The sequence below is a fragment of the Bos indicus genome, chromosome 6 (assembly GCF_029378745.1).
Source record: "Bos indicus isolate NIAB-ARS_2022 breed Sahiwal x Tharparkar chromosome 6, NIAB-ARS_B.indTharparkar_mat_pri_1.0, whole genome shotgun sequence".
Lineage (NCBI taxonomy): Eukaryota > Metazoa > Chordata > Mammalia > Artiodactyla > Bovidae > Bos > Bos indicus.
The window spans coordinates 68,392,730-68,536,908 of NC_091765.1; the positions used below are offsets into that span (position 1 = coordinate 68,392,730).

The 144,179-nt window shown below is 41.8% G+C and overlaps 1 protein-coding gene and 1 long non-coding RNA gene across 7 annotated transcripts; one reads left to right on the plus strand and one right to left on the minus strand.

Moving 5' to 3' along the window:
• The first annotated feature begins 16,635 nt into the window (after window positions 1–16,635).
• On the plus strand, window positions 16,636–98,575 carry DCUN1D4 (defective in cullin neddylation 1 domain containing 4). 6 transcript variants are annotated; one of them, XM_070791422.1, is made up of 12 exons: window positions 16,636–16,736; window positions 16,932–16,992; window positions 49,740–49,810; window positions 49,982–50,021; window positions 58,757–58,871; window positions 61,902–61,993; window positions 69,323–69,393; window positions 74,088–74,179; window positions 80,786–80,894; window positions 92,817–92,921; window positions 94,997–95,099; window positions 95,211–98,575. In XM_070791422.1, the coding sequence occupies exons 1-12, from the start codon at window positions 16,731–16,733 to the stop codon at window positions 95,264–95,266; spliced, it is 921 nt and encodes a 306-aa protein (XP_070647523.1). In that variant the 5' UTR covers window positions 16,636–16,730; the 3' UTR covers window positions 95,267–98,575. The 6 variants fall into 6 exon arrangements, with proteins under 6 accessions (XP_070647523.1, XP_019818289.1, XP_019818291.1 ...); XM_019962730.2 differs by lacking the exons at window positions 16,636–16,736; window positions 16,932–16,992 and adding an exon at window positions 27,257–27,408; XM_070791423.1 differs by lacking the exons at window positions 16,636–16,736; window positions 16,932–16,992 and adding an exon at window positions 27,791–27,877.
• LOC109560458 (uncharacterized) lies at window positions 25,344–27,077 on the minus strand. The gene is made up of 2 exons (XR_002180927.2): window positions 26,668–27,077; window positions 25,344–26,587 (listed from the first exon to the last, which is right to left on the minus strand). It is a non-coding gene; the product is annotated as an uncharacterized lncRNA (long non-coding RNA).
• Window positions 98,576–144,179: the final 45,604 nt, after the last annotated feature.

Genomic DNA, 144,179 nt, shown 5'->3' on the forward strand with positions numbered 1-144,179 from the left:
GTATAATATGTCAATCCAGCAAAATACAATATGTTTTTAGTTCTCCTTACTTTAAGGGTTTCTGGGGAAATCTATAGACCTGGCTCCTCTTCACATCCAGCTTACTGGGTAGAGAAGGTATACAGATTCTTTATGTTTGCACTGTTTCCTAGCAGAGTACAACACAATATAAAGTTTTCTGGGTTTTTTTTTCCTAGTTTGTTTTTTTGCAATAACAGAAAATCTCTAAGGGTAACTCTGTAAACATTTTCTAACATTTCTGGCAATTTTCCACCTACATTTTTTTTTTTTCTTTTAAAGACTGAGCTTGCAAGCAAGACAACAAATTTTTTTTTTTCCCCCCAGATTCCTTTTAAATTTAAGATGAGAATATATTTGTTTCTTGAATAAGCCCTTAAGGGAACAGGTACAATGGATTGAGTGTTTTTGTCTTCCCCAAATTCATATGTTGAAATCATAACCTCCAATGTCATGGTATTAGAAGGTGAAGTCTTAAGAGGTCATAAGGTCATGAAGGTGGAGCCTGCATGAAAGGAATTAGTGCCCTCCTAAGAGATAAAGGAGTATTCTCTCTCTCTTGCCTCCACCATGTGAGGATACAAGGAGAAGAAAGCCACCTGCAAAACCAGAAAGAGGCTGTCACCATACACTGGATCTGCTGGCACCTTGATTTGGTACTTCCCACTATGTGAGAAACATTTGTTTTTTAAGTCACTCAGTCCATTGTACTTTGTTATAGCATCATTAACTGACCAAGGGAACAGGTCTGATAATACAGTGACTGTACAGTCTATAGATTGAAGAGGATAGAGTCCCATGCGGGGAACGGAAACACCCAAATCTCTCCCCCTACTTTACAGTGGACATATACTCTTAACAGCCAATGTCTCCTCCACTCTGGAGACCAGGCTCTCCCTTTTTTCCCTGCTTTCTCTCCAACCGATTTTCTCATTTCTCATTTTGTTTTTGAATTCTACTACACTTTTTAAATGATCAAATGGATTATGAGGATAATGGAAGAGAATAGAAATGAGAAAAATGCTGACCTGCTGTATTGTAGAGTGGTAAAGATAAATACCACTCTATTGTAGAGTGGTAAAGATTAAAGATAAAATGAGATAAAATTTCTTATTTTATACAGCTGGGTCAGTAGTTATTTCAATCTCAGTGTATTTGGGAAGCATCCGATTATTTTAGCCATAGCTTCTTATGAGCTAATAATGTAGTCTCTCTCTCCCTTTCTCGCTCTCTTAGTTAGAACACTTTAGTCAGTACCAAGGAACTCTGAGTTAATGCCTTGAGCTACCTCATTATGTGAGTAGCTAATAGGAGCAGTAACACAGTCAAGTTATTTCAGAGTAAAGACATTAAAGAAGACTCTAGAAGGGGAACCACCTAGTCAAACATTGATTGATAACACAAATAATCAGACAACCTTAATAGACTATAACTTTTCTCTGCACTCAATGCATAGGCATAAGAGGCAATTCCTAAGAACATATGCCCCTTTCAGAATCCTGAAATTGATAATCACAGGGCTGGAAGGGAACCTAGAGATCATGTAAATTAGTTCTCTTTTCAGATGACAAAATGAATTCAGAAGCTAGGTGCCTACACAAGGACATAGCTAAGTAACAGAAAAGCTGAAACAAGAACACAGTTTTCTTGACTCCCTGGTTCAGCACTGTGTGTTCCATACAATATCGCCTCCCATAAAATTTGGGATTGAGAGGGGAAATATTTCCAGGGTATATCATGAGTATCTGATGGACAGTCCATGCTTCTACACCATAAAAACTGATGCACCAAATTGAGTTATGTCTGTCTGTCTGCCACACATCTCTAATCACAGATGGTGACCCAATCCTGGACTCACCACCCTACAGGGACATTCCTGACCTTCCACCTGCATCTCTGTTTCTCCTTCCTTTCCCCCTCCCCCCAGGCACCAGAACAGGGCCTGTATCACTGGTGGAGGAGATTCCTTTCCCAACCATTTTTTGGACCTCATTTCTTCCTTTCACTCTATTCATCCTGCTCTCAGCAACACCATGGAAACTCTGCTTGACACACCACCCCCCACACACCCTACCCCACCATCTTGTTGAGACACTCTGAGCAAAGGTAGTCCGAACCCATTTGCTGGCTAACTTCATCACCAGCTTTGCCTGGCTGGCTGGTTGTCTGTTAGAATTCTTCCTTTCCTCTCTTACTATCCTTTACTAATCTACTCCTCCAAGGTCATTCCCTTAAGAAGGCAGGACCTTGTCTTTGTTGGAGGCTGGAGGATAGAGATTCAAGATCTCTCCTGTGGCCAAGAACATTTAGCTCCCTCTGCTCACAGCTGGGCTCCTTCTTTGAGGCAAGTGTCCACCTCTGCCCAGCTTCAGATACAGTGACTTTTTTGAAGAATTAGGCCAACACTTTACAAATATTTTGATGTATGCAGCCCTATAAGTAAAAAAAAAAAATGAGCATACACTTTCAATATATTTACTTATAACTTCCATACATGTTACTACTATTAACCCATATGTTAAATATAAATAAAACTTAATTGATCTCCAATATTTGGGGGAAAAAGAAATATAAATTGTCACAAATACTCTTTGCAGATCCTCCTTCCTCCCACCACTCCCCAGAACTGGTGAAATGGACAGTGGATACTCTGGGAGCCACACCTGGGATGAGTCTGTGTTCAGTAATAGTAATAATGATCACTGCCACATTTTGAGCCCTGATTATGTACCAGACATGACAAGTCTTTACATAAAATGTCCCATTGAATTTTTTTTTTTTTCCACACCATTCAGCATGTGGGATCTTTAGTTCCCTGACTAGGGATCAAACCCAAGCCCCCTGCAGTGGAAGGGCAGAGTCTAAGCCACTGGACTGCCATGGAAGTCCCCCACTTAAATTTTGCAGGAGCTCCATGTGGTAGGCACACTCAATTCTCAGGTTAATGTTGAAGAACTGAGGCTTAGAGGTGCTGAGCTCTGCCCAGCATTGACACTAGCAAGAAGCAGGGCAGAATCAAAGCCAGGTCTCTCTGACTTGAGGCACACCTTAGGCACTGTGCTGTGCTGCTTCAGGGATGACAGCAAGCTTTTGAGGTCTCTACTCTGTGCTGAGCACAGGGAGCCAGGACACAGCCTCTGCCCTCGTGAAACTGCCATCCTACTTGGGGTCTGACATCCTGGGGGCTCCCTAGATCTTACTGAAAAGGGTTTGATCAGGCTGAGTGTATGTTATGAGGCTTAAAAAAAGTTCACAGCATAGAATTGGTTGTAGAAATTTTAAAAAACTTTAAGATGTACAATTATGCAGTATTATAGCACATTTGGAACTCTGTTGCCTCTAAGTCTTGGAATCTTATCATTTATAGCTTTATTTCAATGGGAAAATGTACTCTATTGAAACACTCAACTTATAAGCTTTTTAATAAATTAACTTTTCATGATTTTTTAAAAGAGTTTAGACTTTCCAAACAACATACTAAGACAAAGTTATTATAGCATTTAAGAAAGATCAATGAGAAGCATTGATGAAAATTTCAGATAATTAGAATACCATCTTTGAATACTCTGGTTAATTGAGATCATTGCTTCAAAATACTCTAAGGTGAATATAGTCATAGGAAAAGAAATCACTCCCCCAAATTCCTTAATGAAATAAATAAAAGCCTGATGACATATTCTTTTCCCAGCTGGAACTAACATTAATATCCCTTACTCACAAAGCCCTGCTTCTGATTCTAAGTTGCTTCAGTCGTGTCCGACTCTGTGCAACCCCATAGATGGCAGCCCACCAAGCTCCCTCATCCCTGGGATTCTCCAGACAAGAACAATGGAGTGGGTTGCCATTTCCTTCTCCAATGCATGAAAGTGAAAAGTGAAAAGTGAAAGTGAAGTCGCTCAGTGTGTCCGACTCTTAGCGACCCCATGGACTGCAGCCCAACAGGCTCCTCCATCCATAGGATTTTCCAGGCAAGAGTACTGGAATGGGGTGCCATTGCCTTCTCTGCACAAAGCCCTGGCTCCCATCGAAATAAAGAACTAGAAGATGAATGTGTTTCTCTTCATTTCTACCACAGATGCCTGACGGCAGTTGACTTTGCATCCCTCAACAGGAATGGCAAATGTCACAAAATTAATCATTGTAAACACCTGTGTTCAGAGACTGTGTTCTTTTATCTAATATTGACAAAACATGTTGCTTTGTAGTCTGCAAATCCTTTTGCACCTGCAATTTCTTTTTGATTATAGCAGTCACCTTTTTTAGCTGATGTCCTAATAATATATTATTGTATAATAAACTATGTCTCATGATTTTGTGGTATTGACCTAAGACAAATAGACTGCCAGATATTTCTCTGGCAAAGGTTTATTTATCCAGGTTTATTCTGGATCAGCAGACAATTGCAATTTGGGGTCTGTGACCACGACAAGCCACATGGAAGTCCCCACATGGCAAGGGAAGGAGACCACTTGTATAGAGGGGAAAAGGGAGTTGGGAGTGCTATAGTAAACATTCCAAGGCTGAGCCTTGCCAGGAAAGAAGAGGAGTCTTTCTTCTTCCTGTGGGTCTCTGCTATTATCACAGGGCATGAAAGCATCCCCTTCTGGTCTCCTCACTTTAATTGTATGAGTGCCTTAGTTGCTCAGTTCTGTCTGACTCTTTGCCACCCATGGACTCATGGACTGTAGCCTGCAAAGCTTCTCTGTCCATGGGATCTCCCAGGCAAGAATACTGGAGTGGCTTGCCATTCCCTTGTCTAGGGGATCTTCCCATTCCAGGGATCGAACTCATGTCTCCTGCATTGCAGGCAGATTCTTTATGATCTGAGCCAGCAGGGCAGCCCCACTTTAATTGAGGTTTATTACATTTTTATGGTGGGTTAGAAACTTAGCCAGAACTTAGCTGGACAATCCTTTTGTCCCCTGTGGCACTGTCTGAGTCACTTGCTGGCATATGGATGGTGGCTGGGCTGGACCAGAGGTTCCTGGCTGGCTTTACCCATGTGACTGTATCTTGATGAGGAAGGCTGGAGAGGAGGACTCATCTGAGTCTCTTAGCTGTCCTCTCTATGTTGAGTAGGTGGACTTTATATATGGTGGCTCAGAGCTCCTAAGCGAATATTCCAGGGGATAGAAAATGGAAGCTTCCAGAAGACTAAGATGCAGGCTTGGATAGAACAGTCACTTCCGCCATATCCTATTCACCAAAGTAGTTGCTAAATTCAAGGATAGGGGACCAGGACCCCATTTTCAATAGGAAAGATACGGAAAAGTTATGTGAGCATCTTTAATCTGCCACAGCTAGATTTCAGGAGTTTTCTTTGCATTTTCTAGATGAGGAAACTAATCCTCAAGCTAACTGAGTTGATTTGACCAGAAGGGCATGTCTAGGAGATGGGGAAGGTGCAACACTGCTCACAACTGCTGATTCCAAGGCCAGTATACCTGTACTGCTGGAGACCTTGCTGGGCTCAAATACATATTTTCTGATGAACATAATATGCAACCCTTCTTCTTCCTCTTTTTGGCTTCTGAGCCTTTCAAGTATATTGGGGGAATTCAGGACTTTTGAGGACCCAGGCATGTTACCTTAAGTGCCTGCATTTCTGATGGTACATGCGCTCTCTTTTCCCATGGGACCTATTTTCTTCCTACAGCAGGAATGAGATGAAGGCTGAGGGAAAAGGGGGAGTACTTTCTGTAAGAACTGCGGGTCAGGATAATTGTTGTGGTGTCAGATGCTGCTATGAGCCTAGGCTGCCAGTACCATTATGTTGAGTTCTGAGCAAGCAAGGGGCTCCACCCATGAAAGAAGTGCCATTTAGTTGAGATGAATGGGGGTGAGAAACAGAAACTAGTCAGGAAATAAACAGTTGTTGGGTGAGGGAATAAGGAGGAGTCATTTCACTGACCAATAAAAATCAGTCCTTGGGAACCTGGCTTTAAATTGAGACACTAGTTAACAAAAGTCCGAGCACACTTCAGGGTACTTCTCCTGTACAGTACAAATGATGTTTTTGAAAAGCACCGCCCAGTACATGACATTGGCTCTATTGCTCAGATTTGGTCATGGGAAATTCTGGGGTTTTCTCTGGTCGAAGGCACTTTGTCTTCACTAATAAGCTGTGCTTTCACTTTTCTTTATTTCAAAATGTCAAAAGATGTTTCTTTGCCTTTTCCAGTGAAGCAATGGCTATACCAACCCTCTTTTTTCTTACTGCAGCAGAGCCTATTGCTATATTATCCAGTATTACTTTATATTATTAATTATGTAACATATTATCTAATTTATAGTATAGTTATATTGCTATAATAGACTATTGCTATGGCTTCTATGACGTCTATAGCTTATTGCTGTAGTCGCCTTTAGATTTAAATTTATGCACCAAGTCTTTGCAAATACCTCATCACTCCTCTTCCAAAGTACTGAAAATTGTTTTCTTTACTGAATACAAACCTGTCCTATTTTTTACAAAGCAGCAAAATCACTCATGAAATCTACAAAAGCACTTTGGAAATGTACATCAGATGTAAGCAGGGGAAAATTCCCTTCTAAGTGCTTCTGAATGTAACCATGCTGAACAGCATATTGCATACCAGTAGCTCAGGACTTCAAAGTAACAGCAAAATTAAAGTTCAATCAAAGCATCCTTCACTTGGAACATTTTTGCTTTGTGGATATCAAGTACCACATGTACTTGCAGTGGCTAGAATTTCCATAAAAGGAACAAGAGGAGTGCTAGATTGCATCACCTAAAAGCAATGGTGGCTGTTATCACAAAGGGAAACAAATTAAAGCAGAGGAAAGATGATAGGAGTAGTTAGCTGCAAATGAAAGGCAGAGCGCTTGAGTGCTACCCGGGAGTATTAGTGAGACCCTGAGCTGTGCCCATCTGATGCGTCCCTTTATCATCTCCTTTACCCACAGTGTCTCAGGCTTGGGAAATTTCTGTGATTTATGAAAGTGCCACCAAGCTTCCTTCTCTGCCAGGGAAAGCTACTGTGGCTCAGTTTAGTGTAGTGGTTTCCAAAATGAGTTCTTTCACTCCTGGAGTGCAGGGAAAATATTAGAATTACTATTAAAAAAAATATTTATGTGTTTGAGTGTGTGGGGTCTTAGCTGAAGCATGCAGGATCTTATTTGCCTCATGCAGAATCTCTCGCTGAGGTGCACGGACTCCAGTTGTGGCATGCGGGCTGTCCTTGTGGTGCTCAGCCTTAGTTGCTCTTCGTTGCATGTGGGATCTTAGTTCTCTGACCAGGGATCAAAACCGAGTCCCTTGCATTTCAACAGATTCTAAATCATTGGACCACCAGGGAAGTCCCTAGAATTTCTATTTTATTCCACTGTATTTTAGTGTTTTAGAATCTCGATTTGGGGGTTATGTTTATAGCAATGCTATTGAAAACGAGGTTCATCACAAGCAGCATTGCTGTCCCCTGGGTTGTTGCTGTTCGGTTGCTCAGTTATGTCTGACTCTTTGCAACCCCATGGACACCATGGCTTCCCTATCCTTTACTATCTTCCGGAGTTTGCTCAAACTCATGTCCATTGAGTCAGTGATGCCATCCAACCATCTCACCCTCTGTTGCACCCTTCTCCTCCTGCCCTCAATCTTTCCCAGCATCAGGGTCTTTTCCAGGCCCCTGAGAACTTGCTAGAAATTCAGATCCTTGGGTCTCATCTCAAACCTACTGAATCTCTGCCCCTCTGGAGATGGGATCCCATGAGCTGTGATTGAACAAGTTCTCTAGGTGATTCTGATACCCATGAGAGTTCGAAAAGCAAACTGGTTTCTAATGTGGATATTTATTTAAAAAATACACAGAGATGGGAGAGGCACTCAGACATATTTACTGATGGGATGCTCAAACAAAAATGTTGGAAGGCGACGCTGTGATGGAAACCTGCTGACTCAAGAGCCATATATCCTCTTCCCCACCCTTTTTTCTCCCTATATTGCTAATTAAACGTGGGTTGGGAAAGGTAGTAAAAATTTAGCCTCTTTCACTTTCTGGATGAACTTAAACAAGTTACTTAGTCACTCTGGAAAATGAAAATAAAGTGAGATGCTTTATCTCACAGGACTGTTAAGGAGAGTTAAATAAGCTTGTGTGTATCAGAAGCATGTAACGAACCTTGAGCTCAAAACAGACCCTCGGTTCCTCTTTTCCTATATAGCTGCAGATGCCACAGCATCAGTAGTGTAAGTTCTTCTGTTTGCTAAGATAGATCTATTAGCCCCCAAATACATCAGTATATGTACAAAAGCTAAAAAAAGAAAAAATCTACAGTCTACAGACTATAACCTTGTATATTACATTTTGTGATCCCATGCCAATACAGACAGGTGGGGATGGTAGCAAGTGAGTGTACTGAACATGTTTACCCTTTTCAAGTTCAGTTCAGTTCAGTTCAATCACTCAGTCATGTCTGACTCTTTGTGACCCTGTGAATTGCAGCATGCCAGGCCTCCTTGTCCATCACCAACTCCCAGAGTTCACTCAAACTCATGTCCATCGAGTCAGTGATACCATCCAGCCATCTCATCCTCTGTTGTCCCCTCTCCTCCTGCCCCCAATCCCTCCCAGCATCACGGTCTTTTCCAATGAGTCAACTCTTCACATGAGGTGGCCAAAGTACTGGAGTTTCAGCTTTAGCATCAGTCCTTCCAATGAACACCCAGGACTGATCTCCTTTAGGATGGACTGGTTGAATCTCCTTGCAGTCCAAGGGACTCTCAAGAGTCTTCTCCAACACCACAGTTCAAAAGCATCAATTCTTCAGCGCTCAGCTTTCTTCACAGTCCAACTCTCACATCCATACATGACTACTGGAAAAACCATAGCCTTGACTAAACGGACCTTTGTTGGCAAAGTAATGTCTCTGCTTTTGAATATGCTATCTAGGTTGGTCATAACTTCCCTTCCAAGGAGTAAGCATCTTTTAATTTCATGCTGCAGTCGCCATCTGCAGATTTCAAGAGGTGAATGTAATTTTCCCCTGAAACTCCAAGCTGCAAAGAACAGCAGTGTCAGTGATGCTGTAGACCGTAGCAGTTCAACATCATGCTGTTGTGAGGAACAGCTAGTAAAATCCATTACTGATCATCCTCTGGAGCAGATATCCCCAACCATTTTGGCACTAGGGACCAGTTTTGTGGAAGACAAGTTTTTCCACAGACCATGCTGGAGATGGTTTTGGAATGATTTAAGTGCATTTCATTTATTGTGCCCTTTGTTATTGTCACATCAGCTCTACCTCAGATCATCAAGCATTAGATCCTGGAGGTTAGGGACTCCTGCTCTAGAAGCAAGTAGCCTCTGACTCAAGTTGTGCGTGTTTCAGCCTGGCAGCTAGATGCAGCCAAGTTAATTCATGAGAGATGATAAAAAGTATTAGCCAAAGTTTTTCTCAGAGAGACCCAGGAAATGCACTGAAACTTTTGTGCTCCTATGAATCACCTGGAGAACTCGTGCAGTTGGCACATTTCTGGGCCTCACTCCCCTTGACTTTTATTCTATCAGTATGTGGTGAGCCTAAGAATGTGTATTGTTAACAAGCTTCCTACATGATTCTATTTCAAGTGGTCCATGCACAAGAGAATTTATATGCCCTGAATCGCAGATGTTTTAGAACTGATTAGCACTTCAGAGCTCATTTGGTGTAAGATTTCTTAACCTTTTCCCCTCATGAGAGCCAAGACGATTGTCATTAAGATAAATGCATGACACTTTCTCATTAATATATTCACATCTGACAAAACCACAAAGGTTTGGAACAACTAAAACATGCCATAACTATTAGCAGCAGTGATTCACAGCGGACCGAGACATCGATAAGATTGTGTCTTACTCAATTCCCTACTGAGGAATTTAACACTACCTCTCAAGAAAACTTATCAAAATATGAGGGAGAGAGTAAGTGTTAACAAAGAAGTGACCCTGCATCTACTCCTGTTTTAGAAATACTAATAATTCATTCGTAATCTTGAGTACTTCATTAGAAACAGATTTCCTGGTGATATAAATCACAATTGAGACACACTGCCGTGGCAGAGCCTGCTAGTTGTCTTCTGATATTTCTTCTCCTCCATCCTCTGTAAGAACCTCCAAATTTTAGCTGGACACATGGACAGTAAGGAAAGAATGGCTGTATCTCCCAACTTCTCTTGCAGTGAGGACCGACCATGAGTCTGAGTTCTTGACAACAGGATCTAAGAGGAGAGAGTGTGTGAGACTTCCAGGCAGTGTCCTTAAAGGGAAGGCCTCTTCTCCTTTCTGCGGCCAGGAATGGGAGGTGAGAGCTAAAGAGCCACTTTGGACTATGATGGGGAAAGTATGTGTGGAGGGTGGCAGAGGGAAAAAGTGAGGAGAAGGAGCTGGAGATCTGCAGTGCTAAGAAATCCAGGCACTAGCCTTGAGAGTGACCTTAGAGCATGATGTTGAGGGAGAGTCCAGGTGTAGGTGAAAATGACTGTGGCTGCAGTGAGGTGTTGAGGTGGATTCAGGAAGGAATGCAGTGAGGTCTCCACTTCCTGTCTTTAGTCTGCTCAGGCTGCCATAGCAAAATGTCTGGCTTAAGCAGCAGACACTTATTTCTCACCCTTCTGGAGGCTGGGATATCCAAGATCAGGATGCTAGTAGATTTGGTTCTTGGTGAGGGCCCTCTGCTGGGCTTGCAGACGGCTGACTTCTCACTGTATCCTCATATGGCTATAAGGACACTAATCCCATCATAGGTCAATCTTGGGATACACAGTTCTGAATGAGCAGGTGTTAAAATAATTTGAGTTTAGATACTTTATGTTGCACATTACAGTCTGGCAGTTAATCTATTCTGTGAATCACAGTACAGGGTTTTTGTTTGTTTGTGGGGTTTTGTTTTGTTTTTTTGCAGATTATGGTTTCCATTTCTCATTACAGTATCTCACATAGTGCCCTGCTACTACTAAGTCACTTCAGTCATGTCTGACTCTGTGCGACCCCATAGACGGCAGCCCACCAGGCTCCCCCGTCCCTGGGATTCTCCAGGCAAGAACACTGGAGTGGATTGCCATTTCCTTTTCCAATGCATGAAAGTGAAAAGTGAAAGTGAAGTCGCCCAGTCGTGTCAGACTCTTAGCAACCCCATGGACTGCAGCCCACCAGGCTCCTCCATCCATGGGATTTTCCAGGCAAGAGTACTGGAGTGGGGTGCCATCGCCTTCTCCGCACATAGTGCCCTAATGGGCACTCAATATGTTCGGTTGAATGAATTAGTAAATTAATTATTAAAAGTAAATCAAGACTAAACTAATAGTCCAAGTACACGCATCCTTAGTCACTCAGTTGTGTCCAGCTCTTTTTGACTCTGTGGACTGTAGCCCCCTCCCCGGCCAGGTCCCTCTGTCCATGGGGATTATCCCAGCAAGAATACTGGAGTAAGCTGCCATTTCCTCCTCTAGGGGATATTTGCAATCCAGGGATCAAACCCTCATCTCCTGTGGTTCCTGTATTGGCAGCCGACTTCTTTACCCACTGAGCCACCTGAGAAGCTCAATGGCCCCCGTATCTACACACAAAAGCATATGGCAGTGGTACTTAAAATAAAATGCACATTCCTGAGGTCACCCCCTAGATATTGTGATTAAGTAGGTCTGGATTTGGGGCCAGGTGATTCTGATGCTAGTGGTCCACAATTTTCACTGGTGGGCTGGTGATAAAGTGGGCTTAGGATGTTAACAAGGGGAAGAAAACACAACCTTACAGGTATCTTTAAGACTTGGTTAAACAGGACTGATAATTAAACTAAGGGCTTCCCAGATGGCTCAGTGGTAAAAAAAATCTGCCTGCCAAGGAGGAGACCTGGGTTCGATCCCTGGGTCATATTCAGTATGATTGAGCATGCACATATATACACACAATTGAACTAAAGAAATCAAGAGTTATGTTCCCTTCAAAATAAGCTGGCTGATAGAAAAGGAAGCACAATGATACACAAAATACAACACACCTACTAAAAAATCCATGCATCTTTATGTACACAGTGATGAGCACTCAGCTGAGAATTAAAGGAAAGAGAAATAGAAGTGATATTGTCATGGTAGAGCACTTCAGATTACAGCGTCTTCTAGGTTCTTATTAGTAATAATAAAATGCCTAAATTTGAATGCTTCATTATGTTTTCTATTGAGGTGAAATTATCATAAGATCAAATTAAACATTTTAGAGTGAACAATTCAGTGGCATTTAGTTCATTCACAATGTTGTACAACTATCACCTCTATCTAGTTCTAAAACAGTTTTATCACTCAACAGTAAAGTCCTGTATCCATTAAGCAGTTACTCCCCAACCCTTGTTTGTTTTAGGTATATATCTAGGAGTAGAATTGCTGGGTCATATGACAATTCTTGGGGCTTCCCTGGTAAAGTATCTGCCTGCAATGCAGGAGACCTGGGTTTGATCACTGGGTTGGGAAGATCCCCTGGAGAAGGGAATGCCTACCTACTCCAGTGTTCTTGCCTGGAGAATCCCCATGGACAGAAGAGCCTGGTGGGCTATAGTCCATGGAGTCACAAGGAATCGGACACAACTGAACAACTAACTTTATTATTTTTTTATGATAATTCTATGTTTAGATTTTTGAGGAACTTCCAGACTATTTCCTGCAATGGCTGAACCATTTTATATCCCCACCAGAAAAAGATGAGAGCTCCAGTTTCTCCACATCCTCTTCCACACTTTTTACTTTTTTTTTTTTAATTGTAGCTATTCTAGTGGATACAAGGTGGTATCTCATTGTGGCTTTGATTTGCATTTCCCTAATTTCTAAAGGAGATCAGTCCTGGGTGTTCATTGGAAGGACTGATGCTGAAGCTGAAACTCCAATACTTTGGCCACCTCATGTGAAGAGTTGACTCATTGGAAAAGACTCTGATGCTGGGAGGGATTAGGGGCAGAAGGAGAAAGGGACGACAGAGGATGAGATGGCTGGATGGCATCACCGACTCGATGGACATGAGTTTGAGTGAAGTCCGGGAGTTGGTGATGGACAGGGAGGCCTGGCGTGCTGCGATTCATGGGGTCGCAAAGAGTCAGACACAACTGAGTGATTGAACTGAACTGAATGACTAATGGTGTGGAGCATCTTTTCATTTGCTTGTTGGTCATTTGTGTATCTTATTTGGAAAAATGTCTATTTAAATTCTTTGCCCATTTTAATATTTGGGTGACTGTGTTTTTGGATTTTAAGCATTTAAAAAAATATATTCTGTATACCAATTCTTGTTAGATATGTGAATCAAAAATATCTCCCCAATCTGTAGGCCATATATTTTTTTAATTAATTAATTAAAAGTTTATACTAACATAAATTTCACTCCCTTGTGTTCTGATGTGCTTTCATGAGTGGAAAACAGGGTCACCTGCATATATACAAATCTATGGTATAATATTGCCTTACTCCTGATGTTAATAAGTTTGTGGGAACAAATTGCTGGTGGGAACATATTTTTCAGGTGTATCATGGCAAAAAAAAAAAAAAAAGACTGAAAATTGCTTTTCTAGACCAAAGGTCCAGATTCAAGAATAGGATGATGTATCCTGATTCCTGTGTACCAAAAACTGGTTCTGAGGTATGAAACAACAGCGGAACGGAGACCAACTAACATGACATGTAGGAAGTCTCTTCAGCCATGCTAAGCTCGCTGTTCCTCAACCCTTGAGTCTTGAGACAGTGAAGAAAAGCAATCTAATTCTCTGATTCCTATTCCCCATGTTGGCTCATTCAGCAGTCTCCGTAGAACAGAGTGCATTCAAGCATTAGAGTTTGGCTTATTAAAAGCAGACATGAATCTCAAAAAGCCTCAAATGCCAGATTAAAAAAAAAAAAACCAAAACAACAAAACTGATAGCAGCAGTGGTGGGATGAGCTATACCATGAAGCTGAGATGGTTCAGGCCCTGGAGCTGGAAGGGAAGGAAGAATGACTGCCCTTCATTTGAGAATAAAACGAAGACCAACGGGAAAGCAGACTGTTCCTGGCTCATAAAACCACAGAGGAACTCAAGTTTCCTGACACTTCTAGACAGGGCTCTAGCAGATATTAAGGAAAGTGAAAGGAAAGTGAAGTCGCTCAGTCATGTCCAACTCTTTGCGACCCCATGGACTGCAGCCTCCCAGGCTCCTCCGTCCATGGGATTTTCCAGGCAAGAGTACTGAAGTGGGTTGCCATTTTCTTCTCCAGGGCTAGCAGATATTAAGCACAGAGTAAAAACTATCTTTAACATTCAACTATAGACTTTCAGGGGCCTCCCTGGTGACTCAGTGGTAAAGAATCCACCTGCCAATGCAGGAGATGTAAGACATGTGGGTTCGATCCCTGGGCTGGGAAGATCCTCTGGAGGAGGGCATGGTGACCCACTCCAGTATTTTTGTCTGGGAAATCCCACGAACAGAGGAGCCTGGTGGGCTTCAGTCCACAGGGCTGCAAAGATTTGGACATGACTGAAGCAACTTAGCATGCACACATGTATAGACTCTCATATCTGGAATGTATTTCATCTTAAAGGTGGCCCACTGACATGAAGCATGCAGAGACAGAGTAAAAATCACTGATTCTTCCTTATGAAATGAATCCCACTGGCTCCCCACAGCCAAACTCTAATAGACAAATCAGAGCTCTCTATCAATATAAGTATAAACTGGAGGCTCTATGCTCAGAGGCAGTAGAAACCATGGATGAACTTGGTGGGTGATGACAAAGGTACAGAAAAACCACTGTGTCCTCTAATTCTTCACCACATCTTCCAGTCCTAGTGGAAACAAAGATCACCAGCAGATTAAACAACCATTGATGGATGAAATATTTATTGAGTTTCTAAATAACGGGCTGGAGACAGTGCTAGAACATCAAAGACAAAGCTCCTATTCTGAAGGTGAGGCGGCCACACAGAGTAGAGTTTCCCAGATGGGTGGATGGGGCATGGCAGAGTGAGGAGGCCTGCTGGACTTGGGAGGAAGGAGAGATGGTCCAGCTTGGCTCTGAGTCAGAACTCTCCTGATTGCAAGTGACAGAAACCTAACTTGAATTGCAAAGAAGGAATGTATGGTCAGGACAGCAATCCCTTGGAAGGGTAGGGGATCTCTCAGGCTTCAGAAGCAACTGGAGTCAGGGACTAGATAGTCGTCAAGACAAGGTCAGTGCACAGGCTTGTGTCTGAAAAAATTCTTCCCCCCAGCTTAGTTTATCTACTGCTCACTGGAAACCCAGGTTCAATCCCTGGGTCAGGAAGATCCACTAGAGAAGCGAATGGCAACCCACTCTAGTATTCTTGCCTGGAGAATTCCACAGACATGGCTGGCAGGCTACAGCCCATGGGCTTCCAAAGAGTTGACATGACTGAATGACTTTTCATTTTCACCTTCGCCTTCATTATTCATGTGTCCAGTCACTTCCTCAGGAAAGCCTCCACTCCCCCTGCTCAGCAGCCTGACTGAATCACACCCAGAAAGCTGGCTGGATTTATTCAAGTCTTTGGGGGTCAATTAGAAAAAGGTGACCCTTTTGAGGGGACAATGCCAGTGTGTGAAGAATAGGATCTCCTGCCTCTTGGCACATACAGCTTCACACTAGGCCCCATGGCTTGGTTAGGAGACTCCAGGTGGGGTTTCAGCCCCCTTTCCTCCTTGGCAGTGCAACTTCATGCCGTGTACAAGCTAGCCCATCTGCTGTGGACCCCGCAGTCCTCATCTAGTTTGGCTGGCACCTGGAGACCCCAGTCTTTCTGTTGAGCCTCTCCTCAGAGACTGCGGCCATCCTCAGTGAGGGACGACGCCATTGGCCAGTCAAGGGAGAGACTGAATTGGCACTGTCTGAGAGGGAGTTGGAAAACCAAAGAAGTAAAGTGATGTGGTGCTCACATACACAAAATACAAAACCCAAACCAAAACCCTGTATTCTACTGTGTGTTCTCAGAAGACTGTTCCTTTTCTCCTTACGTACTTGTCAAAATAGCAGTTTTACTTTGCTTGCATGATTATTTAAGGAATGTCTCCCTTGCAAACTTGTAAGCTCCACAAGGACAGCAGTTGGGTCTGCTTTTGCCCAACATGTGATTCCAAGGGCCCAGCAGTGTCTGGCACATGGAAAGTCCTTAATAAATAATGTTTGTTTCATGAATAAATAGATGAGCAAACAAATGAGTGTGTGTTTCTTTATTTCTCTGGGACTGGCTTTTTTTTAATGAGCAGGGGGCTATGCTTGCTGGCAGCTTATAAGTCCACAGACAAAGAAGGCTGCTGCTTCTTCTGATTTTTAGAATTCCAGGGAAGGATGCTAGCTGGCCCAATTGAGATCACATGTCCACTGTGACATGTGATGGGAGCACCCTGACAGGCAATTCCTCTCCAAGCTGTTTGGTGAATGGTGGAGTGAGCAGTTCCCCAAAAGAAGAGGAGGCCCTTGCTAGCGAAACAGGGGAAGGCTGGACAGAAATAACTCTGATGGCCCCCACACCGCTGTTGACTTGCCCTGGGCCGGTCACTTGTGTCTTTGTTTCCTCACCTGTGAAATGAGGGAATGAGCTGAGCTCATCTCTGAGATCATCCAGCCCAATGTTCTATTCCCTTTTGTTCTGGTTCTGTTTCCTTATGCCAAATTCTGTCCCAGTGCTACAGGTGTTAAGTGGAAAAAGACATGACTGTGGGCAGCCTCAGTCAAGCAAGGCTTAATGGAGGTGAGCTTTACACTTAGGGGGACAGGCAGGGGAAGCTGGGATGGCATCTCAGGGCAAGGGGCTGGCTGGGGCAGTATGTTAGGGATTGGTGTTGAGCCATTTGTTTGCCAGAAGTGTTTCTTTTTTTTTTTTTTAAGAGTAAACATCTTTGTAAGGGATACCATGTTAACTCACCTGTATTTTCTCCTGAATTAGTTTATCCAAGAACAGCAAGCCACTCATCCACAAGGATCTGAGGGAATGAGACACTGGACAGGTAAGTTTTGATAATCAAAATAGATCCTGAGTACAAGCATCTCTTGCATGTATGAATTAGGCTGATCATCGTGGGGTCGATGTATACAGCTGACCCTCGAAGAGCATGGTTTGAACTACACGGGTCCATTTTTATGTGGTCTTCAATAAATATACAAAAATATGCTTGTAGAACACCGTGTACAAGACTTGTATTAAAGTGGACAGCCTTTCTTTATGCAGCTAGGCATAAGGTGAGTGATCGTTAATATAAAATTAATAAAGTTAGTTGTCTTACTGTTTTATAACTTTGCTTTCAAAGAATTACATTACTGTAAAGTATGCTTCTCTCTCTCATAATTGGAGACACTGCATATCATCCTATCATCATAGGTAAGTGGTTTTGAAAAAATACATTGCAATGTTTCTGACACTGTATTATGAATATGACACTATATGGCATCAAAATTTTATAATGATTCATTCACAGTGTATATGTTAGGCTACTGAGAAGCAATCACATGGATTACGAAAGCTACATGGACATGGACTTGGGCAAACTCCGGGAGGCAGTGAGCGACATGGATGCCTGGCATGTTGCAGTCCATGGGGTCGCAAAGTCAGACACGACTTAGCGACTGAACAACAACAGCAACAAGCTACATTAAAGCAATCAAACTGTTGCTTCTTCATTACCAATAATATGAACTTATTTTTCACATTATCTCTTCCTTTTCTGATGTCTAGTGTTAGTAATACATAACATTTATAGTGCTTTGTATCATATTAGACAATATTGATGTCAATACTAACAGATGACTCATAAAGCATAAGGTTACAGTACTGATACAGTATTGTAAATATATTTTCTCATCCTTATGATTTCCTTAATAATATTTCTTTTCTCAAGTTTACTTTATTGTAAGAATACAGTATATATTACATATAATGTACAGATATGTTAGTCAACAGTTTATCAGTAAGGCTTTTGGTCAACAGTAGGCTATTAGTAATTAAGTTTTGGGGGAGTCAAAAGTTGTATGCAAACTTTTGGTGCTCCCAATCCACCTCCCCCCCCACCCCCCGCAATAGTTCAAGGGACAACTGTACTTTGTATGTGTGCTGGTTGGGGGTCGGGATAGCTTTGCTCCAGGGATGAGAGAGTGGCTCAGGGAGGCAGGGAGCAAAGAAATGTCTCCCTTTCACAACGCTAAAATGCTTGAGGCTCTTATATACACAATTGGCCCTAAACCCTTCCCAGGTCCATTAAGTACAATAACCTGTTGGTGTCTGTTTGTTCCCCTTCCGATTTTTCAAGCAGCTCCTTAAGGATGTTGTTTAAGCTAAGCTGTCTTTGTCAATCTTGTTCCTGTTGGGGAAGAGTGAGGTATGCCTTCACTCCCTAAGGATGGGTCTTGTTCTGAAAGTGGATTTAGTCTGTCCAGGGGGGCCATCTACCAGTCACCACGATACAAGCTCCTGGCACCTGGGAGGGAGGCTGGAAGAGGGAGAGAAGGCTTCCAAGGGGATGTGGCAAGAGGGGAATGAGTGGCACAGTCTGGAGCTGGGTTTGGTGGCAATCCTATAACAGCACTGCTACTCTGGGCCCTCTCACACAGCCCAACACACAGTCCTATTGCTGCACTCAGGGCTCTGTTTAACAAGAGGAAAGAATTCCATGCCCTAGAACTGGGGAAACAGTGTCCCATGTTACCACTAATGATGAACAGGGAGAACACAGGACATTGCCTGGACCCCTAGAACTATACAAAGTGTTACTGCTTACAGCTTCCACATTAGAGGTCCTGAAGTGTGTGTTGGCGGAGGGGGAATTGGGTGGGTAACCGACCCCCTGTAAAATGCTTTACAAAGATGCAGTATAGAGTAGTGACTAAAAGTATAGATCTGAAGCCAGTCTGTCTGCAATTCTTTTGGTTCTGTCACTCACTAACTGTATGACTCTGGGCAAGTTACTTTACCTACTTATGCCTCAGTCTCCTCACCTGTAAAACGAGTTGAACAGAAGTTTCTGCCTAGTGAGATTGTTGGGCTTTCCAGGTGGTGCTAGTGATAAAGAATCTGGCTGTCAACGTAAGAGCTGCAGGAACCATGTGTTCAATCCCTGGGTTGGGAAGATCCCCTGGAGAAGGGCATGGCAACCCACTCCAGTATTCATGCCTGGAAATTCCCATGGACAGAGGAGTCTGGTTAACTGCAGTCCATGGGGTCGCAAAGAGTCAGACATGACTGAGCAAGTGGGATTGCTGGGAAGGTTAAACGAATCCACACAAGCACTGGAATAGTACCTGGTGCCAAGTGAGTGATATTGCAAAACTTAAGTGTTTGCCAATATTTATATCCTTCATTCTACCTCCTGAAACTTGAAATGTTTCCCAAAGTTGAAGTTATGGGATTTGAATAGAGGCTTAGAACAGGCTGAAGTTGTGGTGATAGAGCTTGGCAGCCAGAAAAAGTGATCGTGAGGATGGAAGAATGGAGAATAAAATGGAAGCGGTTATAGAGGTGCAAGGCAGGACTTGCAGGATAAACCCATTAGATTGTGGGGTTGGGGGTGGAGGAGGTGCGGGGCTGCTGGGAGGCCTAGAGCCCAGCTGGAGCTGATGAGGACCTGGGGTTGGGGATGCAGGGAAGAAACTTAAAGGACAGAGAAGGCATGAGGCAACACTGGGCAGGGTAGGGCCCACAGGCTGCATGTGGCTGACGCAGAAAGAGTAGTTTTGACTGCAACCCAGTTTGGAACTGGAGGTGAGCAAAATTTGTAGAGATGAAATTTATTTTTGGCACCTCTCCAGAGAGCCCTGCTCCTGTTACTCTGTGTTTGCTACATGCACAGCGCCCTGAAAATGCTGCCCCTCCCCGCCTGAAATTGCCTCCTCACCCTCCACTCCCCTTATCTGAATGTAGGCTCAGAAGTCAGCCTGCCTGAAGGAAAGCTAACAGAGAGGAACTCCTCTCTCAATAACTAAATTACTGCTACCCACGGACTGTCCCTAAGGTGCCTGGATTTTAAAAAGGAAAAACCTGTAAACTAAAATGAATTTCTCATCTAGGAATCCTTAATTTAGGGGGTGATGGGGTGGACGTAGGTAGGTTTCAGGCCTTTGACAGAGAGTCATCATTCTCAGGGATTCTTAAAGGGAGTCTGTGATTCCCAAAACGTTAAGGGCATTTGCTTTAACCTATTTTGGTTAAGGCAGTGGAACAAACTAAAATGGAAGCATTCAGATTAGTTGGAAGAACATAGTTTTCAATTCCGTTAGTGGTTTGTCTGTGTGTCAAAATTCTTTCCTGTTTCTTTTTTGGAACCATAGGTTTTTTTTTTTTTTTTTTTTCCTTAAATGCTTGGATTCATGCTTTCTTCCTACCGACATGGCTCCTGTGGTAGCTCCGACTGGGGTTCAGGTGTGACTATCAGGAGGTGTGGGGTATCTTGAGACAGGTGTTTCCAGGTTGTAGGGGCTGGAATCTGCTTAGTCAGGTTTTTGACATCCTACATAGTCTTTTCTTTCTAAAACAGCAAGTTCATACTTCTGTAACATGGAACCAAGGAAGTGGGTATGCCTTTTCCACAGCATCCCTCCTCCTCTTCCCTCCCCCATTTCCTCCTGCTGTCTGCAGCTCCATCCACTCTCCCGGCATGCTTCACTTTGCCATAATGAGATGCTCGGCTGCTGTGCAGCCACGACGTCTCGAGATGGATGGGGCCTCCTGTACTGCCCTGAGAGGGATGTTAAAAAGACATTGTATTCATGGAAGCAGGCTAGAAAAGGCAAGGAGAAATGAAGAGCCTCATTTCAACAACACACAGCAGCCGTTGTCCAAGTAAAATGGTTTTTCCTTCTGTCTTATCCCCTGCTTACTGGAGTAACTAAAGCAATGGTATATTTCTGAAAGTCACTCTAAAGGTCATCCATTGTTTAGATTCTATTGGAAAATTATACCTTCTGAGATTGAATTTAATGCGACCTCATTAGGACTTGATTAGCTCAATGCGATTAAGGTGAAAACACCCAATTCAGAGAAGAACTTGTGGTAATGAATGAATACATTTTTATTCAAATATTCTGTTAAATCCCCAGACAGGTATGATTTCCATAAAATAAAAGGCTCTGGATAAAATAGAAAGGAGTCGTTTTAAGCATCTTACAGTTGGGCTGGAGAAAAGATTAGTTTAAAAAAAAGGCTTATTAATGCTACCCTAATTGTCACATGTCAAGAAATCTTGCAGGTTAGAAATAGTTTTTAAAAATAAATGAAATTGTCTCTACATTGAGGACAGGCAAAAAATTTAGTGCTAAATGAAACTAAAAACTGAAATACCGATGTCAAATCTCAGTGTAATTGAAAAATTCTTAGCTTTTCTGAGAGAAGCCTAAGATGGCTGCTTCATAAAGAAACCAGGCTCTTCTAGAATTCAAAAATACAGACTCATTTTTACTTGAAATAGTCCCAAGCATAACAATTATCCAACTGCATCTCATAAGACTGCATCAGGTTCATATGGAAATATGTGATCCCATCACATAATTGGTGCTCATTCATTCGTGTTTCCCTCTGACTTTTATAAAATGCTTTTATATATTAGTCCTTGCTTCTCCCTTGAAGGTATTAGTCCCATTTTTATAGTTGAAGGAACTGTTCAAGAGTTTAAGTGGTAGGTAGGGTTTAACTCTTAATTCAGGCTGGCCCAACGGCAATACTTAAAGACATTTTGCCTTTGCCTCTAGCATGCCGCTCAGTCGTGTCTGACTTTTTGCGACCCCATGGACAGTAGTTCGCCAGGCTCCACTGCCCATGGGATTCTCCAGGCAAGAATACTGGAGTGGGTTGCCATTCCCTTCTCCGGGGGAGCTTCCTGACCTAGGGATCGAACCTGGGTCTCCTGCATTGCAAGCAGATTCTTTAGCGTCTGAGCCACCAGGGAAGCCCTGCCTTCTAGTACAGAAGATTTAAACTGTTTTATACCAGTTCCTGTGGCTCTCAGGAAAAGGTAGTAGTACATCAAAGTATGAGTAAGAGAAATTATTCATTATGGAACATAACATGTGTCTCTATTCAGGCAGAATCCCCTGTAACTGATGACGATCTGTTTACTCCTTTGGGGTATACCATCTTTCTATAGCCACAGGAATTTCCTATATCCATTTGAACTTCCAGTATCAATCAATTTTCGTTACACAAGTTTTTAAAGAATTTGAACAGTGGACATTGATGTTGGGTACTCACTTTTTATCTCTACTGTATGAAGTCCCACATGTCAGTTCAAACTAATTTCACACCGGTGGCATGTCCTAGGTCCTAGTGAAGGATGTTCTTGAATACTAACTATATGTTTCGCCGTGAACTCTAGAAGGGAAGAAGGAAGCCCAGCTAATAGAAAATAGTGACTGTGGAGTTAGAGACTAGATTAGACGAAAAACAAGCTTGGGATGAAAAGCTGGACATGAAGGGGGAAAAGTTTATTCTAGAATGTGTTGAGTCCTGGAGAGTGTCACACTGATCACAGCAGCTAATGTTTATTGAACATTATTCTATGCCAGGTACATTTAAGTGCTTACTTGTATTTACTCATTCATGTAATCCTTACAACATTGCTATGAGGAAGGTTTTACTATTTTCACTATTTTGCAGGTAAGCAACCAATAGAATTTTAGTCCAGGCAATCTGGCTGCAGAAAGCCTAAATTCTACTTCAGCAAAAGATGGCATAAGTGCTCTGGAGGCTAAATAATGTCCAATGTAGAGGTGGTTCCAGAAGGTTCCATCTGCTAAGTGTTTTTGTATATTGGGAGACATGATATAGCCCCAGTGGAGGCTGATGAAAAAATGGAAGGCTCTTGAATGTACACTATAAGCCCACATGACCAGAGCATATCAATTTTATGAAGTAATCTGTAGTCACTGTTGCTTGCTTGTGTTTAATATCCTCCAGTGTTCTGACCTCCAGTGTAAGAGAGGCAGGGGAAAAGGAAGCTGAAGAAGGGAAAAGTGTAGTAAAGTAAGACAGAAGGCAAATGATGCTGTATTTTTGGCTTGTCAATTACTCCCAGTTTTGAGGAGAGGCTGTCCTTTCTGGTGCCAATGAGGAAAATGTCTACTTCTATGCTTTTTCCTTTAACAACCTGATCACTGGGACCTGACTATGATGCAGGTTTGAAAAATGAAACCAACATTTTTATTATCCTAGTAGCATCTGGAAAATTGCTATTTGCAAAACTGTTCTATGTATATAAGTGAAAAGCAATGGATCTTACTCTGACATACGTAATTAAATTAAGAGCTGAAACTGGTTCCCAATAACACAGGCCTCAGTGGTTAGAAGGTTAATTCCAGTAGGCTGAAGAGGCTTTCCTCTCTTACTGATATAGCATGAATGTGTGCTCAGTCAGAGTATTTATTACATTCAGCAGAACCTCATTAGCTACTCTGGATAAATAACCTCATTAATGACATAGCATGAAGTAGACAGATGCTTTTGAAATAAGATCAAAAGGATCAAATAGATAAGAAAGCTGTAGTAACCTGGAAATAATCTTTCTGACTAACATTTCATAATACATATCTACAAAGGCAGCTGGAGTGGCTAGATACTCTAGAAAGAGGCCAGGTTTCATACACTATTTTTGAAAATCACATTCATATCCATATTATTATATTCTTGTAAATAAACCTCTCAGGTAGGAGGGCATGTACCTGCCCCCAGCACAGGAACACGACAACATAGGGAGTTTGACTTCTCGGGGCACCATTACTTATCAGTGGCAAGTTACTATGGCTCTTATTTGTCTGAGCAGGCCCAACTGTATTTCAGTCTTGAGGACTACGCTATTTTCCATTCTGTAACCCCAACCCTAAATGCAAGAAAAGCATGCTATAGTGGAATTTGGGGAGAAGTTTTGAAATTTTATTAAAGAGGATTGTTGTTCTTTCTCACTTGACTTTTCCATACTAAATTTCAACCTAGGCTTAAGGTATTAAAAAAAATGATTTAAATTAAGGAGACTTCCCTGGTGGCTCAGACGGTAAAGAAGCTGATTAAAATTAATGTTGTACAACAAATAGAAAAATTCCAATTAAATTATCATTTGAAAAAAAGTAACTTGCTTTAATATTACCTTAAAGCAGTAATTGGATGAAGCAAAATGGCAGAGACTACATTCCCAAATACCTCTACCCACCATAGTCCCAAGACTGTGGTTCTCCAAGGACATGAATATAAATGCACAGAATAACATTATTATCTCAGTAAACATCCCCACAGGAATTGAGTCATTTGGGAACGCTACCAATGAGAAAAAGTGGAAATGTATTATATATTTAAAAAATTCCTTACGGAACTTCATAAAAAAGAAGGCAATATTCTAACTCTGAAGTACAGAATTTGAAGTAGACATAACTTTCCATCTTTGGAATTTGAAGATTTGCTATTAGACAGTGTGATTTAGTAAAAGACCTGGTTTAGGAGTTGGGATACTTGAGTTTAATGCTATTAACTAGCTGAATGACTTTACGTTTAATTCTTTTGGACCTCAAGCCTCATATTCTTAAATGAGGAAGTTGGATTTGATCATCTGCAGGGTTCCTTCCACATCTAAAATTACACCTTACCATTCAATGTGCAGTTCACTCTGAGGAAGGGTTAATTAGTGCCTACTCTGAATGCACTGTAGTTGGTGCTGGGGACATAAAGATTAAAAACAAGCTTTCTACCCTCAAAGGTTTATAATCTTGGGGATTGTTAAAATGACAGGGTGATATATACAGAATAGTATGCAGTCACTTGAGCTTCCCTGGTGGCTCAGATAGCAAAGAGTCGGCTTGCAACGACTGAGACCTGGGTTCGATCCCTGGGCCGGGAAGATCCCCTGGAGAAGGGAATGGCTACCTACTCCAGTATTCTTGCCTGGAGAATCCCACAGACAGAGGAGTCCAGCAGGCTACAGTCCCAGGGGTCGCAAAGATTAGGACACGACTAAGCAACTAACACTTTCACTATGCAGTCACTTCATTATATCTGTTTTATTATTCATAAGACTTGTGGGCCAGAGAGGCTTAGCAGACTGTGAGCTTGCCTCCCAATCCTCACGCTACAGCTGACTCACTATAAACATCTGTGTAAATTACTCTCTAGACCTGTTTTTTTTCTTTAAAAATAATCATACGGACCCGACTGAAAGGCTGTATACAACAAAGGCTGTATATTCTGTACATTTTTATGTGCCAGAGGACAATGTTGGGTGTTGGGGCAAAGCAGCTGGCAGGTGCCTCATGTAGATTAATATTAATATATCAATACATTATTATATAGTTGGCTGCAAATAAATCGATATAGCAAATGACTATCTACAACAAATTAATTTTGGTCTTATTTTAATTTAGAGGTGTCAAATAACAAGTCCATTTTTGTGCAAAAAAACATGTGTCTCGGCCCTTGAAGTACCATGATAAGCAGTAAAAAGCCATACAAATATCACATATTCAAAATATTATAAACTTGGATGAACTATAAGTACTTCTTAGATGTGTAGAGTAAGTTGAAAACACAAATGGTATAAAGAATGCAGGAGCAGTTTCTCTGCTCAGGCTAAGGACAGACGTTTGTACAATTAGATCTGCCCCAAAAGGATGCCTCATTTCAGAGTCCAGAGGTAACTATCCATTTCTGCAGGGCCCAGTTGATGCTCTGTTAGGTTAAAGGTCACCAATGAAGAGATGAGATTCTTGTCTTGTCTGAATTGAACCTGAAGTGGATAAATTCAGGTTCAATTCTGAGAATCTATTATTAGATGGAGTGATTCATAAGTATTTGAATGATAGAAGCATAATAGATACAAAATGAGACATTAGGGATTAAGAAAGATGGAGTATATTACAAGGGGAGTGGTGTGGGACGGAGGAACTGGTTTCATCTTGTTCTTTCAAATAGGCTGTTTTTGGCCTTAATATTTATGCCCTGATTTGAAACATAAATTTCAGAACCCTGAAACTCAAAAGCTTTGGCTGTATAAGTCTAAAACCAAACGACTCATTGGTTACCAGCTGTTTTTAGTGTCATCCATTCTCTAAGGCGGGAGGGTGGAATGGCCTAGCTGCAGGATGGGGCAAGGCTTCTGCACACAGGGAAATGGTGTTTGTGTGCTGTGGCTGGGATAGGAGAGGCGGTCCTCCACTAATATCTCAAAATATTATTCCGCTACAATAACATGGTGAGTATGATGAGTTGGTTTGAAAGCCTTGCGAAAAACTCGTCGGAACTCTGGAAAATGGTGAGAATTCTTGACTGAGGAAACTCAAGGATCAGAAGAAGTCATCTAAACTAACTCCTTCCTCTGCCAAATAACAGCCAAACAACAGTTTTTCGGACCGCTTCTTGCCGTCATTGACTTAGGTTCGCTTAGCTGACGCTTACTGTCTTTCGAGGGCTGGTGACCTGAGCCCTGGACTTGCTCAGGTGTTAGCCTGAGCCCGAAGCTCAGAGAGTGGCCGTTGGTTTTCTGCATGTGGTCTGCGGGCACACAAATGTGTATCACCGACATGGAGCAGTCGAAGCCTTTAGAACAGCCCATTTGTGACGAAGGAGGAGGAAATGTGTTGTCGCTGGAAAAGAAGCGCATTTAGAAAATGAGGACAGAATGGATTGTTGTGACTTGTTGTGCAAGAAAGAATTTGTTCCTCACCAGAGGGTTTGCTGGAAATAAAGACGCGGCGATTCTTTACCAGTCTCTAGCTGCAGGAAACAGCCAGCAAGCGAAGTCACAGTCCAACTTCGTCGCGGACTGGGCTTCCGTAGAGAGCCGCTCGGAGGCGTGAGAGACAAGCAGGAGACTCCGACGCGTCGAGTCAGCGGAGAAGAGCTAGTTCCCCTACTCAGTGCAGCGGGAACAAGCCGCACCAACAGCTCTTCCCCTTCTCAGTTCTTTGGGAAACACTTCGCTTGCTTTGTTTCAGACGCCGACCTATCTTTCTTGGTTGGTCTACAGCTCCACCAGTCCCGCCCACCAGAGGGCGGGGCTCCAGGGTCAAGGTGGACCAATTCCCCAGCCTCGCCCCTACACGCGCTTTTGGACCCCCGGGGCTGAGTGACAGCGGCCAGGTCCAACCTGTTATTCGGAAGCATGGCCCCGAGCCGCCGGGGCCAATCATATTGGACTTCAGGGGGCGGGGCCTCTTTGCCAGCTCCAGACCAGCTCTCTCCGCACTCTTTTTGTCAAATGAGAGACGCGGATGGGCGGCCCCTCAGCCGAAGTTCAGCCAATGGAGGAGGCGAGGTGGGCGGGCCGAGAGTGCCCGGCGGCGGGTCCTCAGCTCCCAGCCGAGGTGCGGCGAGCCGGTGGGGGGACCGCGAGGCGAGCGCGGGAGCTTGGGCGGCGAGAGCGGTGTGAGCTGCCCGAAAATGCACTCGGATGCCGCCGCTGTCAGTGAGTAACAGAGAACCAGCCGGCTGGGAGCGGGTGGCTGCCAATACTCTCCGCTCATCTCCCGCAGTCCCCGCCCCGCGCCTCCTGTCCCGAAACGCGCCGGGATCCCCTGCCCGGGAGCCACCCCTTCCCCTCCCGGGGCCGGGGCGGGCGGTGACGCTGCGGGCGGCGCGGGGCGGGGGCGGGCGTGGGGGGAAGGGGCCGGCCTGCCGGGGGAGGGCGGAGGTGAGGGGGGTGGGGACTGGCTCCATTTCAGTGTTGGGGGAAGGGGGGGCGGGACGTGCGATGAAGGGCCGGGACCAGAGTGTCCCGGGTGAATGGAGGTGGAGGCGGCGGCGGGCGCTAGCGAGCAGGGTTGGGGGTTGGCACCGACGGGGGGAGGGAGAGAGGGAGCGAGCAAGCGAGCGGGGCGCAGGGGTGAGGATTTCCTAGGGGCTGAGCGGTGCGGGCGGCTCGGTGAGAAAGGCGGGTGAGTGCTAGGGGAGCGCGGGGGCGGGGACAATGGGAAGAAGGGCTGGATGGCGGGGGTGGGGGGGAACAATGGGGTGGAGGACTGGGGGCAGCGGCCGTGCGGGGCAGGAGGGCAGGCAAGGAGATGAGGGCTGATGTAATGGGAAAGCGAGATGGTGGGAGGGATTGGGGTGTGATGGGATAGTTGGGGAGTCCGGCGAGCAGGAGGGCCATAGGAAACGTGGAGGGATAGAACTGGGGGTGGTGAGAGGGGGCCGACGTTGGGGTAATAGGATGGAGCAGGTGTTGGGAACATAAGGAAATTGGGAGTGAGAGGAGAGGCAGAAGGTGGTTTGGGGTGACAGGATGGGGGCAGGGGTAGAGGAGGTGCTGTGGGGGTGAAGAGCTAGTTGTGAGGGAAGAGAGGTTGGGAGGGGCCGGGGCAGGGGGAACACTGTCTTGTCCAGATTCTGTCCGCGCGGGGCTCGGGGAGGGGTGGGGGGGAAGGTGTCGGACTATGTGTTTGGGGGAGATGTATCCTTCCCTGGATTAAGGCTGGGTCCCTTGAAAGGGAGCCTTGAGCTTCGGAGTATAAGGGGGGGCGGGGCTGGGGTGGAGGGGGCGGGGGAGGTGCCCTGAGGTTGGCGCTTGCCGCGGTTACCCCTGATCGGCGGGAAGCGAGGTCAACGCTGGCGCGGGCTATGGCTGCGGGACTGGGAGGCGGGGCAGGGAAGCAGGCTGCGGGTTTTCCGCTGTGGGTGCTGGAGGGGTCGGGCCCTGGAGTCTAGGGGCGGGGCGGCGGGGGGGGGGGGGTCCCTGACGGTCCGAGGATTTGGCAGTCTGTGACGCAGTTGTCTAATTTCTGATCGTCAGGTGTGGAGGCTGGTGCTTCGGGATCCGCTTCCCTGCCGGGAGGGCCGGACCACAAACCCAGCGCAGCGCCCGCGGGGCGCGACCTCTTCCAGCCTTGCGGAGAGGGCGCTTTAGGGGTTTCCTTTAGGGTCTGGCACCAGTCGCCGGGTGTGAAGGGGAAAGGCGGTCCCGCGGAATTCTGGGACTTGTAGTCCGGACCGCGGTTGGGTTGGGTGCACGTGGGTAACTGTGGAAACGAGTCCCAGAATGCAGCGCGCCCCTCGGAGCCTCCCAGCTCCGCTAACTCGTGCTTTATTCCCCGCGGACCCTAGCGCACTCCAGGGAGGCGTTCATGTTCCCTGGGACCTTCTCCCCGTGTCAGCGGGTGGGCGAGAACCAAGCCAAGCGCAGTCCTTTCACACTTGGGTTCTTTATCTCCAAGTTGAATATTTCCCACTTGCATTTGGTACCCTTACTTGTAGAATAAACGCTTCGTCTTGAACCATTTAGTACATAGGTTGTGGAAAAACATTGAAGATGCGACGCAATTTAAAGCAGCGTTTAGAATAGTGTGTATTTGTGACTTCCTGTGTGTATAAACACCAGGTTAAAAGGTTCCGTCTTAGTTAAATCTAAGAATGCGGTGGAGACACATAAAAATGTTGTGAAGATAGTATGAATTGTGTTTGCAGTTCTTGGGCCGTTTGGATTGCCAAAGAATAAGGGGACTTTTGGGGAAAAGATGGTCTTGAATTTAGTGTGTGTGCATGTACGTGTGCGTGCTTAGTCTCTTCAGTTCTGTCTGATTAATTGGTGATCCTGTAGACTATAATCCGCCAGACTCCTCTGTCCATGGGATTTCCCAGGCAAGAATACTCGAGTGGGTTGCCACTTATACGCCAAAGGATCTTCCTGACCCAGGGATCGAACTCAGGTCTCTTGCGTCTCCTGCAATGGCAGGCGTATTCTTTACCACTGTGCCACCAATTGAGAGCTGGAGGTGGCTTAATGGAATTGCGATGAAAATGATCTCATTTATTTAAGCCAGTGTGAAAATGTCAGGATGAGCAAAGGGAATATTTGATGTCTACGGTTTTCAAAGAAGCATGGAAAGCAAATGAGACTAGAGGAAGGTAAAGTCGGTGGAGAGAACCTTAGGTTTTCATGTGTTTTTCTTTAGTATTAGAAACCATCCTTTCAGCCTGTAGACTGCAGACATCACATCCTTTGCCAGTTCCCTTTACCATTTATATGCAATGACGACTCCAAAACGTGTAATGTGGAGGGCTTTCAGGTTAGCTCAGAAATGACAGAGTTTTTTAATGTGATGTATAAAGTATTATGAAACCATTGGTAGCATGGTCACTAGAAGATTATTGTGATGACCCCGATGATAAAAATTTTACCAAGAAGTCCAAAGATTTGGAAACTATCTAGTATGGTTAAAAATATATTGAACATGAGTGCTTGACTCAGTGAACTCATAAGGTTCATTTCATAATGGCTGAAAAATTGGGCAGTGTGTGATTTTATCAGGAAAAGATTTATATCTGTTTTATATTTTTCTTAAGCTTATGGTGACATATCCAGGAACTCCTTTGTGATATGTAAATATTTAACCTGGTTATGTTTTCCTTTTTTTTTTTTAATAGTGCATGTGTCATGAAATTTGCTCTTGTAAAGGGTGAGGTGTATGAGGTTGAAAACCAGAGCTGTAACTGTCTTTAAGGTGGTGTTTTTAAAGAAAATATTAGGCCAGTCATTTTGTTCCCTTTTCTCTTTTTTCAATTTCATCCCAAAGGGCAGGTGCCCTATAGATACACATGACGCTGTCTCTTCCCCAGCACTCAAACCCCAGGTTCCTATACGTTATTATCGTAGCACTTTCTGCTATGGTTTTTAGGTTCCTCTTTGATTTTTGGCCTTTGGGGAGGTTTTATTTTCTTTTGAGCTTAGTTATGCATTTAAACAGATGTTTCTTAAACTTTTCCCAGAACTTTTGCAACTGTTTTAAGCAGATGGTTCCAACTTAAGAATGGTTTGACTTTACAGCGGTGTTCAATCAATCTGCATTTGATAAAAACTGTACCTTGCATTTTGGATTTTGATCTTTTCTCAGGTTAGTGATGCATGGTATTATATTCTCCTGACGCTTGAATGGCGACCTCGGCAACTCCCAGTCAGACACGTAATCAGGAGGGTAAACAACCAGTACAGTTGCAACCGTTTTGTACCCAGACAGCAATCCTGTTTTTCACTTTCAGTACAGTTTCAGTAAATTACCTGAGGGGACTTCCCTGGCAGTCCAGCAGTTAAAACTCTGCACTCCCAATGCTGAGAGCACTGATCCTATCCCTGGTGGGGGCACTAAGATCGCGCATGCCACATAGCATAGCCAAAAAAAAAAAAAAAAAAATTACCTGAGATAGTCAATATTTTGTTATAAAATAGGCTTGAAGTGAGATAATTTTGCCCAGCTGTGTGTTAACATAAGAGTTCTGAGCATGTTTAGGATGGGCTAGGCTAAGCTGTTATCTGTAGGTTAGGTTTATTAAATGTATTTTCGACATAGGATATTCTCAGTTAGATAGTGGGTTTACTCAGGGCATAACCCCATCATAAGTAGAGAAAAATCTATAGTGGGAAAATTTTTAGGTTGTTTTACCAGTAACATTGCCAGAAAAGAAAGACCCCCTCATTTTCTCCCTTGGAAGAGAAAATGGTAACCCTCTCCAGTATTCTTGTCAGAAAAATCCCATGGACAGAGGAGCCTGGTGGGCCACAGTCCATGGGGTTGCAAAGAGTAGGACACGACTGAGCTCACATTTCCACTTCTGAGAATTTCTGTACTTTTGTTTTTTCTTCTTCTCTTCTTGCTCCCAAGAAGTACCCCTGTTAACACTTGATCACATTTTTTCAAATGTTCTTTAATGTTATATCCATTTCTCTTTAACTGCTCCCAGAAGCTCTTATTTATTGCTTTTTTCCTATTATATGTGTTTGCCTTGCTCTCATCTCAATAGTAATAGTCTTGTGTAGTCAGCAGTGTAAAAAAATCATAGTTTCAGAAACTGACCTCCTGATAACTTTTGTTGTATGATTTAGGATGCCTCTGGCAAATAAATACTCCATCAAAAGTGGCTTAAGTAATAGAGCTTATTTTTGTTCGGTAGCAAGAAATTTAGAGATGGATGGTTCTAAGGCTGGTACAGAGTCTCAGTATGTCTTTTAAGAATCTAGGCTCTTTGTATACTTTTTTCCTTTATTTTTAGTATTTTGGTTTATCAGGAGCTGTAGGCTCATTGCCTCATGTTCGCAATGTGGTTGCTGTAGCACCAGACATCATGCCTATGTAAGAATAGGGTGAAAGCAGCGTATTTCCTTATAGTTCCCTCCCTTGCAGAGAGGAATCTTTTCTGGAAGGTCACCTTGGAGACTTTCCCTTTAGTTTCATTGGGTAGAATTGGCGTCATGCCACTACTAGTTGTAAGGGAGGTGGAGAAGGTGAAAGTCTGGCATTTTTAGCTTCTGTTGTGGATTCCAGACTTCCCTAGGGCTGAAGAAGGGTGAGGAGAATGCTATGAGTTGGCAGCCTATAGCCTATAGTTATATCCCTGAATCAGCTACTGTGTCCAACTGTCTTTGACTTGGTCTCAATAATTTTAACTGTTGATATATTTTCTGCCAAATTCTAAAATAATTAGAGGTAACTTTAAATAAAATTCTGTCAAGAGAAAGAAAATACAGATTTACAAGCTACACATAAATGCTTGCTGTATGTTAGAAATGGGCCATGTATTTTGGCTCTGAGCTTCCTAGTGGCCAAAATAAAGATGAAAACAAGACCAGTTCACTTTTTTCATTTGGTGAATGAAACTGCAGTTCATTTAATAACCCAGGCTGGAAGCTTAGACGTTGCTCATCCTCTCTTTTCTTGGTTGGTAGCAAGTGCAAGCTTGCATCTCTTCCTATGCCTGTACTCTCTGTTCCATACTGATTGCCATCACCCTAGGTCTGAGCCATCCTTTCTTATAATAACTAGCAAGTAATATTTTTGCCAGGCTCAGCCTCCTATTTATCCTCTTCATCATCAGTTGAATATCTTTGTCCTTATGACCCCTCTACCCCAAAACCTCAAAGCTCCCAGTTGCTTACAGATGTCTCAGAAGCTGGGGTTGAACTGGTTCTATATTTTAAGCTCGGTTTCTTTCCCCTGAACCCTTCTCCTCCCTCGGCCCTCAGTGCCGCTCCTCTTAATTGTTCCTTGTTCCCACTCTAGCAGACTCCTTCCCTCCACTGAATCTCCAAGGACTGTTGACTTTTATTCTCAGTTTTCTTATTAACAGTAGCTGTGTGTTTACTTACTTGTCCCTTTTCCAGTTAGACGATAACTCTCTCTTGAGATCTGGAACTCTGCCTTAGTATCCATGCTGTGGTCCAGTGCATTGCATTGCTTAGGACCTCAAATATGTAATGAACTGAACTTAGATGGTCAGCTCTTGAGCAGGTAGTGAATTATCTGAAAGATTTTAATGCTTCCTCCTGCAATTCTGCTTCTGAGATGTCTTTTGTTATCTTTAGGTTTTTCTTCCAGGAATACGAATTTTCACTTATTCATTCTCTGCCCTTTTTTTGGACAGAGTTGTCCTATGCAAACCAAATTAAATAATATGTATTTTTAAATACATGCAGATATCAGTTTTGAAGAATGTCTGTGGCATGGAGAGGTTCTCCAGAAGGGAGTAGCGCGCCGGTGATGTGCTGAGGGACAAGAGTGTGCATGTAACAGTACTTGTGTCCACTTCTGACCTGGTGTGTAATAGGCCGCGGTGGGGAAGGCTTGGGCAGGGCTTGGCAGGTCTGATGGTAAAGGGCCTGGAAGTGTCTGTCTCCCTTCCTATTTTGTTTTATGAACAGCGTCTGGTCCTAAGGGTTTTTTGTTTTTTTTTTTTTTAATGTTAAGAATACATTAAGCTCACCAAAGTCTTTCTTTATTTAGAAAGTAAATTGTGTTAGTTGGAGGTGAGTTTTCTGAGGCTCTGACATTAATACTGACATCTCTGTTTAGGTGACCAGCTTAAATTACAGTTAGTAGCCTTTCATAGCATATTCTTTTTTTTTATTCTGAGATTCAGGTTAGCAGAGGTACCTCTCGAGAATTACTCTTTTAAGCAGAACATACATTTAAAGATATTTGTGGCTGGGAATCGGAGAAGGCAATGGCACCCCGCTCCAGTACTTTTGCCTGGAAAATCCATGGACAGAGGAGCCTGGTAGGCTGCAGTCCATGGGGTCGCTAAGAGTCGGGAATGACTGAGCGACTTCACTTTCACTTTTCACTTTCGTGCATTGGAGAAGGAAATGGCAACCCACTCCAGTGTTCTTGCCTGGAGAATCCCAGGGATGGGGAAGCCTGGTGGGCTTCCGTCTATGGGGTCGCACAGAGTTGGACACGACTGAAGCAACTTAGCAGCAGCAGTGGCTGGGAATTCCCTGGTGGTTCAGCGGTTAAAACACCACACTTCTACTGCAGGAAGCACAAGTTTGATCCCTGATTTGGAAACTAAGATCCTGCATGCTGTGCAGCCACAAAAAATAAAAACAAAACAAACAAAAAAAAGTACTAAAAAAATAGTGGTGGCTATCAGTTCAGTTCAATCGCTCATTCGTGTCCAACTCTTTGCAAACACATGGACTGCAGCACGCCAGGCTTCCCTGTCCATCACCAACTCAAACTCCTGTCCATCAAGTCGGTGATGTCATCCAAACATCTCATCCTCTGTCATCCCTGCCTCCTCCTGCCTTCAGTCTTTCCCAGCATCAGGGTCTTTTCCAGTGAGTCAGTTCTTCTCATCAGGTGGGCAAAGTATTGGAGTTTCAGCTTCAGCATCAGTCTTTCCAATGAATATTCAGGACCGATTTCCTTTAGGATGGACTGGTTGGATCTCCCTGTAGTCCAAGGGACCCTCAAGAGTCTTCTGCAACACCGCAGTTCAAAAGCATCATTTCTTCAGTACTCAGCTTTCTTTACAGTCCAACTTTCACGTCCGTACATGACTACTGGGAAAACCATAGCTTTGATGAGATGGACCCTTGGTGGCTATAAGAGAGGCTATTATGTTGGTGGCTATAAAAGAGGCTCCAATTTTTGGCTTATGTTTCAAATAGAAAAAAATGCTGAAGTGCATTTTAAATAGAATCATATATTTTAACAACTGTTGTATGACTGTTCAGATCTAAGGGTCTTTTCTCTATCATGTCCAGTATTCTGGTAGACAAAGTATTTGCTGTTTTAGATTTGAATTGTTTTTGTTTTAATCCGAAGATGCTGTTAATGAGTTATTTTCAATCTAGAAAGGTAGGCTTTGTAGTTTTTGAAACTATTAAATAACATACAGGTGCTGGTGGTGGTTTATCCGCTAAGTCATGTCTGACTCTTTGTGACCCCCATGGACTGTAGCCCACCAGGCTCCTCTGTCCATGGGATTTTCCAGGCACGAATACTGGTGTGAGTTGCCATTTCCTTCTCCAGGGTATCTTCCCAACCCAGGGATTGAACTTGTGTCTCCTGCATCACAGGCGAATTCTTTATCACCTGAGCCACCATTAAACGTTAAATAATGCGTTGAAAGACCCCCACCCTCCCCAAATCACAGTACCTCTGAGTATGATTCATTTTATTTCCATCTTTGAGGATTGTTTTCCTTGTGAATATTTTTGAAAACCTTTCATTACTTGCTGTCTATGTCAGTAGTATTTGCAAAGATGGGGTGTCATCCCTTTATATCTGTGATGGCCTTTGCCAGTCTCTGGGGCCCTGGTTCTTCCTCTGATTGGGGAATTCTAACTGTCAAAGCAGAGCTGCCCAGACACACCCACACCAGAGTGTGATTCTGAAACTGAAGGCAGGTCCAGGTTATGTCAGTGGTGCACTCTGCCCTTAGATGTTTTGGTTGTACAGCTGGTATGATTGGGCCTCTGGTTTTCCTGGAGATTGTGGGAACTATCTAATAACCTTAGAAAAGAAGAATTGCTGTTCTGTTTAAGTTAGCTAGTTGGTTTGTGATGCTTGCAACTAAGAATTCTGACAAATTCAACATCCAGACCTATCACTGGTCGATACATGGCAGAGGCCGATGTGGAGAAGAGCAGTGATCTGCCTTTCCACCCTGCCTGGACTCTGTTCAGAGTCCAAGAGCCCTGACTTGAGGTGATCCAAAAGACTGAAGAGGGTACTGAGGCAGTGTTTGTGGTAGGAGCTGCCTTTGTCAGTGGTCATGCAGGACTCTGAGGCATTCAGTCACCCCACTGATCTCACTGTGTAGAGCTCTTTACTGCTATCTTCTCTTAATCACATCTGTGTCCTCTCCCCCACTCCCAAATTGTTGAGAGTATTAGGTGTGGAAATAATACTGGTAGAATATTTATTTTGTTTAGCCAAAAATCATATCTAATATGCTTTTTAGTTGACTTTACACTAAAGACTTTACACTTTAGTTACACTATTGAATGTAATTAATTCTATAAATTGTACTCATTTGATAAATACGTGTGTGTGTGTAACCACCACAATAATTAAGATATAGAATGTTTTTGTTACCCCTCAAAATACCCTTGTATTCCCTTGCAGTCTGTACTTCTGTACTTTCCACAATTTTTGGCTTTTAATATATATCAGCTTAGGCCTCCTCCATGTTATTTGATGATTTGTCATTTTGCTGTTTGTGAGGATATTACAGTGTAAAAAGATATAATAATCTCTTCTTACTGAACTATTAAATCCAAAAGAAAACTAACAGTGCTGCATAAACTATAAATCTGACAATTAATACTTTACACATAGAACTGACTTGAATTAGTTGACTTGTTCCCTTGACAGATTTTTCTGGTGGATGGCTTTTCTGTGGACCAAAGGCATATAGTTCTAGGATTAGTTCCTTGGATGAGATGATTTGTTTTCTGCGTCAGGTTGGGAGGCAGGGAAGCATAGTAGTTAAGTGTGGGCCCTAGAGTCAGAATATCTGGGTTCTGTCCCTGTTAGCTGTGTGAATGTGGATAAATTACTCAGCTACTCTGTGTAAGCTTCAGGTTCCTCATGCATAAAGCCACCTACTGTGGGGTTTGGAATTGTTCAGTCAGTGGTGTTTATTGAACACCTACTGTGTACTAGGCCCCATTCTTTATCTGGCATGAAGTTTTCATTCCAGCATGGGAAAGTGTGTTCCATGGTGAGCAGTTCATTAGAGAAGAACCAAGCAGGAAAGGGGAGCACACCCGTGCCCCATGTGTGCAGGGGAGGGGAACGAGAGCAGAGGATGTTGTAGTTTACATGGCTTGGGCAGGGAAGGCCTGAAGGAGGTGAAGGGGACATTCTAGGGAGAGGGAATGCAAATTCAGAGACTCCCAGGAGGGGAGCAGACCTGTGTTTGAGGAATGGCAAACAGGCAGTGTGCTTGGAGTGGAGCTGGGGGTTGGGCAGAGAGGAAGAGTAGGAGGCAAGATCAGGAGTGATCCTGAGAATTAAATTAGATAGAACACAAAATGTTTAGAGAAATGCTTGGCACTTTTCTGTTTTTGTTGCTAATGATTACTGTGTAATGACAGTTTTCTTATTAGGCTTTAAAAAGAGGCCCTTGAGGGACTTCCCTAGTGGTCCAGTGGCTAAGACTCTGCTCTTCCAGTGCAGGGGGCCCAGGTTCTATCCCTGGTCAGGGAACAAGAGCTGACATGCCACAATTTAAGATCCCGTGTGACTCAGCTAAGACCCAAAGCAGCCAAATAAATAAATGAAAGGAGACCGTGTTGAGGAAAAGAGGTCATAAGAAACAAAACAGGCAAATGAGGCATTGCCTCACTTGGTCACTCACCAAACCTTTGAGGTTTTTCCTGTAGCCAGGTGCTACTGCGACAAAGACAGCTGAGCCTGGCCCTTGTGTTTAAGGAGCTTCCTTCCAGTGCTTAGTGGTCGAGGCAGAGAAGTCCTGGACAGTTGAAATATGGGACAGGGAAGGTTAGATGGATGCCCAGCATGCTTGGAAACAAATAGGTAGTCATTCAAATTAGACTTCAGGGAAGTGAAGTGACGTGTTAGTCGATCAGTCGTGTCCGAATCTTTGTGACCCTGTGGACTGTGTAGCCTGCCAGGGTCCTGTGTCCATAGAGTTCTCCAGGCAAGATTATTGGAGTGGGTTGCCATTCCCTTCTCCAGGGGATCTTCCAGACCCAGGAACTGAACCCTGGTCACTTGGATTGAAGGCAGATTCCTTTACCATCTGAGTCACCAGGGAAGTCCTTCAGGGAAGGGTTACCTATTATTGTGTAAGCTTAGCTTTTGAAGTTCTATTATGTGAAGGAAAAGATGGGTGTGTGCCTCCAGGGGTGAGGTGGAAGGGTGCTTTCCAAGTAGAGGGAGCAGCCTGGCAGTAGCAAAGAGTTGGGTAAGCCAGAGCTAAGGGGAATCAGGTGGAGGGGTGGGCAGGAGCCACATGGAGAGGGCTAGAAAGAGGCTCCAGGGAGTGGAAAGGAGGTGAGTGGTAAGAGAGAAATCAGAAGATGTAGGATGCAGGGAGAAAGGAGGAAGAAAGCGGGGGCCGGGGGGGGGGGTGCAGGGGAGGAGAGGGACTGACAACATGTTTATACACAGTGATTAATCATAGGCTGTTTCAGTTGCCTTGCCTGCATTCATTCATTTAATCCTCACTCCGGCCCTTGAAAGTAGGAATACGAATGTACTATTATCATCCCCATTTTACAGATGAGGAAGCTGAGGTACAGAATGTGACCTTCTGAAGGTCACACAGCTGGTAAGTGGTGAGTTGAGATGCTAACTCGGGCATTCTGACACTGGTGTTGAGGTGCCTGCGACTGCCTATGAAATAATGTGTGTGCTTAGTTGCGTCCGACTTTTTGGGACCCAATGGACTGTAGCCCGCCATGCTCCTCTGTCCATGGGATTTTCCAGGCAAGAATACTCTGAAATACTATTATTTTATTTGTGCATTTCATTTAATCCTTTGGTAACCTGGCAGGTATACTGGAATTCTGTGTTTTGTCATTGGCTTATGAATGCTGATGGCAGAGCCTGTTATGATTATCTTTGTTTTGCATTTGGTTCTTTTCTTCTTGGAATGGATCCCAACGGGGTCTGGGATGAATTCCTTCTTTCCCACTCCTCCTCTTTCATTATTGCCATTTCACAATGAAACTAGTCATTTATTTAAAAATGCATTCTAGCTGGGCAACTGATTATGGCAAAGAAGAGTATTTCCATACTTTTTCTTGTCACTAATGAAATAGTAATTTTTAGTCTTAAAGGTTTTATTTTAAACAGACATTTGTATTAAGTACCTTTTAAGCATATACTTTTTGAATATAGGAGATACCTAACATCATTGCCGAAAAGCCAGAAAACTTATAGAGCTACTAATGTTGTTTTTGTGTAACATCTTTGAACTGATTTCTTATCTTTTTCTGTAGTTGAGGAGTTTAAGTCTTTTTCCCCTTTAAGATCTCTTTCTACAGATTCCATTCCCAAAATTAGACCACAGATTATTTGTTCTTAATTAAACAGGAAGCTTGAGGAGGAGTGTTGAACATTCAAGTCCAGACAGCTGGCTATTGACGTGAGAGTGTTAAAGACTTGTCCCCTTGTCATTCTTCTGCCCTGTCTTTTTGATCTTCTGGGTTCTGTCTGCCTTAATCTTTTCCATGTTGAATAATAATAATAGGGATTAAAATAATGAACCTTTGTTGGTTCACAGTATGGGCCAGTGCTGTGCTGAGTGCTTGGCACACACCCTAAGAGCCTGGTGAGGAGGGGCCTGGTGATTGATTTAGTGAGGCTGGGTAACAGGAACGTCCTTCAGCTAGGACTCTGCAGAGCAGGGACTCTAACCCGGGGCTTTCCGAGGCCAGAGCTGTACTCTTTACCCCAAATCGGGCCTCTTCTAACATCAGTGAGATGAAATGGATCTGTGTTCTTCAGTGGGTAGGGTGGGGTGAAGCCAGTGAGTCTAGGGCCCTTTGTATCTTGTCAAGGTGGGAGAGCAGCCAGTCTGGCTAGCTCCTTTAAGATGGTGGCACCAGCAGGCGCAGGCTGTGTGGTTGGTGACAGGTGCTGGGTGGCACGCCACCTGTCCTGGATCGGGGCTTCACCTCCCAGCCACTTTTTTTGGGTCCTGTGAGAGTTAGGAGGAAAAAGCCAGAAGCGGTGGTGTGCTTGGATGGCCTTAGCTTCGGATCTTGTGTTCAGTGAAAGGTCCGAGTCACCCACGATGACCTGGTCCCACCTCGTCAGTTTCCTCCTTTCCACGCTCACGTTCCTGACTTTGTGTCTTGTAAATAACAAGTATTTATTGATGAGGAGAGTGATGTTCATGCCTTCCTCCTCACTGCCCCTTGGTTCCTTTCAGTTTGCACCTAGATTTTTGACCTTGAACAGCTTGGATCTTGATCTTGTCTTCATGCTGCGGGGGTTGCCGTGAATGGGTTGGACTCCCCTCTGGCCTGGATGAGATTGTGAACTGGATGTGGATTGGGGATTGAAGAGAGGGTGGGGATGTACGCTCCTCTCTGGTTGCGTGTAGAGTCGCCTGGGCTGCTTGAGAAGCTCTGACAAGTCCACTCCTATTTTTGTTTGGCCTGGATGGGGCCCCAGCAGTGGCAGTTGTTCAGACTCCCCAGGTGATTCTGATGCGCAGCCTCTGGATCAGTGTTCAGCGGCTCAGTGTGTACACGGGGTTTGGTTTGGGCTATGGCAGGGAGGGTGCCAAGGCTGCGGCCAGCCCTCCCCCATACAGGCCACCCTGCTCAGCATGCAAGTGACACTGAGTGACACAGAGCCCCACTCAGGTGGCGGCCGCTCTGTGCCGCGCACTGTGCTGGGCACACTGCAGCAGGGGCTCGTTTGATCCTCACAGTGTTCTCATGAGGCAGGTGCTGTTAGACCAAGAGATTCCTGTTTCTAACAAGTTAGACAAGTGTGTGGTATGAAGCTGACCCACAAACCTGGCTTTTGGTTTTTCCTAGTTTTGCGGTGTGGAAAACTCATTTCAGATCTGTGTGTTTTAATAATTTGGCCTCAAAAGTGAAAATAGGTTTTACAGGTGAGACACGTACTTGTGCTGTCTCACATAGCTCAATGACTTATCAGTTGGTGTGCAGAAGCGTAAGTTGGTTCTAGAATACCAGTTGAAAACACTACTGTTTATAGGGTCAAAAGTAGACTTCATTTTATGGTAGACTTTGTATTTTAAGTCATTTTGAAGTAAAACTGGTTTTTAATGAATTTTTAAACTTAAAGTGCATTTTGTAATTTTTTAAAATCACATATGCTACGTATATTTGTGCTCATATTATAGATCCACCCTGACTTGTAATCTGACCCACTCTATGCGCTCTGGCTTCTGTGACCTTCTAGGGTATGAAGCAAGTTGAATCTCAGCATTTTAAATGTCTCCAGTCTCCTCATTGTTAAGCCCAAACTCAATACCCACTCTGTCCTTTGTGCGTTTCTCCTTTCTCTTCATGGCCCAACTTCTGCAACAAGTTGTTTATGCCTGATGATAGACTGATCCCTCACTTCTTGCTCCAACCATGCCTCATTTCATTCTTCACCACAGTTATAGAGTAACTTGCACATTGCTCAATCCAGTGGCTACTTTTTTTTTTTTTTAAGTTTATTTATTTATTTGGCTGCACTGGGTCTTAGTTGCAGCTTTCAGGATTTAGTTCCCTGCCCTGGGATCCAATCCAGGTCCTCTGCATTGGAAGCTCAGAGTCTTGACCACCAGGGAAGTCCCCAGTGGGTACTTTAAAAACATTTTCCCCCCTTTTATTGGTCATGTGCTGCTGCTGCTGCTAAGTCGCTTCAGTCGTGTCTGACTCTGTGCAACCCCATAGACAGCTTGTACTTTTCTAGGTATTGGGATAAAGTGGTGAACAAAGCTAAAGAAAATGCCTGTCATCATGGAGCTTGGGCTTCAGGGAGTGTGACAAAGGATAAAGATGTAAATATATATAAAATATAATGTCTGGGTCACAAAGGACCTCATATCTTATGATTCTATTGATAGAAAATGTATAAAGGCAAACTGTAGGGTTAGTGGTTGCCTGATGATGTAGCGGTGAGGGGAAAAATGAGGAGTGATTGCTGATGGGGTGATAAAAATTGTTAAATAACATTGTGATGGTTGTGCAGCTGTGTATACACTAAAAAGCATTGACTTGTGTACTTTAGATGGATCAATTGTATGGTGTATGATTTCTATTTCAATAAAGATTTTTTAAAAAGGTCAAAAAATAAAGGTTTAAACCCTAACCTGGTAGCTCAGCTGGTAACTCTGGTGGGGATGGAGGTGCTGGTTTGGATAGGGAAGTCAGGGGAGGGAGGCCTCTGGATGAGGTGACGTCTGAACAGATATTTCAGTGATGTCAACGTCAGGCCAGTGATAACAGAGGTGGGAAAGAGGAGGAGGGTATATTAAATAAAATAGACCCTGAGCTAGGAGTTCACTTGAGTAGTCAAGAAGAGTGTGGCTGGAATGGAATGAGCAGGATAATGAAATGGGATGACTTAGGTCAGATCGTGTAGGGCCTTGTTGGAGTTTTTCCTTTTGTGCGGCAGTCACAAATCCAAAATCTTGTGATTACAACCTTACATTATTACTTGTCCTTTGCAGGTTGGCAGGGGTCTCTTTTCCCCTCAGTGACATTCATATCCTCAGTGTACCCGAAACCTGTAGGAAAATGGGCTCCTGTTTCTAGAAGGAAAGAGAAAGAAAGTGAAAGTCACTCAGTCATGTCCGACACTTTGTGACCCCATGGACTGTAGCCGGCCAGGCTCCTCTGTCTGTGGAATTCTCCAGGCCAGAATACTAGAGTGGGTAGCCATTCCCTTCTCCAGGGGATCTTCCCGACTTAGGGATTGAACCCAGGTCTTCCACATTGCTGGTGGATTCTTTACCAGCTGAGCTACCAGGGAAGCTCTCTAGAAGAAAGGGCAGACCTAAACAGTGAATCTTAGTTACGTACACTATTATATACTTTTTCCACATCACTGAGTAAAACTAAGGTTTCAGGAGGGTGGGCCATGTAACCAGTGGCGTGGAGCACCCCTCAGCCTTCCCTGTGGAATCACCTTTAGCTCTCTAAAGCGGTGCAGCCCAGCCCTGCATCGCTGCATCTTGCTCTTGTTCTGTTCCAGAAACATGTAGATGAATGCTGATTTTGATAACCTTTAATTTTGTTTCACTTTTTTGGCAATGACATGGTAACGACCCCATGTTCTGTTCTCCACCTCCACCTCCAAAGCCATTACTGGTTTAGTTCGTCATTTTCATTGTCCTCAGAACGCATTAACCCACTCCAGTGTTCTTGCCTGGAGAATCCCAGGGACGGTGGAGCCTGGTGGGCTGCCGTCTATGGGGTCACACAGAGTCGGACACGACTGAAGTGACTTGCAGCAGCAGCAGCAGAATGCATTTATCAGTACATATATGTGCATAGTGCTATATTAAAAACTTTGTACCTGAGAGCATTGCTTACTGATTGACCAGCTGGAGTTTAGCTAATAATAAAATACTTTTATTTTAATTCTTAGTGACAAGAAGAAAGAGGTGTATCTGAAATAGAAATAACATGGATGTTATGTCTTTTCTGCACCATCTTTTGTGGTTTTTTTTTAAGTTGGTAGATTGCTTTTGATTTCACCAGTTTTATTATCTTTTTATTTAATAATAAGGTTCTTTAACTTTGTGTGTTTACTAATTGACAACTTTGGTGGGACATGCTGCCGCTTTTTCCTCCCTGATGCTCTCATCAGAAATGAGTTAGAACAGAAGAAGGGGCTTTGGAATGTGAATTCTCCCCAGCTTGGCCACAACTAGTTACCTGACTCTGCCTGTGCTAGTTTTCATAGCTCAAAGGACAAAAGGACGTGAGCTTCCCTCACAGCTCCTGAAAGCAGTCTTGTTGGTTTTCCTCCTAGTGTAATCACATTTTATATAGAGGTGAGTTCTAAAGTCCATATCTAAGGTGAAATCACCAGTATTAAAAATATCACTGGAGGGATTTCCCTGGTGGTCCAGCAGCTGGGACTTAACACTCCCAATACAGGAGGCCCGGGTTCAATCCCTGGTCAGGAAGCTAGATCCCGCATGCTACAACTAAGACCTTGAGCAGTCAAATAAATAAAATATACTTAAAAAAAAAAAAATCGCTGGAAATACTTTCAGAAGGTGCCCCCTCCTTGCAAATTGTCTCTAGCACAGCGGTTTTTTCCTCCAGCATTAGGACAGGTCACCAACTCTTCTTCAGCTGAGCACCAGTTGAAGCAGCTGGCTTATGTTTCGGGACTGTGTTTTATGAAAAATACATCTCCTAAATCCTTGGCTCATACAGTGTTGTTAGGTGCATGTGGAGACTGAGCGGACCCAGCGACTGTCAGAGTCCTGTTGCCCGTCTCCCTGTCATTAAGTAGAGGCCTCAGGGCAGTTACTAGGACGATTGACTTCTCTTCTCTCTCCCTCTTCTTTTTGCCAAGCTGTTGCCCTGAATTGGTGTGAGTTAAATGTGGATGTCCTGCGGTCCCATTGTACTCTCCACTTTTGCTGCCACAGACCACCTGAAAGCCCTAATCATTTCCCACCTTGCTCACTACCAGTAGCCTTCATGAAACACCACTCTGAATCCAGGCCACATTTGCCGTTGGGCAATCTTTCTAAAAAAGGCTGATTTAAACACTGCTATGGCACCCAGGCTCATAGCAGTGCTTCCAGCATTCTGCTGTGCAGAATTAAGTACTCTCTGGATTCTGGTAGCGTAACTTGGCCTGGTGAAATTTCGTTCAGATCTCGTGCCATAGTCGTTTCACCATTTTCATGTGAAACAGCTGTACATGAGTTACCTTTGAGTAGGAGTGCTGGAGAGTGCCACGTTTATCTTATATTTGCATACCCTCCAATGGCCCAGTGGAAATACTCGTCCTTAGATTAACCTCTTAAACAGGGTTCGGAGCCACACTTTTTCTGCCCTGCCCTGCCTTTGAGTCTTCTGTTACCATGCTGCTTCTCACATGTGAAGATCTAGTGATGTGAATGCCCTGAAATACCAAAGCATACTGAATTTAAGTCTTGATGCCTTTGTCCCTACATTCATTTATTCCTTGAGTATTTATTGAGCACCTGATGTGTGCCAGGTATTGCTTTTGGTACTAGGGATATAGCAGTGGACAAGAGCAGGTTCTGGCCTTCGTGAAGCTTATATTCTAATGCTAGAGGAAGATGGCACCCAAATATGACATGAAGTCTGGTGGTACTAATGCCATAAAGAGAACTAAAGCCTGGTAATGGGATAGTGAAGAACGGGTCCGGTTTGTTGGCTCTGGCAAGGTTCTGTAAGATGGTGATGTTTCAGTGGCAACCTGATAAAGTGTGAGAGCAAGCCATGTTATTATTGGAGGAAAGAGGGCTCAGTGCAGAGAGAACAGTGTGTTCAAAGGCCCTGAGTTAAGAGCTTGGTTGGAGTATTCACAGGATAGCAGGAAGCTCTCTGTGACCGAGAAGAGTGAGTGAGGGGAAGATAGGTAAGAGATGAGATTGGGTAGAAGAGGCAGAGAACGTGCGGGGCCCTGAGGCCATAACTTCTCTTTAGCCTTGAGTGCCTTTCCCTTCTATCTGTAACTTCTGAGGTTGGAATTAATTTTAATTTGTTCCACATGGTAGCTAGTTGCCTTCTGCTTGCGGAATAATGATCTCTTCCCTATTGATTTGAAATACCATTTAATCGTATTAATTCTGTGTACTTACACATACACGCAACCATACAGACGTGCGTAGACATGTTTATTAGCTCTCTTTCAATGATTTGTCTTACTGCTCACGTACCGTATTTTATAGCACTGTACCTCTACACCAGGCCTTGGCAAACTACAGCTCATGGTCCAAATCAGGCCCACTACCTAGTGTCTAGAAATAAAGTTTTATTGGAGCACAGCCACACTCATTTGCTTGTGTATTGTTTATGGCTGCTTTTGAGCTCCAGTGGCAAAGTAGCTGCAGCAGAGATCGGATGGTCCACAAAGCCTAAAATATTTAAGATCTGGCACTCGTGCAGAGAGTTTACCAACCTCTGCTTTATATTATGTATGGTCGGATAGGGCCTGTTCTTCATTCTTCATTTTCAACAATTTCTTGGCAAGTCAAGTGTGTTTGTTCTTTTCAGGTGAACTTTAGAATCAATCTGCTAAGCTTGCCTGACTCCCTTCCCTTTCCCTCACCTCTTTTTGGGATGGGGAGGTGGGAAGCAGGGAGAATAGGAATTTGATTGCATTTAATTTTGTAGTTCAGTACAGGGTGAAGTGATCGTCTTACGATACCGGGTCTTTCCATTCCAGAAATATATCTCTGCATCTGTAAACTTTTATTGTTTCTTCACTTGAATGTTGCACATTTAAGTTTATTCCTACGTGTACTATTGCTTTTCGTTGCTATTATAATTGAGATCACCTCCCAGGTATATTTAACAAGTGATTATTTATGGCATAAAAGAAGGGTTTGAATTTTTATGTATTTCAATTGTTTCTGACCCTTTATGGAAGTAAACTCCTGTTAGGACTGTTAATTCTTGAAGTTGATTCTTTTGGTTGATGATGGTCATTGTCTGAACTTACCAGTTTTTGTTGTATTACTTATGTCTCTCTATATTGTGGGATTGTGTATACAAAGGGTAGTTTGGAGGAAGTGAATTTTGACCCTCTCAGTGGCATTCACTTTTTTCTGTTACATAGGTCACAACAAGTGATAATTATTTAAAAAACCCAAAACAAACCCCCAAAACTCCCGGAAAACTTTATGCCACATCAGGATTTGTTGATCATTTTAAAGAATACTCAGAAGATAATTTAGGCAAGCCGTTTATCAAGCATGCTGTGTCTTTCTGTGGAGCCATTTGTCACTTTTAATACAGAATGTTAGGTTTGCACGTCACACATGAGAGTCTAACCAGTGATGGTGGAGAGCCTTTTGATCATGGACTAAAGTTGACTTAACTGAGCATTTAGCCTTTAGAATTGAAATAGGAGCCAGAGGAGATTTTATGAGTCAGTTAGTGCTTTCCCAAATGCGCTTCTGTAAAGCATGCGATCTTCACCCTTAACATCTATTCCTTAAGGATGTGAAATCTATTTTAGATTTCAAGGTCTATTACTTGCCCTGAGCAGTGAACAGATGAACCATGAATTCAATACGTGTTAACCTTTGTGGATTTATCTTTTAATGCCATTTTGGTCTTTTTTTTTTCCCCCCCCGAATTTGTGTCTGCTCCTTAGCTTTTTACCTTGATGAAACTAAAGAAAAACTGTTCTGTTCATGCTGCTGGTTCCTTTTCTTTTTCCTTTTTTTTGATGAGGTGATGATGAGGTGGTTATGATAGTAGACACTGGGTATGGAAATAGAGACTTGGCTGACATATATTATGTGACTTGTGAAATGAACCTTGTTACTTTCATCGTCTGTAAAGTGAAACTTCATGTATAGAACTTTAATGCTCTTGTATATTTTTTTCCACTGCTGAGATATTCTTCCACCATCATTATGAAATCAGTTGGTGGTATATGAATGTAGACATACCATCATAGGCTGTAGAGATGTATCAAGCCGTATGCCTCTGTCACAGAGGCAGCTGCAGCTTTGAGATCTTTGATGTGGGGCTTGACTTGGATCTACAGAAGTAGAAACCATTGTAGGTGGTTGGTGTGGAAAATGGTATAATCTAATAGTGATAATATCTTTTATTGGGCACTCACTATGATCCACACATTACTCTGACTCTCTGCCACATCCAGGCATTGTAGGCTCATTCACAACTGAGGACATTGAAATTTAGGTTAAATAACTGGTGGATCTGAGATTCAAGCTAATTGTTAGACTCCAGAGTCAGGTTGTAAAGCTCAGAGTGTTATTTTGGCAGAAACTGTATGTGTGTGTGTAAAGACGGATTTAGCAATTTTAATTTGTTTAGATTCTCCTGTGTGGATTTTGGCAGTTGAATCAGCAGGTCTGGAGACCTTATTGCTTTGGTGATCTTTGGCAGACTCCTGTGTATCCTCAGTGAAGACAGAATCTAGATCCTTAAGTTTTCTGGTGTTTTTTTTTTTTTTGCGAGTCCAGAAGTTTAATTTATATATCAAGATATTACTGTAGTGTATCGTTTGTCTTCCAAATTTTAAATTGAGAGAGTACAAAAAGGGAGCTTATGGCTTGATCATAGATGCCAGGGCAGGAGGGGTGGGTAAGATTAAGTTCCCCAAAGCCTTTGTTACTGCTCCTAGCTTTAGAGCCCCCTACCTAGGTTTATGAAATAGAAGTATAAGTACATAAATACACACACGTATATATATATATATATTCAAACACCCCAAATGATTTAAAATCTTTTTCTGTACAGTTGCACTAATTAAGATGGAAAATCAAGGTCTGCACATATTTATGTCATCATTTACCTTAAATATGGCTCAACCATTCAGATTCTAAATAATTAACACTTGTCTGTATTTGAGGTCCTTCTCTGGTTGTCCCTCAGCCAAGCACTCTGATTCTTTGGACCACTCTCAATGGCTGTGCGTGTGGTGTCAGGCCGGGGGCTGCTGTTGGTCGGGCCAGCGCGTGCACGTGTGCATGTACACTTAGAGCCCGCTGCTCCTGACAGTGGTGTGTGTATGTCAGGGACTCTGCTGCCTGCTGGCCCCTCTGCCCTCCAGGCCAGCCCAGACCTGGATTCCTGGCACGATTTAGAAAAGAAAAGTGGAGCTTTCTAAATACTGGCAGGCAGGTCAGCTTGCTTTCCAGCCCAGAGAGTCCGGCTCAGCAGAGACAATTTGTGTTGTAGTGTTGGCTCCTTGCATCTGACATGCATCCTAAATAAATATTCCAGGAAAGGGTGATTTTTTCTCTCTCTCTCTTTTTTTTATCAGAATGGCATAACTTGGAAAGTTACAGTATCTTTTCAAGGTTACTTTCAGACTAACGTTTACTAATCGTTATAATAGTAAAGAAAAGGAACTAATGTAAATCTTGATATTTTATGAAACTGCTTCTATTGATGCTTATTCAAATATGAAAATAGCCGTCGACTTTTAACTCGTATTCATATAACCACTATGTAGGCAAGCATACTTTTTATGAAAAACATTTGAAATTGGAGATTCAAAAGCCAAACATAAAGTTTTATGTTGTGCGATATTGTGTGGTAGAGCAGCTTGACTTTGTCTTTTGTGTGTGATTTAGTGTACAGTCCTGAAGTTGTGAGAGATGGCAGGTGGAGACAGTCTTTGATTCTCTGTGAGTGCAAGTTCTGCCTCTGTGTTACTGGCTCTGTGGCACATTTTACTGTTGCAGTGCCAGGAACTATAGACCCCATCCCAGGGCCCTGGCCTCTCAGACAGGCCACTTTCAGGCTGGCCCTTTGATTTATCTGTATTTGTTAAACAGGAGGGGGAGGGGCTTAGATTCCATTTCTGCTCTATGTTGTGTAAGAGTCAACAAAATACGTATATTGTAAGAAATGTCAAGTGATTGAGATGCTTTCCTGTTTATTTTCTTGCCAGGAGCTTGTATTGTGCTAGTAATTCTGGGGAGGAGAAAGAGAAAGTGAATATGGTTCATTTGAGATCTGTCGTCTATTTGTGTTACTTAATTTGCCAGCATCAGTGGTATTTTTCTATTAAGCTTAAGTTCGTTGCTGATAGGATGTTATAACTACTGAAGTATTTTTGTTTTGCCTTACAATTCACATGAAAATTTCATGAACTGTATTGTAACATTTGGTTGGGAATTTAATTTTATTGTTAGACTATTTCTAGCAGATAGGTTGGTAGTTGCATGTTGTATCTTATTTAATAAGTATCAAATATAATGGCGATAGTATTCAATTGTATCAAAACATTTATTTCCACTTTTGAGCTTTATTTTTTAATAGTCTTTTTGCAGTATGGGAAATAAATGACACTGAATTTTCCCCTTTTTCTTTTAAAGACTTTCAGCTGAACTCTCATCTCTCAACACTGGCAAATATTCATAAGATCTACCACACCCTTAATAAGCTAGTAAGTCAATTTTTTAAAGACAAAGCTACCAGCTGTTCAGTTGTTTTAAGTGTATTTGATAAGAATTTAGATTATGGATATTAAGATATCAGCTGTTTATGAAAATACTGAATTTTAAAACTTGCTGTATGGTGTGTGATTTCTTGGTAATAATGAAAATATTTCTTGCAGAATCTAACAGAAGACGTTGGCCAAGACGATCACCAAACAGGTATCTATAAATGCTATCACTACTTAATTTTCAATAAACTTCCTAATAGTTATGAAGGAGAAATACTAGCTGAGACCGCTCCATGTTATTATAATACATCCCATTAGCAAGTTGTTCCTTGGTTGAGGATCTTTCTCAGGGTGTATGGAGGCAGCCATGCCACAGCTCCTTCCCAGGAGGAAATCTGTTCTAGGGCTCCAGTTTACAACGGAGTACTTCAGTTCCTTTAACGGGGTTGGGGATTCTCCCCAGTGGTTTGAAGATAATCATTCCTTTATTAAAGTATTTTAGCTTATACTAAAAAGTAGTGCAGTTTGAAAGGTTTTCCATAAATGCTTGTTGACTTGAGATATAAAATGAGTTGATAAGGAGATAGGAGTATATCTGTGTGTTTTGTATGGGTCCTGTGGATTTATGGGCTTCCCTGGTAGCTCAGACAGTAAAGAATCTGCCTGCAGTGTGGGGGACCTGGTTTTGATCCCTGGGTTGGGAGGATCTCCTGGAGAAGGGAATGGCTACCCACTCCAGTATTCTTGCCTGAAAAATCCCATGGGTAGAGGAGCCTGGCTGGGTACAGTCCATGGGGTTGAGAAAGAGTAGGACACAGCTGAGCAACTAACACTGTCTTTCACTTTGAGGATTTATGACCGGGAAAATTGAAAGTGGCTTATTATAAATCATTCTCTAGCCCTTTGGTTCTCCAACTCTAGCTGGCATTATAATCATGGTGGAGGGAGGGGCTAGTTTCAACGGGTTGCTCGGCTCCACCTCCAGAGCTCTGGGGTAGGGCCCCATAATTTGCATTTCTGACCAGCTCCCATGTGATCCTGATGGAGCTGGTCTGGAGATCACACTTTGAGAACCACTTCTCTAAACCGTGATGATCACAAAGTTCAGAAACTTGCACTTGATATATAGTTATGATAACTTCCAATGAAAGTTATTAAAATATATTTTAAAGTTTTTGAAAGTTACCACAGTAATATATGAACACATGCTTGTTAGAGAATTGTTAGAGAACTGTTAGCTTGTTAGAGAATAGCACAAAAACAAATGAAGGAAAAACCCATAACCCTCCTTTAGTATGCTGTTTTAATACTTACTCCTTCGGATATTTTTGTACCTGCATATGTTTTTATGGTAGTAGAGTAGTATTTTGTTTTGTTTTGTTTTGTTTTAGCATTGATGAGCTCACACTGTATATACTATATAGCATCGGTCTTTTTTTTTCATTTAATTTTTTTATTAAAAAAAATTACCTTGGAGGTTGTTGGGATTTAGGACTCCCTACCCTTCTCCTCCATATTGGTTCAGGATCAGTTGAAAATTAGGCATAATAAGATGGATATTGAACTAACAGTTGTGTTGGAAAACACAGCTTAGATGAACAGCAGAAATGCAGAAGCTTTGCAGTATTTCACCTTAATTAGACAGCCTTATACACAATCACTGCCATAGCCAGTAGAGCACCGCACACCTGGCCCACCTCTAACCTCTCATTTATGGCAGTGTGGGGTAGCAGCTTCTGCTGGCAGGCTGGGTGGAAAGGGAGTTCAGAAGGAGCCGGGCCCCTCTGCTCAGTTCCCCCCACCCCCCATTACCAATTAGATCAGACATTCCTCCTTCCAGGGAAAGGAGTAAGAGAAGGGGAGGTGTGTTTTAGAAGGTCAGGCCACAGAGGGTCCCTTCACCTGGTCTTTCTGTTTTAGTAAACATAGGTCAGGACAGTCAAAAACAGTCTCCATAATAATTTTAAAAGCAGTGTATGCACATGATTTTAAAAGAAGTGTCAAAAAGCAAAGGTTGCCATCCAGTTTTATGAGCGCCAGCTCCCATCCCCCGCTAGTACTACACCCTTGACTCTCCAGAGACAACTCTTATATTCTTGTATTTGTTTCCCAAATGATGATGATGATATATTTTCCCCCAAATACAAGTATACATTTATATATGCCTCTTGTTTTTGTCACTCAGTGTATCTTGGAGATCTTTTTATAGCACATTTATGAAGCTTTATTTTTAATGACTGCATGATTTCCTGTCTTGAGAATATATCATAATGTGTTTCTGTTGATGCACACTTAAATGTGTTTAACTTTTAGCTACTACCAATAATGCTGAATATAATTTTCAGAGCCAGTTCTAATAGTTAAGAAAAAGCACATTTCTGTTTTCTTATTCTGGAAAAATACATTGGTAGGCACTGGAGATTTTTTAAACTTGATAATTGTTTTGATTTTTTAAAACTAAATTTTTTGTTGGTAGAGTCTTTCAGCTATCTTTCCCTTGGCTATGGTAATGAAACATCTAAGTTTTGCCTCTTGTACACTGTTTAGTTACTGTTGAACTTTGGATTTAAGTGAGTATTGTTATTATAGTAATGTCACATTTAAATATTTAACCTGAATGTGGCAGTTTAATAACTGAGGGTTATAATTCAGGAATACTAAAGTGGAGAGTGTGTTTGGCTTCATACCTCCTCTTTTGCCCTTGGGGACAGTGGATGTGTCTGATGTTTGTATATGACTTGCTGGTGCAGTGCCTGGTACCTCATATGTGCCAGTCATTGTCAATTAGCATTAGTAATTTCTTAGAGTAGTCCATTTCATTAACATTTCCCCATCTGGTTTTAGCATCACTTGTGATTATCATATCTGACAGAGCATACTTGAAAAATTAAACAACATAAAATCTGTAATGTTTGGAAATCTGAGAAAGTTAATCACTGTAGTGCCTCTTTGAATCTCTTCGTTCAATGGTAGACTGAGCAATTTCTATACCAACTGTATATGGAAGAGTGAAACCAAGTGCAAGAGGCCAGGATCTTTCTCCTCTCTTTCTTTTAATAATTTTCTTTGATTCTTTCAGTCTTCCTACCACCAAAAAAAGAAAAAGGGGAGAGAGTGTGTACATTAATATTGGAGAAATAGCCCAAAATAGTGGGCATGAATTTAAAAAGCCAGAGAGGACCAATAGTAATAATAATAGTGAAGGAGGATGATAGATGTTGAAAGTCGTATTGTTTAGAGAGAAAGGAAAGGAAATTTTTTGGTCTTTAATAGTAGGATAAAAATTGCACATTTGGACACTAATAGTTTTACTCAAGCAAGTAAGTAGTTCAATGGTGTGTTCAAGAAAATGAAATAAAATATTTTGATACTGATAAAATGTCTTAAAATACAACCTATTTATCAACTTTGGAGGAGGAAATGGCAACCCACTCCAGTATTGCCTGAAAAATTCCATGGCAGAGGAGCCTGGTGGGCTGCAGTCGATGGGATTGCAAAGAGTCGGACACGACTGAGCACACTTGCATTTATCAACTTAAATGACTATACCTTTGTGACATTGTTCTGTGAAAAAGCTATATAAAAATTATTGAAGTGGCAGAATGAACATATAAAATGTTATTGAGTCAAGGCTATATGATACAACAGACTCATAATGATAATTCGATAGTGGGATTTTTGTATTGGAACAAGCATTTATTCTAAGTTTGGAAAAGTCAGAAAAAGATCTCTAATTGTATAGAGCTCTTATTTGAGGATGAAACTGGGCGCCCAATTTAATATGTCATAGGAGAATTAATTCCTGAACAGGACCTTTTTTTAACTTGAGGCCCACGAGCAAAATGATTAAATTTGAAAAAATAGCAGAGCAGCTACTTAGATACCATTTATTTGGAATAACATACTTAGTTAAATTATTATGAAAACAGCCAGCTGCATAGGCATTAAAAGGCTTTGTGGTTTGATCCAGGTGAACTCAATTTGCTGTTCAAAATTGATTTTTCTGGGACCAACTAGTAGATATGTTTAAAATGTTGCAGTATTTCTAATTGTTTAATATAAGAAGAAGAGCTACATTCTTTGACTGATTTATTTGAAAATATGGTCAGATTTATTTGAAAATATGGTCATTTAATAAACTAATTTATTTGTTCTCCTTAAACACTGAACCAAAAAGAAATGAACCTGAACTCAATCATTATAACCTTTGGTTAAAAAATGGAAACAATTTCTGTTGTCTTCCTAAGGATCATACAAACACTTCAGCATCAAAAGTGTTTCTAATGAGGGGAAGGTTTCAGAGTCACTGTCTATCTAATGGAGAGATATTGCAAACTGAACACCAGAATGTCTATCCCTGTAATGTGAAGGAGCCTGAATCATAGTTTGGGATTACTAGTTGAGATTATGCATCCCTTCATCTTCCTACTTCTTTGCTATTGTAATAAAAATGCCTTTCCTTTTTTCATAAGTACCTGCCAAACGTTTCTAATGAGATTTAAGATGGATTCCTAAAATCTTTTTCTTTCCTCTTTTTTCTTTGTTGTTTATTCAGTTGCTCATTCGTGTCTGACTCTATTTGACTCCATGGACTGCAGCACACCAGGCTTCTCTGTCCTTCATGATCGGAAGTTTGCACAAATTCATGTCCATTAAGTCAATGATGTGTTTAAGGCAAACATTGGAAACTTGTAACTCTGATCATTTCCCCCCAAAAAGGCTATAATATGATTGGAAGAGAAACCAGAATATTAACTGATCATTTCAAATGAATTCGTGGGTTAGTTAGCTTTTATTTGTTAATTATTTATTGAATAGGAACTTTTAGGAGCTCAACTTACCAGCCAGTTTTCTTATATGTCGAGTTGGGGTGGTAATAATACCTCTTAGATTTGTGATGATAACTTTGAAAGTGCTTTGTAGTTATTAATTGAAAACTTCAGCCTTAATATTTTGCCTCTTTACCTATAATGGCAGATTATTTGTACCTAAGTGGATACTTGTAGCAGGTTAAAATAGCTAAAGCTTCATTAAAACAGAAAAACATTCCATAAGATTCTTGTTTATATTATTTGCTTGCTAAATTTTCAGTGTAAAAATAAGTGTAATTCAGGTAGATTAAGTGATTCAAGTTCTGAGGCAGTAAAGTCTAAATTTAATGATACAGATAAACACAAATTTGTGAAACATTCATTTGGATTTAAGTGTCTTGATTATAAAAAGATATCACAGAGTTATTTTAAGAAGCAAACGTTCTCAAATATTTGTGTTAAAAAAAAATCCTACCTGCTAGGATACTTGAGTCAAGTGCTTGTCTTAACTGATAAATAGGGGGAAAAAAGTCTGAAATGGTGGTGTATTACCTATTCATAGTATTTCAAATCTATGGAAATGTACTGACTTTTTAGCAGAATTTGATTTACAGATGTTTTAGGAACACATTTATTTAACAAATATTTCTTGAGAGTCTACTATAGGATGTATATATATACACCTTATTACTGTATAATGATACTGTATTTGCTGCTGTGTCTGCACGGGCGAACCAGACAGAACCCTGCAAACCAAGGTGTACTTCTGTGCATGGACTTAAAAATCTTGAGTTGTCGCTTTTGCTTGGGTAGGATCCCTGAAGCCATAGTGGGGGTTTGGGGCTACCACACCTTGAGTTGTATGCGCTCTCTAAGTTTTTGCTGACTTGGTTCATGTCACCAAATTATTTTAGGTCACCTTGTTTTCCTCAGCATTAAACACTTGCTTTTGAGTTAGCTTGAAATTTAAGTCCTTGAGTTCCTGGATTCTGCCTATAGTGCTGTGCTGTGTCGTCCTCTGTGACTTCTCTGGGATGTGAGTTGGACACGTTCTTCCTGTGAGGTGGGGGTGAGAGGGTCGAGGAGCCAGTGGGTGCCTGAACTGTAGCAGGCGTCGGGACTGAGCAGACACTGTTTCATTGTGAAGGACGGCCCCCGATAGTCACTTACTTATGCCGATGATTAGAGCACGGCCCCCGATAGTCACTTACTTATGCCGATGATTAGAGCAGAGACATCTGAACAGGGGCCACGTGAATAAATAAAAGAACAAAATGCCAAATTTGAGATGCTTTGAGGCTAAAATATGAATACGTTTTATGCCAGGAAAAGTGATTTGTGAAACTTTTAACAGAAAGCGTTCATTAGTAAGAAAAAAAAAGAAAGTTGAAAAAGTTAGTTAAGTTATGATGGCAGTGTTTCCACGAAGAGGCAACGATAGAGGAGCTGGTGGTGGATCAGATCTTACTGGTGAATATTGGTGGAAACATTGTTTTAAATGATGGTCATCTTCCCACGGGCTGGGGAGAGGTGTGCATTTCCTCTGTGTTCTGCAAACACTGGTGGGAGGGAGAGGTCACTGCCGGACTAGATGCTCAGAACCTGACTGTGACCAGTGCCGGGAGACAGTGTCTCTCCTTCACACGAGCACATCCAAAAGGGAGAAGCAAGCCTCAAGGTTGCTCCTTTCAGAGAAGCGTGGCAGGCTTTCCAGCAAGTTGGGTCACACTTTTTTATTCTGTGAGCCCCACCCCGAGGCATTACTGGACAAGAATAAATCTTGCCTGTTGGCGGTCTGCAAAAGCTCCAGTCTCTGCCCCTCTCAGACCTCTGCGCGTCAGTGTAAACAGGACTGGGTTTCGCAGGGAAGACGGACGGGTATGTATGGTGGCAGCACTTGCTCCGGCTCTTCTGCTTCCTATTCTTGCTGCTGTTGTGAGAGAGATGTGAGGTTGTCTGGTGTCTCTGAAGAACCTTCTACCCCCACCCTGGTTGAGCTCCGGGAAGGGTGGCCGAGGGTCATCTTTCCAGCCTGGTGGGCTCTACCTGTGCACCGAGGAGCCAGCCTGGTCCAATAGCCAGCGCTGGAACCCCGCCTCACTGGCGCCATTGTCCTGGTTTGTTTCAGGAGAGATGCTTTTGGCTGGCCTCTTCCTAAAGTACATCGCCTGGAGGTGGAAGCCTGAGTATGTCCAGGATTTAGGTTCCAGTCCTTGCCCTTGTTCTTTTCATGTTGGAATCGTTAGCTACTGACATCTCTCTCCCTGCCTTCTGAACAGCCTTCTACAAAGAGCTGTCCATGCTTTGTAGATTGCTAGGTTCCTTCTCCAACCTTAGCCGCTCCGCCTCCACCCCTAGCTGCTGCATTTTACTGCTGCCTCCACCCACTGCCTAGCGCACTCCTCCCCCTCAAGCCTCCGGGAGGACAGTGCACTCACCCAGGTTTTCTCCCCACCCAGGTCCTCATCTTCTTTTCCCAGTCCCCAGCATCCACATTCCCCCAGGCTCTAATGGCTTCTCTGATAGCTCAGCTGGTGAAGACTCTGCCTGCAATGCAGGCGACCACAGTTCGATTCCTGGGTTGGGAAGATCTCCTGGAGAAGGGATAGACTACCCATTCCAGTATTCCTTGGGCTTCCTTGGTGTCTCAGATGGTAAAGAATTTGCCTATAATGCAGGAGACGTGGGTTTGATCCCTGGGTTGGGAAGATCCCATGGAGAAGGGAACAGGTACCCACTCCAGTGTTCTGGCCTGGAGAATTCCATGGACAGAGGAGCCTGGCGGGCTACAGTCCACGGGGCTGCAAAGAGTCGGACGCGACTGAGCTACTTTCACTTTGCCCAGGCTCTGGGCTCAGTCCCCTGCTTCTCAGCCTCTGCTGCTGTGGCCGTGTGGGAGTGACAGTGAGTGGTGGCAGGGAGCCAGGGCCTCACTCCTGGGCTGCCTGGGTTCCATCCTTGATCCCACCTGCTGCTTTCCAGCCACTGCTTCATCTCTCTGCCTGAGTTTCCTTATTTATAGGAATGGGGATGCCAAGGATGCCCTCCATCATAGGGTGGTAGTAAGGATCAGGTAAACATGGAGCACTGGCCTGAGCACATACCTTTCTTGTGAAACTCAGTTCGCAACATCTGTCTACATGTGATGCTTGGCACCTGAGCCCTTGCTGAGTGGATGTTTTTCCCTCAGAAAACTCCTGAGAAAGAGTTACCTCAGAACACTGCTGAGAAGGTCTCATTTTTAGATGGTGAACCAGAGACCCAGGATAGGTCATTGGCTGCCCAAGCCAACATGACCAGGTGAGGAGCTGGAGGTCATGCCCAGAGTGCAGAGCACTCGGCCCCTAGTGCCTGCTCTCTGAGGGCCAGGCCTCTCACCAAGGCCCTAGCGGATGAGCAGGATACCATTCAGAGCTCACCACTTAGCATTTCCAAGACCTTGGGACGTCTCTTGAATGCCTGATCCTTAGCTTTTCCCATCTGTCAGTGCGTGCCCTGTGTGTCATGCAGGGTTATTGTGGGAACCAATGACATAATATCTCTGCTAGTACTTGGGCCAAGATAGGGTTGTAATTGTCTTTTAATTTACAGTGATTTAAAACAATCTGAAGTGAGACTGTCTGGGTTTGAATTCCAGTTTTGCCACTTACCTGACCTCTTTCTGCCTCCATTTTCTTATCTACGTAGGCATTATTACTCTGTTTTCATAAACTTGTCATGAAGTTAAGTGAGTTCACACATGTAAGTGTTAAGAGCAGGGCCTGGTGCACGGTAAGGTCTCAACAGGTGTTCTGTGATAGTGTTACATTTTTAATATCTTTTACCAAATTGAAGTTATGTCTCAGAAAACTCTGACCATAAGACCAGAATCTTCTTCAAATGGCGAAACAAGCTAAAAAGTTCTAGGGAAGTTTTGCTGAAGATCATGTCAGGCTTTTGCCCAAAATCCAAATTGTATGTGTAACATTTTCTCAAAGAGGAACTAAAAACCATAGTTTCACCTTGTAGCATTTACAGGTAACATATAAACCCTTTGTAGCATAAACCGTGGAAGCTTTTCATTCAGTGGTGGTGTTCTTCAGAAGGGTTTTGACGTGGCAGTCCTTACTTTTGTGTTCTTCACTGTGTCTTGTAGGAAGTCTGCGGTCTTGCAGTTCTTCAGACTGCTTTAGTAAAGTGATGCCGCCGAGGAAAAAGAGGAGACCTGCTTCTGGAGATGATCTATCTGCCAAGAAAAGTAGACACGATAGGTACGTTGCAGAGACGGTGGATCCACGTTGATGGCATGCATGCCAAAGGGGCACACTGGTCCATGAGCCCAATGTGGGCCTTCCAAGTACACGAGTGCCAACTGGAATGTTGTTTTGGTTCTGCCAGGCAAACTTTCCAAGTGTAATTATTCCGTGATACTTAATGTGTGGGTTCATGAAATAAAAACGAATTAGGTAATCTGGGTTCTTAGAAATTTCAAGTTTTATCTTAGTCCATTGATCACCAAAACTGGTGTAGAGTTTCTTTCTTTCCTTTTAAGGGCTTGCTGTCTGTGCCCGTTGAGGACCTCAGGATAGGTATGTATCTGTTCTTTAAGAGGGTTTCCCTACCTGCAACAGGAGCAGGATTCCCATAGCTGCTTTTGCAAGGACCTGGGCGACGTGGCTGAAGGGAGCTGCCTGTCCCCAGTGCTCTGAGCCTGCCTGGAATATTAGCTGAGCTGACGTTCCTTCTCTGAAGAGTGAGGATTTGTTAGGAACCATGAAAAACAAGACTGTTGAAACCACTTCTCTTTCAGACAAGTGACCTGCTAATTTGGGTAACTCCCAAGGTCCGTTAGGTTTGCTTATTTTAGACATTTTACTCTTTCAGCCAGATTTTAATGGCCACTTTTGTTCTCTCTCTCTTTTTTAAACAATGAACAAACATCATAGTTTTAATCTTTTCTGCCTTTTCCTATCTTCCTCCATCTGGCTGTGTAAGTCATTTCACTTCACTGATGTGGCCTGAATTGCCATATTGATAATCAGAGGGATCAGATGAGATCTTTCTGCTTCTTTCTTGCTGTGATGTTTCATATACTACAACTCTTAGAGGGTTAGAGAGATGGACTCTGAGAACATGAAAATCGTGTCACTGTTCCTATCTCAAATGAGTGGAAAGTATTATCTGAGAAAACTGTAGCCGTGATTTAGAAGATAATCAGTAATCAACAACACCATTTCGACCAGTGATTCAGCTTTATGAAGCCAAGCTCCTTGACCATTTGGTGGTACAGATATGATTATCAAGGAATTGTTAAATTCTAGTTATCACATAGCATGGTTGTATGTAGCACTTACTATTTTTTCACTGTCTAAATTCTTTTAGCGTAATAAAGCCAGTTTCAAGTCTGTACAAGGCTGAATTTTCTTCACTAATTCAACCAGAACAGTATATCTCAACAGTCTGAATGTAGAAACAGATAATGAGAACTGAACAGTCTAATATAAAGCCATATTTTTAAAGCATTTGCAAAAATATAAAATAATGCCCCTCTTCTCACTTATTATTTTTAAAACTAGAATTATGTTTCCTTAAAATACAGTGTTTTAATACACACAAAAAAACTGGTAGTTGAGTTGCAGAAAGGTATGAAGTACTCTCATTGATAGCATTTCATTGGTCACCCAGGGCATGGGGAGCTAATTCTATAGCTGGATGATTTAGTTGAGTTTCATTCTTGGTCTTTTTTGGAAAAACTTTATTTACATACCACAATGTGTACAGTTTTAAGTGTACAACTTAGTAATTTTACTAATTTAAGTTAGAATTTTGCAACCATCACTAAAACCAGTTTTAGAAGATTTCTCTCACCCCAGTTAGATCCTTGATGCCCACTTACAGTCAGTCTGTCCTTATTCCCAGCCCCAGGGAACCACAAATTCACTTTCTGTGTCTTCATATTTGCCTTTTCTGAACATTTCACATAAATGAACCTTTGTGTGAAATGCCCCTTGTTTCTTTTTTTAAACTTAGCATAGTTTTTTTGAGATTCTTCCATGTAGTAACATGTATTATTTATTTTTTTCTGAGTGTTATTCCAGTGTCCTTTTTTAGGTAGAATATTATCAAGTAATTCAGACATTACAGTCTTATATAGATCTCCAGTTAATTGACCAGTTACAGACTTTGAGCTGAGATAGAAATGTCCAAACCCAGGACTAGAGCAAATCTTTTTGAACCCCTGGCCGGTATCCACCTTTGTTTCCAGGTGGTATGGCTGCTTTTTATAGAGGAAATACAAAACTAGTGGTTTGTGGTTTCAGTATCTTAATACCCTATAACATATTTGGGGGTTTTTTTGGTATGAAAACCCAGAATCTCTAATTAGCAGTATATACAGATATCCTGGTGAAAGTCTCGATCATGAATAAATGCTCACTTCAAAAGAATTCTGTGTAATACTATATGTTATGTAAATAAAAGCTGTATTCATAAATGTTCATTATAAATAAGGGATAAAACTTATAACTTTTCTGTTGAAATCACTATTTGTAATGATACTGCTTCTTTTCCCCTCCCCAAGTAGGGAATGTCTTGCTCCTCAGCCCCATGTCATCATGAGATAAGGAATTCCTGACGAGGGTCACAGCAGTGCAGGAGGAGGCCCTGTGCTTGCTGACTCAGTTCTCCAGCTTACGCACTGGTTCCACATGGGACACGCCAGGAGAAGGGCAGGAGCCAGGATTTCTCTGTATTTCTTTTTCCTGAGGTTTTTTTTCCCCTGGAGGCTTGTTCATAATTTGATGTTTCTTTTCATTTGCTTAACAAGTTCCTTGGAGGTCTCTCCTATTGCCAGGTTCTTCCTTAGACCGTGCCCTGTGCCCAGCCTGACTCAGATGACATGGGCATCAGGAGAACTTAATTCAGGAACACGATTGAATTCTAGGGTCTTCAGTTGAAGAAAACACCAGTGACATTTCTTGCTACATCTCACTATTGTTCTATAGTTGGTTCTGGCTGGAGAGGTAGAAAGGTGTATATCAGATACTTGTTCTGTTCAGTTTTTACTAGCTATTTGTTCATCAGAGAAAAACGTATATTAAGAGCTTACCATTTAATTCTATACTAGGTATGACTGTGTTTAAAACTATAAAGGTGAAGCTTCCAGATGCAAGAAGTGGAATATTCTAAATGTATGTGAAATACCTATTAACTAGGTATCTATTGGGTAAAAGAATAAAAACTGTTACTTAAAAAACTCAGTATCTTAAAATAACTTCTAAAACTCCTTTCTCAATTTCTAGCATGTATAGAAAATATGATTCAACTAGAATAAAGACTGAAGAAGAAGCCTTTTCAAGTAAGAGGTGCTTAGAATGGTTCTATGAATATGCAGGTAGGTAATCATATCACCTAAGGCTGAGCCTCATAAAAATACAGAGTACTTTAGAGGAAACTAAAGAATTGAAAAATGAGTACTTTTCGAATTTGGTGTGTGTGTGTCTGTGTGTATGTGTGTCTTCCTGTTTTCGAGAGGGAGCACAGTTGAAACAAATCACCAAAGGTTCTATTTATAGCCAGCAGCTAAGCCAAAGAATTCAGAACACTAGAAGGGAACTGAAAAGATGAAGTGTACTTGGGAGAAGTACTCTGGATTGCTAGGAAACCTGTTGAAAATGCTGGTAAGGGGTGGCTGCATGGTTCATGCATCCAAGTTAAAATAGGCTTTGTTGCTTTGAACCTTTATGCGGTGCAGTGGATTTCTTACATCGTGTCTCTATTTTGAAAGATCATTTGGCAGACAGTGTTGGTTTTGTCATTTAAAATATCTTAAAAACAATCCCATTTTTGCAGTTTATTGTAACTGGTTGAATAATATTGAAATAAAAGGTTTGTTTGTTTGTTTGGCTGTGTATGGTGTAAAAAAGGGGAAAAAAAAAACTTTCAGGCAAGTTTGAACTGAAGGCTATTTTACCGTTCCTCTTCCGCATCAGATTTCTATCATAACGTATCCACCTGACAGTTCAATGATCTTCAAACCGATTTACTCAATATGTCTCTACTCCCAATCAGGGTCTATGTGTTGCCTGTTGTCTATAATTTGAAGAAAAAAAAAAAAATGAGCAGATCACACATGTCATTCCCTAACGATCTGTTACACCCTTAACCCCACTTAAAAACCCCTACTACCTGCGGGAGAAAAGACAGCTAACTCACAGTGGTCCCTTTGCCTGGAGTGTTTTTCTCCGCTTTTCCGTTTGACAAGCAAATGGTACATCTCTTAGATTAATTAGCTTAATAACCTTCTTTGTACTCTTACAGGAAGGACATTGCTCATAACTGGTTTTGATGTCCTTTTCTTGGGTATCAGAATGAGAATTCTTCCTGAGGCCAGTGTTTTCCTCCTACCCCACGTTTTTCTGATAAAAGTCTTGCCCTCTTTGGCCACAAAGATTGTTCCTGGGGCTGGCAGGTAACCCAGATCAGGACCATCAGAGAAAATGTCCTGGGGTTTTCCGATTGAAACTGGAAGAAGAGCGTCTTTCTTTTCTTGTGGTAGACTTGAAAGGATGTGACCCTGATTTCCTGTAGTCTTTTGGATTTTTGTGAGCTACCCCAGTGTCTTTCTAGTGAATTCTCTTTCATCACTTGAACTAATTTGAGCTGGGTTTTATTTGCAGGGATGGACACATTGTGTAAACACACATGGTATTAGAATTTATCTGTTTTTCATGTTTACATCTTGAAAGCATGACTCTCTTGAAGACACTTTGTTCCTAGTCAAAGTAGTCGGCACGTTTCCAGGTGTTCAGTACTTGGGTCTGAGTGATGGAGCATTTTCTCGTGTTCCTGTCACTTTGATTACGAAAATCTCTTGCTTTCTTATATTGGTTCACATTTATTTTTATGACATGTATTATAAGAAGGAAAGTTTAAACAGAAAAAGTACACTTAATCCCACCACCATCGCACAGCCATTTTGATACTGTTATGTCCTTTATAAGCAAATATAAATTTTTCCATAGTAAAAGCCACACTTCTGTTTTCCTTTAAAAAGAAACAGTACAGTTTTTCCTTCTTGATTGCTCTTCTCTGGTTCAAAAAGGTGACATTTGGGATAAAGATTAAGCTACATTCTTTAGGTTCCTTGAGACCCCTGCCAGGTGATTCGTTGTGGGGTTCATTACTGCAAGAAGTTTCTGTGGTATGGCTCCCTATTTTTATACCCCCCTCCCTTTTCTTTTGTATCTCATCAGGAAAAATGGCTTGAAATTGGGAATAACTAAATCTCCACCTGGTACCTGCTTTCATTTTGTAATATCCCAACCACATGAATAAAAACTGTAGATCAGTATTGTTCAGGAAAAGCACATGGTGAGGGGCCCCAGGAAGGTTGACAGGCTGTGCTCCGGGCCAGTCTGGGAACAGAGAGTGAGGTGCGGGCCCCAGTGCCTGGATGAGGGCCCTCCCCTGTGGGATGATTGTGTCCCTGGGAGATAGCCACCTGCTGTGGGTTGACCCCTACACTGAACAGAGTGGAGTGGAGGGCGGTAGGGGACCTTGGCCGTGCAGTCCCATGACACAGATGGACCTTTGTTCTTCCCAGAGCTCTCAGCTCCACCTCTTGCCCTGACCTCTGCCCTCCGCCCTCCCGTAGCCTGAGCCTAGCCCTCCTTTGCACCTCTTAGGATACAGCCTCTTGGCTTTTAAAATTCCTGTCAACTCAGTTTCTGATTCTCAGAGATTTGATAAATGAAACTCCCTCAACTGGGGCTCTTGTCCTGTTCTCTGTGGTTATAGGTTTACTCACTTTGGTGCTGTGGTACTCTAGTCCTCTGACTTTAGAAAGTGTTGCTGAGGGCAAGATTGGGGAAGTGTCTTGTTTAGACCTCTGTCTGAAGCTGGAATCTCATTTCTTTTTCATTAAAATAACCAGCTATACATAAATAATTTATCTAATAGCTTTCACCCTCTGAAATATATCTAAGAATAAGAGGTGAGAGCAGGTACCCAAGTGCCAACATTTAAGTCACACTGAAGCTCACACATGTGAGTTGTAAAAGTTCTGCAAGTCCTGATTGTAGGCTCTTCATCTCTACTTTGAATTAGGTCCTGTAGCAGAGCTGTGTTTTGGTTTAGCAGAGTGGGGCTGGGGGTCAGGAGCAGTGGGCTGTGGGTGAAGGAGACAGAGTGGCCCCTTTCGCCCCAGTGATGCAGCGTGGTGCGATTATGGAAACTGCTATGATGGTCTTGGGCCGTCATGAAAAGGTTAAATATATTTAGGTAGGAGCCCCTACTTAAAATAGCAGTGAAAGTGGGAGGACTGCTGTTTTCTAGATTATTGTCAGTATATCTACCTTCTAAATGACCTCTAGTATCATATCACTGCGGCATTCCATAGCTTTTAAACCATCTCCCTCAAACCTACTTTTAATCTACTTTGTGTTAGCGAGTGGCCTGTTTGTTAGATTGTTGTTTATTCACTAAGTCATGTCTGATTCTTTTGTGATCCCATGAACTATTCCCCGCCAGGCTTCTCTGTCCATGGGATTTCCCAGGCAAGAATACTGAAATGTGTTGCCATTTCCTTCTCCAGGGGATCTTCCCAACCCAGGGACTGAACCTGTGTCTCCTGCATTGCAGGAGGATTCTTTACCGCTGAGCCACCTGGGAAGCCCTTTTGTTAGATTAAGATTGCTCAATTCTACAGATAAATGATAGTGTCAGTACACCCATAAGCCCAATGAACAGTGTGATTACAAATAGATCTAAATGTATGCATGGGAATGATAATGAGAAAAAAGGAAAAGTTATTGGAGATAACAGGATTATGGGTAGCCTTTAAGTAATGTTGACTGATAAGCTCTGTTTTAATTTTTTTAGGATAAAATATTAAAGTAATATGAGTCATGCCATTGCAAACCATGCTGTTAAAACCTTGTTTTTTATAAAATACACAGATGCATATGGCATTGCATAAAATGTGAAAAAAAAGAAAAAAGCATAGGAAACTTAATGTCACCACTGCCCAGGGTACCTCAGCAAACCTTTGAGGGCCTGCTGCATGCCAGGCTATGGAGTGCGTGTGGATGGTCGAAGTGCTGTGCTTGAGCTCATTTTGTTGTGTGGTAAACAGACAAATGGAGAAGCGCCATCACTGTGATGAGCATTGACAGGGAGGGGAGGTGGGGTTGGAGAGGGTATGAATGGAACAGCCAGCTGGGAGACCCCCAGGCCCTGTGCCCAGGCAGGGGAAGGGCAGGTGGCTTGCCAGGCTCAGGAATAGGTAGCAGAGAAAGAGGTTTTTTTTTTTAGATCACAAAGTATAGAAACCAAAGACAAAAATTTTTTAAGATTGTGAAGTGCCTTTTTTCCCCTCAGCTTTGTGTAACCACCTTCCAGTGAGTCCTGTCAGTAGATACTAAAAACTCATCTGTTCGTACAAACGGAACCTCTTAGCAGGCTAGAAATAGATGGATACTTCCATCGGATATCATTGCTCTTTAATCTCATAGCTCAAATACTTAACGGTAGTGGAATGAGGGTAGGGACTACGAAACATGGAATTCACACACACAGTGACCTACAGTGGAGTAGTGTACAGAATATCAGCTGGGTGTTTACACAGGAATATTACCAGATGGTAAAATAAAGCAGGATACGGTCTGAACCATGTGTGTAGATAAACAAGTTCAGAACCACATCTCACTATATATTTGCACATACACAAATACATAGCAAAGTGGCCCAAGAGTATACATGCCTGCCTGGTAAGGAGAAGAGGAAGGCAAGCTTTCTCTTTACTTCACTTGGACTTCTCTGTTTGAACGTTTCACCATATGAATGTATTCATGTATCATTTGTATAATATACATGAGTGTGCACATGTAGGTATATGCACACACATGCATATATACGTGGTATAGTCACTCAGTTGTGTCTGACTCTTTGTGACCTCATGGACTGTTGCCCACCAGGCTCCTCTGTTCATGGGATTTTTCAGGCAAAGATACTGGAGTGAGTTGCCATTTCCTCCTCCAGGGGGTCTTCCCAAGCCAGGGATTGAAGCCGGGTCTTCTGCCTTGGCAGGCAGATTCTTTACCACTGGGACACCTGGGAAGCCCATGTGCACACACAGACCCAAATGGTAAAATGCCAGCTGTACTCCCACTTGAGTCAAGACTGAGGAGAGGGTGCCCATTCTCACTCTTTCTTATTTACCATTGTTTTGGGAGATTATTAGCTAATCTTGTTAGATAAGAGAAAGAAGGGGCATAAATACAGGGAAGGAGGAGGCAAAAACAATCATTCATTGAAGATGAAATGATTGTTGGGCACCTGGAGGCCAAAGAGAAATGCCTGAAAAACTTATAGAAATAAATATGTATATATTTACTGTGGCTAAAATTCTATAAAATAGCTCATTTGAGGAAGGATTTTTAAAGAAATTCTTCTGGGGTGTAGGGAAAGGTTAGAAGGAAAACTTTTGCTTTTTTAGCACTTTTATTTTCAGTTTTACTTTTAATTGAAATTTCATATCATTGTATGTATTAATGTTGCCCAAAAAACTAAATTAAAAATTAAGTAAAGTCTTATTTGATTTTCCTGTAATAAGACAAAATTAAGGATACATTGAAAAACATGTAAAACAAAAGGAGAAAAAAAAAAAAGTCCCAAAAAAGGTAACAGATTTGAATTATGTGAAACGAAATTATTTGTGATAAAATAACACATTTGTGATTAAGAGGAAAATAAAGCAGGCAGAAAAAGTATTCGCTCTGGCTAGATTATGTGGAAGAGCCTGAGTTTGGATTTTAAGAGAAGCCAAGGACTAGAAGAGAGAAAAGTGACACAGGACTGACCGATAAGCATGCAAGGTGGATTTAATTGTCACGCTTTGTTGAGACCAACCACCTTATACTTTGATCTAGTTATTACTTTGTATTGAAATTACTCTTGTGCTTTATTTCCAATGTTGGTGGGCAGGGACCATGTATTATTCCTCATCAGCTACTTCTACAGTGATAGCTCCAGGATGTGCCCAGTTGATAATATTTGAATAACAAAGGCATTTAGATGGATTCTGCTGATCTTGGCAGCTTGGTACATCTGAAGGCTATGGAAGATTGTAGAATGATTTTTGTATTCTGATATCCATCCATTCATTCAATAAAATTTATGGAGCAACTACTTCATGCCAGGGTAGTAGGTTGAGATTATAAGAAGAATTAATAGCTCTTACTCTGTTGGAATTTAGAAGGGAAGGTAAATGAGCTGGGACTTGATGCAAATGTGGGTACAGCATTCCTAGCATTGCATGGGGACTGCCTGGCCTGGCCTCCATTGGCGGGGGTGGGGAAGTTGGGAAGACTGCCTGTATGGTTCCCATCTTCAAGATGGAAGGAGCTCACATGAGAAGAGGGGAGAGGGAGATGGACTGAGGCCCCACGAGTAGTACCCCGTGTAGTACCATGCAGTAGTGCCACATGTCAGGGTGTGTGTGCGGAGCAAACCGTGGGTCGGTATTTCTGGATCCTAATTTTTATTCATTCAGCAATATTTATTTGATTCTTTTATTTCCGGGAAACTTGATTTGAAGGTGGAAAGTTACGAGGCTGAAGAGGAAGGGTGGCTATAGATCATAACCTTATTTGATATGCCAGAGACTTTGGACTTCATCCATAGATAGCAGGGAGTTTAAAATCAAAGGATTTTAAGCTAGGATGGAGTTTATGTTTGAGGTGGACCCTCCAGGTGGCTGTGTGCAGGGTGAGTCAGAGCAGGGTGAGGCTCTGGAAATAGGGAGACCCCGAGGGTACTGCTGTGGTCATCTAAGTGAGAGAGTGACGTCTGCATGATAAGTCAGCAGTTAAGAAATATTTGGAAAGTAAAATTGGCAGCACACTGGATCACTGATTGACTCTTGAGAATGTAGGAGAAGGGTGCTACGGGATGAGGCCTTCTGTTTCAGGTGGTGACCCGGGTTGAGACACTACGGAAGGATAATCCCAGCTACTCCAGGGAAGCCACATAAAACAGAGACGGACTGTGTCTATTGGATGTGGTAATTAGAGCTGATGGGTGGCCTTGGCAAGGGGAGTTTCCATGGAGGGAGAGGAACAGAAAACAGTTGCTGTGGTTGAAGAATGAGTGGGGATGCAATAGAGCTGGGATGTGTGGACATTTCTTTCAGGAAGAGAGAGAGCTAACATGGAGTGTGAAAAAAGGGCTATTGCCTTGTGTAGAACAAAAAGACTGCTTGATTTTTTTTTTTCTGTGTAAAAGAGACAATTATATTACTTCCCAGTTAATTTTATAAAGAATATTAGGTGGTTTTTTACTGTGTTTCCAAAATTTATTTTATGTGTTGAAATTATTATCAAAATAAGAATAGAGATTTATAAGCTACTTTAAAGAATAGAAATTGAATACCTATAACCTTATCTTTAGATATCAATTATATGTACATCTATTTGTAGGTTGAAGGACTTGGCCATAAATTGATGTAAATGATTGTGCAAAGCAGAATCCTTTAAAGATAGAACTTAAATTCTAGAATATTTTTCAACTTACACTTGGTAATTTCTTCCTTCAGAAAGAGTTTATGGTCTTTAGGTGTTATTTGATCTTAATAATAAGTATTTTAACAGTATAATGCTACAGTAGTAGTAATAGTATCTGTACATGGTTAGATTTACTTTATATAAATTGCATTTCATCACAGGTACTGATGATGTTGTAGGTCCTGAGGGCATGGAGAAATTCTGTGAAGACATTGGTGTCGAGCCAGAAAATGTAAGTCTAACTTACTAATTTGGGCAAATCAGTTGATCTGATTTTGTCTCTCAACAAATAATGCAACAGTAAAGAAGTAAGGATATGTTAGTTTTTATGAGGCAATCTAAGAAATAAGTTCCATTCTGAATTGGTTTGTAAAGCAGAACTTTTTTTGCAGTTGATATGGTATAACTACAGTTAGTCATTTTTTTTCTCATTTAATTTCTTAATTTCACTGATCAAGTAACTGAACTAGACGTTTAAAAAGTGGAGTGTGCGTGTGGACCTCCGATGACAGATAACTGGGGACTGGTGGCACTGTGTCTGTTTGTCCTCCTCTGAGGTTGTTCCAGCCTAATGTAGAGTTTGTCCAGGACTTTGAATAATTAATTATTTATAAGAGTTTTGAATAGGTTGTAATTATCAAGGATTTTTCACAGCTTTCACTTCCAGTTGAATTTAGCTTGGAAAGTGATTGATTTTTAGTGTAAAAGCCCTAAGTATTTCCCCTAAAAAATTCAATTAGAAGTTTTTTACATGCTTAATTATTTTTGCCTAATTCTTATCATCATGTTATTATTGAATATTTTTCCTATTCCCACATCTGTCTTACTGTAAAATGAAAAAGTATATAAATGCCCTGGCTCGTTAGCTGTACAGTTTAATATTACAGCCCCCAGTTTAACAAATACTTCTTACATCCTCAATGAATTTATACACTGGTAGAGCTCCCAAGGGATCATCCCTTTCATCAGAGTATTGGTGAGATAACCTGGTGCCCATGCTGATAGGTCATGCTCCTGGAGATTTCACAAAGAAATTTTATTAAACATTTTTTGTTACCATTTCTATGCCTTATATCTTCCCCACTTCCTCCCAGTAACACTTTAAATTTTCTAAAGAGCCTTTGGACTGATTTTTGCCTTGTATTTTTAATTTGAATGTGATCTAGTTCAAGTTGTTGTTCAGTTGCTAAGTCATGTCCAGCTCTTTGCGACACCATGGACTGCAGCATGCCAGGCTTCCCTGTCCTTCACTATCGCCTGGAGTTTGCTCAGATTTGTGTCTGTCGGGTTGATGATGCTGTCTAACCATCACATCCTCTGCTGCCCTCTTCTCCTTTTGCTGTCAGTTTTTCCTAGCATCAGGGTCTTTTCCAGTGAGTGGGCTCTGCATTAGGTGGCCAAAGTTTTGGAGCTTCAGTCCTTCCAATGAATATTCAGGGTTGATTTCCTTTAGGATTGATTGGTTTGATCTTGTAGTTCAAGGGACTCTCAAGAGTCTTCTCCAGCACCACAATTCGAAGGCATCAATTCTTTGGTGCTCAGCCTTCTTTATGGTCCAACTCATATCCATATGTGACTACTGGAAAAACCATAGCTTTGTCTGTTCAGAACTTTGTTAGCAAAGTGATATCTGCTTTTTAATATGCTGTCTAGGTTCGTCATAGCTTTCCGTCCTGTGAGCAAGCGTCTTAGTTTCATGGCTGCAGTCACTGTCCACAGTGATTTTGGAGCCTAAGGAAGTAAAATCTGTCATCTTTTCCCTCATCTGTTTGTCATGGAATGATGGGACTGGATACCATGAATGTTGAGTTTTAAGCCATCTTTCTAGTTCAGATGTCTTGATACATTATTCAGATTGGTGCAAAGGTTTGGGGACAGCTGGGTCAGTAGTGTTGTGCTTAATCTGGTCCATAGCCAGAAAAGAACGTAGACAGAAAAGAACATTTCACTGACTTCAAGAAGGAAGTTTTCTGACAGGGAATGAGCTAAGGTTGACAAGTGTTTTCTGGAGGGTAGTATAAGAGGGGCGAGAGTGAGCTGGCTCAGAGGAGTCCCAAGTTTCTACCCAGGGAACGGCAGTTAGCATGTATCTGGGGGGTGGGCAGCAGGGCCTGATGGTGGGGAGATTGGGAGGTGTCAGGCCGCAGGTGTCAGAGGGATTAAGTGGGCATCTGCTCTCAGGGGAGAAAGGCCTATTGGGTGGGAGGAGTGCTGCAGCTGTTTCTAAGCAAAAAACTAGCAAGGCCCAGCTCTTTAAAGTTCCTCACCCCCAGATACCAGTGAGTGTGTGTGTCAGTCGCTTAATCGTGTCCGACTTTTTGTGGCCCCATTGGACTGTAGCCCGCCAGGCTCCTGTGTCCATGGAATTTTCCAGACAAGAATACTGGAGTGGGTTGCCATTTCCTACTCTAGAGGATCTTCTCAACCCAGGGATCAAACCCTGATCTCCTGCGTTAGCAGGTGGATTCTTTTACCAATGGCACCACCTGGGAAGCCCCCAAATACCAGAACTCAATAAAAAAATAGTTGCTATTATTATCTTTTTTGGTAATGATGAGTCTTTGGTTCTCCATTTCTGTAGGAATAGAAATAATCTTGAAATGTTGAATCACATAGAAGACTAAAAGACCCAATTCAGACTATTATTCCAAAGTATTTATTATTGTATTTCAATTTAAGATGCCACTAATAGAAATTTTATTATTTTATTCATCACTTAAAGGGAAAAATGTTAAGTAAATCTGATAAGCCATCAGGTATGGATGCATCCCAGTTTTAGAAATTGTTTGAAAAACAAACACTGAAATAGTTTTTTTTAAAGGCTTATCTATATTGATAAGTGAGCACTTCTAAGTATTTAAAATCCTCCCCTTGCCTGATATTTATAGCTTATGAAATTTAAGCAGGCTTGTAAAATTCAGGTCAGCTTTCATTTACTAAGGTAACGATGAAGTTCTTTAGTTAGCTTCTTCTTGGCTGTCCTAGGGAGAGGTCTGTTTTGTGTAAAGAAATTCCCATTGTGACAACTGCTTTGGCTGTTTGGCCTCATTACATGCATACTGTGTGTGTGTGTTCCTTTGCCATAACTGTTTTGTTTTTTTTTAACTTATCAAGTGTTTATGCAGAATAGTTAATCTTTCTAATAGAAGATTGAGTATAGATACTGTTTGAGAACATATCAGGTTTGAATTAGAAAGTGTATATGTACCACGTCTTCTTTGTCCATTCCCTTGTTTGTGGACATTTAGGTTGCTTCCATGTCTTGGCTTGCCTCATTTTTTTATGTTATATCACCCTGATTTCCTCTCATTATCACCATCATCTGACCCAGTTGGGCACCATCTGACCCAGATTGTAGTTTAATGGTGTGGGGCAGTTCTTCTGGTGTAAAGAAATGAGATTACCAGCCAAATGCCACGTTTGCTTGTCCCCAGCCAACTGTATTACAGGAACATGTATTTTCTTCCCATTGCCCTTTTTTTTTATTACAACAAATAGACATACAGCCGTTCAGGGTATGTGTGCTCTCCAGTTGAGAACTCGAGTTCCCTTCTGTATGAGTGACTATCCAGAGATTGCCAGCCTTGCAGAGTGGCAGGCTGGTCCTAGGAAGGCCCCATCCTGCTTCGTCACCTCGCCAGGAATGGCATGCTTTGTTTTTAAGTTACTCCTCATCTTGCCTTGGGTCTTGAGGTAGATGAGGTAGGAGGGCTTCCTCCTCTCTCCCTAATCTAGAAGGCCTCAGCTCTGTCCTTGTGTAAGAACCCCAAAGAGCTTGCAGCTGGAGGCATCTTCAAAATGTAATTTTGTCTTTTATACCTTCAGGTATTTATTAAACTCTCCATAACTATCTTGGTGCCACCCTTTTTTCTAAAACATCTAAGTGAAAAAGTGATGAGCAGTGCCACAAACCAGTTGTCACAGTTGCTCACATCAGCAGAGTTTCAGAAGACCCACTAAAGGCAAGGATGGTGCCCACTGAGAAGTGACTGAGTGGCAATCTGTTCAGCCTGTGCTTGTTGCGGGCACAGCGCCATAGACGTGTAGTGTTGGGAAAGTGAAAGAAAGTGAAAGTGAAGTCGCTCAGTCGTGTCCGACTCTTTGTGACCCCATGGACTGTAGCCTATCAGGCCCCTCCGTCCATGGGATTTTCCAGGCAAGAGTGCTGGAGTGGATTGCCATTTCCTTCGCCAGGATCTTCCTGACCCAGGAGTCGAACCCAGGTCTCCCGCGTTGCAGGCAGTGCTTTACCATCTGAGCCACCAGGGAATGTTGGGCTACATTAAAATCATCTCCCCCCCTTTAGAGTTGAATTTACAGATATGTCCACTGTCTGTCCCACCACCTACCTGTTGGGTTTTAACACTCTGTTCTGCGCGTCTCTCTTCATTTTCACTCAAGTCTTGGAAACTGTTCCATATTTGTGTTGATGGCTCCACTTCATTTGTCTCAATAGTGACATCGTTTTCCTTTGTATAGAATGTGTTTAGCAAAGGTGTATTAAGTCGTCCCTTACTAGCAGGTATTTGGTGGTTCTCAGTCTTTTACTACTACAAATGGTCCTGTAGGAAGTCTTGATGCCTGTTCAGCTTTGTGTACATGTGTAGGTGTATCTATGAGATAACTTCCATAAGTGGAACTGCTGGTTCCAGTTTTGATACTGCAGAGCCAGCCTTTGGAGAGGTAATCCCTTTATACTTTCACCATCAGGCATCACCAGAGGTCACGTTTATCCAAACCCTTATCAGCAGACTGAATTATCAAACTTCTAGATGTTTGCCAAATTAAAACTCATTTTCGAGTTACCCTGTTCATATTTCAGTGACTAAACTACTGTGAACATTTGGTGTGATGTTAATGTATTTAATTGCTGAGATCTATTCTCCTGATTTGATTGGTCTTTCTGCTTTGTTTTGTTTTAAACAGGTAGTTATGCTTGTCCTAGCTTGGAAATTGGATGCACAAAATATGGGTTATTTTACTCTACAGGAATGGTTAAAAGGAATGACTTCTCTACAGTAAGTCCTGAGGCTGCCCTGGGATGGGGATGGGAGTGGGGGTCCTTGCTCTCCCCTGGCTGATGGCCTCCCTCTGGTACCTCATCTGGGTTGGGTGACCCCTTGGGGGTCTGGGCAGGCTTCATCTGTGGTTACAGGTATGAAGGCCAAGCCCCATTTTCATATGTGGAGGAGAGGGCTATTATGGATAAATTTTAGCAATTGAAGTTTTTATATAATGTACACTGTTTATTTTAGTATTCTTCTAGAGCAGCTCAATAGAAATGGATCATCCTTTTCTCATATATGTGAGCCACATTATATAATTTAAAATTTTCTAATAGCCACATTAAAAAAAGGAAAAAGAAACAGGTAAAATTTATTTTAATGTATTTTACTTAACCCAGAATATCCAAAATACTATCATCCTAACATTAATCAATATTTTAAAAATCACTGAGCGATTTTACTTTTTTTTTCATATTGAATCTTCGAAATCTGGTGTATATTTTACATTTATGATACATCTCAGTCTTCATTAGCTGCATTTCAGGTGCCCAGTTGCTGTGTATGTTTAGTGGCTACCATGTTCGACAGCATAGGTTTAAAATCATAGTGTTAGCATCTGGTTTATAGTTGGTGAGAACAGTTGAGTGAAGTGTAACTTACAAGTGAAGATATTTATCTTTTATTCAATATATTCTCACATAGCTTTGTGAAAATTTAAAATTTCATTACTCTAGTGATTAAAAATTAATAATAATAAAGATTCTGTTGATGTTACTTGGTGCAGAGTTGAGGAAAAAATCAGTGGTTTTATGTATTCCCTTTGTGCTTACATGCATGTATGTCTGTGTGTGTGTGTTTGCTAAGAGTTTCACTCAGGAAAACATAAATTGTCATTTTATCCACTGAAAGATACAAATGAGGTGAATGATGAAATGATATTAAAAGAGGAAGTGCTAATTCTTGGGATAGTATTGAATAACTGATCTAAAGTACTTGGAATGGCTTTTTCTTTTTACTTTAAGTAGGAATAATAGACTTGTATTAAAATTGGAATTGAGTGGCTTACTGGTTTTATTTAAATAATTTAGAAATTTGTCAACTTTTAATATCATTGTCCCTTTGTCGTTGGTAACAGTACTTTATTTTCACTGTGCTTTAGTACACTTTTATGAGGCCTTTTCACTGTTCTCTTATTTGATCCTCACACCTACCTTGACAGATCAGACGTCATCCTGTCCATTTTACAAATGAGGAGACAGAGGTTTCAAAGGGGTATGTGCTTTGTGATGGGATTAGGGGTAGGAAGAAAACCTAGGACTTCTGATTCTTCGGTCACATTCTTCCTCTAACAACTATTATCTGATGACACATGCATTTTAGGTAAAAGTCAAATCACCCTTTTGCAAATACACTTTGCTCAGCATGCTCTAGAATTTTGGGGTTAAGTCTCTGGGATCTCATAGGATTGTGTTCGTCCTGTTGAGAAATATCTCCTCATGATGTTAAGCCTACTAACTCTTGTATCGTTTTCCTCGCTGCCTCTTTCTGTTGCTTTCCGGATAGAACACAGGATGGCTGCTCCTTTTTAAGTACCCTTGTAATGATGAATGCAAGGTTAAATCAAGATTTTATTCAAGGCTTTAGAGGAGGTATCATCAGCATTTTTTCAGGCACATTTTCATTTGTCTTAGGGTATAATTTCCCATTTTTATGTAGTTCTAGGTTTGTTTTTACGTTTGCCTTTACAGAAGAATATTACCCAGTGCAAGGCCTTGCTCATGTTTTGAGGATCACGTTGTCTGGGAACTGAACTTTGCGGTTTCCTGAAAGAAGCCGTGCCTGTATGCTCTCGGGGTAGGGGGTGCTCCACAAGCGCTTTGTTGGGAACTCTGCTTGATGCTTTGTGTGACACAAGTGGTGCAGGTGGATTCCCAGAGAGTGCTGCCACTCAGTCCTTGAGATTTAATGTGTAGTAACAAACCTGATTCACTGCAAAAAAAAGAGGAATCTTCTTCCTTTTTGTGATGTGAAACTCTGAGAGTAAGTTTCCTCATCAGTGAGGTGAAGATGATTACTTACAATAACCTCTAAGGTTCTTTGTAGTTCAAAAATAGTACAATTTCAAGTTTTATGAATTTCCACCCCCCTCTCCCTCGTGCCTCCCTAAATCTATCATTTGTTCAGCAAATATTTGAGTGGCAGTGATGTGCCAAGCACGGAATTCTAGGTCCTGGGGAAACAAAAGCCAGGAACAAGACAAAGTCCATTTGAGGTAGGAGCTTGGAAGCAGTGTTCAGCCAAAACATCCAAAAGTAATAAGGTCACTTCTGTTTATGCTACTTGTATTGTAAGGTATTTGCACCCAATAAATAAGAAAGCTCAGAGGCCAGTCTTTTATGTCTTCTAAAGATGGAAAATAATCCATCTTTTGAATGATCTATTTTGTCTTCTATTTGGAATTTCTTCCTTTTTTCTCATTTTGGGTTTATTAAACCTGTCAAGTGAACTTTCTGGACTCAAGAGGAAATTAAAGTGTAAAAAAGAGACTTTTTTTTTGAAGTTACTGTACTGTGGGTGCATGCTAGAAATAGGAAGCCCAGGGGTTTTAGAACCAGGGAGTTTTGAATCTGCCACTTCCTGGATGTCTCTGGTAGTGTCCCTAAAACCAAGAAGGTTGAAGCGATGGAATATGGGGCACCCAGAAATCAGTCTCCTGGACGCTGTCTGGAGGAGCTGCATGCTTGGCCTCTCCAGGGCTGTATTTCGTGATTCTTGGAAGAAGCGACGGCAGCTGGTAGGGAAGGGAACATTTATCTCCACGCTCCTGCGATGGTTCTTAAAGAAGGCACAGCTCTTATTTTGGCCCTGCCATGTGACTTGTGGGGTATTAGTTCCCTGACCAGGGATTGAACCCATACCCCAGGCAGTGAAACAGAGTACTAACCACTGGACTGCCAGGAAATTCCCAGCTCTTGTTTTAATTGACTGTTTTATTTTTTGTCTTGTTCCAGCATGGGGGTTTAAGGTTACCTCTGATGAATTAAGCTTATAGAGTATTTAAGCTAAATAAAACAAAACCAAAAAAGTATGTTAGCCTTGTAGCTAACTATAGAACTGATGATGGGCTGGAAAAATACCTCTGGGCTGAGTGAAGGGATGAAGGCTGTTCCTGGGTAATAGAAGAGAACTACCTTTGAGTGTATAACCTTTGAAGATTATCCTCATTCTTGTTACTTCTGACTATGTTTCAGCAGCACAGTTCAAATAAGCAGTGATTCCACAAAATGTGCATATTTTCTTCTGGCATATGATGCCCCTTAGCAGCACGGCACTGTCACCCTGTGACTGCCTCATTCTTGTATGTGGTACACAGGAAAGCTGGGGGAAATGGGCTGAATGATGTGGCTGCTTTTCGAAGTCTCAGGCCAAGCCTGTTGCTTCACATCTTTGTGAAGCAAAGCTTCACTGAAAGGAGCTGTCTGCAGATGACCTTGTTGAGTGGCCACTAGATGGCAACGTACAGTTCAGACAGGGTGACTCAGCGAGGCGTGGATCCCTGGTGGGGGTTAGTCCACGGGCTCTATGGGACCAGGCCCCTTTTAAAGCAGATTAAACTCTCTATTTGGAGAAGGAAATGGCAACCCACTCCAGTATTCTTGCCTGGAGAATCCTATGGACAGAGGAGCCTGGTGAGCTACAGTCCGTAGGGTTGCAACGAGTTGGACAGGACTAAACGACTACTACTAACACTAAACTCGTTATTGACAGCATCATCTCTAACCTCTCTTTAATAGACACAGGAAGTAAAAGATTGCTTTGGGCATTTTACGTGTGACTCTCCAGACCGGCTCTGTGCGTCTTGCAGTGTCAGGACATCTTGCCAGTGTCGGCTGGACTGACTCCGCAGCTCGCTGTAAAACTCCACGTTCACCTTGCGGCTGCGCTGTTTTCTTTCAGCTCTACAGTGGTTCCTGCTCTAGGATCTGCTGAAACAAGCAACTACTCTTCTTCCTTTCACTGGGCAGAACTAAACTAAACCAACTGGCCCAAATCTGGCCGCTTTCCTGTGGTTTTGGTCCTTAACCTTTTTTCCAAATGAAGAGGAGAATTCCAGTCTTAGGTGTTTGGGGGTTAGCTGTTTCCCTTCTCTTTACTCCTCCCCCATATTACTACTAATAAAATATTACTCATATATCTATGGTAAGAAAATCAAAACGTAGAGCAGAGAGCCCAATACACAGTAAGCTCTGCTCCTACGCCTGCCTCACAGGTTCCCACACACTGCTTTCTCATGCATCCTTCTAGCCTCCATGAACCCTGTGGGTTCTGGCACTAACTGTCTAACTAGGCTGTCACTCAGTGTCTCCCCCGCCCTGCCATTCCTAACCTTTTTCCACAGAGATCTGGAGTAGGCTTTTCAAGATGGAAGCCTGATCATGGTAACTCTCATGATAGGAGGTAGCTTCCATTGTTTCTAGGTATTCAAAAAAGAAAACATCAAACAAACAAAAAACCCCACTGTGGACCACAAAAACTTTATGGTCTGGCCCTACTTCTCTTTCAGCTTCTTTTTGGACCATATTCCCTTTTACTCTATCTAGTCACATGATTTTCTTTTAGTCTTTAGGCTTGGCATGTTGCTAGACCTTTATGCATACTATTCCTTTAATCTAGAAGGTCCTCCTCTCCAAAAACATCTAGTTTCCATTTATCTTTCAGCTCTCACCTTACAAGTCAGTCCCTTAAAGAAGCCTTTTCTGACTTCTAAAGTTAGCCTAATTTTAATCTTTTTTAGTTTTCAAAGAAATCAAGGATATTCTAAATTCTTGTAAACTCAGATGTGAAACATTTACTGTAACTTTTGACTTTTAGATATTTTATCATCTCAGTACATCATGGGAAGCTTTTTGTAGATGGCTACAAAAAAATTGCAGAAATTTCACAATTTTAGTGCTGAAAATAAATCAGTGTGTTCTATAATGAACTATATTTTGGTTTAATAAAGTATGTAAAATCATTGCATTGTTAATACTTGTAATATGTATTATCTATACTTGGTAGGAGGTAAAAGCTCTATAGGGAAACACAGAGAAACACATCCAGCATTGAAAATCTTTAATATTGCCAGTGAAAATGATGACTCTTGGTTCTCAATTTTAAAGGCTAGTATTAGGAACAGAAAGTTAGCTTGTAACAATATCCAAATAGTCTACTTAGGAAAAAGACTGTGATGCTACTTAAGAAAAAGACCCTGATGCTAGGAAAGATTGAAGGCAGGAGGAGAAAGGGATGACAGAGGCCTAGGTGGTTGGATGGCATCACTAACCCAATGGACACGAGTTTGAGCAAGCTCCAGGAGATGGTGAAGGATAGGGAAGCCTGGCGTGCTGCAGTCCGTGGGGTTGCAAAGAGTTGAACACGACAGAGTGACTGAACGAGAGAAATAAACAGTGTGTCACTTACCTGTGAAAACAGGTTGTCATCACCAGGGCTTCCTGGAGAAATAACTGATTTCAAGTCTAGGTGAACTAGAATATCTTGTGTCAGAAAGCGAGGATGCACTCAGAGACTGATGGTGGGGACGTGTCAGAACGACACTGGAAGGACGGTTGTGCACCATGAAGAATGAGGACAGTAACAGATTATAACCCTGAGTAAAAGGCAGAAGTCCTTTAGTCCGAAACCAAGAAAGGTGGTGAGAGGAGCTCTCTTTATAGAAGAGTTCGGGCCTATAAGTGTAAAAGCATGATAGAATTAGAAAAATCACCATTTTGCATCCTCAAATGTAAAACTGATTTAGGCAGGGATCATAACAGATGCTGAACCCACCTGGTGATAGGTTGTTGAGGAACAGGATTGTCAGTCTCAAGGTACCATCCTCAAGGTTACACACCATTTAGAAGGGGCCAAGAGTACCTTTAAGTGGAGATAGGCGGGTACTACCTTCACCAAATGAGTCATCTTGGTATCACCAGTAATGGAATGGACTGTCCTCATGGGAGGAGAAGCACATAGCGTGGAGTGTTCTTACCATGAGTGCTTAATCTAAGTGTAATCATAGGGAAATTATCTGACAAACTGAGATTCTGCAAAACAACTAATCTGGTCCCTTCAAAAATGAGATTGTCAAGAAAGACAGAAAAAAGGCAGGATGCCTTCTAGAAACTAAGGAGATAGACACCTGAGAGCAGTGCATAAGCCTTGACTGGATCTCTGATGGAAAACAGGAGCTGGGGGAAGATTGGGACATCTGCATGTGAGTCACATGTTAACATTTCTAGGATATTAAGAGTGATGATGGCATTGAGGCATTTAGGAGTAAAGTGGCATTATGTGGGCAACTTACTTTGAAAAGGCACAGAAAAAAGTGCTTGTATGTGAGAGCACAGATATGACAGTGTTCATGGTGGACCCAGGGAATGGGCACGGGGGTGCTTATCTACAGGACCCTCAGCTTTTCCGTACATTCGACATTTCTTGAAAAGCATAGGAAAAAAAGCTCATTGTGGACGTGTTCCAACTCCAGAGTTTTTATTGTCTTTTGGGATTGTGTTTTATATTACTGCCCCACGTCAGAAAAAACTCAGGTTATAATTTGCCTTTATTCTGTTTTTCTAGATGTGATACAACAGAAAAACTCAGAAATACTTTGGATTACTTAAGATCATTATTAAATGATTCTACAAACTTTAAACTTATTTACAGATATGCATTTGACTTTGCACGGGTGAGTCCTCTGGATCCTATCCAAATGTTTCTCTCTCTCTCCCCCCTCCCCCCTTTCACTGCCTTTTGAGGTTTGTTTTACATGCTACAGCAAGGAAGTTGAGTAAGCTACTCCCAGGATGCTAGTTAGAATTTCTCTTCTACACATAGACTTTCCACCCGAGCTGAGTCTGGGCAAGAATGTAGTATGTCAGCACAAAGCTCTAGTGACAGGCCTTTAATAGCTCATGTGATTGGCTTAGAAGTAATTGTAAAGGGGTACGTCATAGACATTGTTCTAAACAGCTCTTAGGTAAGCTTGGAAAAGCTTTTCCTTCTCACGAAACAGTAAACCTTCACCCATTGAGTTTCCTGGAATAAGGTAGTCAGGTCGAGGCCAGTTTCACTTGGGGTGCTGGATCATACCTGGAAATCATTTGAATTGCAAATGTAAGCTAATTTCAATGGGCAGGATTCAAATGTAGTTTCTAGTCATCATTTTGAAAAATGATCATCTTGTTTGTCACACAGTGAACCAGGCCAAGTTTGTGATGGTGGTTCTACCAGAGTGAAATAAAGCTGTATTTTTCAGCCTGGTCACCACAGGTAGTGAGTAAATCCTGAGGCACCACTTGGCATTGTGTTCATTCACTGTCCACGGCCCGTACATAATGATTATGCTCTATTGCAGGATGGTAGTTTTCTGTTCTGTTTGTGTGTTTGGTGGGTTCCGGCGATTAGGCTTTCTTGACTGGTAATTTTTTTTAATTTCTTTTTTTTAAGCAGAGAACTCAGTAACAGTTTTTTTTTTTTTTTGTAAGCAAAAGATCCACCATGTGGATCTTTTCACTTTTTCTTCACTTTGGCTCTGTTAGTTTAGCCAAAAATTTATTTGCTGTTGAGCTCTGGTGCACCTACAGCACAGCCGTAAGTTCAGTGTGGTGTCCTCACGTGTGAAATTTTTGCAGCCTCAAATAAAATTAGGACATGCATGAAAATATATAGATGTTAGAAGTGATACTGTCAAACTCAGATGCAGTGTTTCACTCAATGGCATTTATATAATTGTATCTAGAAGTTGTTGGTCAGATGCTTTTAGAGTAGATGCATAGTTTCCAGGATTAAATGTTTTCCTTCTCAAGATTTTTTTCTTCCCTGAGTCAGCAGTGTCCTATCATATGGCTGAAGTTTTGTTTAGAAGCATCTTGCCTTTTCACCAGAACAACTGTATTTTCTAACTTCCTTGTTTGGGAGTGAAATTTCCCCACATATCCACTGCTTTAGAACTGGGCTCAGTTTTCCTTCAACCTGGCTGTGTGTCCCCTTCTCAGTCTGTCACACAGGCTCCTTCCATTGCCTCTCTCTTGAGCTTCTACTACATCCTTGGGGTTGAGGCTGGGCTCATGGCCTGCACTGCTCCCATGGCCTCTTGTCCACGCCCTCTCCCTTCTCACCAGGCACTCATACCAGCAGGGCTTGGTCCGTCTTCCCGCAGCCTTGGGCCACTTGTCCACCTTCAGCCATGAACACCATCGCCTCCATGTGAATATAGCACTTCAGTCACCGTGTGGACATCACAGTTGCTTCCCTAGCAGCTGAGTGATGCATGGGATGGTTTCGTTCTCCTTCACCAAGGAGTCGGGTGAACTGGGGCCCCCTGGTTGCTCAGCAGTAGGTCCAGGACCTACTCAGGCTACACACTCAGGCTCTGGCTCCAGGTCCCATCTCCAGGTTCTCCCAGGCCATTGCAGTCCAGTCTCATCCAGGCTTCCCCTTCCACAAGATGTCTGTGCTCTGCTGACCATGAACTAGCTGTTTGCTGAACCTGCCGCCTGCCCCTGCCTTTTGTCATGCCAAGCGCTGTCTGAGCCTTGTCTGTATCCCTGCTGCTTGCTCCATCACCAGCTTCTGGACCAAGCCGCCTGGCTCCACCATCACATAGGATCATCACTTACATGGCCCTCATGTCCCCTCTAGCTTGGCCTGGGAGTTTAGGTCCAGGCCTGCATTTTTTCTGACAGTTTAAGGGACTGCGTGTTTTCTTTCTTCCTATCTCTGGTAGCAGCCTGCAAAAATCTTTGCCTTTTAAGGAGAGTATCAATAAATATCAGTGAATTAAGCCCCATTATGTAAAGCCCCGTTATGTAATGCTGAATAACAGCCACATCATTACCAAATAGATTCAGTTCAGCTAAAATATGCCCTAAGATGAATTTGTTACTGAATTTGTTTTATTTAGCTGTATCCCACAAGTTTTGAGGTGTTAAATATTCATTTGCATTCAGTTCAAAATATTTTCCTGTTTCCCTTGTGATTGTTTTAGACCCATTGATTATGTAGAAGTGTGTTGTGTTATTTGCCAACTACTAGGATTTTTCCACATAATCTATCATTAATTCTGCCATGGTCAGAGAACATGCTCTGTGTAGTCTCAGTCCACTAACAGGTATGGAGGTTAGATTTATGGTCTGAAATGTGACCAAATGGGTCTGCTGTGATGAATATTTTATGTGTGCCCGCAAAGAATGACTATTCTGTTGCTGTTCAGTAGAATGTTGTATAAATGTCAGTTAGGTCAAGTTGGTTGGTAGTAGTGGTCAGGTCTTCTGCATCCTAATGATTTCTGCCTACTGTTGTATTATTTGCTGAGAGACGAATATTAGACTCTCTGACTGTAATTACTTCTGTTGTTTGTGTCTTTTCTCATTTCACCGTATTTCGAGGCTTCAGACTAGATTTAGATATATGTAGTATTGTTAAGTCCTCTTGAAGAATTGACCTTTTAGCATTATGAAATGTCTCTCTTTATCTCTGATAATATTCTTTGTTCTGAAGTCTACTTTGTCTGATAGAAATATAGCCATTTCTGCTTTTAAGTAAAGTCTAGGTGATATGTCTTTTTTCATCCTTTATAAACCTGTTTGTGTCTTTATATTTAAAGTGGGTTTCTTTTAGATAGCATATGCATAGTTGGGGCTGCCAGTACATGTCCTGAGATGCTTAAACCATTTGCATTTAATGTGTCTATTGATATGGTTAAGTTCACATCTCCTGTATTGCTGTTCATTTCCCTTGTTGTCTCATCTATGTTTATTTCTTTTTTCCTCTTTTCATGACTTCTTTTGGATTTTTTTAGACTCCATTGTTATCATTCCATTCCACTATTGTCTTCTTATCTGTATCTCTGTTATTTTTTGTGATTAATCAGGCTTTACAGCACACATCTTTAAATTCTCAGTCTATCTTCCAATAATATTATACCACTTCGTGTATAATGTAAGAGCCTTTATAACAGTACACTTTCATCTTGCCCTTCCGTACTTTTGGCTGCTGTGTCACACATTTTACTTATACATGTGTTACACATCTCACAATATATTGTTTTAGCCTCTTTAGGCTGCTTAACAAAGTCCCAGAGACTCAGAAGCTTATAAATAACAGAAATTTATTTCTCACAGTTTAGGAGGCTGCAAAGTCCAAGCTCATCGTGCTGGCAGGGTAGATGTGTCTCCACTGTAACCTCACGTGGTGGAAGGGAGGAGGGAGCTCGCTACAGTCTTTGTTTTAGGGGAGTTCCTCCACAGGCATGAGGACCCCACCTCTTATTACCATCACTCGGAAGTGGGGAACACAAACATTCAGTTCATAGCATATATTGGTATCATTTTTGCTTTGAATAAGCAAAAATGTCTTTTTTTAAAAAAGCAACTTTAAAAAAATTATTTATTTGACTGCACCGGGTGTTAGTTGCAGCATGCAGGATCTTTAGTTGCGGCATATGGGCTTTTAACTGTAGCATATGGGATCTAGTTCCCCGACCAGGGGTTGGACCTGGGCCCTGTGTTGGGGAGCACAGAGTCTTAGCCACTGGACCACCAGGGAAGTCCCAAAAATGTCTTTTATATGTACCCAGATATATACCACTTGTCTGTGCTTCCTTCTCTTTGTGTGGATCCATATTTCTATCTGGTATCATTTATCTTCTGCCTAAAAATTTCCTTCAGCATTGCTCATAGTACAGATTTTCTGGTGATGAGTTTCTAAGCTTTTATTTTGCCTTCAATTTAGAAGGTACTTATCTAGATAAAGATGTCTAGGTTGACCGTTTTTTCTCTTAGCGCTTTCATGCTGGCTCTCATTGTCTTCTGCCTTGTGGAGTTTCTGATGATAAGTCTGATGTCATTCATAATGCCTTTGAACATAGTGTCTTGTTTTGTTCTCTCTGGTTGCTTTTATTCTCTTTTCACTGATTTTTAGCAAGTTGACTATGGTGTGCCTCAACATAATTTCCTTATGTTTACTCTGATTAGGATTTGTTGAGTTTTTAGGCCTTTGAACTTAAACAGTTTGTATTAAACTGGGAAATTTCTCAGCTGTTATTTCTTCAAAGAGTTCTCCTGTTCTCCCTCTCTTCCTTGTGGGGCTACAGTTATACTTGTGTTAGATGCTTGATACTGTCACACAAGCTACTGATGCTATGTTCAGGTTTTTCTGTTTTCTCTTTTTGTTTCCCTTTGGGTAATATTTATTACTGTATCTTCTAATCCTAATCTTTTCTTCTGCTCACCCCAGCTGGTATATTTTCATTTCAGATGCTGTATTTTTCATCTCTAGAAATTCTGTTTGTGACTTTTTATATCCATTTCTCTTATCTTGATAATATTTTCTTCTACCATCTTAAACTTCTCAGATGTGTTTATGACAGGTGTTTTAACAGCATTGTGCTGTGGTTCTGTCATATCTGTCATGTCTTTATTTCTTTCTCTGGTTAAAGTTTTTATCTTCATTATGGGTCATATTTTACTGCTTCTTTGTATTCCTGATAGTTTTTTTTTTTTTTTTTCTGTTTTTTAATTGGATGCTGAGTATTGTGTTTTAGGTTGTTGGTTGCTTGGATTTGTTGTATTCCTTTTAATGTTGGATTAAAATTTTTTTCCTGGTGTGTATTTAAGTTACTTGGAATCATGTTGTTCCTTTGAAAGGACTGGTCCAGAGCAGCCTCAGTCTAGGGATGACATAGCCCCACCAGGAAGATAACACCCTCCTGAGGATTCCACCCAAAGCCCTGTGTATTTTGAGAATTCAGACTGTTCCCAGCCCCGTGTGAGCTCGGGAATTTCTGCAAGTTCTTCTCCAGTGTTTCTCTCCCTCGACTCAGGCGGTTTCCTCTCACATGTGCAAAGACAAGTCCTCAGCCAGCAACTGGGGAGACAGTGTGGGTCCCCAGGTCTCTCTGTGCAGTTCTACCTCGCTGGTATTTTGCCCCACAAATTATATGCCTCCTTGAAATCCACAAACTGTCTTTTCCAGTTTAGTGAGTTGGGGTTCCACTGGGCTGGGTTTGGGTTCCCCCTTCTCGCTGTAGCCTGGAAAGCACCTCCACACAGTTTGCTGGTGTCACTGGGGGGCTCATTTCTTTTTCTCAAAGACCACACAGTAGCATTTTTAAAATTTTCTGAATTACCCTTTAACCCACTCCAGTATTCTTGGGGCTTCCCTGGTGGCTCAGTTGATAAAGAATCTGCCTGTAATGCAGGAGACCCTGGTACAATCCTTGGGTTGGAAAGATCCCCTGGAGGGGAGGCTATGGCAACCCACTCCAGTATTCTTGCTTGGAGAATCCCCATGGACAAAGGAGCCTGGTGGGCTATAATCCATGGGGTCACAAAGAGTCAGACACAGCTGAGCAACTTACATTTTGGCTTCACCCTTTAATATATCTGGAAAGAAACTATAGTAAAATACCAGGAAAAGATAAAATACCCATTTTTAACATCTCTCCACCAAAATTATAGTCCTAAAGGTATGCTTGTTTTCCCCCTCACCTTAGAACCTTGTAGCCAATTAAAAATAGCACTTGATTGTAAAGTTATATTAATTTTCTCCTAAGTTTACTTTGGCTTGAGCTTACATATAGTCTTACAGATGTCAGAGAATTGCAACACTTAAGAGTTGAAAGAAACTGTGGAGGACGCTGGGTTCAGTCTTGTCACTGTGCAGATGATGAGACTGAGGGCCAGAGGGGAGGGGACAGCATGAGGGCCTGAGCTCTGTCCCTGAGCCACACCACCTTCCTGACTCAAACTGCCACTGTCCTGTGGGGTCCTGTTTCAGGAAGGGGAGGGGATAGAGACTTGGGCTGAAATGGCCAGTTCTTCTGCAAGTGGAATTTTGTCTTGAATGTTTTTATGCTTAGTGTTTTTTCCCCTAATATAAATTTTATAAACAAATGTTGTCTGGATTCCTTTAAGTAAAACAGTCATTTTTGGCTTGATTCCTTTAAAAGGACCTAGTGAGAATAAGATGGGACAAAGAGAATGAGATAAAAGACTAAATAGAGTGATATTTTTGGTTGCTCCGATGCTGGTTCTTATATATCAGTTAAATTTGCTTTTTCTGTATCCTCTGGGGCAAAGACAAGGTACTGTGCTGAAAGCCACAGATGGAGTTGCCTCTTGGGGTTCTGAGAAGGGTGAATGTTGGGCTGAGTGAGGCGCTGAGAACGACAGCATCTTAGCCTGGCTGAGAGTTGACACCATGAATTGATGACCCACTCTGGGAGGCCTTCCAGCAGCGCATCCCACAGCCTGGGTGCAGGAAGGCGAGAATGATGGGGAGGACTGAGGGAAGTTTCTAGGCTCGGTGGGGAGATGGGAGCTGAGTGGAGCTTTCTGAGTGACTGAGGCAGAGAGGCTTCTGGATGGGTAGAAGGGGGCTTTTGGGGGGTGAGAGAGAAGAAGTGCAGGGAGCAAGAGAAGGATGGGAGATTTCTTTAGGGGCGAGTCCTGGCTTTTCAGCCCTTGCAGTGAAGCTTTAAGAAGTTGTCTCGCAGGGTTTTGTGGAGGCAGAAGGTACTAGTGGGAATCCCGCCTTCTTGAGAGGTGATCCTGCGATGGTTAATCTGTTGTTAGAAATTAGTCCTCACAGCCTGTCCCGTGATGCACCCAACTTTTCCAACTGCCTGTGCTTTTATTTAGTTTTTGAGGTGTTTCAGGAAGGTGCTAGGAGGTCACATGTTAGAGCTAATGTCTAAGTCACTTCCATTTAGTGGAATGGTTGTGGATGTTACTCATAGGATTTGCTGAGGAAGATTTTGTTGGGTCTTGTGTTCAACACCCTGTTACCAGAGAACTCTGTCCAACTTTAACCTGAGATCTGCTGTGACCATTTGATTCATTTCCTCTTCTAACTTGAGTCAGTTCTTATTTCTTAACCAGTGTGTTTGTCTGGTTTCCCTCTCCACACAACCCACAACACACCAGACATAGACGGGCACACACTCTTCACTACTTGTTATACTTTTATTGTAAATTATGAGGAAAACAGAAGGCAGGCATGGGTGAGGACAGAAGTAGAAGAATATATGGTCATTTAATCCCAGGTTCGTTCCTGTGAACATCTTGTTGGCTTTACCGTTAAGGTTACCCTTTGGTTATTGCTGAATTTGCTCAGCAGTTGTTTGTAAAGTGAATTGAACTCTGAAGAGCTGAGAAGGCGGCAGATGGGTACACGATGAAATGCTCAGGTTTGGAATCAGACTCCTGGTGCAGACCCAGCTCTTATCGACAGTCATTTAACTCTTGGGCCTCAGTTTCCTTATTTATAAATTGGGGATTATAATAATGCCTCACGTAATAGGCATATAATAATAGCCTCTTGCATTACTTGAGTATTGAGTATAAGGCACTTAAAACAGTTGCTGGTTCAGTTCTCAATAAAAGTTAGCCATAAAATTAGAAATAGTGGTTGAATTTTTCTTCATTGACATTACTCAGGTGCTTGTAACCCCGTAGTGGCTCAGACAGTAAAGAATCTGCCTGCAAACACAGGAGACATGGGTTCAATCTTTGGGTTGGGAAGATCCCCTGGAGAAAGAAATGGCAACCCATTCCAGTATTCTTGCCTGGAGAATCCCATGGACAGAGGACCCTGGCAGACTACAGTCCATGGGATCACAAAGAGTTGGACACATCTAAGCCCACTAACACACACAAACCTCAGGTTTCAAATAATATCTTATCTTCCAAGAGTACAGTAATAGAATCTATACCAAATAAAATGACTGGGGAAAAGCTGTGCCAGTTGAAAGATCTTTTTTGTTTTTCTTTATGTTTTAAAGGAAGTATCACTAGTTGAGCTTAATTAAGTAATTGCCTTGCAAACATTATTATTTGAGAACTAGGCTGGGTAAATTCTCTAAGCATCTTGTTTTAGTTTCACTTTTCCCAGTGAGAGGGCACTCATGAGTTTTAAGACCTTTTTGCTTGTTTCTAATGTGTAATTAAAAAAAAAAAAAAGGACTCCCATTCAGAAAACTGATTTGCTGTTTTCAGCTTTGTAAACAACCACATTGATTCAAGTTCTTTAGCACTCTGTTTTTGCCTTATGTTTGTTGAACTGTGATAAGGAAGACTGCATTGTCTCTTTATATTTTGTAATCCCCATGGTTTCAAATAAAAATTCTGTGACCTGTATTACAGGTCTTCAGTGACAGTCTTTGGATTTCACGTAAATTGTTACCAGTTTCTTGGTTGTCACCATCAACATGCTTGTGATCATGGGCACTTGTATATTGTTTCTTATGTATTCTAGCCTCTCCCGAAATCTTATGGATGTCTTTTTTAATGTTAAAGATTTTTTTCTTTATAATTTTAGTAATTCAGCATTCCCCTTTTTCAAGTACTATTAAAACTTTGGGAAAATTGGAAATTGGTCATCTGACAGAGGTCTGTGACATAGCATGTCTGAATACCTAGATGTTTGGAGAATCATTTTTGTAATATTTATATTTACATATTTACAGTTGATTAATTATTTTGTTTTAGTTTGTGTCACCTGTGCCATTTAAGGAAAAAAAAAAGCTTAACTATCACATCTTACAGGAAGACCTGTATTTGAACAGTCTTACATAAACAAAAGCACTATTTGTTTTCAAAGTTGAATGTCAAATCAGAACTTGATAAAACTTCATTATTCACTCCATTAGTGGTTAATAGTCTTTAGCTTGAGGAGTGCGTTCTCGTAAACGAAACATAGCTTTTTAGAATATTCAGAGTAGGATCCTTTGGTTTTACAGCTGCAAATAACATCTGTAACTGCTTTTAAAAATATGTGTTTAAGGAAGACCACAAAGCAGAATCTAGTTGTGTATTGTAGGGGGTTAATAGGTCTTTGGTGTGTGTGTGTGGAGCCTGCTTGGTTCTTATTAGTATTTGATGGATACAATGAAAGTTGTTTGTTTTGTTGTCTTAGAAAAATGAAAGCCGTGAAATCCATACCTGCACATTGTGGGTCGAGAGGTGGACAGGGAGAGCAGTTCTTCTGCTTTCCCCTTAGCCTTGAGGGGCCTTTGGGGGTGCTGGTTGACTCTGGACAGTCTGTCTCAAGGTACTCGCTGCTTAGATTCTGACCTTGAGATGCTGAAGTCTGCCTCTCTCACCCTGATGCTCCACGAGCAGAGTCACAGGGTCAGTGTTGACAGCGAACTATTTGAATTTCCTTCGAAGGGCTTCTAGATGTTTTTAGCTGTATTCCTTGGATTTGTTAAGGTGATTCAAAAAACAACAACAACAACACTCAGTGTTGATGGCCGCTTCATAGCATCCTGGGAGATTCAGTTCACTTAGTTGGGAACACCTTTGAGAATGCCATTAGGATCACTGTCAGAGAACCCCCGGGCGTGTCTCCATTTTGCTGTTTCGTAGATGTTTGCTCTGGGATCTCTCAGTTGTGCTGTCCCCAGGAATCCGCAGTGTTTGCAGTCATGGTCATTTGCACGTAGCCTCACATCCCCCCACAGGCAACATTGGTGATCAGCGAGATGCCACTGTTCAGATCGCGAGTGCCTCCATAATATCTCTCTCTTGTTTGCTAGGCAGAAGATGGTGTTAGTGATTGCGAGCTGCTGGCTGGCACCCTGGCAGAGCAGGAGTGAGTGAGTGCTGTTCAGCTTTCCGGCCCTGTGAGTCTGATGCCTTCCCTCCATGTTTTGGCATCGCTGCCAAACACATGCATTGAAATCCTTCATGATCACCAGTTTGTCAGATGGTTGCACTGTTTCCAAGAGTCTGTCCAGGTCCTCTGTATCTTCTTTTCTGTCACCTTAGTGTATGTCCATTGTGATGGGGACGTGGATGGTGTTGGAAGAAGGCACAGTGTGTATCAGGGCCAGACTGGCGACTTTAGGTCTAGTGAACGACTACAGGCTCCTCAGAGGGAGAGCATTTCCAGAGCGTCCATGCCCTCAGCCCAGCGCTGCCTGAGCTGTTGTTCAACTGGGGCCCGGTCCTGTGGTGCCGCGTGCGTTTTCAGCAGGTCCCTGGTTTTCTTCCATGGGACTGTGGAGGGTGCTCCATAGTGGGGTATGCTGCTGCTGCTGCACCCACGTGACAGGACAAGAGGAAGTCTTCTGTTTCCTTGCACAGTGCATTGCAGAAGCATGAGCCATGCAGTGCAACACCCCACAAGGCTCGGGGGCAGAAGGGGGGCCCCCACGAGGGTGCCCTTCCCACTGTCGTCCTCTCCTCGGAATGAGCCCTGCACCCTTGAGCAGGGTGATGTACGTGGCCAGGGGAGGGCAGGACAGGCTGTAGAGGGCAGGCCCCTGCTTGCCCTGAACTATGGAGCCCTCCTCAGACTTAAGCTGTGTGGCCAGGACAGGGCCGGGTGACTGAGAGCCATCTGACCCGGCCTGTGGTTGCATGGCCGTCATGCCGCACAACTGGGGCCGAAAGGCAGACCCGTCGCACATCTCCATTGTTGGCTGTTGAGTGAGGTGCTTACGTTTGCTGTATTGTTTAGGTCCTTTACTTTAAAATCAGTGTCAGGGCCAGAAATTCTCCTTGTACTCAAGAGCACTTCACTGTTAGAAAATTTGAGGTAACAGCTTTATCAGGAGGTGTGTGTGGCTGCACATGTGGCTGGCACGGGGTCATGCATCCTCCCTTAATCTGGTGAACATTTAGATTCCACTCCACATGAAACAGCCAGGCACTTTCTCCCTTTGTAGAAAGATACTTTTGCAAAGTTTCTTTGAAACTAAGATACCATGACGAGGCTAGCTAGCATTTGATGTCTAAGGTTACCACTCAAGGTCCCAGGTCCTCTGTCCTTTTACATAGAAACTGCCCACTTTTTAGTTCCCAAATGGAATCTTGTAAGAAAGATCAGTGAGAAATTAACATTCTTAATTGTAAATATAAGTAGAAGGAGCTTAATCTGCCCATAATCTGCCCAGGCTTATGTAAATGTCTTTTCTGGATTCCTCATGCAATGTCATCTTTCACCTGGCTGTTAGTTAGGGGTGTTGTGCTAGGAGATGTCGCGTGCAGCAAATCTAAGGTAAGAAGCACTGTGGCAGGTAGACAGGTGGACATACTGCTTTCCCCGAAGGTGGGGGATGGAAGGTTCTCCAGAGCCCCGATGTTCATTAGGAGCTCCACTGAACTCCATCATTTTTAGGTGCAAAAAAAGCATTTACCAGTGAAATAAAATTGGTGGAAGAAAGATTTTTTTTCAAGAAAACCTGATTCCTAAGCATGAAATTTGAAACCTTTAAACTCTATTTAGTTAAGTTATAGGTTTTGGGGATCAGTAATTATGATGTCGGTAATAATCATAAATGTCAAACAGCTAGTGATTGAGTTATGGATTTTTATTTATCCCAAGAAATAATCACAGATAACAATCATATCCCATGAAATAATCATAGATTAGGGTGATCATTCAGTTGATATGACTCTTTCTCACAGTAAAACTCTATAGTACAAAACTGTTTAACCCTTCCATTATGTCTGACCACCTCCCCTCCCCCTACCTTAGTCTTGACTCAGGATTTTTATGGTGTATGATACAGGAACTGTTTACTAATTCCTCACTGAAGTGAAATAGGAATTTGGATTGTTTGGGGGCACCTGGCTCATCCTTGTTTTTGTTTGTTAAACAGGAAAAGGACCAGCGAAGCCTAGACATAAACACTGCCAAGTGCATGTTGGGACTGTTACTAGGAAAAATCTGGCCCCTTTTTCCAGTTTTTCACCAATTCTTAGAGGTACTAAATTGTTATTTTATGGAATGTATGTTTGCTTGCTTAGAACTACCAAGTAAACTTTACTCGATCCTCTTCTGTACTTTTCTGTTTGTCATACTTCTCTGCCTGTAGGAACTGTGGCGACGTACTGGCTGCCCCTGAGCACGTTCCCGAGTCCCGAGCATCCCCGTGTGTGCACATGGCCCCGGCCCCCTACAAATGCTCCAGACACCGCAGCTCTGGCCTTTCCTCTCTTGTCCCCCTTTTGTTTGTGTTTAGATTTCCTGCTTTTTATAACAAGAGTAAAACAAGATTTACCTTATTTTGTGGCTTTAGATGAAGTTCCACTTTTATGAAGTGAAGGTTGGAGAACAGCCATCCACTCTCTCACTAAATTCAGTCTGTGTAACATGTCCTTACCTACTCTTATCTCCAAGAAACTTCAGTCTCAGTGGCCAGTTCCTTCATTTGGTATCTCCTGCAGTTTAAATTTTCTTCACGTTTGTGTTTGAAATAATCCAGCACTTTCCTCCATTGTTATCATTTGTTTGCTCTAAGTATTAATGAGAGAAATTCTGAGCTGCTGGTTATTAGGAACTGGCTCTGATGCCAATGTAATACTGTTAAGACTTGGAAGAACCTGAGGTGAAAGTCTGAGTTACTTGGGTTGTCATATATAGCCTCCTTCTTGCGCTCCAGTCCCCAAACCCCTTTAAAAATTGCTTTTTCCTTGAAAGGATAAGGGTGTTGGATCTTGGAGAAATTCCTGGACTTTACACTGACTCCAGCCTCACTCTTGAAATAATCTTCCTTACAACTTGTTGGTGTAATGGTCCAGAAAAACTTCTGACAGGCTTCTTTGAGAACTGTTATTAAAATTTGCTTTTAACATTACTAACTGGGATTCCTGAAGAAAGGTATGAAAACAAGTTTTTAATATAAGAAGCACTTGTTTACATGACAGCCCGTATTTACCAGTGATCTCTTCCAGTTTCTCTGACAACCCTCAGAAATGTTAGCTTTATTTGGAAAGTGAGTAGCAATGGGCTCCTGATCTCAGGATCCTGGGAAGAATTTAAGGCTGGGTGTGAAGGTCCTTCTGTAGCTGAAAGACTACAGCAGATTTGACTTCACACAGTTCCAGGAGCACCATCAACTGTTTCAGTGACTGGGTTTTGCTTTTAGTTGCTTAGAAAGTTTATAGTCTGTGCTTTGTTCTCTCTCTCACACCAGTTTGCATTTTTCTTTTAAAAGGACCCAGTAATCCTTTCATTTGAGCTTTTCTTGTGTTTACATCCTCCAAACCATTGGCTCAACTCTCTTTGCTTTTTATGTACTTGCTTTGTTTTCCAGTGTTCCCAATTTTAGTGGCAAAGATTTAAGAATTATCAGACTGGGTTTTATTTTTAGATTTTTATACAGGGATATTGTATTTTGAAATATGCATGTAGCCTTTTTCCTGTCTGGGAGGAAGAGAAAAACTATTTCATGGCTGTTCTTAGTCCTTTTATGATCAGACTCAAGTTTTTAATTATCAGAACAGTAACTCTTCAGTGACTGGACCACCTAGTCCTGAGAGTGCTTGCAGCACTTAGCAAGGTCTCATTGAGTAAACCCACGGTGGCATGTGCCGTTAGCTGACAGCTTGACAGGAAGCATGATGTTCATGTCAGGGCCTGTTAATGGGAGCAACTCTTTATTTAGCACTTACTGTGTGCCACACACTCAATAAAGTGCTTTTTATAAATTATAGAAATTATCTGCCTTAATCCTTACCACATCTCTGTGAAATGGATATTATCCCTCTTTTACATAAAAGGGCTTTTGCCATCTAGAAATTTCACTCCTAGGGATGTAACGTTGTGTTTCTTCGATGCATTTGTTGTTTTATGTTGAGCCCCCATAATATTTTTGTAATGAAAATTGTCATCCACAGTTCCCCTCTCGCTATCTCTCACCCTTCTCCTAGAATGGTGCCTAACACACCTCAAATGGAAAGTGATAACCTTCATGAGCTTTTATCAAGTTGATTGTCACAGCAGTTGAAACTGTCTGATTTGTTGTGTCAGTAATTCATATTATTTTTCCTCCACCAGCAATCAAAATATAAAGTTATTAATAAAGACCAATGGTGCAATGTGCTAGAGTTTAGCAGAACAATTAACCTTGACCTCAGCAACTACGATGAAGATGGAGCATGTAAGTACTGGGCGGGTGTCGTTTTCCCCCTGCCCCCCGCACGTTTGCTCCTCAGCCTCTGAGAAGTCTCATAGCTGTGTTGTTCCCTGCCTCTCTTCTCTCTCTCTCCAGGGCCAGTTTTGTTGGACGAGTTTGTGGAGTGGTATAAAGACAAACAGATGTCCTAGGACTTTATGCATAGCAGCGAGAGAGTCACTGTTACCACAGTTATGTCAACCATTAGCCATAAATTGCTGTTTGTACCCAGCGCATGCTGCTTTTCTCGCACGGTCTCCCTTTGGCAGGGACGCGTCGGTGTTTGCTGTTGAATGGGCCAGCTCTGCTTGCTGTGTGGCACTGTTCTCTTGGAAGGCTGCTTTGCAGTTTGTATTTACACTACAGATTGGTGAATTTGCCAGCGTCCTCACTGTGATTATGTGTATATTGCTGTTTAAATTTTGTATATGTGTATAAAAAGACAAAGCTTCACCTAGAGATTATTTCTGCAAAAATGTATTGTAAAATAATTTTTGTGGCATATTTCTAGTCCCTTTTTTCAAATGACCCAATTACACTTTTCTTTGGTCTCAAAATGTAGCATTTCAGATATAAGACAGAACAGCTGTTATCATATGCAAATGTTGCCAGAATTAACCTTATTATTTAAGAGGCCAACTTTGGAAGGAGGTGGGAGTTGTAACTTTTCAGAGGCGTTATGCCAAATCTAATTTGGTTTCCTTAAATATTAGCATTTTGAAATGATGCAAGTTAGAATAATTGAACATATAGACCCATACCATGCCACACATCATTTCCACCGTGCAGTATATAGGTTTTGGTTTTCTAATGTTAAAGCTGTCATAGTTTGAATATAGGTACAGATGAACAAATTACAATTGCACCTTTTTTTCCCTTTGGTTTTAAACCCTTGTACACTTTTTTAGTGCTTTTTTTTTCCTTTTGCATTCTTCTAGTCAGTGTTTGGTCTGCTGATGCTTTCTATGCCATTCTAAGTAAAATTTATTTTGCCGCCTCCATGAAAACCTAATGGTTTGCTGGCAATTTATAACTGCAGAGCACTTTTAGTTGTGGCTTGAATTTTTAGTTAAGCTTTCATGGTGTCTGATTTTCTAGTTTTGCGGGGGCGGGTGGGGGGAAGAACTATACTGTAAGTGAGAGGTGTTTTGTTTTGTTTTCCTTTTTTTGTTTCTTTCATGCTAGGCTTTTCCTGGCAGAATGTCCATTGCAGGCAGTGGACACGACACCACCAGCATTGAGCTAAAAACTCTATTACACGGTAGGACCTTTCCTGGAGGGGCCGCTCGTCATTACCTGAGTAATATGTACAGAGAGGTGATAGCCATTATTTATGTGGGTGAAGAAACAGGAGTAAATGGGATGGTATTTTTAGGTTTGTATTTTATGGTTTTTTTTTTTTTTTCTTTTCTTGTCTTAGCCCTTCTCAAGGAAATGTACAAAAAAACATGCTTCTCCCTCAACTCTCTGGTGCTATTGAATGACTTAATTTAGTCCCTAAAGTTTGTGAGAACACAATAGTCTAATGACTTAGACTGTCATTAGACAGTCTAATGACTTTCAACCAAGTGAAAGCTAGTGGTGCATTTGAGCAAGAAAATGCATAGTTGTGAGCAAAATCCATGACTGAACATGTGACAGTTGGAAGAGGTTCAGATTATTTCAAAACCTGGCCCCAAAACCTTTTGGGTCAAATGTGAACCTTTTAACGGCATTATATGAGTAAAGCACACAGACAATGCTACTGTTTGACCACGATTTCACAGTTTCTTTGCAAACAGTGTTCATATTTTCATATTTTGTTTTTCCCTAACTGAACCACCAAAGACAGGAATTTTGTGTGTATATACAGTGTGTGTGCATATACAAAATCATGATCTGGTAGAATGAAACTCACTTCCTTTTTCTACCAAATAGAAAGGTTTGGTTTGCTGTGAAATAAACCAGAAGTTTGAAAAACTCTGTAGTGATTAAGCATACTTAATCATTCCTTGTTTAGAAGCTGTAGACTCCCCTTCTACTTTACACATTCACACCAATTTGCACAAATTCATCCCTGAAAAGAACAGAAGACGTTGACAGCAAGCACAGCTCCTGAGACCAGCGTGTTGAAAGGGCTTCCGTTCCGACGGGTGCCTGTTAACTCCACTGGTGACTGGCTATAGGCAGGTTCCAATCTGTGGAGAACTTGATTCATTTTCAAAAGGATCCCATGAAGTTAACAAATCACACTTTAAAGGCAGCAGTTCTTAAATTCGATCAACTCTAGTTTTGTTTAAAGCAAATAGAAATCATCAATGAAATTATTTTCAAAGGTACTGTAACAAACTGGAAAATTTTTTTTAACAGTAAGCACAGTTAATCCCAAAATAAGAGGGTGGCTACAGGGAAAATGTTACATTTTAACACACAGTGAACATTTTGATGACAGGGGTTTTGGAAAAGCCAAGCAAAAATTATTTCATGATGTGTAACATGGAAGTAAATATTCCAGAAGGGTGATCTTGCCTGTTTAGAAAAGGCCAAATAATCTCTGAATTCCCTTGAAAAATAAATCTTTGTGACTGCAGCGTGCTTGCCCTTGGTTTCTGTGATTTTATGCAGTTATTTTTAAGGGGAAGAAGAGCCAGAAGTAATAAGATATTTTTTCATAAAAATCTCCCTAAGTTACATAAGTTGAGCAGTCACCAAGCACTTATTTATGGGCAAATGATAAGTAAACGAGGGTGCCTTTTTCTGGTTTTTCTTTATCACCTACATCTCCACCCTTTCTTTCTTTCCATCGTGTTTTGGCCTCCATGTTGCAATACTCTGTGATAACGGAATCCAACTTTTAGATGTTGACTGTTGCGGTAGGTCGGAAATTGCATTATTTGATTTGCCATAATCACCCTCTATAATGTTACGTGCAGCTTATTTGAAGCATGACCTCTGAACTAAGTTTTTATAAAGCTCACTAGACAGACTTCTAGGATCTGGATTAACAACAGACTTCTGTTGCCTCTCAGTCTCCATCTTAACAGTGCTTTTGAAGTTTATACAGAAAGCTTTAAAAGTTAGTTTGTGCCCTTGGTTTTTACTCTTACAACTGCTAAAATACCTCTGTAAGCCTTATCTTTTATTCTTTCATATGTTGTATAATAAATGTATAGAATCCATTGACCAACTAAATTGTTGGGTGTCTGTAAATGAGACCAAAATGTGGGTTGCTTCTTTTCATGAAGTCATTTCTCTCGGGGGTTACTGTCAGTGAACTGCAGCTAACCTGTAACTGTGAATGCTTCGTGTCGTCAGTATTTGCATCACCTTCATAAACGTGTGCAAGTCCTGTGACTCCCAGCTTAACTGAAATATTGTTATGCCACCTAACTTGAGTACAGCAAACTGGTTTTAGGTTTTAATGTAATTGATGTAAAACGATACCCCATAAATAAAAAAGTTATTTGTGTTTGGTTTCAGAACTGATTTGTTTATTTTTCTCTTTTCATGGCTTTCTCTTAAAAAATCCCTTAAGGTAGTTTTAGACTTCCCTGGGTGGCTCAGACGGTAAAGAATCTGCCTGCAGTGCGGGAGACCTGGGTTCTCTACCTGGGTTGGGAAGATCCCCTGGAGGAGGGCATGGCAACCCACTTCAGTATTCTTGCCTGGAAAATCCCCATGACAGAGGAGCCTGGCGGGCTGTAGCCCATGGGGTCGCAAAGAGTCAGACATGACTGAGCAGCTAAGCACAGCACACACGGTAGTTTTAAAGTATTTCATGTATCATCGAGTCAGCCCCAAGGCTACAGAAGTGAGGTGGCAAACCGCTCTTTCTGAACTTTCTTCATTTGTTTGAACCTATAGGAAGGCAGGACCTAGTTCCCATGATGCTGTGACTTGGTTACATCATACTGAAATGACTCATTTGAATGTTCTTCCCAAATTCTGGTGGGAAGAATAACTTTTAGGCAGAAGCTTAGAGAAAAGCTTTTGTGATTCCTTGAGAAAAGAATTGCCCTTGGAACTTTGTTATAGCTAGAAAGGAAAGAAAAAAGAAACCTATCATGTGAGCAAACAATACATCAAACTTTCTGGCCCTGTGTACCTAAGCTAAGCTTGTGGTGCAGGAGGTATTCCAAAATAAGGCATGTTCACCACTTCTGGCACATTCAACAGAAAATACTTTGGGTTCCACCCCCTCCTCGAATTGGTTCCTAACATTTATCTTCAGTTGCCTTAACAAAAAATAAAATCATCCCATGTATAGAAGTGTACTTGCTGAGAAATTATGATAAGTAGCCTGTGCTGAGAATAATAATTGGAAACTGAAAAAACAAAAATTGGCTGTAGTAATTAAATGGAAAAATTTTTTTAAACATCATTTAAAATGTAAATCTCTTCTCCCAAAGAAATGTATTCAGTCCTCTGAAGGAAATTCTTTTGCAGTCCTTCCCTGGAGAGTGGATTATGAAGAACTCTGGCCTTGAGAAAGCATGCTGAAGAGGTTTGGTTTTCCCTCTGACACTTTCCAGCAGAGACATCTCAGAATTGCCTAATCTGAATATCTGAAATTCAAACTAGTGTTCTGTAGAAGTCTTAGATAAATGTATGATGATTAAAGAGAGCTGCAGCTGTACTTGTTACCAGTGAACTAACTCTCCAGAGAGTTTTGGTCTAACTTCTAATAGTATATTGAAAGCCACTGTGTTTTTTTCCTCTTGATGGCCTATTATTTATTTTGGCTTCATTACTTGTTGGCTCCTACATATCCTACCTCGAGAGTAGGATTTGGACAAGGGTTATCCTATCACAGAGGACTTCCCTAGAGCTCAAAACGGTAGAGAATCTGCCTGCAATGCAGGATACCCGGGTTTGATCCCTGGGTCGGGAAGATCTGCTGGAAAAGGGAATGGCAGTCCACTCCAGTATTCTTGCCTGGAGAATTCCATTGATAGAGGAGGCTGGTGGGCTACAGTTCGCGGGGTCGCAGAGAGTTGGGCATGACAGCAACTATTACTTCATCACATAAGTTCCCAGAATCACTCCATAAAATAATAGATGCCTTTGAATAACCTATTCTGCATGTCTTAAAGTGCTCATAAATCCTTCCAAACCTTATACTCCCCCCATCAAGGTTGATTTTCAGATTCTCAGTTTAATCATTATCTTTATTAACTTGAATTGTATGTTGAGGCAGAATTCCTATGTGAAATTGAGAACATAAGAATCAAATTTTATAAGTGTGCAGAGAGGGGACTGGAATAAATAGAAAATCAACAGACTGAAGAATTAGGGAGGATCTCTGGATGGAAAGTTTTATGGTGATTGGGTTTAAGTGGCACCTTATCAATTATACATGGTAGGCCAGAAAGATACTGACTCAGCTGGAGATGAGTGTTCCTTTTGGAGAGTTGGGCATTATGGGGACTCATCCAAGAACTGTCCCTAAGGAGGTGCAGCAGTGTACACAAAGATATCAGTGGAGGTGGCAGAATCTTTCTAGTCCATCATACTGATTGTCATTACTTTAGCACACCATTGCTAAGTGTTTATGTGTGGATTTTTGTTTTGAGATCTGGTTACCAGCAGGCTGTAAGGATTCGAGGGGTGCAGTTGAGAAGGCCAGTTGTTGACTTAATGACATCATGTAGCTCCTTTTGGAAGAGAAGGCGGCAAGTCAGACCATGTGCTGTATCCTGATCTCCTGGAAATACGTAGAGGAAACAAGTTCAGAGCGTTTGAGTGACTTGTCCTAAGTCACATAGCTGGAAGGGAGCCGAGGTATAAACTCAGGTGGATGTCTCTACCCAGAATTTGCTGGGGTGCTCATACAGAGTGAGAGAGTTGGCCTGCAGGAGGATGAAAGCGTGTAAGCTCTCTGTGCGCTGCTGGGTTCTCTGATGGACTTACTGGTGCCCCTCTCCTGCTAATTTTATTAAGAGTTTGGGAGAAACTGGAGTTCAGGGTTGGCCAATTTTTCAGAAGTGGGCATTTTAGGGATTTGTTGAGCATCAGTCAAGGAATTGAGGTCACTGGAGTAAGGCTATTTGTTGCTAATTAGCCAATTTCAGAAGTGTGGGGCTGGCTTCCAAAGGCATCGTCTGGTGTGTGGGTGTTTTCCAACAGTACCAAGCAATTCAGTTCTGACATGATCTACCCAGAAAGAATGTTAGATCCCACAGGTTAAGGGCTCAGTCCTGCAAGACTGCACCCCTACCCCGCTTCAGATGCCAATTCCAAGTCCAGGTTGTCACCTGTGCTTCTAACCAACTGGCTATAATTTGCTAAATCTCCCACAACTCTTCATTAGGTTCAATTAATTTGCTATAGTGATTCATAGAACTTAGAGAAATAGTCGCTTCCAATGTCGTTGTTTAGTCACTAAGTTGTGTCGGACTCTTTTGGGACCCCATGGACTGTATCTCCCCCAGGCTTCTCTGTCCACGGGTTTTCCCAGGCAAGAATACTGGAGTGGGTTGACATTTTCTTCTCTAGGGGATCTTCTGACCCAGGGATTGAACCTGCGTCTGCTGCATTGGCCGGTGGATTCTTTACCACTGCATCACCTGGGAAACCCCTTCCTTCCATTACCAGTTTATTATAAAAGAATGTAATTCAGAAACAGCCTAATGGAAGAGACAGAGGGCAAGGTACGTGGGGCATGGAGCTCCCATGCTTCCTAAGTGCACCACTCTCCCCACATCTTCACGTGTTCATGAAAGCTATCTGAAGTCTGTCCTTTCGAGTTTTTAAAGAGGCTTCATAACAGCCCTGATTGGTTAAATCATTGGCTATTGGTAATTGAATGCAATCTCCAGCTCTTCTCTGAAGATGAGGGGTTTAGACTGGAAATTCCAACCCTCTAATCACAGGGCTGGTTCCCCTGGCAAGCAGCCCCATTAGGGGCTTTCTAAAAGGCATCTCATTGACATAACAAAAGACACCATAATTTCTATTCACTTATAGAAATCCCAAGGATTTTAGGAGCTCTGTGTCAGGAACTGGGACAAAGACCAAACATACCAAACTTTTAAGTCAAAGTACCACATGTGGGTCCCCATACAAAACTGTCATTGATCAATAGAGACGAGTTTAAAAATGAGTTCTAGCAGTTACATGTTCCTATGATCAGTGAACAATCCACTTTCCCCTCCTTTTTTGGATTTGAAATACTCTCAACATGTGAAATGGAGTATTCCCTGCCGTATCAGTAAACAAGGATGCCGCAGCCATTGGTGATTTTGGGCCTCCAGATGTGAATTTCTGAGCCCCAAGAGTGCTCAAAAAGGGAGAACAATGCTTGCAATCCAGCAATTGTTGACTGCTGATATTCTACAGTGAATGGTGAGTGAGGAACTAAGGATGTGAAAAACCAAAAGCAGGATGCTGGCCCCAGATAGCCGTGATGCATATGAAAGGAATGATTTTGGTGTACCCAGACATTTGCATCTTCCATACAAAGAAGAGTGCTGTATTCCTTAGTTTGAGATACCTGGCTTTTCCATAATTCACAATAATCTTTGACATTTGTTGCACACTTCTACATAACCTGACTCCTTCCCCTACCTGCTTGAAACTTCTTTCAGGGTTACTTGAGATGCTGTCTTCCAGGCTTGAAATCCTAAAAATTGCCACCAAATAAAACATAACCCTCAATTTCTTTGCATTGATTGCTGAGGAAGGCTTTCTTATCTCTCCTTGGTATTCTTTGGAACTTTGCATTCAAATGGGTATATCTTTCCTTTTCTCCTTTGCTTTTGCTTCTTTTCACAGCTAATTGTAAGGCCTTCTCAGACAGCCTTTTTTTTGCTTTTTTGCTCTTTTGCTTTTTCTTGGGGATGGTCTTAATTCCTGTCTCCTGTACAATGTCATGAACCTCCATCCATAGGGAGCATTTCATGCAAAGATGGGCTCAATAAAGGACAGAAATTGTATGGACCTAACAGAAGCAGAAGATATTAAGAAGAGGTGGCAAGAATACACAAGAACTGTACAAAAAAGATCTTCATGACCCAGATAATCACGATGGTGTGATCACTCACACGCACCTAGAGCCAGACATCCTGGAATGTGAGGTCAAGTGGGCCTTAGGAAGCATCACTATGAACAAAGCTAATAGAGGTGATGGAATTCCAGTTGAGCTATTTCAAATCCTGAAAGATGATGCTATGAAAGTGCTGCACTCAATATGCCAGCAAAGTTGGAAAACTCAGCAGTAGCCACAGGACTAGAAAATGTCAGTTTTTATTCTAATCCCAAAGAAAGGCAATGCCAAAGAAGACATACAGATGGCTAACAAACACATGAAAAGATGCTCAACATCACTCATTATCAGAGAAATGCAAATCAAAACCACTATGAGGTACCATTTCACGCCAGTCAGAATGGCTGCGATCCAAAAGTCTACAAGCAATAAATGCTGGAGAGGGTGTGGAGAAAAGGGAACCCTCTTACACTGTTGGTGGGAATGCAAACTAATACAGCCACTATGGAGAACAGTGTGGAGAGTCCTTAAAAAACTGGAAATAGAACTGCCTTATGATCCAGCAATCCCACTGCTGGGCATACACACTGAGGAAACCAGAAGGGAAAGAGACACGTGTACCCCAATGTTCATCGCAGCACTGTTTATAATAGCCAGGACATGGAAGCAACCTAGATGTCCATCAGCAGATGAATGGATAAGAAAGCAGTGGTACATATACACAATGGAGTATTACTCAGCCATTAAAAAGAATACATTTGAATCAGTTCTAATGAGGTGGATGAAACTGGAGCCTATTATTCAGAGTGAAGTAAGCCAGAAGGAAAAACACCAATACAGTATACTAACGCATATATATGGAATTTAGAAAGATGTTAACAATAACCCTGTGTACGAGACAGCAAAAGAGACACTGATGTATAGAACAGTCTTATGGACTCTGAGGGAGAGGGAGAGGGTGGGAAGATTTGGGAGAATGGCATTGAAACATGTAAAATATCATGTAAGAAACGAGTTGCCAGTCCAGGTTCGATGCACGATACTGGATGCTTGGGGCTAGTGCACTGGGACGACCCAGAGGGATGGTATGGGGAGGGAGGAGGGAGGAGGGTTCAGGATGGGGAACACATGTATACCTGTGGCAGATTCATTTTGATATTTGGCAAAACTAATACAATTATGTAAAGTTTAAAAATAAAATTAAAAAAAAAAAGAATGCTTAAACTACCGCGCAACTGCATTCATCTCACACTCTAGTAAAGTAATGCTCAAAATTCTCCAAGCCAGGCTTCAGCAATGCGTGAACCGTGAACTTACAGATGTTCAAGCTGGTTTTAGAAAAGGCAGAGGATCAGATCAGATCAGATCAGTCGCTCAGTCGTGTCCGACTCTTTGCGACCCCATGAATCACAGCACGCCAGGCCTCCCTGTCCATCACCAACTCCCGGAGTTCACTGAGACACGTCCATCGAGTCAGTGATGCAATCCACCCATCTCATCCTCTGTCGTCCCCTTCTCCTCCTGCCCCCAATCCCTCCCAGCATCAGAGTCTTTTCCAATGAGTCAACTCTTCGCATGAGGTGGCTGAAGTACTGGAGTTTCAGCTTTAGCATCATTCCTTCCTAAGAAATCCCAGGGCTGATCTCCTTCAGAATGGACTGGTTGGATCTCCTTGCAGTCCAAGGGACTCTCAAGAGTCTTCTCCAACACCACAGTTCAAAAGCATCAATTCTTCGGCGCTCAGCCTTCTTCACAGTCCAACTCTCACATCCATACATGACCACAGGAAAAACCATAGCCTTGACTAAACGGACCTTTGTTGGCAAAGTAATGTCTCTGCTTTTGAACATGCTATCTAGGTTGGTCATAACTTTCCTTCCAAGGAGTAAGCGTCTTTTAATTTTATGGCTGCAGTCACCATCTGCAGTGATTTTGGAGCCCAAAAAGATAAAGTCTGACACTGTTTCCCCATCTATTTCCCATGAAGTGATGGGACCAGATGCCATGATCTTCGTTTTCTGAATGCTGACCTTTAAGCCAAATTTTTCACTCTCCTCTTTCACTTTCATCAAGAGGCTTTTTAGTTCTTCTTCGCTTTCTGCCATAAGGGTGGTGTCATCTGCATATCTGAGGTTATTGATATTTCTCCTGGCAATCTTGATTCCAGCTTGTGCTTCTTCCAGTCCAGCGTTTCTCATGATGTACTCTGCATATAAGTTAAATAAGCACGGTGACAATATACAGCCTTGACGTACTCCTTTTCCTATCTGGAACCAGTCTGTTGTTCCATGTCCAGTTCTAACTGTTACTTCCTGACCTGCATACAGATTTCTCAAGAGGCAGGTCCGGTGGTCTGGTATTCCCATCTCTTTCAGGATTTTCCACAGTTTATTGTGATCCACACAGTCAAAGGCTTTGGCATAGTCAATAAAGCAGAAATAGATGTTTTTCTGGAACTCTCTTGCTTTTTCCATGATCCAGCAGATGTTGGCAATTTGATCTCTGGTTCCTCTGCCTTTTCTAAAACCAGCTTGAACATCTGGAAGTTCACGGTTCACATATTGCTGAAGCCTGGCTTGGAGAATTTTGAACACTACTTTACTAGCGTGTGAGATTAATGCAATTGTGCGGTAGTTTGAGCATTCTTTGGCATTGCCTTTCTTTGGGACTGGAATGAAAAATGACCTTTTCCAGTCCTGTGGCCACTGCTGAGTTTTCCAAATTTGCTGGCATATTGAGGGCAGCACTTTCACAGCATCATCTTTTACAATTTGAAATAGCTCAACTGGAATTCTATCACCTCCACTAGCTTTGTTCGTAGTGATGCTTTCTAAGGCCCACTTGACTTCACATTGCAGGATGTCTGGTTCTAGGTCAGTGATCACACCATCGTGATTATCTGGGTCGTGAAGATCTTTTTTGTACAGTTCTTCTGTGTATTCTTGCCATCTCTTCTTAATAGCTTCTGCATTTGTTAGGTCCATACCATTTCTGTCCTTTATCAAGCCCATCTTTGCATGAAATGTTCCTTTGATATCTCTGATTTTCTTGAAGAGATCTCTAGTCTTTCCCATTCTGTTGTTTTCCTCTATTTCTTTGCATTGATCACTGAAGAAGGCTTTCTTATCTCTTCTTGCTATTCTTTGGAACTCTGCATTCAGATATTTATATCTTTCCTTTTCTCCTTTGCTTTTCGCTTCTCTTCTTTTCACAGCTATTTGTAAGGCCTCCCCAGACAGCCATTTTGCTTTTTTGCATTTCTTTTCCATGGGCATGGTCTTGATCCCTGTCTCCTGTACAATGTCACGAACCTCATTCCATAGTTCATCAGGCACTCTATCTATCAGATCTAGGCCCTTAAATCTATTTCTCACTTCCACTGTATAATCATAAGGGATTTGATTTAGGTCATATCTGAAGGGTCTAGTGGTTTTCCCTACTTTCTTCACTTTAAGTCTGAGTTTGGCAATAAGGAGTTCATGGTCTGAGCCACAGTCAGCTCCTGGTCTTGTTTTTGCTGCATCTCCATCTTTGGCTGCAAAGAATATAATCAATCTGATTTCGGTGTTGACCATCTGGTCATGTCCATGTGTAGAGTCTTCTCTTGTGTTGTTGGAAGAGGGTGTTTGTTATGACCAGTGCATTTTCTTGGCAAAACTCTATTAGTCTTTGCCCTGCTTCATTCTGTATTCCAAGGCCAAATTTGCCTGGAGAGGTGTTTCTTGACTTCCTACTTTTGCCTTCCAGTCCCTTATAATGAAAAGGACATCTTTTTTGAGTGTTAGTTCTCAAAGGTCTTGTAGGTCTTCATAGAACCGTTCAACTTCAGCTTCTTCAGCGTTACTGGTTGGGGCATAGACTTGGATTACTGTGATATTGAATGGTTTCCCTTGGAAACGAACAGAGATCATTCTGTCGTTTTTGAGATTGCATCCAAGTACTGCATTTTGGACTCTTTCGTTGACCATGATGGCTACCCCATTTCTTCTGAGGGATTCCTGCCCACAGTAGTAGATATAATGGTCATCTGAGTTAAATTCACCCATTCCAGTCCATTTCAGTTCACTGATTCCTAGAATGTCGACATTCACTCTTGCCATCTCTTGTTTGACCACTTCCAATTTGCCTTGATTCATGGACCTGACATTCCAGGTTCCTATGCAGAGGAACCAGAGATCAAATTGCCAACATCTGCTGGATCATGGAAAAAGCAAGAGAGTTCCAGAAAAACATCTATTTCTGCTTTATTGACTATGCCAAAGCCTTTGACTGTGTGGATCACAATGAACTGTGGAAAATCCTGAAAGAGATGGGAATACCAGACCACCGGACCTGCCTCTTGAGAAATCTGTATGCAGGTCAGGAAGCAACAGTTAGAACTGGACATGGAACAACAGACTGGTTCCAGATAGGAAAAGGAGTACGTCAAGGCTGTATATTGTCACCGTGCTTATTTAACTTATATGCAGAGTACATCATGAGAAACACTGGACTGGAAGAAGCACAAGCTGGAATCAAGATTGCCAGGAGAAATATCAATAACCTCAGATATGCAGATGACACCACCCTTATGGCAGAAAGCGAAGAAGAACTAAAAAGCCTCTTGATGAAAGAGGAGAGTGAAAAATTTGGCTTAAAGGTCAGCATTCAGAAAACGAAGATCATGGCATCTGGTCCCATCACTTCATGGGAAATAGATGGGGAAACAGTGTCAGACTTTATCTTTTTGGGCTCCAAAATCACTGCAGATGGTGACTGCAGCCATGAAATTAAAAGACGCTTACTCCTTGGAAGAAAAGTTATGACCAACCTAGACAGCATATTGAAAAGCAGAGACATTACTTTGCCAACAAAGGTCCGTCTAGTCAAGGCTATGGTTTTTCCAGTAGTTATGTATGGATGTGAGAATTGGACTATAAAGAAAGCTGAGTGCCAAAGAATTGATGCTTTTGAACTGTGGTGTTGGAGAAGACTCTTGAGAGTCCCTTGGACTGCAAGGAGATCCAACCAGTCCATCCTAAAGGAGTCCTGGGTGTTCATTGGAAGGACTGATGCTGAAGCTGAAACTCCAATACTTTGGCCACCTGTTGTGAAGAGCTGACTCATTTGAAAAGACCCTGATGCTGGGAAAGATTGAAGGCAGGAGGAGAAGGGGATGACAGAGGATGAGGTGGTTGGACAGCATCACCGACTAAATGGACATGGGTTTGGGTAGGCTCTGGGAGTTGGTGATGGACAGGGAGGCCTGGTATGCTGCAGTTCAAGTGGTCGCAAAGAGTCGGACACAACTGAGTGACTGAACTGACTGACTGACTCAATTTCTATGTTCTGACTGTTTTTTAAGACGACAAGATAAAGGAGAGACAAGAGATGATATTGGTGTGAAGGACTGAAGGAATAAGCAGAAAGGATTCCAAAGCATAGGTGGAGATTTAGTAGCAGGACAAGTTGGACCAATTTTCCCAAGACAGCAGAAAACAGAAGATTCTTGTAAATGGGTAGGAGGTCGTGAAGGTTTCTCACTTTGTGGTTTTCATTTATTCTGGGACTGATTCAAAGTTGTTTTTTTTGTTTTTTTTGTTTTTTACATTTCTTTCAAATTTGCTTTAAATTTTCTTTTTTTTTTAATTAATTTTATTTTATTTTTAAACTTCACAAATTGTATTAGTTTTGCCAAATATCAAAATGAATCTGCCACAGGTATACATGTGTTCCCCATCCTGAACCCTCCTCCCTCCTCCCTCCCCATACCATCCCTCTGGGTCGTCCCAGTGCACTAGCCCCAAGCATCCAGTATCGTGCATCGAACCTGGACTGGCAACTCGTTTCTTACATGATATTTTACATGTTTCAATGCCATTCTCCCAAATCTTCCCACCCTCTCCCTCTCCCTCAGAGTCCATAAGACTGTTCTATACATCAGTGTCTCTTTTGCTGTCTCGTACACAGGGTTATTGTTAACATCTTTCTAAATTCCATATATATGCGTTAGTATACTGTATTGGTGTTTTTCCTTCTGGCTTACTTCACTCTGTATAATAGGCTCCAGTTTCATCCACCTCATTAGAACTGATTCAAATGTATTCTTTTTAATGGCTGAGTAATACTCCATTGTGTATATGTACCACTGCTTTCTTATCCATTCATCTGCTGATGGACATCTAGGTTGCTTCCATGTCCTGGCTATTATAAACAGTGCTGCGATGAACATTGGGGTACACGTGTCTCTTTCCCTTCTGGTTTCCTCAGTGTGTATGCCCAGCAGTGGGATTGCTGGATCATAAGGCAGTTCTATTTCCAGTTTTTTAAGGACTCTCCACACTGTTCTCCATAGTGGCTGTATTAGTTTGCATTCCCACCAACAGTGTAAGAGGGTTCCCTTTTCTCCACACCCTCTCCAGCATTTATTGCTTGTAGACTTTTGGATCGCAGCCATTCTGACTGGCGTGAAATGGTACCTCATAGTGGTTTTGATTTGCATTTCTCTGATAATGAGTGATGTTGAGCATCTTTTCATGTGTTTGTTAGCCATCTGTATGTCTTGTTTGGAGAAATGTCTATTTAGTTCTTTGGCCCATTTTTTGATTGGGTCATTTATTTTTCTGGAGTTGAGCTGTAGGAGTTGCTTGTATATTTTTGAGATTAGTTGTTTGTCAGTTGCTTCATTTGCTATTATTTTCTCCCATTCTGAAGGCTGCCTTTTCACCTTGCTAGTAGTTTCCTTTGTTGTGCAGAAGCTTTTAAGTTTAATTAGGTCCCATTTGTTTATTTTTGCTTTTATTTCCAATATTCTGGGAGGTGGGTCATAGAGGATCCTGCTGTGATGTATGTCAGAGAGTGTCTTGCCTATGTTCTCCTCTAGGAGTTTTATAGTTTCTGGTCTTACGTTGAGATCTTTAATCCATTTTGAGTTTGTTTTTGTGTATGGTGTTAGAAAGTGTTCTAGTTTCATTCTTTTACAAGTGGTTGACCAGTTTTCCCAGCACCACTTGTTAAAGAGGTTGTCTTTAATCCATTGTATATTCTTGCCTCCTTTGTCAAAGATAAGGTGTCCATATGTGCGTGGATTTATCTCTGGGCTTTCTATTTTGTTCCATTGATCAATATTTCTGTCTTTGTGCCAGTACCATACTGTCTTGATAACTGTGGCTTTGTAGTAGAGCCTGAAGTCAGGTAGGTTGATTCCTCCAGTTCCATTCTTCTTTCTCAAGATAGCTTTGGCTATTCGAGGTTTTTTGTATTTCCATACAAATTGTGGAATTATTTGTTCTAGCTCTGTGAAGAATACCGTTGGTAGCTTGATAGGGATTGCATTGAATCTATAAATTGCTTTGGGTAGTGCAATCATTTTCACTATATTGATTCTTCCAATCCATGAACATGGTATATTTCTCCATCTATTAGTGTCCTCTTGGATTTCTTTCACCAGTGTTTTATAGTTTTCTATGTATAGGTCTTTAGTTTCTCTAGGTATATATATTCCTAAGTATTTTATTCTTTCCGTTGCAATGGTGAATGGAATTGTTTCCTTAATTTCTCTTTCTGTTTTCTCATTATTAGTGTATAGGAATGCAAGGGATTTTTGTGTGTTGATTTTATATCCTGCAACTTTACTATAATCATTGATTAGTTCTAGTAATTTTCTGGTGGAGTCTTTAGGGTTTTCTATGTAGAGGATCATGTCATCTGCAAACAGTGAGAGTTTTACTTTTTCTTTTCCAGTTTGGATTCCTTTTATTTCTTTTTCTGCTCTGATTGCTGTGGCCACAACTTCCAAAACTATGTTGAATAGTAATGGTGAAAGTGGGCACCCTTGTCTTGTTCCTGACTTTAGAGGAAATGCTTTCAATTTTTTACCATTGAGGATAATGTTTGCTGTGGGTTTGTCATATATAGCTTTTATTATGTTGAGGTATGTTCCTTCTATTCCTGCTTTCTGGAGAGTTTTTATCATAAATGGATGTTGGATTTTGTCAAAGGCTTTCTCTGCATCTATTGAGATAATCACATGGTTTTTATTTTTCAATTTGTTAATGTGGTGTATTACACTGATTAATTTGCAGATATTGAAGAATCCTTGCATCCCTGGGATAAAACCCATTTGGTCATGGTGTATGATCTTTTTAATGTGTTGTTGGATTCTGATTGCTAGAATTTTGTTAAGGATTTTTACATCTATGTTCATCAGTGATATTGGCCTGTAGTTTTCTTTTTTTGTGGGATCTTTGTCAGGTTTTGGTATTAGGGTGATGGTGGCCTCATAGAATGAGTTTGGAAGTTTACCTTCCTCTGCAATTTTCTGGAAGAATTTGAGCAGGATAGGTGTTAGCTCTTCTCTAAATTTTTGGTAGAATTCAGCTGTGAAGCCGTCTGGACCTGGGCTTTTGTTTGCTGGAAGATTTTTGATTACAGTTTCAATTTCCATGCTTGTGATGGGTCTGTTAAGATATTCTATTTCTTTCTGGTCGAGTTTTGGAAAGTTGTACTTTTCTAAGAATTTGTCCATTTCTTCCACATTGTCCATTTTATTGGCATATAATTGTTGATAGTAGTCTCTTATGATCCTTTGTATTTCTGTGTTGTCTGTTGTGATCTCTTCATTTTCATTTCTAATTTTATTGATTTGATTTTTCTCCCTTTGTTTCTTGATGAGTCTGGCTAATGGTTTGTCAATTTTATTTATCCTTTCAAAGAACCAGCTTTTGGCTTTGTTGATTTTTGCTATGGTCTCTTTTGTTTCTTTTGCATTTATTTCTGCCCTAATTTTTACGATTTCTTTCCTTCTACTAACCCTGGGGTTCTTCATTTCTTCCTTTTCTAGTTGCTTTAGGTGTAGAGTTAGGTTATTTATTTGACTTTTTTCTTATTTCTTGAGGTATGCCTGTATTGCTATGAACTTTCCCCTTAGGACTGCTTTTACAGTGTCCCACAGGTTTTGGGTTGTTGTGTTTTCATTTTCATTCATTTCTATGCAAATTTTGATTTCTTTTTTGATTTCTTCTGTGATTTGTTGGTTATTCAGCAGGGTGTTGTTCAGCCTCCATATGTTGGAATTTTTAATAGTTTTTCTCCTGTAATTGAGATCTAATCTTACTGCATTGTGGTCAGAAAAGATGCTTGGAATGATTTCTATTTTTTTGAATTTACCAAGGCTAGATTTATGGCCCAGGATGTGATCTATCCTGGAGAAGGTTCCATGTGCGCTTGAGAAAAAGGTGAAATTCATTGTTTTGGGATGAAATGTCCTATAGATATCAATTAGGTCTAACTGGTCTATTGTATCGTTTAAAGTTTGTGTTTCCTTGTTAATTTTCTGTTTAGTTGATCTATCCATAGGTGTGAGTGGGGTATTAAAGTCTCCCACTATTATTGTGTTATTGTTAATTTCTCCTTTCATACTTGTTAGCATTTGTCTTACATATTGCGGTGCTCCCGTGTTGGGTGCATATATATTTATAATTGTTATATCTTCTTCTTGGATTGATCCTTTGATCATTATATAGTGACCATCTTTGTCTCTTTTCACAGCCTTTGTTTTAAAGTCTATTTTATCTGATATGAGTATTGCTACTCCTGCTTTCTGTTGGTCCCTATTTGCATGGAAAATCTTTTTCCAGCCCTTCACTTTCAGTCTGTATGTGTCCCCTGTTTTGAGGTGGGTCTCTTGTAGACAACGTATGTAGGGGTCTTGTTTTTGTATCTATTCAGCCAGTCTTTGTCTTTTGGTTGGGGCATTCAACCCAGTTATGTTTAAGGTAATTACTGATAAGTATGATCCCATTGCCATTTACTTTATTGTTTTGGGTTCGAATTTATACACCGTTTTTGTGTTTCCTGTCTAGAGAATATCCTTTAGTATTTTTTGGAGAGCTGGTTTGGTGGTGCAGAATTCTCTCAGCTTTTGCTTGTCTGAAAAGCTTTTGATTTCTCCTTCATACTTGAATGAGATCCTTGCTGCTTACAATAATCTGGGCTGTAGGTTATTTTCTTTCATCATTTTAAGTATGTCTTGCCACTCCCTCCTGGCTTGAAGAGTTTCTATTGAAAGATCAGCTGTTATCCTTATGGGAAGTCCCTTGTGTGTTATTTGTTGTTTTTCCCTTGCTGCTTTTAATATTTGTTCTTTGTGTTTGATCTTTGTTAATTTGATTAATATGTGTCTTGGGGTGTTTTGCCTTGGGTTTATCCTGTTTGGGACTCTCTGGGTTTCTTGGACTTGGGTGAATATTTCTTTTCCCATTTTAGGGAAGTTTTCAACTATTATCTCCTCAAGTGTTTTCTCATGGTCTTTCTTTTTGTCTTCTTCTTCTGGGACTCCTATGATTCGAATGTTGTAGCATTTAATATTGTCCTGGAGGTCTCTGAGATTGTCCTCATTTCTTTTAATTCATTTTTCTTTTATCCTCTCTGATTCATTTATTTCTGCCATTCTATCTTCCAATTCACTAATCCTATCTTCTGCCTCTGTTATTCTACTATTTGTTGCCTCCAGAGTGTTTTTAATTTCATTTATTGCATTATTCATTATATATTGACTCTTTTTTATTTCTTCTAGGTCCTTGTTAAACCTTTCTTGCATCTTCTCAATCCTTGTCTCCAGGCTATTTATCTGTGATTCCATTTTGATTTCAAGATTTTGGATCAATTTCACTATCATTATTCTGAATTCTTTATCAGGTAGATTCCCTATCTCTTCCTCTTTTGTTTGGTTTGGTGGGCATTTATCCTGTTCCTTTACCTGCTGGGTATTCCTCTGTCTCTTCATCTTGTTTAAATTGCTGATTTTGGGGTGTCCTTTCTGTATTCTGGCAGTTTGTGGAGTTCTCTTTATTGTGGCGTTTCCTCTCTGTGTGTGGGTTTGTACAGGTGGCTTGTCAAGGTTTCCTGGTTATGGAAGCTTGTGTTGGTGTTCTGGTGGGTGGAGCTGTATTTCTTCTCTCTGGAGTGCAATGAAGTGTCCAGTAATGAGTTATGAGATGTCTATGGTTTGGGGGTGACTTTGGGCAGCCTGTATCTTGGAGCTCAGGGCTGTGTTCCTGTGTTGCTGGAGAATTTGCTTGGTATGTCTTGCCCTGGAACTTGTTGGCCCTTCTGTGGTGCTTCGTTTCAGTGTCGGTATGGAGGCGTTTGATGAGCTCCTGTCAATTAATGTTCCTTGGAGTCAGGAATTCCCTGGAGTCAGGGTTTGGATTTAAGCCTCCTGCTTCCAGTTATTGGTCTTATTTTTACAGTAGTTTCAAAACTTCTCCTTCTATACAGCACCATTGATAAAACATCTACGTTAAAGATGAAAAGTTTATCTACCATGAGGGTCACCCAGAGAGGTTCACAGCGTTACATGGAGAAGAGAAGAGGGAGGAGGGAGTTAGAGGTGACCCGAATGAGATGAGGTGGAATCAATAGTGGAGAGAGTGGGCTAGCCAATAATCACTTCCTTATGTGCACTCCACACCTGGACCGCTCAGAGATGTTCATGGAGTTATACAGAGAAGAGAAGACAGAGGAAGGAGACAGAGGTGGCCAGAAGGATAAAGGGGGGGAATGAAAAGGAGGGAGACAGATCCAGCCAGTAATCAGTTCCCTAAGTGTTCTCCACCATCTGGAACACACAGAAATTCACAGAGTTGGGTAGAGTAGAGAGGAGTTAGGGAGGAGACACAGGCGACCTGGTGGAGAAAAAGGAGAGTCCAAAGGGAGAGAGAGCAGTTAAGCCAGTAATCTCGTTCCCTAGTGAAAAATGGGTACTGAAGATTGGGTTCTTAAAGGTACAAAATTGGTAACAAATACATAAAAGCAAAAATTAAAAATCTAGAGTAGAGTTTGGAATTTTAAAAATACGATGTTAAAGAAAAGAAGAAGGAAAAGAAAGAAAAAACAAACAAACAAAAACAAGGTTGCGAAAATTATAAAGAAAATATAGGTACAAAATTGATAACTAATACCAAAAAGCAAAAGTTAAAAATCTAGAGTAGAGTTTGGAATTTCAAAAGTACAATGTTAAAAAAAAAGAAGAAGAAAAAGAAAGAGAAAGGAAAAACAAAAACAAACAATGTTGCAAAAATTATAAAGAAAATACAGGTACAAAATTGATATCAAATACCAAAAAGCATAAATTAAAAACCTAGAGTAGAGTTTGGAATTTCAGATATACAATGTTATATAAAAGAAGAATAGAAAGAAACAGAGAAAAAAAAAGTCACAGAAATTATTAAAAAACTATAGGTACAAAATTGATAACAAATACCAAAAAGCTAAACTTAAAAATCTAGAGTAGAGTTTGGAATTTCAAAAATACAATGTTAAAGAAAAGAAGGAAAAAAAAAAAAAAAACAAGGTCAAAAAATTATTAAAAATATATATGTGAAGTTTGCTGAAGAAAAAAAAATAGGGTCTTTTTTTTTGCATAGTAATAGGTTATAAAAGTGAAAATTAAAGGAATAATAGAGGACTTAAAATTTTTTAAAAAAATTAAAAAAAAGAAAGAAAGAATGATCGTAAAAATAGTAAAAATATATCGAGGACTTTCTCTGGTTTTGTTGTGAGTATTGTGGGTTCAGCTCATTTTTGGCTAGTTCCTTGGTCCGACTTCTATTTCTCAAGATCTATAGGCCCCTTCCTATGTAGTCAGTAGTAACCACAGGGTTTTAATCTATTGCCTGTAGCTTCCAAGGTGGTTCCCTCTGTTATAGCTTCTTCTGTTTGCTGGACTCTTCAGTGTCTGGTTTCTGCCCTGACACAAAGGGGACGGTGGAGGACACTCTTTTTTTTTTTTTTTCTTTTAGGCTCACTTGTTCAGTCGCGCTGTGGGGAGGGAGGGAGGGATGCTGCAAATAAGTAACACTGGCGTGTGCTTGCAGTGCCTCAGCCACACTGGGTCTGCCCCCTCTCACGGGGCGTGTAGCCTCCCTGCCCACACTGCTCAGGCTCTAGGTTGTTCCACCGGGAACCATTCGTGGCTGGCCCTGGGCTGCCTGCACCTCCCAGGTCCAAGCCACTCAGGTTCAGGCACTCGGGTAGTCCTCAGAGGCACAGACTCGGTTGGGCCTGCGTTTTGTGCCCTTCCCAGGTCCAAGCAGCTCAGGTGATAAGGTGTTTCGCGAGCGCGATTGCTGTGACTTATCGCCTCCCCGCCGATCGGTTACCTAGGTGTACAACCGGCGCACCTTCTCAGGGAGATGTTGACCATCCAGACCCCCAAGAAGTTTTAGTTAGCAAAGAAGCCTGCTTACAGTTTTATAGATAATGTCTCTCTGGGGCTGCGATTGCCCCTTTCCGGCTCTGGCTGCGTGTCACCGGAGGGGGAAGGTCTGCAGCCGGCTATCTCTGTTCAGTCCTTTGTTCCGTGCGCGGACCTGGCGGTGTCTTAGGTTAGGGCTGGCTTTTCGCGTGATAGATATCCCACAGTCTGGTTTGCTAGCCCAGATTATTTTGCTCAGATAGCGCTCGAATATTCAGGCCAGGTCCTTACTCTATGTGATGCAGCCCGCGCCGCGCCTCCCTGCCCAGCCCCCGCTTGCTAATGGCGTGTGCAGGCGTCTGCGCTGCTTCTCCGCTGCGGGAGTTACCGTAGGGCTCGCAATCTGCGAGTTTTAATTGTTTATTTATTTTTTCTCCTTGTTATGTTGCCCTCTGTGCTTCCAAAGCTCGGCACAGATTCGGCAGTGAGAAGGTTTCCTGATGTTTGGAAACTTCTCTCTTTTTAAGACTCCCTTCCCGGGACGGAACTCTGTCCCTCCCTCTTTTGTCTCTTTTTTTGTCTTTTATATTTTTTCCTACCTTCTTTCGAAGACTTGGGTTGCTTTTCTGGGTGCCTGATGTCCTCTGCCGACATTCAGAAGTTGTTTTGTGGAATTTACTTGGCTTTTAAATGCTCTTTTGATGAATTTGTGGGGGAGAAAGTGTTCTCTCCATCCTACTCCTCCACCATCTTGGCTCCTCCCCGATTCACAGATTTCTAATGAGAGGGAGAGAAGAGGTAGAGAAATGAAAGTTTGAAAGAGCCTCTGGACAGAATGAGAACAGATGATTAAGAAATAGGTCTCATTGCCCTGAGAGAAATGAAAAGTAAAAATGAGACTAGGCTGTGTAACAAGAGAAGGCAATGGCACCCCACTCCAGTACTCTTGCCTGGAAAATCCCATGGACAGAGGAGCCTGGTAGGCTGCAGTCCATGGGGTCACTAGGAGTCAGACACAACTGAGTGACTTCACTTTCATGCATTGGAGAAGGAAATGGCAACCCACTCCGGTATTCTTGCCTGGAGAATCCCAGGGACGGGGGGAGCCTGGTGGGCTGCCATCTATGAGGTCTCACAGAGTCAGACACGACTGAAGCGACTTAGCAGCAGCAACAGCAGGCTGTGTAACTGGCACAGCAAGAAGTGATGGATCTAGGACATTCAGTCTAGATGACATGGCTGGCAGGCTCCAGCCCCCGACTGATATGAAAAGCAGTAAGATTTGGAAGTCAGCCTCCTCTGACCTAGGAAACTCCTCTCTCTTTGCAGACTGCTGAGACCACCCGTCTCTGGACATGCCTTTTGAGAAATAAGGGAGAGCCAACAAACCCAGTTCCCCTAGCTTGAACTATCGTACATCTCCAAAGGCTTGCATATACTTTGCATTGTTTTCCAGGTGAAGGGATGATAAAAAAACAAAGTGGGAAGTTTCCATAGCTGAGCTGAGTTGCCATTCCCCGTCCCTGTGTAATAGTAACTAGACTGGGGTGGAATGACCTCAAGTATAAGAAGGTTATACTTGAGGTATAAGACTGGTTCCAAATTGGAAAAGGAGTATGTCAAGGCTATATATCGTCACCCAGCTTATTTAACTTTATGTAAAGTACATCATGCAAAATGCTAGGCTGAGTGAAGCACAAGCTGCAATCAAGATTGCTGGGAGAAATATCAATAACCTCATACGCAGATGGCACCACCCTTAGGGCAAAAAGCGAAGAAGAACTAAAGAGCCTCTTGATGAAAGTGAAAGAGGAGAATGAAAAAGCTGGCTTAAAACTCAAACATTCAAAAAACTAAGATCATGGCATCCAGTCCCATCAGATCAGATCAGATCAGATCAGATCAGTCACTCAGTCATGTCCGACTCTTTGCAACCCCATGAATCACAGCACACCAGGCCTCCCTGTCCATCACCAACTCCCAGAGTTCACCCAGACTCATGTCCATCGAGTCAGTGATGCCATCCAGCCATCTCATCCTCTGTCGTCCCCTTCTCCTCTTGCCCCCAATCCCTCCCAGCATTAGAGTCTTTTCCAATGAGTCAACTCTTCGCATGAGGTGGCCAAAGTACTGGAGTTTCCACTTTAGCATCATTCCTTCCAAACAAATCCCAGGGCTGATTTCCTTCAGAATGAACTGGTTGGATCTCCTTGCATGGCAAATAGATGGAGAAACAATGGAAACAGTGATAGACTTCATTTTCTTGGGCTGCAAAATCACTGCAGATGGTGACTGCAGCCATGAAACTAAAAGACGCTTACTTCTTGGAAGAAAAACTATGACAAACCTAGACAGTGTATTAAAAAGCAGAGACATTACTTTGCCAACAAAGGTCCGTCTAGTCAAAGCTATGGTTTTTCCAGTAGTCACGTATGGATGTGAGAGCTGGACCATAAATAAAGCTAAACACTGAACTGATGCTTTTGAACTGTGGTGTTGGAGAAGACTCTTGAGAGTCCCTTGGACTGCAAGGAGAGCCAACCAGTCCATCCTAAAGGAAATCAGTCCTGAATATTCATTGGAAGGACTGATGCTGAAGCTGAAACTCCAATACTTTGGCCACGTGATGTGAAAAACTGACTCATTGGAAAAGACCCTGATTCTGGGCAAGATTGAAGGCAGGAATAGAAGGGGATTATAGAGGATGAGGTGGTTGCATGGCATCACCAATTCGATGGACATGAGTTTGAGTAAGCTCTGGGAGTTGGTGATGGACATGGAGGCCTGTTGTGCTGCAGTCCATGGGGTGGCAAAGAATCAGACATGACTGAGCGACTAAACTGACTGATAAGAAGGTGGCAGGGTAAGACTGCAGCAAGCATGAGAAACTTCATAAGTTCCTGGAGTGATGTAATCAGCCAGGGCTTTCTATGGCTTTTGAGCTGCAGGCACAATGGAGGATGGCATCTGTGAGATTATTTGGGGGCACTGGAGAGGATCAGCTGGTGGAATAAAAAGGAAAAGTGGGACAAGGGGGTAGGCTGTGCCTCAGAATCACAATACCAGGAATACTAGATGACTCCTTACTAGTTTGGAACAAGCATCAGAGGAGGTCAAATTTTCCAAGGCAGAGAATGAGATATACTAAGGTAGAGGACAATTAATGACCACTTAGGTAAAGAGGACTCACCCAGGGGTGCTCCACTGTCCAGCTCCCGGGCTAGATTCCTGCCTGGCATACAGGAGATGTTGAAGGATGTCCTGGAGGAAGGGCATGTAGAAGACCAAGACTCTCAGTAGGAGACGATCACTCCAGTGGGGAGAGATCTAGAAATAGAACTGATGGTCAGTGGAAGGAAATGGAAGAATGGATCTCGTGGCCTGACCCCAGGACTATGACATTGTCATAGGCACAACAACACATTTAAGAAGCAGAGAAAGAAGCATTGTCATCATTATCCCACTTGCCACATCCTAGCTGGATGAGGCTTAGATAACACTGTTCCATATTCACAGGTTGCTCACCCTGAGCTTGGGATCTCTCTTTGAGACAAGGGGCAAGAGCAGAAAATGTGCCAAATGGGCTTATATTTTCAGAAAGCTGTTGAGAAAAAGCATCAGGTGAGACAATTAATATAAAAGTTAGATATAAGATCTTCCATAATATGGAGTGACCAAAGATCCCAGGAATAAGACCAATTCTTATTCTAAAATGATAACATTGTTGGGAAGTACATGGATGACATACAAAGTTTGGCTTTCTGCAGTGGCTAAGTTGTCTGGGACAACCTCCTGCAACCTAAGAATAACTAGATAAGTTAGGCAAAATATTAAAAATCTATTTGAAGGAATTGAAAAGCTACTAAGGAAGTGAACATTTGTTAGGCAAAGATCTAGAAGAAGAAAGAAGCCAAGAGAAATGAGCCTGGTATTCAAGGCTCATCTTTTTCCCTCCAGGCAGTTTTCAAGTATGAAAGTGAAAGCAGAGGCTGAGGGGCTCAGATCTTTTGAAGGTCTCATGGGGAGGGGGGATGACAAAATTCCCAGAGTTCAGAGTATGCCAAGGAGGATGGGTTCTGGTCACCAGATCTAAGGTTAGGACCCTGAGAATCTGTGAGAGTCAAGGCTGTCTATGAATAACGATGATCTAGAAATAGACCAATACTCACAGGACTAAAACTCTGTTCCAAATCAATTCAGTCCCTCATGAAATTAAGGTAATAGCCTCTAACAGCCTGACAAAACCAGAAGTAAATTCTCTCTGGAAAAATGTGTCATCCACGAGGGATACATATATGAAGTCAAATTCTATTCACTCATAGAAAAATTCAAATTAAAAGCAGAGATGTAATTTATCTTCAGAGAAGCTAACAGATTAAATGTGTGCATGCATGCTAAGTCGCTTCAGTTGTGTCCAACTCTTTGCCACCCTGTGGACTGTAGCCCGCCAAGCTGCTTTGTCCGTAGGGTTCTCCAGGCAAGAATACTGGAGTGGATTGCCATGCCCTCCTCCAGGGGACCTTCCTGACCCAGGGATTGAACCTATATCTCATTTCTCCTGCATTGGCAGGCAGATTCTTTAGCACTAGAACCACCTGGGAAGCCCAAATGAAGAAAATAACGCAAAATCTAGTGATGCTGACCTTAATGTTTTCACACTAGATATGAGTATCTTTGGTTTCTACTGAGACTTCTTTTTAAATTTTATTTATTTATTTGCTGCCTGAGGTCTTGTTTGTGGCATGTGGGATCTTTTATTGTGGCGCGAGGGCACATGGGATTAGTTGCCCCATGGCATGTGGCATCTTAGTTCTCTGACTGAAGATTGAACCCACGTCCCCTGCATTGGAAGGCACATTCTTAACCACTGAACTGCCAGGCAAGTCCCTGCTGAGACTTACTTCTAAGCTTGATCTTGCTGCCTTTTTGGAACATGTGAGTTCATACCTCTCCACCTGTTCCAGCAGGTGCCAATCAGCCACAGACTTGGCTAAGTCTTTAATATCCTCTTCCTTAGAAATTTGAACTAAGATATACTGAGTCAGTCAGGAAGGTATAGGTGAGTATGAGATCTATAATGTCATGAAGATTTGGGGTAGGTTGACATTTTACATTGTTTATATTGGATGGCATCACTGACTCAATGGACATAAGTTTGAGCAGACTCCAGGAGATGGTGAAGGACAGGGAAGCCTGGCATGCTGCAGTCCACGGGGTCACAAAGAGTCGAATACGACTGAGCGACTGAACAACAACAACAACAACAACATGCTAATAAATCAGAAATAAAAGCTGATTAGCAAAGAGCAGGAGCAAGAAGCAGATATGGGACATGCAGTTCCTTGAGAGATGGATGGGACAGCTTGGTCCCCAGTTTCAGGTCCATAACCCATTTCCCCAGGTCTTTGCTCAGCTTTTTGATGTCTATTTTTGGATATCTATAAGACTATTGGGAGAAGGCAATGGCAACCCACTCCAGTACTCTTGCCTGGAAAATCCCATGGATGGAGGAGCCTGGTAGGCTACCGCCCATGGGGTCATGAGAGTTGGCCATGACTGAGCGACTTCACTTTCACTTTTCACTTTCATGCACTGGAGAAGGAAATGGCAACCCACTCCAGGGTTCTTGCCTGGAGAATCCCAGAAACAGGGGAGCCTGGTGGGCTGCTGTCTATGGAGTCGCACAGAGTCGGACATGACTGAAGCAACTTAGCAGCAGCAGCAGCATAAGACTATTGAAGCCTTGACATAAGCTTTCCTTTATTAAAAACTATCATACAGAACCTCATGTGATATCTATAATTTCTTGTTCGCAGTGTTAGCAATCATTAAAATAAAAACCAGGCCTATAAAAAGAACAAGATTTTTTGAAGGGGGAACATCAGTAGGAAAAAGACTCATAAGTGATTCAGATATTAGGATTATCTGACATGGAATTTAAATTAAATGAATATTTGTAAGGAAATTCAGCAGAGAACTGGAAACTATAAAAAAGAAACAAAATGAAAATTCTGGAACTGGAAAACCCACTTAGATGAAATTAACTCAGTGGATTGGATTTAACTGAAGATTAAACACTATGTAGACAGAATTAGTGTTGAGAAGATATGTCAGAGAAAATCCAGATGAAAGCACAGAGAAATTTTAAAATGTAGAAAATATGAAGACAAGTCAAGAGATGTATGGCACAGTGAAAAGCTGTAAAATACACATAATTTGAGTCTTGGGAAAATAGAAAGTAGAAGCAGCAGTATTTAAAGAAATGTGTTTTTTTTTGGTCATTAAATCATGTCCGACTCTTTCGTGACCCCCATAGACTGTAATGTTCAATAATTTCCAAAAAGTAATGAAAGAAGACAAGCCCCAATTAGAGTCCTACAAACACCCAAGCAGGATGAATATAAAGGAACAAGACTTAAGTACATACAAGTAGAACTTCTGACAAAAACAAAACAAAACAAAACAAAACAGAAAGTCTTTAAAAATGGCCAGACCTATAAGTAACAACAGTAAAATATTATCAACAAGTTAAAAACAAATATATGTATATGACTGAATCATTTTGCTATATACCAGAAACTAACACACATTGTAAGTCAACTATACTGCTATTAAAAAAAGATAAGGAAAAGTTTGCAAAGGCAGTAAGGGTAAAAAGGAATACATTTCTTTGGCAACAAGAGCCTCAGTGGCAATAACAATGGCTACAGCCATTTCGAGAACCACCACTTCTCATCAAACATAATGAAACTGAGAAGACGGACCATACTTTCAATGTGCCAAAGTGAAAAATAAATTTGTTAACCCAGAATATTTACTCCATTGAAAATATCCTTTAAGAATAAAAGCAAAATAAAGACACCTTCAGATAACTGTAAATCAAAAGAATATGTTCCCAGCAGTTTTGCAGTACATTTAGCAGCTCATGCTAGATTGATGGACTGGATATTTTACTATTATGAAATATCCCTTCTTATCTTTAGTAATATCCATTGCCTTGAAATCTACTTTGATATTACTGACGTAAGGAGAGATATTTCAAAACAGTAAAATCTTCAATCTATCAGTTTGTTATATCTATCTATTGATATATTCAATCTATTCAACTTGTTTTATCAATCTATTATATATTCAATTTATTATATCAATAAAATATAACAAAAAGGGACAGAACCAAAAAGAAGATGAGACAGATCCACATAGAGATTTTATCACATCTTTCACTGATAGAATAAGCAGATAAATAGACATTAAGGATATTCAACATTTGAAGAGCAAAATGGTCAAACTTCATTGACTTACATAGCACACAGCTTTCAACAGCTTCAGAATAGGCATTTTTTCAGGTGTATGTGAAACAATACCAAAAGTAACCATGCTAAGTCACTTCAATCCTGTCTGACTCTGTGTGACCCTACTGGTTCAAAAAACAAATTTCAGATTTGCTTAACAAGATTCCAATAAGGTACCAACAGCAAAACTAAATAATTGTCTCAGAAGTCAGGTTGGGGATTACTCTTGAGAAGGGGGATAATAACAGGAAGAGGAAAAGAAATAGGCATTTGGGATGCTGATTCATCTGTTTCTCAACAGAAAAACCTTCCTACAAAACAAAATGAGGCAAAACTTCAAGCCTGGAGAACCCCATCAGTGAATTCATCTCAACATTTGAGGAAGAGGTAACATTAACATTTTAAATATTGCTTTATAATGCCAGTGTAACCTAAGGACTTTACAAGAAAGAATCCTTTAGATCAGTTTCTTTTGTGTCATATGTGCAAAATCTTAAACAAAATATTAAATTGAAGTTGATAAAGATGATCAAACTGGATTTATTCCAAGAGTGAAAAGTTAAACTTTTGAAAATCAGTCAATGCAATCTACTGTATTTACAATTGTATAATCTCAATAGTTGAAAAAATATTTAACAAAAGCATCTGATATTCATGAATTAAGTGTCAGATGATCCATACACTTAGTCATCTGAGAAATATAAATTAGAACCCCTAGAGGGGCTACAATGAAAAATAAAATGTCTGACTATCCCCAGTTTAGTGAGGAGATTGAATGACTGAAACTCTTATCCATGGCTGGTGTGAGTACACTTTGCTACCCATACCATGGAAAATCATTTGTCATTTGAACATACAAACTAAATTTGAACATACATAATCCCTGTGATTCATCATTTTCCCCCTAGGTATAACTCATCAGAAATGCTCGTGTCTGTGTGCCAAATGATATTGAAATGGAAGCAAACCACCCCTACGTGCAGTGCTGTGTGATTATTACAGTTCTACTACCAAATGAAAGAAATAAGATGCAGTTCATTCTCTGTAATTCCCTTTACATAAGGTTCAAAACCAGGAAAACTAATCTGCACGGTTAGAAGCGAGGTTTCCTCTGAGGAAAAGAAGAGTCGTCATTTGGAACCAGAGTAGGTGGGGGGCGGGGATGAAGTTCTAAGTTTCTGGTAGTGACTTGTTTGTCTTAGAATGATGGTTGTACAGGTTTTTTCACTTTGGAATTGCTTCTGGAGCTCTCCAATATTTATACCCCTTTTAGTTATATATATTCTACTTCAGTAAAAGAATTTATATTAACATGAAAGCATAGAAATTGTCCACTTTACTGAAGTTGTGAAATTTTTGCACTGCCATACAAATACTGCCCTGGTTTCTTTTTCTGAAAGGCAGCAGTAATTCATCCTATGAATGTATAAACCCCAACACAACTCAAGAATCAGGCAAGTGGGTGCAATGTATGTGGTATGTGAAGAATCCAAATAGATCCCTCGGCTGTCACAGCTGAGCTGTGGGGCTGCCAGGAATCTCAAGGATGAGAAGACAATTAAAGAAAATCCTTTATGGGACAAGGGCTTTGAAGAAGCCTCAGGTTAACAAATATCCAATGGGAACTCTCCTCCTCTGCTAACAGGTAGTCATGGATCACAAGCAATCGAGGCATGTAAAATTTGCCACCAAAGTAATTGTACGTGGGGCTTCCCTGGTGGTCCAGTGGTTAAGAATCCACCTTGCAATGCAAGGGACACAGGTTTGATCCCTGGTCTGGAGGATCCCACATGCCGCAGAGCAACTAAGCCAGTGCACCACAGCTAATGAGCCAGTGCTCCCGAGCCTGCGAGCTGCAACTGCTGAGCCCATGCACCGCAACTACTGAAGCCCTAGAGCCCAGGCTCTGCAAAAAGAGAAGTCACCACAATGAGAAGTCTGTGAACCCCAACGAAGAGTAGCCCTTGCTCGCCATGACTAGAGAAAGCCCACGTGCAGCAACGAAGACCCAGAGCAGCCAAAAAAAAATAGAATAAATAAATAAATTTTTTTAAAAAATAATTATACATAATACCTGCTGAGCTCTTTTTATGACCTGGGCCCACTTTGCAAGCAATAACTTATTTTATCCTCACGATAACCTTTTTCTAATTACACAGATGAAAATATCAGAGGCACAGACTGGTGTAGCAATTTGCCACAGTGTGGGAGTAAAGAGGCAAGATGTGAACCCAGGCAGTCTGGCCACAGGGCTCAAACTCCTAACGTCTGTCCACACAGCTGTTCCAGGCTAATTAGCAACTTTACAAACTGGTCTTGCACACATCTCAGTAATGTGACGGAAGGAATACAATTTTTTTTTTTAAATGTTCTGGTAGAATGTTTTTCCCACCCAAAGAAAATATTTTTGTTTTCTCCATTGCTGTGGTTAGAAACTCATCTGCCTGAAAAGCCCTTCCTTTGGCAGCTTTACAATAGAAAATTCTTCCTCCTGCCTAGTCGAGGGGGAGGCTTAGAATTAGGGGAGGCTGCTAGAAAGTTCTGACCTTAGGAGAGCTTCGCTGTGACAGCGAGTAACTACCTGTTTCTAGAAGCAATAGAAGCTCTCTCTTTAAGCCTGTTCTGCTCAGGACCCCATCTGTTTCCAATCCTAATTCTTCAGGAAAAGGGGAGATTAGAGACTGTGAAGAATCCACCTGCAATGAGGGAGAACTGGGTTTGATCTCTGGGTTGGGACGATTCCCCTGGAGAACAGCATGTCAACTCACTCCAGTATTCTTAACCTGGAGAATCCCCATGGACAGAGGACCCTGGTGGGCTCTAGTCCATGGGGTCGCAATGAGTTGGTCATGACCCAACGACTAAGCACAGCACACATCATTTTGTAACATCAGACTTTCCTCTGGGACACCATTCAGTTTTTTGTTTGTTTTTTGGTCAGGGCTTCTTGGTTTTTATTTATCTCTTTATTTGAAAATACATGAAATTCTATGAATTTGGTTTTTGTCTCTCTGATGAGAAACTGTGGTGTTGGAGAAGACTCTTGAGAGTCCCTTGGACTGCAAAGAGATCCAACCATCCATCCTAAAGGAGATCAGTCCTGGGTGTTCATTGGAAGGACCGATGATGAAGCTGAAACTCCAATACTTTGGCCACCTGATACGAAGAACTGACTCATTTGAAAAGACCCTGATGCTGGGAAAGATTGAGGGCAGGAGGAGAAGGGGACAACGGCAGATGAGATGGTTGGATGGCATCACCAACACAATGGACATGGGTTAGGATGGACTCAGGGAGTTGGTGATGGACAGGGAGTCCTGGCACACTGCAGTTCGTGGGGTTGCAAAGAGTCAGACGCGACTGAACTGAACTGAACTGATGAGCAACTGGGTCAATGTGGGAACCAGAAATCCAGATTTTGACACTCTACCACCTCCTTTAAGCTGTTAAGAACATTCTGCATTTCCAAAGTTTCACATTTTGGCTTAATCTGACTTAATTTTATAGTGACTGAAAGCTAGTTCCTTCTTCAGATTAAGTTCTAAGCAACTACATGTCCAAGGAATATACTACCAGCTATTACACATATGTATTTATGACTTGTTTCATTCTGTAAATGTGTTTCTGGAAATGGTTGATTAAAGAAAGTGACTTCAGAGAAGATAAGTCAACCCTGACACGGCTCGGATTGTTTAGGGGTGCCAGGCTGTCTGGGAACTCTGATTCCAGCCCAGGTAACTGTTGGGTGTCAGCAGATGGCAAAGGGTTCGCTGGGATGAAGTCTGACTGAAGCCAGTGTGAATGGTAACCGTTGCGGTGTTTCTGCTTGTCCGGGCAGCAATCTCAATGTGTGAGACCTGCTAGCCTGTCTCATCTCATACAGCTTAATTATATGAATACTAATTTTATGGATTCCTTTAAATGCCTACTTGGTGCCACAAACAATTCAAATATTTTTAGTCATCAAATAGGTTAAGAATTGGCATAGAAAGGCCAAGTTTACAAGGAGCCAGCCCTTCCCAGACTTCTAATTTCTGTTTCTTGGAGAAGAAATGATTCCAGTGTTCTCAATGAGACACATTTCAGTTCTATTGTTTTCATGTTGTGTCCCCAGATCGTAGCAGCAATCAACAACATGTGGCTGGGATGCTTTGCTTATTGCTCATGACTTACTAGTAAAATGTGTTCCTTCTCTAACTTTAAAATATTTTCAAATGATAAATGAGCATGGTTATAAGTTATATAATGCAGAGAGGATTCTAATGAAAACATCATCCACATCACTCACTCATTCCCAGCTCAATTCAAGCTGAACTGTGAAACTCTACAGATGCTAGAATTTTCTTAACAGCTTAATATACAAGAGTTAATATGGGTTTTAAGAAAACAAAAACAAGGGTTTTCTCTTGCTGTTTGATGGTTTGTTCTCCAATTTCTCCATTTACTACTGAGTCATGTTATTCAGTTGGCTTATCATATCTTTTTCTCTAGTGTTTTAGATCTTAATCAAATATATGATGTTCGGGCAGAAAATCTGCATATTCATTTCTCTTGAATCTGTCAGAGAGTTGAGGTTGTGTCAACCAACTGACTTGAAATCTAAGGAATTCCCTGTGGTCCAGTGATTAGGTCCACACTTCACTGCCGTGGCCTGGGTTCAATCCTTAGTTGGGGAACTAAGATCCCACAAGCTGCTTGGCTAAAAAAAAGAGAGAGAGAGAGAAAAAATCTAAGGTAAAACAGGCATCTCCAAGAAGGAATGGGCTGTGAGCCCTTTCTTGACCAGGGCAGATGCTTTTAGATACAAGTTGGTAAGAATTCAACTACGGTTTTTAATGAATTGCTAAGGGCTAAATGTTACTAGAATAAAAATACAAAACTCCTTGGAGCTACAGAATTTGCACCAATTTGCAGGTTCTTTTGGAGAAGGAAATGTCAACCCACTCCAGTATTCTTGCCTGGAGAATCCCATGGACAGAAGAACCTGGTGGGCTGCTGTCCATGGCGTCACCCAGAGTCAGCCACGACTGAAGCGACTTAGCAGCTGCAGCACCAGCAGCAGCAGCAGGTTCTCTGGGGCTTTCTGGGTGGCGCTAGTGATAAAGAACCCACCTGACAATTCAGGAGACACGAGAGATGTGTGTTCGATTCTTGGGTTGGGAAGATCCTCTGGAGGAGGGCATGGCAACCCACTCTAGTATTTTGGCCTGGAGAATCCCAAGGACAGAAGAGCCTGGCAGGCTATGTACGGTCCATATAGTCGCAAAGAGTCGGACATGGCTGACGCAACTTAGCATGCCCACACGTTCTTCACTGGAACTTACCAGGTGCTCATAGAAAGGCTGGGGACAGAGTGGTGACCATGACTGGGGTCATGACCAAGGAACACTGAGCTTCAGGATCACCTGCTCTTTATCTTCAGGGAGAGGCTGCCCTGTCCCTCAGGCCGCTCCTTGCACACACAGCCCTGAGACGTGGCCTGGGAAAGGGGCTGAGAGCTGGGGCTCCTGGCACTCCCAGTGGGAACGTGCCAGCACCTGCATGGTGGATCACCTCTCCCAACAAGGCCAGGAACCAGTCCTGGAGGCCCCGCCCAGAGGGTTCTTCCACGGAACCAGGCCTAGGCCATGGGCCTGCTGTTGAGCAGGAGGATGTGAAATAGTGGAACTGAAAGGTCAGAACTGCCCCTCTGGCCCTGAGGGATTGTAGGCAGTGATAAGAGAGGAAACAGGAGGGGAAGAATGAGATGAGGAAGGAGGAACTTAGGGATAAGACCAGGGAATGCTGAGGGCGTCAGTGAAGACTCTGGGAGGAGGTCCCTCAGATCCTACTGCCTCCCACACACCTGGGGCTGCCAGAGCCCAGGCACCTCAGCCATGCAGCAAGTCCAGGAGGTAGGGGCTGGAAGTTAGCTGCTGTCTGTAGGCTATGGTGTGGCTCAGACCAGGCTGACAAGGGCCCAGAAGGGGATGCACTGGACCTAACCTACGTGCCTCCCTGGACTGCCTTGGCCACCCACCCCTGGGCCCAGTCATGGGGCTGCGGCCAGCCATGCTGGGCCTTGTCCACCCTCTGCAGCTCTTCTCTCGTGGTAGCCAGCCTGGGCCAGCAATGTGTGGCCCGAGTGAGCAACTGCCCTGGGCCTGCTATGGACCTCACCCTCTAACGGTGAAATGTGGGTCCCATGGAAGCCATTACAGCTGAAGCCAGAGCCCCACCATTTTCAAGTTCAGGCACAGCATGCTTTCACAGGGGTTTGGCTTCTCTGAGTGCTGCACAGCGGGTCTGGGGAATGCAACCCAGACGTGCAGGAAAGTTTTGATTTGTGGGGTAAAGTTGGAACAGGGAGACAGGAAATGGAAGGAGCCCACAAATGCATTCCTTGCCCTTCCTCCTCTCCCCTTCCTCCCCCATTCTTGACTATTTAATGACTCCACTATCCAGGCAGCAATTCTAGAGACATCCACAACCCTGGGCAGTCAGCTATGTGTCCTTGAACATCATCTTGTATTTGTATTCCCTTGTCCTTGTTCGGTGACCTTTTCCTCTCACTCTGGCTTCCTAGGGATTGTTCCCCATCCGCAGAACCCCCTAGGCTTCCCAGGTGGCTAGTGGTAAAGAACCTGCCTGTCAATGCAGGAGACAAAAGATGCAGGTTTGGTCTCTGGGTTGGGAAGATCCCCTGGAGGAGGGAATGACAACCCACTCCAGTATTCATGCCTGGAGAATCCCATGGACAGAGGAGCCTCGCAGGCTATGGTCTATAGGGTCACAAAGAGTCGGACATGACTGAAGTGACTTAGCACACACACGCAGGTCTCCCTGCTAATAATACACTGGCTTTTAAATTTGACCACAGGATCTATTTTCTAGGGACCCCAGGATCAGGCAGCAAGTGTGGAGGGTGGTTAAGGTTTTCTTCTGGGGATCTTGCCCTAAAGCAGACTATGTGGCCAGGTGGCCCTTGATGGAGGGCTTTAGGGCTAGAAGTGCAGGCCAACCTTAGTGTTTATGAGAGCCTGGGAAGGGTCTGGCAGGTGAGGAACAGCAAGAAAATGACAATAAGAGGTGCAGCCACTGGGCTGTCCAGTGACACCTTCCGCAAAGCCTAGTCTTTTATTTATTTATTTATTTAGCATTTAATTATTTGACTGCACCAAGTCTTAGTTGCTGCATGTGGGATCTGTTTCCCTGACCAGGAATCGAATCTGGGTCCCCACCATTGGGAGCGCAGAATCTCAGCCACTGGACCACCAGGGGAGTCCCCTTGCAAAGCCTAATTTGAGAATACTTTCTCCCCAAAGCCCCCAAAACAGAGTGTGTTCCTCATGTACCCAGACACTGACCAGAGAGGGAAAGAAAGGAGATAAAAATCAGAGATGAATTCGTCCTGGTGAGGCTGCTCAAACCAGTCCAGACAGTTCCCTTACTTTTCAACAGATTAAAATTTTATTCAGAAAGGAGACAATTTAGATTTGGGAAAGATATAAATATTTTTTATTGGCAAGTCTAAGTTGTTTCTCCTAACCTAGGAAGAATATCAGTTAACAAGTGAAAGAAAAAATCCAATTTACTCTGCAAGCCTACATGGCCTTTGAGCAGTTTTGTGGACTACCTGTAACTCACTGGAGGACTCGGTGAGAACCAGGATTACAGGACTGAGGAGCATCAGAAGTGGCCATGGACTGGCAGATGGCTGGCCAGTACAGCCATTAGCTGACTTTGTGATTGGGAGGTAGTTCTTTCTTTATCTTGAAACGTGGCTGCTTGGCCAGATCCATGTTTCTAAGGCAGAGGTTGCAAACTGCAGGTGGCCACAAGGGCCAGGGAGTTACTGGAGTGGATGAAGTGGACCTCACGGGTGGTCCTGTGTGAACTGTGTGAACTGTGTGAACTGGAGAATGTTTGCTCCGTATGAACAGGCAGCCACTGCAGAAAAGAGGGTATGGTGTTCCCAGGGAATAGCTTACATTTATGGAGGCAGATAGATGATCTCATTTTAAGCTCACAGTAACCCTACATGGAGCTACTGTTACTATCCCTATTTTTCAGATGAAGATGATAACATGAGTTGCTTCGAGTCCTGAGGCACAGAGAGGTTAAATAATTTGAGGTCCAAACAAGCAGGAAAGTGGCTGAGCTGAGCTTCAGACACAAGCAGTCTGGTGCCAGAACATGCCTGGTAATGATAGCACAACTCTGCTGATTTCCCATGATTAGTCAGAAACTGAGATTTTAAAAACTTTCAGAAAATGATCAAATGAACTTATTTATATAATAGAAACAGACTCACAGACTTAGAAAACAAACTTATGGTTACCAAAGGAGAAAGGTTTAGAGAGGGAGAGGGATAAATTAGGAGTTTGGGATTAACATGTACACACTACCATGTATAAAACAGATAATCAACAAGGTCCTACTGTATAGCACAGGGAACTGTATTTAAATATTCTATAATAACCTAACTGGGAAAAGAATCTGAAAAAGAATAGACATGTGTATAACTGAATCACTTTGCTGTACACTTGAAAATCATACAACATTGTCAATCAACTACAACATTAAATAAAATTTTGCAATTAATAAAAAAAATTTAATATCCCAATTTAAATATTCAGAGTTTAAAAATACTCTGCAAGCCAAAGAAAACAGAAGTGTAGGCCAAGACATGGCCTGTGTTGCCAGCATGTGTCTGGCGTTCCATGAACAGTAGTTAGGCAGTATCCTTGGAAAGCAAAATTTTTGTTTTTTTCCCCCCAGATATTCATGGCAAAGTTTTAACTTGGTTTTTCTACAGAGCAGTCAAGCTGGGCACCTACACTTTTACCGATAATGTTTTTTCATTGCTCCACACATTTCCAGAATTCTTTTGGAATTGTCTTCACAAAGGTTTACAAACCAGCTATATTATTTTGTAACCGTATCTCCTTTTTAAATGAAACTAGCATTTCCCTGTGTGATTCCAATCATCTTCACCAGATGTGGCTCTGAATCACTTCTAGTTATTTCCAGAAATCACATCCATTCCGAATGCATGGCAATTTACTGCCCGGGGAATCATTCAAAAGAATGTATTTCAGAAATCATTAAAATACATTTATAGCCTTCAAGATAACAACCTTTAAACAGACACAGCGATTCATCTCTTCATGTTCTTATTGGTTAAAAAAACCCAGCCTCTGATATCAGGCTTCATCTCATTTATATTAGCTGAGTTGATATTCTGGGCAATGATGTGATATTATCCCTTATAAATTCTGCCATACAAAATCAATCATCTCTTTCTTTCTCTCTCTCTTTGGTGCTAAAAATTATGGCAAGGTACAGAAATTTAGATAGTTTAAGTCTACAATAGGATAATACCTGAGGTCTTGTAAAGCTGATCAGTGTGCACTAGATTCGTTTTTCTAGACTTTTTGCTGTGTATGAAGGTGGCTCTGTGTAGCATAGCCTTTCTAAACACACCTGCAGTTTTCCTTTAGTTCCTGGGATGTAAAATAAATTCCAGTGTAGTTACCAGCCACATAAAGAGTACAGTTTTCCACAAGTAATTTAATGGGGAAAAAAACTAAAGAGGAATATGAAATGAAGAATATCAGTGGTGGCCAGTTGGACAGATCATCCTGTTTCTGTTGCATCCATTCTCAACTCACAGTCTTCCCGAAATGGGGTGGGGAGGCTGGGCCCTACCCCATTACCATCTGCTCCCCCTCCTAGCTTAGCAGGAACAGGACTGGCTTCCAGCTAAGCAATATTATTCTGTCTCTATTGCATATGTTCTACAATCCACATATTTTCTTTCTTTCTTTTTTGTATTTTAAACCCACCATCTTCTTACCCTAAGCAAGTATTAGTGCATTTATTGTTCTTTCTGCCCAATAGTTTCTAGACTTGGATGTTTTGATCAGAAGTTTTTATTTTAAAAATGGCTGGAATTAACATAGTAATGTAAATTTAAAATTTTTCCATGTAAGGATATTAAAAAGAATACCTTCTTTTAAAATGAATAAACAACAGGGTACTAATGTAAAGCATGGGGAACAATGGCCTGTGATAAACTATACTGTAAAACAATTTTTTAAAATATGGAAAAAAAGCCTGCTAAAATGTGTTCAAATATGTGGAGTATAGATGTACCCGATACTGAAACAACACCAGGGTACTTCAAAACAGGACAAGCTGAGCAAATTAGTACATGTTCTTTATATTCCCTAGATTGGGAATTGTTTATAATTATAGTGGCAGAGAGTAGCATAGTTTGTCTTTTATACTAAACTTTATTGGCTATTCTGGACCAAAAGAGGAATATTTATTGTATAAATATTTCAAATGGGAACACATTTGTCTGTTTGTTTTAAAAAAAAATACCATCTATGATTGCTGCCATTTGATTAAAGGTGATTTTAATCTTTAAAAGAGTAAAAAAAAAAAGACACAATCCTAGAATAAAAGATGATGAAATAAAAATTTCTCTTCACACCCTATATGATCACACCCATTCTTGAAATGAAATGAAAATAACAAGTGTAGGTAAGAATGTGGAGATATTGTAACCCATGTTCCCTGTTGGTGCGAATGTAAAGTGGTGTTCTAGAAAACAATTTAAAAAATTAAAATTTTCATATGCTCCAACTCTTCTACTTTTGGATATATATATACCTGTAAAAATTGAAAGCAAGGTCTTGAAGAAATATTTGTACACCCATATTCATAGCAGCACTATTCACAATAGCCAAAAGGTGGAAGCAACCAAACTGTTCACTGGCAGATCAATGGATGAACAAAAAGTGGTATATAGATGCCAAATAATGTACAAATCAAGAAAGAATGAAATTCTGACATATGCAACCACATAAATGAAACTTGAGGACATTATGCTAAGTGAAATAAGCCAGTCACAAAAAGACAAATACTGTATGATTCCACTTATATTAGGGACCTAGAGTTATCAAACTTTTAGAGAAAATAGAATGGTGGTTGCCAGGGATGAAGGAGAGGGGGATATGGGAGTTATTATTTGATAGGTACAGAGTGGCAGTTTTGCACATTGAAAAAATTCTGCATAATAACGCGAGTATACTTGATACTACTGAACTGTAGACTTAAAAATGCTAAAGATGGAAAATTTTATATGTTATGTATTTCATAACAGTTAAAAATGAAAAAAATTAAAGAAACCATTGTTCTCCTCTTCAAAACAGAACAAACCCCATTGTATATGGGTGTGTCTCTTGCTTCACTCATGTCTCAGCAGGCTGGTAAAACCTCATCATAGTTGGACACTGATCCTCAGTGGCTGCTTGGGGATCACTGGACCAGGAGGCCTCATGCTTCTAGGAGGGAGCCCGGGTTCTAGGCAAGAAACAGAAGGAATAGTGAAATGTCCTTGGCCTCAACCAACAGGGAGTTTACCTGGGACAGGGCAGGGTTCTAGGAGGAGCTTGGCTATGTCCTCTAGGCAGTGGGAGCCTGCCAGTCTCTGGCCACTCAATTTCAGATGAGGAATCTAACTCTGGAAATGTGTAATCTTATTTATTCCCCTTAGCATGGGGTAACAGTCAACTATTTTAAGGACAAGCATTGATCAGTGGAATGGATGCTGGCTGAGTGTTGAGGCAGGAATCTGGAGCACCCCCGGCTGCTTTAGTGGGTGCTCTGCCTTTGATTGTACAGCAAGGAAATCAAATCAACATTGAATATTCATTAGAAGGACTGTTGCTGAATCTGAAGTTCCAATATTTTGGCCACCTGATGCAAAGAGGCAACTGCTTGAAAAAGATCCTGATACTGGTAAAGACTGAAGGCAAAAGGAGAAGGGGAGGCAGAGTATGAGATGGTTAGATAGCATCACTGGCTTAATGGATATGAATTTGAACAAACTCTATCATTCACTCTATCATAGTGAATAGGGGTCTGGTGTGCTGCAGTCCCACGGGGTTGCAAAGAGTGGGACACAACTTAGACACTGAACAACAACAACTACCTTTGTTGGTGGGACTTCCCTGGTGGCTCAGTCAGTAAAGAATCCACCTGCAACGTCGAAGACCTGGGTTCGATCCCTGAATTTGGAAGATCCCCTCAAGAAAGGAATGGCTACCCACTCCAGTATTCTGGCCTGGAGAATTCCATGGACAGAGGCGCCTAGTGGGCTGAAGTCCATAGGGTCACAAGGAGTAGGACACAACTGAATGACTTGCACCTTCAGGAATCTTGGGGAAGCTGCTGAATGGATACCAGTGTTTTAATCTCCTACCCTCACCCACTAGCTTTATTAAGGTGTAATTGACAAATAAAAATTATAAATATTTACAGTGTATGATGATGTTTTGATATATGGATACATTGTGAAGTGATAACCTTAGTCAACTCAACATACCCATTGCTTCACATAATTACTATTTCTGTGTGTGTTGATGAGAACATGTTGCTTGACCAGATTTCAAGTATACAATTGTTACTTATAGTCATGATGCTATATATTTGTTGTTGTTGAATTGCTAAGTGGTCTCTGACTCTTCTACAACCTCAAGAATACTGGAGTGGGTTGCCATTTCCTTCTCCAGGGCGTCTTCCTGACCCAGGGATCAAACCTCAGCCTCCTGCATTGCAGGTGGATTCTTTACAACTGAGCCACCAGGGAAGCCCATGCTATGCATTAGATCTCCATAATTTATTTATCCAACCTGCAGATTTGAAGCTTTGTACCCTTTTACAAACATCACCTCATTTTCTCTACCCCCCACTCCCTGGCAACCACCATTCTACTCTCTGCTTCTAAGTTTGACTTTTTTAGATTCCACATATAGGTGAGATCATGCAGCATTTGTCTTTCTGTGCCTTGTTTATTTTCCTTAACATAATGTCCTCTAGGTTCATCCCTGTTGTCACAAAAGATAGGATTTCCTTCTTTTCTAAAGCCTAATGATATTCCTCTGTGTATATATACACCACATTTTCTTTATTCATTCATCCATTGATGGACACTTAGGTTGATTCTATATCTTGGCTATTGTAAGTAATGCTGCAGGGAACATGGGCATGCAGATATTTCTTCAAGACTCAATTTCATTTCCTTTGGAAATATACTGAGAAGTTGTACTTCTGGATCATAGTGCCAACTAAAAATTGGCCCTTGCCATCTGCCTCTACCACTGCAGGAGATGTGGGTTTGATCCTTGGATTGGGAAGGTCCTCTAGAGAAGGAAAGGGCAACCCATCCCAGTATTCTTGCCTGGGAAATCCCATGGACAGGGGAGCCTGGCAGGCTACAGTCCATAGGGTCCCAAAGCAATCTTCCTCTGCAGGGATTAAGCCACAAACTGCTGTACTGCTAATCTTCAGCACACCCTGAAAGGAGTTCGGGATGGAGATCAGGAATGTGTTCTCTGGGAAAAAACAGCAGAACAAACCTTCAGATGGTTAGATATTTTCAGGAGACAATTTTATGAGCCCAATTCTTGTACCTCCTCATGTCTAGAAAAGCACTAAAATCATTAATGATGACCTCTGCTCTTCATGACTAGCAGCAAGCCCTTACCAAAATGTACGTTTTACTGCATATAACCCCCTACACTAAAATCGTATATAATACTGACCTCTCATCTACCTCTTTTGAGCAGTTTCTCAGAGCTATCTGAAATGCTGTCTTCTGGGCTATAGTCTTCATTTTGTGCCCAAATAAACTTTACTTACGACTCTCATGTTGTGCATTTTTTTTCTGTTGAAAACAGGTGGTTTCAATTTTTAATTTTTTGAGGGATATCCATACGATATTCCATAATGGCTGTACCAATTTACATTCCTACCAACAGTGTATATGTGTTCCCCTTTCTCTGCATCCAAAACTTGTCTTTTGAAAATAGCTATTCTAACAGATGGAAGTTACACCTTATTGTGGTTTTTGGTTTGTATTTTTCTAATGATTAGGGATGTTGTATTTTTTCATGTATGTGTTCTTTTGTGAAATGTCTTTTTAGGTCCTTTGCCTACTTTTAAAAAAAAAATTATTTTAATTGGAGGCTACTTTCTTTACAATATTGTCGTGGGTTTTGCCATACATTCACATGAATCAGCCATGGGTGTACATGCGTTCCCCATCCTGAACCCCCCTCCCACCTCCCTCCCCATCCCATCCCTCAGGGTCATCTCAGTGCACCAGCCCTGAGAACCCTTTCTCATGTATCAAACCTGGACTGATGATCTATTTAGCATATGATAATGTACATGTTTCAATGCTATTCTCTCAAATCATCCCACTCTCGCCTTCTCCCACAGAGTCCAAAAGTCTGTTCTTTACATCTGTGTCTCTTTTGCTGTCTCTCATATAGGGTCATCATTCCCATCTTTCTAAATTCCACATATATGTGTTAATATACTATATTGATATTTTTCTTTCTGACTTACTTCGCTCTGTATAATAGGCTCCAGTTTCATCCACCTCATTAGAACTGATTCAAATGCATTCTTTTTAATAGCTGTGTAATATTCCATTGTGTATATGTACCACAGCTTTCTTATCCATTTGTCTGCCGATGGACATCTAGGTTGCTTCCATGTCCTGGCTATTGTAGACAGTGTTGCGATGAACATTGGGGTACATGTGTCTCTTTCAATTCTGGTTTCCTCTGCGTGTATGCCCAGCAGTGGGATTGCTGGGTTGTATGGCAGAAAGTGAAGAGGAACTAAAAAGCCTCTTGATGAAGGTGAAAGAGGAGAGTGAAAAAGTTGGCTTAAAACTCAACATTCAGAAAACAAGATCATGGCATCTGGTCCCATCACTTCATGGGAAATAGATGGGGAAACAGTGGAAACAGTGTCAGACTTTATTTTTGGGGGCTCCAAAATCACTGCAGATGGTGACTGCAGCCATGAAATTAAAAGACGCTTACTCCTTGGAAGGAAAATTATGACCAACCTAGATAGCATATTGAAAAGCAAGGTCCATCTAGACAAGGCTATGGTTTTTCCAGTGGTCATGTAGAGATGTGAGAGTTGGACTGTGAAGAAAGTTGAGTGCCGAAGAATTGGTGCCTTTGAACTGTGGTGTTGGAGAAGACTCTTGAGAGTCCTTTGGACTGAAAGGAGATCCAACCAGTCCATTCTGAAGGAGATCAGCCCTGGGATTTCTTTGGAAGGAATGATGCTAAAGCTGAAACTCCAGGACTTTGGCCACCTCATGAGAAGAGTTGACTCATTGGAAAAGACTCTGATGCTGGGAGGGATTGGGGGCAGGAGGAGAAGGGGACGACAGAGGATGAGATGGCTGGATGGCATCACTGACTCGATGGGCATGAGTCTGGGTGAACTCCGGGAGTTGGTGATGGACAGGGAGGCCTGGCGTGCTGCGATTCATGGGGTCGCAAAGAGTCGGACACGACTGAGCGACTGAACTGAACTGAACTGAATGCCGGTTCTATTTCCAGTTTTTTAAGGAATCTCCACACTGTTCTCCATAGTGGCTGTACTAGTTTGCATTCCCATCAACAGTGTAAGAGGGTTCCTTTTTCTCCACACCCTCTCCAATATTTATTGTTTGTAGACTTTTTGATAGCAGCCATTCTGACTGGCGTGAGATGGTACCTTATTGTGGTTTTGATTTGCATTTCTCTGATAATGAGTGATGTTGAGCATCTTTTCATGTGTTTGTTAGCCATCTGTATGTCTTCTTTGGAGAAATGTCTATTTAGTTCTTTGGCCCATTTTTTGATTGGGTCACTTATTTTTTTGGAATTGAGCTGCAGGAGTTGTTTGTATATTTTTGAGATTAATTCTTTGTCACTTGCTTCATTTGCTATTATTTTCTCCCATTCTGAAGGCTGTCTTTTCACCTTGCGTATAGTTTCCTTCATTGCACAAAAGGTTTTAAGTTTAATTAGGTCCCATTTGTTTATTTTTGCTTTTATTTCCATTACTCTGGGAGGTGGGTCATAGAGGATCATGATTTACGTCAGAGTGTTTTGCCTATGTTTTAGGAGTTTTATAGTTTCTGGTCTTACATTTAGATCTGTGATCCATTTTGAGTTTATTTTTGTGTGTGGTGTTAGAAAGTGTTCTAGTTTCATTCTTTTACAAGTAGTTGACCAGTTTTCCCAGCACCACTTGTTAAAGAGATTGTCTTTTCTCCATTGTATATTCTTGCCTCCTTTGTCAAAGATAAGGTGTCCATAGATATGTGGATTTATCTCTGGGCTTTCTATTTTGTTCCACTGATCTATGTTTCTGTCTTTGTGCCAGTACCATAGTGTCTTGATGACTGTAGCTTTGTAGTATAGCCAGGCAGGCAGGTTGATTCCTCCAGTTCCATTCTTCTTTCTCAAGATTGCTTTGGCTATTCAAGGTTTTTTGTGTTTCCATACAAATTGTAAAATTATTTGTCCTAATTCTCTGAAAAAATACCATTGGTAGCTTGATAGGGATTGCATTGAGTCTACAGATTGCTTTGGGTAGTATACTCATTTTCACTATATTGATTCTTCTGATCCATGAACATGGTATATTTATCCATCTATTTGTGTTATCTGATTTCTTTCATCAGTGTTTTATAGTTTTCTACATATAGGTCTTTTGTTTCTTTAGGTAGCTTTATTTCTAAGTATTTTATTATTTTCATTGCAATGGTGAATTGAATTGTTTCCTTAATTCCTCTTTCTGTTTTATTATTGTTAGTGTATAGGAATGTGAGGGATTTCTGTGTGTTAATTTTATATCCTGCAACTTTACTATATTCATTGATTAGCTCTAGCAATTTTCTGGTGGAGTCTTTAGGGTTTTCTATGTAGAGGATCATGTCATCTGCAAACAGTGAGAGTTTTACTTCTTTTCCAATCTGGATTCCTTTTATTTATTTTTCTGCTCTGATTGCTGTGGCTAAAACTTCCAAAACTATGTTGAATAGTAGTGGTGAGAGTAGGCATCCTTGTCTTGTTCCTGACTTTAGGGGAAATGCTTTCAATTTTTCACCATTGAGCATAATATTTGCTGTGGGTTTATCTTATATGGCTTTTATTATGTTGAGGTATGTTCCTTCTATGCCTGCTTTCTGGAGGGTTTTTATCATAAATGGATGTTGAATTTTGTCAAAGGCTTTCTCTGCATCTATTGAGATAATCATATGGTCTACTTTTTAATAGAGTTATTTTTTTTTCTTGCAATTGAGTAGTTTGAATTCCTCATATTTTTTCAATATTAGCCCCTTACCAAAGGTATAGTTTGCAAATGCTTTCTCCTGTTTCATGTTGTCTATTTACTCTGTTGATTGTTTCCTTTGCTATGCAAAAGCTTTTCAGCTTGATGGAATCCCATTTGTCTATTTTTTTTTTCTGTTGCCTATGATTTTGGGTGTTATATCCAAAAAAATAATTGTCCAGACCAATTCAAGAAGTGTCTCCCCTATGTTTTCATCTAATAATTTTACAGTTTCAGGTATATTTAAGTTTTTAATCCATTTTGAGTTGATTTTTCATATGGTATGACATAAGGGTCTAGTTTCATTCTTCCATATGTGGCTATCCAGTTTTCTCAACACTGTGTATTGAAGAGATTATTCTTTTCTATGTGTATTCTTGGAACTTTGCCAATGATAAATTGCCTGAAAATGCATAGATTTATTTCTAGAATCTCTATTCTGTTCCATTGGTCTATATGTCTGTTTTTAATGCCATTACCATACTGTTTTGATTTACTATAGCTTTGTAGTGTATTTTGAAATCAGAAAGTGTGATGACTTCGGTTTTGTTCTTGTTTAAGATTGCTTTGGCTATTTGGGGTCTTTTGTGGTTCCATATAAATTTTAGGATATTTTTTTCTATTTCTGTGAAAAATGTCATTTGAATTTTGTTAGAGATTACATTGAATCTATGTATTTCTTTGGATAATATAGATATTTTAATAATATTAATTTTTGTAATTTAAGAACATGGAATCTTTTACCATTTACTTGTGTCTTTTTCAATTTCTTTCATCAATGTTTTATAGTTTTCAGTGTACAGATATTTTATCTTTTTATTAAATTTATTCCTAAATATTTTACTGGTTTTGATGCCATTACAAGTGAAATTTTTTAAAAAGTTTTTTCTTGGATAGTTTGTTGTTAGTGTATAGAAATGCTACTGCTTCTTGTATATTGATTCTGCATCTTGCAACTTTACTGAATTTGTTGATCACTTCTGGTATAGAGCTACTGCTAAGTCACTTCAGTCGTGTCTGACTCTGTGTGACCCCAGAGACAGCAGCCCACCCGGCTCCGCCATCCCCGGGACTCTCCAGGCAAGAACACTGGAGTGGGTTGCCATCTCCTTCTCCAATGCATGAAAGTGAAAAGTGAAAGTGAAGTCGCTCAGTTGTGTCCGACTCCTAGCGACCCCATGGACCGCAGCCCCCCAGGCTCCTCCGTCCATGGGATTTTCCAGGCAAGAGTACTGGAGTGGGGTGCCATTGCCTTCTCTGAGAAGTTATAGAGAGAGAGCCCTAAAGAGCCCTATAGGGCTCTCTCTCTATAAGATCATGTCATTTGCAATATTTCAGTGACTTTATAACCAGTTTCGGAGAAGGCAATGGCACCCCACTCCAGTACTCTTGCCTGGAAAATGCCATGGACGGAGGAGCCTGGTGGGCTGCAGTCCATGGGGTCGCTAAGAGTCGGACACGACTGAGCGACTTCACTTTCACTTTCATGCATCGGAGAAGGCAATGGCACCCCACTCCATGTTCTTGCCTGGAGCATCCCAGGGACGGGGGAGCCTGGTGGGCTGCCGTCTATGGGGTCGCACAGAGTCGGACACGACTGAAGTGACTTAGCAGTAGCATAACCAGTTGGATCACAGTGGTGAATACCAGCTCAATACTAGTTTGCCCATTAGGTTCTTAATAAAAGTCTTTCAAAAAATTTCCAAACTCTGCTGCACTGAACTGAGGAGGAAGGAAATTTGTTTGTATCTGGAACAAATTCGCTATGGAAAACAAAGTGGTTCAGATCAGGTGTATGGGTTTAGGGAAGATCAGGGAGGAGGGATGGTCAGCAGCTGGCCAACAGGAAAATCATGGAAGAGCCAGGTAAGCTGTGGTAAGGATGTGGGCAGAAAGAGTAAGTTGGAAATAACAGGTGGAAAAATACCTCTCCCTTCTCTCTTTTCAAGGAAGTGTGCAGAGCCTTGGCATAAGTGAATAACTTTGCAAAGTCTAAAAGTAAGGACAACTCATAATCTTCCTTCCTCCACTCTGTTGGAGCTCAGAGCAAATCACAAAGCAGATTTTCTTTAAGCCAGCAAACCAGATAAATGACTGGTTAGTTCAGGGAAAAGTTAGCTTTGGTATACAATCATGCTTAATAGCCTTTTGGCATCTCCTGGGCACATCTCTCCTACTTTCTCTTCTTCCATTGGGAGGTGATGATATTGACAGACAAGAAAAGCTGAAAGCCAAACAAGAAATAGAAAAAGCAGTGAACGGTCTGGAGAGCATCCATGAAGACTGGGTGGTAGGCAGCATCTTCCATCAGAGAGACAACCATCACGTTTTAAACATGAGAATCCTCCTGCACTGGGGGTGGTGGTAAGCCCCATCTGAGAAGAGAGGCAAAAAATTTGCTCTGTGTGTGCACAGATTGGAGCTGGAGGCAGCACCATTGCGTCTCTGCGAAGAGGACTTAAGCCAAACCCCCAAAGCAATTCCCTGCACACTAACAGCAGAGCCAGAGCTCAAACCTAGGTCTCACCCTAAAGCTGTCCTCCTCATCAGCGCACTAGAGCACCTTGTGATAAATCACCCGGGAGTGTAAAAAGGGCCCACCTAGAGGAGGGTGGTAGTGACAAAGGAGAGAAAGGATGCCTGAGAGAGGTTTTTTGCAGAAAGCACTCTAAAAGACGAATGTTATTCATTTTTCTCAGCACAGCAGTCTGAAAAAGCATAGTTCAAAGATCAATGACCAATTAATATCCAGCTGCTGAAAGAGAACAGTGCTTTGACCTTAGCAGAAAGTTACATAAACTCTCCCCAGGGCAAGAGACTTTTTAGGGAGCATTAAGAGCTAGCATAAACACAGCTCATTTTTGAAGAACTGGAAGAACTTTCCTGTTGAATCCTTGGAATTCCACTGAAAGCTGTGGTGGGTGGAGCCCAGAGGGGACTCAGCAATAGCTCTAGAGGTTCTATTAATAGGATTAGGGGATCAGGTTTCTAGAGGTATCTCAAAGACAGTGAAGCGGTGGTGGTATTGGGCAGTGATTTCCAAATTCTTCTTTTATGCTTCTGTGTTGCTCTCTGGACCCAAGCTTGACTGTGGCAATAAAGGCTCTGACTTGCTTGGGCCCCTGACACGTGGTGCTTGGTCTGATAAGCACAGACAGAGAGTGGTGTGTTGGAAAGAGCTCTGAACTGGGTTCTGGTCTGGGCTCTGCATTATGGGCCAGCTCACCTTGGCTGTGTTACACTGAGATGACTTTTATCATTTAAAATCCAAAAGGGTGGGGCTCGATTAATTTTTAAAAATTCACTCCAGCTCTGAAAGGGTATGATTCTGTGACCCTGGAATATTTTCATTTCCTAAGAGAAGTGAAATTTTCCTAAGTTTCACACAGGAACATTCATGAAGCAAATCTAACTTAGAAGTAGAATAACAATGACAATAAACATCTGTA

Excerpts from the sequence above, each read along its gene's own strand:
- DCUN1D4 (XM_070791422.1), top strand. Across the intron at positions 58,872-61,901 it reads AAGAAAAGTAGACACGATAG|CATGTATAGAAAATATGATT; the intron begins GTACGTTGCAGA and ends CTCAATTTCTAG. Across the intron at positions 69,394-74,087 it reads TTGGTGTCGAGCCAGAAAAT|GTAGTTATGCTTGTCCTAGC; the intron begins GTAAGTCTAACT and ends TGTTTTAAACAG.